Below are 137,666 nucleotides of genomic sequence, written 5' to 3' on the forward strand. Positions count from 1 at the left end.
TTATTTTTTATTTAGAGTACTCACTTTAGGCTTAAGAGGGGCGTCGGTTTGTAGAAAGCATGGTAGAAAGCAATGGTTCCCCTCCTAACCACCAGATGGCGACACAAGTCTAAACAACGTAAAGCTAACAAAGGCTCTGTAGTAAAGCCCAACGTCGTGTCTCTGGGTGCGTTCCAATACCTATGAGTAGACGTCTACTTAGACGCATGGAGGAAGGAAAGAACTACTTAGACGTCTTGCCGGACAGCCGCCATTTTGAGACGCCTTCCATTTTTCACGAAGCCGTCTAAGTAGACTGCTTCGCCGAAGTCAACATCAATGCAGGCTAACTCCCTGTCTAAAGATGGCGGAGCAGTTGGTGCACTCGGAGCTGAGCGAGCCGTGATCTTCGCGAGCACTGGAGCCCGGAGACGCACCATCTTTCAAGTGCGAGTCATTCCGTTAAGTTGATTTTAGTAAGAACTGGCGGCCAATAAAGCAGTCTTTGTCGACCTAAGATTGCTATAGCAGCTTATATGTGTGAATCGCGGGGGAGGAAATCATGCGGGTGAGATCGTCTGCTATGCGGGTGAAATCGTCTGCTAAAGCGGTAGCGATGAACCTATCATTATTGCAGCAAAAACAACAACAACAACAAGCAAACTGCTAACAGCGCGTTTCTAACTTGTTTTATTAACAATTTTTAAGAACATAGGAGTGCAACTATTGGTAAATTTTAGTTCAAGTTGTATGCCGCAAGGCGGCGCGTGAAGTAGACACGTTCCAGTATGTAGACGGCTCCCTAGACGTCACACCAGACGCCTTGTTGGACGTCTAGACAATTGGAACGCACTCTCTCTTTTAAAAGTAACAATGTTAAAATTGGCGTAAGGTCCGGACAAAATAGCTGCATTTCGCGTACGTAAGCATGCACACGGTTAATGTATGTAGAATGCATCAATTAACATCTTGCCATATCTGTGTACGCCCTGAGCAGAAGACACACAGACGACGAGCGGCCGACGAAAAACTGGACGGACGGACGGACGGACGGACGGACGGACGGACGGACGGACGGACGGACGGACGGACGGACGGACGGACGGACGGACGGACGGACGGATGGATGGATGGATGGATGGATGGATGGATGGATGGATGGATGGATGGATGGATGGATGGATGGATGGATGGATGGATGGATGGATGGATGGATGGATGGATGGATGGATGGACAGACGACGAGCGGCCGACGAAAAACTGGACGGACGGATGGATGGACGGATGGATGGATGGATGGATGGTAATGGATGGTAATGGATGGATGGTAATGGATGGTAATGGATGGATGGTAATGGATGGTAATGGATGGATGGTAATGGATGGTAATGGATGGATGGTAATGGATGGTAATGGATGGATGGTAATGGATGGTAATGGATGGATGGTAATGGATGGTAATGGATGGATGGTAATGGATGGTAATGGATGGATGGTAATGGATGGTAATGGATGGATGGTAATGGATGGTAATGGATGGATGGTAATGGATGGTAATGGATGGATGGTAATGGATGGTAATGGATGGATGGTAATGGATGGTAATGGATGGATGGTAATGGATGGTAATGGATGGATGGTAATGGATGGTAATGGATGGATGGTAATGGATGGTAATGGATGGATGGTAATGGATGGTAATGGATGGATGGTAATGGATGGTAATGGATGGATGGTAATGGATGGTAATGGATGGATGGTAATGGATGGTAATGGATGGATGGTAATGGATGGTAATGGATGGATGGTAATGGATGGTAATGGATGGATGGTAATGGATGGTAATGGATGGATGGTAATGGATGGTAATGGATGGATGGTAATGGATGGTAATGGATGGATGGTAATGGATGGTAATGGATGGATGGTAATGGATGGTAATGGATGGATGGTAATGGATGGTAATGGATGGATGGTAATGGATGGTAATGGATGGATGGTAATGGATGGTAATGGATGGATGGTAATGGATGGTAATGGATGGATGGTAATGGATGGTAATGGATGGATGGTAATGGATGGTAATGGATGGATGGTAATGGATGGTAATGGATGGATGGTAATGGATGGTAATGGATGGATGGTAATGGATGGATGGTAATGGATGGATGGTAATGGATGGATGGTAATGGATGGATGGTAATGGATGGATGGTAATGGATGGATGGTAATGGATGGATGGTAATGGATGGTAATGGATGGTAATGGATGGTAATGGATGGTAATGGATGGTAATGGATGGTAATGGATGGTAATGGATGGATGGTAATGGATGGTAATGGATGGATGGTAATGGATGGTAATGGATGGATGGATGGATGGATGGTAATGGATGGATGGATGGTAATGGATGGATGGATGGTAATGGATGGATGGATGGTAATGGATGGATGGATGGTAATGGATGGATGGATGGTAATGGATGGATGGATGGTAATGGATGGATGGATGGTAATGGATGGATGGATGGTAATGGATGGATGGATGGTAATGGATGGATGGTAATGGATGGATGGTAATGGATGGATGGTAATGGATGGATGGTAATGGATTTACCCTTTGTACCGGACGGTAGCTTTCGCCACCTAGCCTATACTTCGTCCATTGTTAATTTATTTTTTCTTTTCCCTTTCTTTCCGTTTCGCTCTTACAATGTCTAGTCTGTCTATCCTTTTCCCCTCCAAATTCACCCCTCCCTTGATTTCCGCCACCAATCTTCCAACCTCCCCTTCGTCAATGTCACGTTTTTCCCATCCATTCGCCCGTCCTCCCCAGTAAATCCCAGCGCTATCTGTTGCTGCCCCCTCTGGGAGGGCTGGGCGGAGTTCTGCGCACCTCAGAACCAAGTGCTCTATGGTCTTCGTTTCCGTTTTACAAGCAGAGCACAAAATATCCACTTCTTCAATTTGGACCTATACATTTTGTTCTGAGAGTCCCTGTCCTAGCCTTAAAAAGCAGTGAACTGCCCCTCGAATTATCGAATAATCGCTCTTTTTTTGATGTCCTGTTTTCGTGTCCTATATATACCTAGCACCGATTTTTCCTGTATTCTTTCTTTCCACATCTTTCTTACCGTCTCCTTAACCTCCGCTTTCACGATAGTATTTTGTTGCGTCCCATCCCTCACCCGTAAATACTTCGTTCATAGCTTTCGGGTTCTATTAGTCCATTTTGTGTTAATAATTTTCATGTACAGATACTTGTACACCTTTTTTGCCCACCTTGTTTCCTCCGTTTGGGTTAATTTCTGATCATATTTCAGTTTGCTGATTGCCTCCCGAACCTCGAACGACGCCCAACCCATATCTCCCTGGACTCCCTCATTCGGAGTGTTCCCATCCCAACAAACACAAAACCTCCACAAAATCTCCCAAAAATGACCCATCGGGACATCTGGAATCTCCCCGGGAGGTGCTCATTTTTCCCGAACACATCTAAAAAACGTCCCCAGAACTAGCAATGTCCAAAAAGTTGTCCGTCCCATGCAAAACCCCAAAAGGTTAATGCTCGATTTCTCGGTTCTGGTTCAATAAAATTAATCCTCCTTTTTTCATACAGCCTGCAGGCATACAAGCGCACATATGTGCCAAAATTAAGGCGCATACTCATGTTACAGGTGGTGTAATACACCTTTCCACTCGTGTGAAAGCGATGCTGGCTCGGCCGTTCTGCACTTATCCGTTAACGTGAAATGTCCTAGCATTTTACACACAAAGGAAATATGAACACCTTATTTGGCCCATATAAGAGCAAATAGCAGCGCCATACAGAAGTCATATCAGTTTACTAGCTGTGCTCTTAGCACTAATTGCATCCTGTCGTCCATACCGGCTACCGCACCATACACACCACAATCAAAATGCAGTCATGTTTCAGTCAAAGAAAAGCAATACAGACCGAATTGAAAGTCCCTGCCGAATAAAACTTACGCGTAATGGCGCAAATCTGAATGAATACAAATAGCAGACGCAACCGTATGCACCATTTAATACACAGTGTACATAGCACTATGGCGCCATGCATGATGGCCACTTTTTTCTCCAGCTCTGAGAAATCTGCGAAATGAAGCAAGTAAAACTGAATACAGGCTGAAAGTTGATGCACCTTAAACGAGCAATCTAAGGGCTACAAAAGCAGATATGCACATGCAAAAGCAAACGTATGTAAAGAGCAACTTGGGTGACAAAAGAAAAGTCGAAATGGACGTACGCTGCAGACACGCAGTTTCAGGTCACAGATTTACTTCAAGTTGAATCTCCCCTCACGCTTAGAGACTCGGAGCAAGCTCCAGCACCGTATTATCAAAACAGAAAAGAATATTAGTTCTACTACTAGGCGAAAATAAAAAAAGTGCGAAAAGGGCCTGCAGTATGCTTAGATACATAAATAAAATAAATAAATAAAATCAACCAACATACCTTGACGACGTTGCCTACGGAAACGCAGGGATGAAAGAGAAGGCTGCAAAAGCTTTAACCATGAATTAAACGCAGCCTTCTGTCCTGCGCTTTCTCACAGCACAGCAAGCGCTCAAACATACGCGTTACACCCCCGTAACGATCCTGGGAGCTTTATTTTCTTGTGACTAAGTGTGGGGATAAGACTGCTTGGAGCCAGGCGGGAAGGTGAACGTGTAGAGGTACGTGCGGTGGCGCGCTGCATCCAAGGTGCGGCAGACCGCGCATGCGCCACAGTCCAGTGTGGGAGTCGAGATCAAGGCACAATTAATCCGGCCGGGGAGAGTCAATACAACCACGCGAACACTGCTCAAACTATACCGCTGCAACACGATGGCTGGGCGGTGGCGAAGTAGGCAGAGCAGACTACTCCATGGGCACTCGCAGAAAGAGACGGGTGGGTCTCTGAAGGTCCTTCCCGCCTCAGACCGTAGTAGACGGCCACGCTGCCACCACCAACGCGCTGCAGTCGTCGGAGGCGCTGAGGAATGCAGGGTGCGAGCGAGGAGTCGCCTATTGCCACGAACTCCGCCGCCGCGAACGCCGCCTCGAAAAGTGGCATCAGTAGGTCGTGAAGCTGCGCAAAGGACTTGCGATGCGCCGCCGCGGCACCAGTTCCAAAAGGAACGGTATGGGCACGACGAGGTGCGCGGGAAAACTGCCGTGAATCCCTAGCTACAATGTACACGACAGCCCAGATGGCGCAGTGACGAGAGCAAGAATGTCGCGCGCTGGGGCTTGTGCTCGAACGTCTGGGGCAGCGCGAATAAGAGCGCGCAAAATGGCTTCCGTCCAGCGAGGAAGCCGGGCGAGTGACGGGAGGCCATTACTGCACTTTTGCTAGACAGCGGCGCAGAGAGGAGTGCCGATAGTGGGAGACGCCTGGAGGGACCACCACACAATGTTGAAGTTGGGCGGAAGCTGGGAAAACGCTAGGACGGGAAAGCTGGTGACCGCCGCTGCCGGCGGCGCGATGAAAATGCAGACCGCCGTCGCCTGCCTGCAGCATGGAGCCGACGGCCACGTGCGAGAAACGCATGCGCCGAGAGAGATGCGGGGTTTACCGTTTCCTTCGGCTCTTCGAATGAAACTGCTGTTTCATCTCTCAAAACGACGAGTGCAAGAGCAAAACCTTCTCTCCCCGCAGCTTGTGGCGAAAGGGAGAGAGAAAAGAGAACGAGCAGTCGATTTTTATTTCTTGTTGAAAACCATTGGTCCCGAAAACGTTATACCCAGTTGCCTTTCTGGGACTAAAATGCATTAAAATTCGTTTTTGTTGCTTCTTAAAACTCTCGAAAAAAACGTGTCTAGACATTTAGTGGGAGCACTGTCTTTTTGCTTGTGCTTCTATGTCTTGCCTCTATGGTCTGGAAACGTTTGATAAATGCTGTACTGGGACTGGGACATTACATCCTTTTTTGGAGTTTGTGAGGAGGTTTTGTGTTTGCTGGGATGGGCTCCCAAGGCTAGCCTTCCTACACTTCTTTTTCTGACTGTACTTCTCATTTCATGCACAGGACTGCATTTCCAAATGTGAGGCCCGGTACCATGATTCCCTTCCATACCCCTCTAACCACCTCATACCTATTATAGTTCCATAGTGCTCGATGCTTCATAATGTCTGAATTCCTTTTTCCTTTATCCTTCAGAATCCTCTCATGCTCTTCCAGATATTTTTCCCTTCACTTAGCCATACACCTAGATGCTTATAAGTTCTCACGTGGTCTCTCATAGTGTCCTGTATTTCTAGTTGGTCTCCCTTCTCATCATTATATACCATTATCCCTGACTTCTCTCTACTGAACTGGAGTCCTAGCTCGTTGCCCTCCTCACCACAGATTTTAGCTAGTTCCTGCAGCCTATCTTGCTTGTCTGCTAGTAGAACAATATCATCCGCATACATTAGTCCAGCCAACACTTGGTTTACCTTCTGACCATCCTGCATATAACTCACGTGAACTCCTACCCTACTCTCTTCCAACCTCTTTTCCATTTGGCTCACGTATACCATGAAAAGTAGGGGTGATAGTGGGCAGCCCTGCCTTAGCCCTCTCTTAATGTTAGCTGGTTTTGTAGTTTCTCCCTCCCAGGTTACTACGACCTCATTGTCTGAATATACACGTTGTAGATATTCAACCAGATTTCTATCGGCACCATATCCCTTCAATTGGTCCCAAAGTTTTTCCTGATTCACATTGTCATAGGCCCCCTTAATGTCTAAAGATGCCATCCATAGAGGCCTCCGACTTGCCTCAGCTATCTCTATACACTGCATTATGACAAATAGATTGTCCTTCAACCGTCTGTCCTTTCGGAAACCGTTCTGCAACTCTCCCAAGATCTCCTCACGCTCTGCCCATTCTTCCACTCTCATTTTCACCATCTGCATTGCTAGCCTGTAAATAACTGATGTGACCGTAATTGGCCGCGGTAGGATTTAATGTTGTCCCTGTTTCCCTTGCCTTTGTATATTAGTCTCATCCTGCTCACTTTCCAGTCTTTTGGAATGTCTCCTCCCTCTACTACTTTTTCAATGATCTGTCGTATACTTTCAATTTGCTTTTTTTTGCCTAGTATGGTAATTAATCTCATAGGTATGCCGTCTGGTCCTGTCGCTGTTCCGATGGGAACCTTGCCTTCTATTCTGTCCCAGTCCCCTGCTGTTCTCTCCCTAGGCTCTTCCTCCCCTGCCCCATTGCTGTCCCTGCTCTCCCCTACTCCATCCGCCACAGGCTCTGCAAATGCTGCTTCGATTGTTTGTCTGATAAATTCTTGTGCTTCCTCTCCCTCTACCCTATTTCCAACCCGCGAGTAGCGATGGCAATCGTTCTTCTGCGGGAGCAGTGGGCGCGTGGGTGTTATGACGTCTAGTCGCAGCTTCCACAGGTGGCCGCCAGGTGCAACGATATGTCAATAAATCACGAAAACAAAACGTGCTATCTGCCTTTTTTCGCTAAAATGCTTGTCGCATTTATCAATTTCAGCAGTCGAGCTTTTGTTTACTTGTAAAAGAGCAGGCCCAAAAGTTTAGTTCAGGTTCAGCCCGTCGCGGCTGCAAGCGACGGGCTCCAGCCGGCGTTGGGTTGAACGCCCTGAGTTTTCGTGAATGCATGAATGGTTGAGAAAGAAGGGATATTACTCTTCTTATGTTTATTTCGCTGAGCGCAGAATGAAAGCCGGATTGGTTCTCAAGCGTATTAATTGTGCGAGTCTCTTCGTGCGTTTTGGAGCGAAAGCTACATTGGCCACGAACTTGCGATTTCGCTGTGGCGGTGCTCCGAGGAGGCACAGAGACCGATCTTGAGCCGTTGCCTAGCAACTGCCGCAGCTGGCGGACGCCACGCGCTCGCCGCGCCATCTGGCATGACGTCACACCACGCGCCTCCTCGCCGCCGCCGTTTGGTATGACGTCACACCGCTTGCCTCGTCGTTGCGCTCGCCTCCGCTCGCTTCGCCAGCCGAAATGCGACGTTAAAATTAAAGCAGCGCTAACTTTTAGGACGAATAAAAAGAGAAGAAAGGACGGGCGCTGTTCAGCGCCCGTCCTGTCTTGTCCTCTGTGTATTCGTCCTAAAAGTTAGCGCTGCTTAAATTTTAACGAAAGAAAATGCATAACCAACTAGCCCCGCAGCGTGTTTTATAAAATGCGACGTCGTTACCGAAATGTCATTAGACGAAACTGCTTCAGCTAAGTATATCATAGCTGAGCTAAGCCACTGCCATTTTTTTTTCTCCCAGCTGTTTTCTCTGGAGCTCAACTGCCAACTTTCCTGCGGCAGGTCCGTGTCGATGGGCCGGAATGGAAAAAAGGGAGTACATGTCCATAAACAAAAATGCACAGTGTTAACTGATATACTTGTTACAAGGTGTCGCAAATAACTCCATACGACGCGTCTGCGAAACGGAAACACTGATCTCGCGTTACCCGCTCCGCCGTGCTGCGAGCTCCCGTGGCCGGCCGGCTAGCGTATGTGTTGCTCGTATGCGCTTTCTGCGCTGCGGCCATGGAGGAAGAAAAAACTTTTCTTTCCTCCATGGCTGCGGCGCCTCCGTCATCGCGAAAGCGCCCTCCTGCTCCCATGCATTCGCGGCGCGGCATAGAGTTAACATACTTACTATACTGGAACTACTGCGGTGATCACGCGATAGTGCATAGTGCCTAGAATATACTGGCACTATAATCACACTGCCCAATTTTCTAGAGAATGCGATCATCATTATTAGCATAAAGATAACCTCATGGAGAAACGAAAGAACTGCATTACCTAAACTTATAGTGCCGACGAAAGCGCCTCTGCCGTCCATCTCGTAGACGTGTCCATGACACGTACGAGAGAATAGTGCTCTCACTATTTCGATTCTCAGACTGTTCTGCTCATTCCTGTTCGTAGCAAAAGCCCCTCCGTAGTGCTTGTTCTTCTTGCTTCTCTGCTTGTTTACGGGCCAATCATGTGATGAGGTGGCGAGTTCCACAGCCGGAAAGATTACAGACCAACCCGCTTTCCTCCTTTCTAGCTATCAGAACGCTGGTCGGTGGGAGCGCGGTCGGCTGGCCCTGTGTTGGAAGCTGTTTTTGCCCGGCGCTACGTGAGCTCCGTGTCTGCGGTCATGGCAAGCGGTACGCTCGCTGCTGCTTCTTGCGCGTTGCGCAGGTCCGAACCAGTGCACGATCCGACGACCTCGATACGCCGTTCCACGAGCGGCCCAGTTGAAAGCTAAATGTGGAGTTTAATACCTCCGGGAAAGAGCCGCTGTCAACGTAACAGCTGACGGTGCATACTACCTGGTGCTACACATTGTCGAGGTTTAAGTTCGGCCCGTGCTGATACTTGCGGTTAGTCACCGCGAGCTTTATTTCTTGCGCTTTATTGTATCGTGACTGAGGTAACGTGCTTCGGTTAGCCCTGTTCATTTCGAGGAAAAGGAACGTATTTACGCGATCGGTTTTACCCGAGCGGTGCTTCCGTTTTACTGGAGCGAAAAGCCCCAACGTAGTGCCGCTGCCACAGCGAATGGCTTGTGCAGCTTTCGGCATCGAATCGGTGCTTGCACCGAGGTAGCGTCGTTGTTTGGAAGTAGTACTACCAGTGCGCGCATGTTGCGTGTGCAGCTGAACAGCGATGGGTGAAATTGCGGTATTTGCAGCGAACCCATACAGTGACCGCTGCTTGAAGACTCTGTCCGTGGATGGCAAGGAGTACCGGTATTACAGCCTCCCTGATCTGAAGGATGCCCGCTATGGTGAGTTTTGACTGCTTGCTAGCGAGCGTCTTCCTGTGATGTGCTACGGAAGGGTAGTGCGACCACGCCAAGAGCGTGGTCTGTTCGTTTTCTTAGTTATACCGCTAGTTGCCTAATATGACCAGAGTTGCGGACCAAAATGTTTGCAGAAGTATGTCACTGTACAAAAAGCTAGCAGATTCATTAGTGTCTTAATTGATTCATATTTTCCTGTTGCATTGCCATGTGTTATGCTATTTTCTGCCGGTAAGGTCTGCTAGGAATCCAGGAATTCTCAGTTGTGTGGAAACATTCAATTTTTTTGCTGAAAAGGCAGTGTGCTCCTAATGTTAGCAGGTGAGCAGCTTTTTATCATGCATATCAGTTTAGTGCATGCTTGGTCAGGGATTGAATTCCTCTAGCGAAAGGGGGCCCTATCGTCAGCATGTGCATGCTGTGTAATTTTTTTCAATTTTGCACTAACAAAATGCATCTGCGTGTACACTTTTCGTACAACTGGTTTTCATCCAAGTACGTACATGTCCCTTGAAAGTTGGACCCTGGTCAAGACTCTGGTCTGGAAAACCTGAGCCTTATTGTCTTTCCTTGTTATAATATGAGCGTGTCTGTGCATGTATGCAGTGCAGTTTGTGGGATGTACGCACTTGCTGTAGTGGTATCAGGATGGCATTCTCAAACTGGGTTCCTTGGTAGTGCTTTTCTGAGCTCCCCGCCTCAACCATAGCAGGGTTTGGTACAGGGCATTTGACTACAATGGCAATTTCTGAAACTGATTAGTTGGGCATGAGCTCAGAGAACAGTCTAAATTTTTCGATAATTCGACATTTTGGGGCAGAAAGGAAAATTGAAATTAAGAGTGCTGGAATTTGGGACAAAATTTCTGCTTGTGAACTTCTTTAGACTGCTAACATTGAACCACAAGGATTTAGGAATTGTCAAAACAAAAAGCTGAGGGCAAAGCACGCAACAGCTCTTATGGCCGTTTCACATGATGCGGCGCGCACGAAAAACTTCGGTCCAGTCGCAGTGTCGCAGCGGCGCCAGTCGCGACAGCCCTTTCACATGCTTGCGGCGCCTGCGATTTCTGTTGGTGCGGCACGAGCGGCACCGGCATAATTTACCAATAATAAACGTAGAACACGCTTAAATTTTACTTTTTATTGAATTAATGTATTTTTATTAAAATATCAAGTACTTTATGCAAAGAAGGTATTCTTAATTTTTTGCTTTTGCACGCAACTACAATGAGGCTTCCGCTACGTCGTTTCCTGTGATGTCACACCTCTGAATTCTATTGGCTGACGGCCGCTTCGTTCGCAACGATCGCTGCGACTGTGCGGCGTGCGACCAACTGGTTGGAAGCCTGCCGCAGCCGCTCTGCGACGGGAGCGGCGTGCCCTTCTGTCGCAGTGCGGCTGAAATCGCAGTGCGCTGTGGCAAGAATCGCATCATGTGAAACGGGCATTAATTGTGTTCTGCCAGCAGTTGTGTTCTTAGCTGGGAATGTGTGGTGTAATAATTAAAACACATACAACCAAAAGAAAACGAAATGGACGGGACATGTACCTATAAATTTAATACTGTATGTAATCACTTTGCCCCATTCCCTTTGTAGTTGCTCTCTTGATGCACTTGAAATGCCTGTTGGTAAAGGTACGCGGGTGAATGAAAACGAACCAAAAAGGGCCCGACCAGAAATAAAATGATTGTGCATGCACACCACATTGGAGGCTGAGGCACAGAAGTGAGCGCGGTCGTCTTTTATCACCTTATCTCTCCCACCCGGGTCTCTGCTCCCTGCGGCAATCGTCTGTGCTGAGCCAGAGCTGTTATGAGGCTGTGATGGCCGGCCTGCAAGGCAGACAGTGTGGGGGTTCAGGCAAGCAGGGAGCACATTTTTCACTTGCACACTTTTTTTCCTTTGAATCGGGGTATTCTTGGACAGCATTGATATTTTTATTAATGCGTTACCATTAGAAAGGTGTATGCAAGCGGAAATAGCAACTGCTCTCTGTCAGTAGCCATAGGCCTACCTGCCCACCGGCAGGTAGGCCAACCTTAATATGGCACATCAGATAAAACAAACTTTAGTGTGTTAACCCCTTCACCGTTTTTTTATATCAACGAATTTCTTAACAAAACTGCTTATTTTTTTTATTCCTGATTTCGATTATTATTGCAATAAAAAGCATGCATTCGATCTTTGAAAAATATTTGGAGCAAACACAAAGTCAAATCAGCATATTGAAGTTTATTATTCCTCACAATACAGAAAACCAACTTCAGGCTGGTAATGAACGATAAAAATTAAAGAATGACCATCATCAGGCTAGCTTACAGTGAACGTCTTACCAGGAACTGCCAGAAAAGGAAACTGAGGGGGTCGCGTTGGGATGCTACTGGCATTGATCTTCATCTACTGAGCCGCGCCCGCAAAGTTCGCTTCTGAGCTGTCCTCTTCTTCATCGGAAAAACTGCTCAGCATAATGTCATCACTCTCGTCCTCGCTCCCTGAAACAATGTACACTTCAGTGTCTAAGTCACCATCGTCTGAAGAAGATGACGACAAAGAAAAGCGTCTTTTCCGCGAAGACGGGCCAGGAATACACACGTCGCCTCCGCCGGGTGCCATTTTTAAAACCCAGGTTGCCATACGAAAAAAAACGTTTATGTGGTAGAAGAAAACGAAAAACAGGTCAGCGCTGCCATCTGTCGACCAAAATGCCATCTAAGCCACACACGAGCGCTCATCGTCCGAAACGCTGAAGGGAAGAACCTATTCAGCGAGGACGAGCTACAGTCTTCCAAAACAGTTTGGGGACAGCTTGGCAGGGATGAGCACAGCTCATCCAAAACGGTTAAGGGGTTAATCTCGGATGTTAAAAGCTCAAGTATACCACCTCGGATTAACAAACATTTGGCTTCTAACGCATTCAAACGATTCACTGAGGATCACATAAGAGCTGTCTCTGTAGGTGAAAGTGGGTGACAGGTAAAAGCCTCATCTTGATGAGACCCAGCCCCCTTCTCTGTTTTAGTTGGAGTCAGTTTGAATGCGATCGCTCTTGTGCCGAGCAATTAAAACAGATTTTCTTCAAAAAAGGCCACTCTTAATTTCCTCGAAACAGTGGTGGACGTAGGAGCCAACTAATTTCATGCATTACGTTCAGTCCTCTTGCAAGTATAAACGGCAGTAGAGCACTTTGTCAAAGTAGATTTGTCCTAAAGTGATCACCTTCTAATTGATGCCGACTGTACAGTTTGTGACCAGGCAGGTACAGGTGCCGTCAAAAGTAAATGGAAGGCAATATTAACGAAAAAATTTAATCATTGCCCCCTCAATTCATGCATCCTTGAATACATATGTGCAGCCTAATTGTGACTGTGCGAATTGCACTGTGCACCCACAAACATGGACCATTATGCTTTAGATTTTATTAAAATAATTTTTTTTGACAAAGTCGCCTTCCATTTACTTTTGACGGCGACTGTACATGTTTGGAAGACAAGACTCTGGATTACACTGTTTAAAAAATAAAAGTACAGCATTAAAGTCGAGAAAGGGAGAAAAGAACAAAAACAGAATGAGGCTTCAGTTTGGACAACTTACACAAATAGAAAGCTTTTTCTCTTTTAAACGCAGTACAGCGTCATGAAAAGTGAAGAAGCAACAGAAAATAGGACATGCAGGCACGAGCACTGAAAAAAATTAAAAAAAAGTAAAGTGCATATAGCCTAGGTGGGGAACTGTTGCTGTTCCAGAGACAAGAAAATGTTCATGATTAGCCCATTTACAAGTATTTGTAGATAAAGCCGCTGAGCACAAGGTATATTTAGTAAAACAGCAGCATGGCATCCATCCTCTGTTCTGACAATGTGGCACCAGCCATGTGTTTTTCTGAATGTAGCCAAGCTTTTAATAAAAAATGACTGTAATGTCCTAGCCCAGTATAAATTGAGGATTGTTCAGAATTGTGTGGCCTAGTCTGCAGTATATTTTTCTTTCTTCTAAGTTAATTAGTTAAGCCTAATGAGGTAACTTCAGTTATTGACTTAAGGAACAAAGTGCCGATAAAAAAGTTGTAGATCGTCTCTAAAAACCACTAGAAGCTCTCTTTCTATCTAGGTACGATTTACTTAGTTTATTTATTGGCTTCTAAAAAAAGTTATCACGTGACCAGCTGCCGGCTGACATCTCTAATGGGCATGCAAAGGCTCATCGGGGAGAGTACTTCAGAAAAAAAAAAGGGTTTTGTTCTCTAAGGTGCGTCTCGGGATGTTGAAGTGGCACCGTTATCACATGGAAGCTTTTTTTTATTGTGCGAGTTGCGGTTTAAGGCTGGTGAAAAAACTACTTTACGTAAACGGTACCTTTCGTACTTTATGTAAATGGTCTACAACTTTCCCATTGACGCTTTGTTCCTCAAGTCAGTAAATTAATAAGTTGGCAAATTAGGCTTAACGAATTAGTTAGCTTTGAAGAATGAAAAAAAAATTTCACAGTTTAGGTCAACAACTAACAGCAACCTAACTAACAACTAAGGGTTGTTACAACAAATTGTGCAACAACCCTTAGTTGGTTTCACACGGCTAGGGCATTCGTGTTTTTTTGAAAGCTCGGTTACATTTAGCTGGGTCACCTGGTATAAGTGTGGTGTTGAAGGTGAGTCAAGGTCAGAGGGCTCAGAGACGACTGACACGAGGCGAAAAGAGTAAACCGATTGCATGCCAAGCAGTTTGTGCTGGGAGAAGCGACTGGATGTTTGCATACAGTGCCGGATGTTAGCAATGCACATGAGGTGGCATGCTTTTGACAATTTTCAGTTTTGCCGTGTTTTCTTTTGATGTAGTAGTTTTTATAGATCAAATGACAGTTGTTAGTTGTAGGTAAAAATATTGTATGATAAATAAGGTGTGTCACAGCTGTTAGACGAAGCCACAGTTTATAGATCACATCATTTGTGAAGCTCTGCTTAAAAACACGGCTATCCAGTTTGAAGGGTTAGCAGACAGCCGCGTCACCTATGAGCTGTAGCGTCAGCTGTTGGTGGCATCCTGCAGCTTTTAGTTTTCCGCAGTTTTTGTGTTTGGAGCAGAGCTCATCTTCAAACTGCGCACAGACAAAGAAGGGATATAGTACAGCGCTGTGTCTGTTGCAGGCAAGCTGCCGTTTGCTGTGCGCGTGCTGCTCGAGAGTGCTGTGCGCCACTGCGATGGCTTCCAAGTGAAGCAGCGGGACGTGGAGGCACTCCTGGACTGGCAGTCTCTGCAGGGCAAAGATGTCGAGATCGCCTTCAAGCCAGCACGAGTGCTGCTGCAGGACTTCACGTGAGTGGCTCTCACTGCACTGCCAGGGGCTGTCGGGGTGTGTGTTCGCCAGCAAAAGATGCATTTATTGTGGAGGAAATTGGGTTATTACAATGTTCCCACCATTCGATGTACAGCCACCCTGATTTTTAATAATATAGTGCGAGCGTGGACCGAACTGCTGGTCAGCGCCTTATAACGGCGATAAGCGTGCAGCAAGGCGAGAGTTCGCGCATGCGCACAAACGCAGAGCGTCGTCTGCTACGCTGTTCCGAGCACGAGGGCACACGCCCTGCCACAATATCAGTTCGCAAGATCCCGCCAAGTCGTAGAGCGCATGCGCATGATTAATATGCGAGACTGCATGAGACGTGATTTCTCTCTCTCTTTTTTCCTATTACGGGAGGCCAGCCTGGCGATGCAAAGTTATGACAAGAAAAAATAAAAGGAAGGAAATATAGCAGCACATTGAAACCATTGCCTGGATAGCGATAAACGGGGTTCCAACCGATGCCTTTTTATACCGTCGAGGCACTGCAAGGCTGATTAAAGAGCTGGTTGGAACCCCGTTGGTCGCGATCCATGCAGTGGTCTCAATGTGCTGCTATATTTCCTTCCTTTTATTTTTTCTTGTCATAACTTTGCATCGCCAGGCTGGCCTCCCGTAATAGGAAAAAAAAAAAGAGAGAAAGAAATCACGTCTGATGCAGTCTCGCATATTAATCATGCGCATGCGCTGTACGACTTGGCGGGATCTTGCGAACTGACATTGTGGCAGGGCATGTGTCCTCGTGCTCGGAACAGCGTAGCAGACGACGCTCTGCCTTCGTGCGCGTGCGCGAGCTCTCGCCTTGTTGCGCGCTTATCGCCGTTATAAGGCGCTGACCAGCAGTTCGGTCGACGCTCGCACTATATTATTAAAAATCAGGGCGGCTGTACACTCGTGGCGTCAAGACTGAAAGGTACTTTGTGATCATTGTTGTGAATAGATCGTGGTACTTAGCCTAGCGTCTGGGATTTGCAGGCATCAAAAAAATTGGGCGAGGGGGGGACCTTTTTAACCACATTCTTCTAAACAAGAGAATGCACATGGCATTATAGCATTTAGGTTGCTTACTATGGTGTCTACAATGAATGTCAAATGTTGTTCTTGAGATTTTCCTGCCAAAACTCTGGTTGGAACCACTTCCATTGCCGTCATATTGCCACATATCATTGTATTTCGCGCTCAAGGCCGCAGGAAAGGGATGTTATCATTTTTGTTTGTGACGCGAGAAGCGACCGGACTAATCTCGATTGATCACAGCCATGAAGAGCTGCATCTACGTTTATCCGGATCACTGGAGATGATCTTGACCTGTTATCCCGAAGTGCCTGTCCTTTGCCAGCTGCGGTCACCGTATCCCCGCAAATTTCTTAATCTCATCCGCCCATCTAACTTTCTGCCACCGCCTGCTGCGTTTTCCTTCGCATTACATGCCCTGCCCAATCCCACTTCTTCCTCTTGATAATGACTAGGATGTCATTAACCTGCATTTGTTCAATCACCCACTCCACCCGCCTTTTAATTCTTTCACATTAAAACTCTCTTGGTGTCACCACATTTTGGTGGTGAAAATAGCTGGTGCTGGCGACACCTGTCTCTCATTTTTTAGGCTTTCTAGCTTATGGAAGCTCCGTTTTCAGTGAAAGTAGTGGGCTTATGTTAGAACACAGCAATCTACCAACATATCTTTCACAAGACTGGATTTGCTTTGGTTGCATTAGTGCATACAGCAAAACCTTTGATACGTGACCAGAGCGATGTAATGTTTCTGAATTGTTGCTAAATTCACGCGTTATCGCTCTTGTGGCGATGCAGCTTTCCATGTCAGCTTGTATGGGCTGCGTTTATATTGGCATTGCTGAGACCCTAATACAGTTCACACTACTTCATAAGTCTTGATGGCGAGTCGTGCACTCACAATCGCAAGCTCATCTGTGTTAAGTTGGAAGCCTTTAATGCCTCATCGTTGTAAGCAGGAGTTGTCGACAGAAATGTCAAGCTTTTCAATTGGTTGAAATGGTCGTGACATCACACTGCACGAATTTCAAACGGGGACAATTGTGCTTTGGCTAGTAACCATGCAACCAATTAAAGGGATGGTATAATGATACTCCAAGTGAAATAAATAAATAAATAAAACGGTGTAGGAAATTGGTCGAGTTGGGGAATCAAACCAGGGTCTCCGGAGTGCGAGACGAGCACGCTAGCCGCTCTCCCCCATGCCAGCTCGATGGTTTGGAATGAACAAAGGTGCCTCTAGTGAATAGGGTGTCTTTGTTCACTCCCATCTTCCTCCCTTCCCTTTCGGCGAGGTTCAGGTGTCCACTGAGATATGCCAGACAGAGACTTCGTTAAAACATTAAGTTGGGCTGGTTTGTAACGGCTTGAAGGAATCATATTCTTAGCGGTTGCCAAGACTGTGTCCTGTGTGTGTGTGTGTCTTGGTGTTGTGTCTGTTTCTTACCGCTAAGAATATGATTCCTTCAAGCCAGACAGAGGTTCAGGTGTCCACTGAGATATGGGAGACAGATACATGTCCTTTCCTCAAAAACCAATTTACTGAGGACGGGCGATGGCGTTCTTTGGACTCCCTGGCAGTGTTAGAGGCGAAGCTTAACATCTTAATGGCTGCCGCGGTGGCTCAGTGCGAAGCTTAACATCTTAACCACATATCAGTGACACAAGCAGCAACTCCGTGCTTCAGGCTTTCGTCTCACCGCACTTTAGGTCCACATAGCGCCCCCCTGAATTTTCATCTCCATCCTCACCAAATGTGCTGCACAGGCTTTGTAAGTGTGCGTCTCTGGGTGCTGACTCCACAGTTGCTTGTGTTCATGATCACTGGGACCAATTTGGGAATCCACATCGGTCGCGTAGTGGTTCCACAAAATGGGACCCGCAGGAATGAGGAGTGGGGCTGGGCTGTCAACTGTTCCAAAGAAGCAGCGCAGAGTGCATGCAGCTTTGAAATTGCAGTCCTGTTAATGCTTATTTATTTATTTACTTACCCTCAGGGCCCAAGGGCATTACAGAGGGTAGTGCGGGTGAAACAAAAGAAAGTAAAACACAATACAGCAAAAAGATAACACAAAACTAAATGGTCGTTACACAATAAATGTTAATGACTGCACAACAAGATTTAAAAGGCAAGATCAAAATCGGCAAGCAGTAGTTGTCAAAAACCTAAAGCACCAATAAACGACAGCAAAAGTATGTTAAACATTTTAACATTGGAGCAAAAAAAAAGGTTAGTAACAGCTGTACGAAAAGAAATGTCATCTGTAATTTCAGCAATGGCACGAGGACGGCGATTCCAACTGTTAGAAGTGCTTGGAATGAAGGAATCATGGCAGTATTTGGTGCGACATAATGGAATTCCTACCTTGTGACGGGGATCAATGCGTCATTGCCATTGCCTGATTGCCATTGCGTCATTGCCATGCCAGCTTGAGTTCTGTCTTTGTTTCGAGTGCTTGAGCCATTTATTTGCCTCGGTTTGTGTTCATTTGTCTGGTATTCTCAGTCATGAATAGCAGTTCGCCAGTATCCCTGAAAAATAAAGTACCGTATTTTCCGGTGTATAAGACACGGCTTTTTTTCGAAAATCTTGCTGGTGCGTCCTATACAAGGGTGCGTCTTATATGCAAATCTTTCATCTTTTTTTTGCGAGTTCATCGATTACTCCGGTTCATGCTGAAGCTTTTTTCACCTAAAAAATATCACTACCAATAACGCGGTTGTAACACGGTTAATACTTCAATACCGGGACGGCCGTGCGCGACATTCTAGGTGATCTTTATCATGAAACGGCGGGGATGACGACTTCCGGGATCACAAACGCGTGGCTGTTTCGGAGGCCCCAAGCAAAAGTAATGAGAAGTGCCAAAAGATGGTGACAATCGCGCTTCTCGCCATTGTCAAGACAAGCCGGCGTTCTTTTTTAGTCACCCTTTGCAACTTTTTTTGCTCCGTGTACGTAGTGCATGTTTCAGCCGAGTTGCTTCCAGAAATGGGTGAACCTTTTGATAGCGCATCTGAAGATGAAGACTTCGAAGGTTTCAAGTAGAAATAAAATGTTGTTATGGACATATGGGGAGCTGTATCATTTTTTCTTTCTTTATTGCTAAAACATGGACGGGTATGCCGTGAGTGTTGCCTTTTTCGATCACTTAGCGTTGCTTAAGAATTGCTCACAGGTACGGTGCATTTTGCGATAGTCGCGCAAGCGTGTTTAATTAAGCCTCACTAGCCTAACTGGGTAAACTGGGGTGCGTCTTATACACGGGTGCGTCTTATATACGAACTTTTTCAGTGACAGCTTGCATATATGGCAGGTGCGTCTTATACAAGGGTGCGTCTTATACACCGGAAAATACGGTATATAAGCACTGAAGGCCCTTAGTTGCCCATGATTCTGCAGGTTTGCGAACAATCTTGTGCTGAAAGGAGGATAGGCACCTAACTTTTGGGGGTGTGTTTTGTTCTTTGTAATCATGCGCAAGGCATTATTGTACATGGATTACCATAAGGTATCCTCCTGCGACTGCTAAATTATTTATAAGCAAAAACGCCGAGATTGTGCCATTTCTGTGATCGGGAAAACCGCCAACCTTGGCTGGTAATTGCAGGCCAATAGCTCTTGCGAGTTGTCCTGCCGAAAGTTTTGAAAGTGTGCTAAATATTTGGTTGATGTTTACTCTAGAATCACACAAACTTTTTGATGTCCACCAGTGTGGATTTAAAAAAGCATGTTGTGCAAATGACCCTCTCGTCTGTCTTGAAAGCACAGTCCATGAAGCATTCATACGCAAACAGCACTGTCTGGCAGTATTTTTTGACTTGGAAAAGGCTTATGATACCACCTGGAGGTTTGGGATTCTTCATTACCTAGCAGATCTAGGTATCCGTGGCAGAATGCTGAACTGTTTAAAAGACTTACTTTCTGACCGTTCATTTCATGTTTCTCTAGGTTGCACGCTTTCGAAAAAATTCATCCAAGAAAATAGAATACCGCAGAGGTGTATTCTATTGCTCTTTATTGTAAAAGTGAATTTCATACAAAGTCTATCATGTATTCCGTGTATGTTGGTGACCTTCGAATTGCATGTACGTCTTCTGGCATGTCAACATGTGAGAGACAGATACAGCTCACACTCAGTAAACTAGCGATTTGGGCAGACCAAAATGGGTTTAGCTTCTCTCCACAAAAAACAGTGGCTGTCATTTTTTCACTCAGAAGAGGCTTGCAGATTGATCCAACCCTGCACTTAAGGGGGGACATGGGTCTTAGAACATTTTTTTTATTTACGGACCAAATGCAATGAAACTGCACAGACTTATTCAGTTTTTTCTGCTGATTTCAAATATGCAATTTGTTTATTTCTAGACCAATTAGTTCCTGTGATACTAATATATATCATGTCATTGTGTGCTCAAACAATAGAAAAAAAATGGGCCACCAGAAATTTAATTGTAATATGTGGGTAGATACTACATTGTGTGAGGAATGCAACGCTGCAAGCAGTTTTCAGTTTTTTGTCCGTGTGGACAAATGGGCTTAATAGTTAGTTTTCAAGCGAGTTAACCAGACATACAGTGCCAGAAAACACATGACACACATGAAACTAACTTTAAGCCCATTTGTCCACACGGACAAAAAACTGAAAACTGCTTCCAGCGTTGCATTCCTCACACATTGTAGTATCTACTCACATATTAAAATTAAATTTCTGGTGGCCCATTTTTTTCTATTGTTTGAGCAGACAATGACATGGTATATATTAATATCTCAGGAACTAATTGGTCTAGAAATAAACAAATTGCATATTTGAAATCAGCAGAAAAAACTGAATAAGTCTGTGCAGTTTCATTGCATTTGGTAGATAAATAAAAAAAATGTTTTAAGACCCATGTCCCCCCTTAAATGAAATTGTGCTGTAAGTATAACAAGAACACAAATTTGTAGGCATAACTTTTGACAGAAAGCTCACATTCTTACCCCACATAAACACCCTCAAAAAGAAAGCTTCCTGATCTCTAAATATACTGAAGATACTCTCACGGAAACAGTGGGGGTCCTTTAGGTTATGCCTTTTACAGATCTAGTATTCGTTTATTTGCGGACGACTGTGCATTTACCATCCCATCACAATTTTTTATCACAATTTTTTATCACAATTTTTTTGCAGGATGACTTAAATGCTATTTCTGATTGGTGCACAAGGTGGCAAATGCAAATAAATATTGGCAAAACGAAAGCACTCACGTTTACTAAAAAGAGACAGGTTGCACCTCATACATACTTCATTAGAGGCAATGCCATTGAACGTGTATCATCCATTAAATATCTAGGAGTTCATTTATCTTCTGATCTCACTTGGAATGTTCACATTGAGTACATTATTAACAAGGCCGCTAAAACATTAGGTTTCCTGAAGAGTAACTTGTATCAAGCTAACCAACAAACAAAACTTCTAGCCTATACATCTCTTGTCAGGTCCCAACTCGAATACGCTTCCATCATCTGGCACCCTCATCAAACTTACCTCCATTGAATCACTTCAGAATAAAGCAGCCAGGTTTATTGCCTACGATTAATCATTTTGAACCAGCGTAAATAGCCTTAAGCAACAATTTAACTTATTGCCCCTCCAAATTAGAACACAAAATGCCCACCTATCGTTCATGCACAATCTATATCATGGTTCATCAGAATTTCGAGAATTGTTTCTGCGTCCAGCTGCCCACATATCTTCTCGTTTAGAACACCCATTTAAAATCAGCCCTATATTCGTGCGCACAAATTTGTTCAAATACTCGCCTCTTTTACTTGGCATCTCACAATGGAACAGTTTGCCTGCAGATGTCGCCTCCATATCTGATCATGCATCTCTCCTCAAGGCTTTAGAAGGCATCTAATGTTAGGCTGTTTTGATTGATTTGTTGTTATTGATTGTTTTAGATAAAACTACTTATCTTGTTTTTTTCCCTTCATGTACAGAGCTAATTCTGTTATAGCCTTGTGTAATCATTCAAATCTATATATCTGTTGTATAAATGCACAGGTTCCAAATTAGTTTGTCTTCCTACATTTTTTCAGTTTATATATTCTATGGTTACCTTATAAGTGCGTTTTTGCTTATGTGCATATGTAACCAATCTTGAACAGTTGTATTCCCCCCTCCCCTTCCTATGTAATGCCCGAAAGGGCCCTTAGGGTAAATAAATAAATGAAATCTACTGCTCCGTAGTATGGTCAACTTTAGACTATGGATTCATTGTGTATGGGTCTGCAAAACCATCATACCTGGAAAAACTGGATCCTGTACAAAACATGGGTCTGCATCTATCAGCTGGTGCATACAGAACATCCCCCATTAACAGTCTGTATGTAGAAACAAATGAACCATCTCTTGCAAACAGAAGAGCGATGCTTACCTGTGCATATGTACTGAAAATAAGATCCTTACCAAAACACCTTTGTTACACCATAGTTACCAAGTGCACATCCAGAACACTGTTCAATAATGAACCGCAATCAGTCAGACCTTTGTTATTACGCTTTGAAGATGCATGTGATGCACTAGGAATACTAGGTGCCGTACCGGAAATTGCCCCGAGACATGATCCACTGCCGCCGTGGTACTGCCTTCCCACTGCTTGCGACTTCACTCTAACACAGTTTCGGGAAAAACAAACGCCACATGAACACTTGCTGCAAGAATACCTGGCTTTGAAAGAGAAGTATGCAGGCTACATGGAATTTTACACAGATGGCTCCAAAACAATGACGCACGTTGGAAGTGCAGTAGTACAGGGGAAATGGAAAAAATGGGAAAAAATAGTAAGATTGCCAAGTTATGTATCAATCTTTACTACTGAATGTTCTGCAGTGTGTATTGCTCTAGATAAAATAGCACATGAGGACATCAAAAAAAGAATCTACACTGATTCCCTGAGCCTACTCGCAGCGCTGCAGTCAAGAAACACAGTTGAACTCTGAATAGGCAGCGTCATTCACAGCATTGAAAAAGTCACAACACAAGGAGATAAGATAAAGTTCTGCTGGGTCCGGCATAGAGGGTAATGGGAGAGCCAACTCAGCTGCTGTACAAGCTCAGAGTGGTGAAATAAAAAATGTGAACATACCTTATGAAGACTGCATGAAGTTGGTGCATAATAAGTTTAAGAACAAATGCAGAAAGAATGAGATAATGAACTGTACAACAAACCACTTCATAAAGCCAACCTAGGGGAACCAGCAACGTTTCATGGAAGTAATCTTATGCCGCCTTCGCATCGGACACACACACACTTGACCCACAACTTCTTACTGACGAAGCAAGACAAACCTTTTTGTGCGAGATGTGGAGAGGGACTCACACTAAGCCATATTATATTCGCATGCTCAAAACTAGAGAAACTAAGAAAAAAGTATTTTACTAAATTTTACAATGAATACATACCTTTTCACCCAGTTTTGCTCTTAAGAGATAATTCAACTGTTGACACTTCTTATGTTTTTAGTTTTCTAAGAGCAACAGGTTTTCTTCGGAAATTGTGAGTTCTTACCCAGTGCTCTGCTTGATTTTACAATACACCTCAGCCACTTCTTCACTCCTGAGAAGAAGGATGAGGTTTATTTAATTGGTTTGGAGCCTTAAGATCCTTGCCCAGCCAAGGATGGTGGGTGAGGTTAGCTGACATTGTTTAAAGCCTGTACTATTAGCCATCTTCATAATTTCATTCTTTTTTCAGTACTAGGTAGTACGAATTCATTTATTAAGCCCTCTACACCACTGATGTTTCTTAACATTTTTCTAAAATTTTGCAGTTGTAACAAAAATTTTTCTATACGTTGAGCTTGGTGCATGATAGCCTCAGATGCTTATGCACCACTAAATGCAACACAGCACTTCTTGGAGCAGCCCCACCAGTGCTGGGAGATTAGTGACAACCAAGGCCATCATTGTTGGCTATGTCATACAGTGGCACTACAGTTAATATTGGGGGAGCAGCAGACAGCAAAGGCCATTGTTGTTTGCATAATGGAGTGACACTGACAAAAAATTCAGAGGGCACTTTGGCTTTTCTTAAGTGCTGCAAGGCGAAAGCCTTTCCTGGCGCACTATTTGGCATTGGCTGCTAGACTGTTTGTGCCGTACTAGTGCTTTATTTGACTACACACTTTGACTACGCATTACAGCTACACACTTAGACTGCCGGCTTTTGCTGCTTCTTTAGCACGACTCTCTCTCTGCTTCGATGAGTTCGATTGTATCCATGGCTCTGTTCGCAGTAGTGAGGTATGTAATGTGGTCACCCATGGGCGCCTTACGCCCCCTGTCGGAGCGGGCGACAACTATTTTATTAGTTGTCGTGTGCTCCAAAAGGGGGCATCAGGCATCCGTGGGTGACCTCATTACTTTGAATCCGCGCACTGTGACGTCATAACCATTTTGACCAACCGAAAAGCGTGGCACCTCTGCTGACAATCTTCTGTCGACAATGATGAGGCATTAAAGGCTCTCGCCTTAATATTGGGAAATATTGGCAGCATTGTCCCCTTTGTAGGACCAGACGTAACCAACATATTTCCATTATTGGGTGTCTAGTACTTCTAGGGAGTCAACAAAATAGATATCAAATAAATCTACACCGAAGGAACTCAATATGAGAGAGCAATGTCGGCAAATTCGGCAACTCTTCTGATTAGGAACATGTGCCTTTTTGGTTGTGGTCGTACAGAAATGTGTTTTGGGTGCTGCATCCCGTGTGTGTGTGTGTGCCTGCAGGGGTGTTCCAGCCGTGGTGGACTTTGCTGCCATGCGGGATGCTGTGCAGAGGCTAGGTGGGGACCCCTGCAAGATCAACCCGCTGTGCCCCTCGGACCTGGTGGTGGACCACTCCATCCAAGTGGACTTCTCTCGCATGTGAGCCCCGACTGTGTGTGCCTCAGGCTTTGCACTGTGCAGCACGAGTGTGGAAAGTGCACGGCTCCAGCACCTGTGGGCACAGAGATGCATGCTGCACTTGCTCTGATGACTCGGGGCATTTAGCTGCCTGTCCTGGCAAAAGGGCTTAGGGAGTGCAGAGGCAGTCTGCTTATTGGGTGCGTTTCAATTTCACCTAGTAGGTGACTTAAGTGGATGGCAGCTGCCTTTCCCTTGCACATGGCAGTAGACAGTGCACTCTCCACCTGGGAGAGCGTAGCTGCCTGAAATGCTCTTATATTGACAACTATTAATTCAGAAGCAGCGGTGGAGATGAGAGGGAGGCACCTCTTTTCCCCTGGAGAGAAATTTCTAGTGCAGGGGCAAAAAAAACGACAAAGCCCCTCCTTTCTTAATGTGAGCGTTAGTACCTCCATATCGGAAGGAAATTGTGCAGCGTCGGCGGCCGTTTGAAGCTTTGCTGCCAGAGCCACCAGCCCCTCTGGCAACCTAGGTGGGCCACCTAGGTCACATGACCTTGTGGCATGATCACAATCTGTCGAGACCAGATTGTGTGCAGACTGACCATTATGGCAGGTGTCAGTTGTTTTAATGATTGGCCGTGCGAAGTTGCTCGGGCAGAGCAGTCTGGGCCGTACAAGCCCCACCATTGGCAGCAGCTGCCATCACAGGGAAGTTGCGCATCGCTTATCTGCTGCACCACTTCGCCAGGAGGGGTGTATATAAATGTAAAGGGATGTATAAATGTAAAGACTAGAATTAGCTATTCTGCATATATATGGCGATTAACCGATTAATGCTGTCAAATCATACCTTTAAGGCAGGACTTAAGTGTACCCTACAATTGATGAAGGAAGTGCAGAAAATGCACTGTGCAAGTAGGACTGCCATGCACCCTCCCGACTGCCTTGCACACTCAACTGCCATCTCCAGTAATGACCCATGAATGCTCCCCTGCTCTGAAGCAATATTTGTACTACTCTCAGAGGCCCGTCATTTGGGGATAACCACTGTTATCTGGTGTATGTCTGTGTGTTTAGTTATCTGCTGAGATGGGTTGGAATGTGCCCCTCGCCTTTTGTGTGTGTGCCCCTCCCCCTTCCTGGGAGGAGGAGGTGGAGGAGGGGCTGCCCTTGAAGCCAGCCCTGTTTCCAGCCTCTTGTGCCAGGTGCCCAACCCCGGAGGAGGAGGTGGAGGACTGTGGCCACGCCTGCAGCGCACCGTCTGCCCTTTCCATGGCCGCCCGACCGTCGGGTGCGTCCCTGAGTGGTAGGGGGCGCCGGGTGAGTCGCTCCATGGGGGCGCACAGGGGGACACCGCAGCGAGAACGCTCTGTCGCAGATTCCGCTTTCGAAACGAGTGTTCGCTGCATGCATGGCTAACTGGTTGTGTGTACTCTGGCAGGATTGAAGGCCGGTTCTGCTTTGTTTACGTTTTGGAGCAGCATAGAAAGATGTGGGATGAACTGCGTGTTCTATGTGTACATGTACTACATTGTTGCGCATTGGCAGTGACACAACAACACCCATTTGGCTCTCACATCAACTACGTTTGTTGCCCTGCCTTTCTGTCATCTCCATTTTTCCCTGTGCCATTCCACACCTAGCGCCCTCTTGTGTCTTCTCAATACTACAAACTCCACAAGTGCCCTTCCGTGGCACTGCCCGCTTCTAGGTTTGTTGTAGCAGGCATCTTTGCTGTCGCACACTCCTAACAACATAACTGACACTTGCACAAGTGGACATAAGTGCAGCCTTGGTTAGAAGTTGAGTCTGGTGGTCTGCTTCTAAGCCATGTAGTGGGGCTCTTGTAGTATTCGTGTAAGTCCAAAACTTTGGAAGGGGAAGGGCCAGAGTTCCTCTTACCTTACACGAGATGCATAATGAGCCATCTGCATGACTCATAAGCAAGCTTCCCTGGGCTCTGAACTTTTGACTAAGGCTGTGCGTTTATGTGCAGAAGTTTATGGAATGCAGATTTGAAGAAAAAATTTAATTATGCATTACCTTCCTAGCCATTCAGCTGGTGACAGTACTTTTCATAGCCTCTCTGCATAGAAGTAGGCATTTTTCTGTGAATCTGTATCCCTCAAACTTGTGTCCATAACTTTACGCGTGAGGACTTGTACTCATGTAGCTGCACATTTTTGCATGTACACGTGTTGTTACATGTACTGTGCATGTACATGTACTGTCCTTTGCTGAGGTCTCTGCCTCCATGCCTTCATTCCACGGTAGCTAGTGGAGGAACTCTGCCTCCACATCGTCCTTCCATGGTGGCAGGTGAAGGAACTCTACCTGCACGCCTTCATTCCACGGTAGCTAGTGGAGGTACTCTGCCTCCACATCGTCCTTCCATGGTGGCGGGTGAAGGAACTCTGCCTGCGCGTCTTCGTTCCACGGTAACTAGTGGAGGAACTCTGCCTCCACATCGTCCTTCCATGGTGGCAGGTGAAGGAACTCTGCCTGCGCGTCTTCGTTCCACGGTAGCTAGTGGAGGAACTCTGCCTCCACATCTTCCTTCCATGGTGGCAGGTGAAGGAACTCTGCCTGCACGCCTTCATTCCACGGTAGCTAGTGGAGGAACTCTGCCTCCACATCGTCCTTCCATGGTGGCAGGTGAAGGAACTCTACCTGCACGCCTTCATTCCACGGTAGCTAGTGGAGGTACTCTGCCTCCACATCGTCCTTCCATGGTGGCAGGTGAAGGAACTCTGCCTGCGCGTCTTCGTTCCACGGTAGCTAGTGGAGGAACTCTGCCTCCACATCTTCCTTCCATGGTGGCAGGTGAAGGAACTCTGCCTGCACGCCTTCATTCCACGGTAGCTAGTGGAGGAACTCTGCCTCCACATCGTCCTTCCATGGTGGCAGGTGAAGGAACTCTACCTGCACGCCTTCATTCCACGGTAGCTAGTGGAGGTACTCTGCCTCCACATCGTCCTTCCATGGTGGCGGGTGAAGGAACTCTGCCTGCACGTCTTCGTTCCACGGTAACTAGTGGAGGAACTCTGCCTCCACATCGTCCTTCCATGGTGGCAGGTGAAGGAACTCTGCCTGCACGCCTTCATTCCACGGTAGCTAGTGGAGGAACTCTGCCTCCACATCGTCCTTCCATGGTGGCAGGTGAAGGAACTCTGCCTGCGCGTCTTCGTTCCACGGTAGCTAGTGGAGGAACTCTGCCTCCACATCTTCCTTCCATGGTGGCAGGTGAAGGAACTCTGCCTGCACGCCTTCATTCCACGGTAGCTAGTGGAGGAACTCTGCCTCCACATCTTCCTTCCATGGTGGCAGGTGAAGGAACTCTGCCTGCACGCCTTCATTCCACGGTAGCTAGTGGAGGAACTCTGCCTCCACATCGTCCTTCCATGGTGGAAAGAAGGAACTCTACCTGCACGCCTTCATTCCACGGTAGCTAGTGGAGGTACTCTGCCTCCACATCGTCCTTCAATGGTGGCAGGTGAAGGAACTCTGCCTGCGCGTCTTCGTTCCACGGTGGCGGGCGGAGGTTAACTGCTGTCAGCTGTCAGTAGAATGGTGTTCCAGATCTGCAAAGAGGGCCCCTCCCGCAGAACGTGAGCCGTGAACATCATGCTGGTCTCCCCGGTACGCTGCTAGTTTGGCCGTTATCTAGCTCCTAGCTAGATCATGCGCATGCTCACTGTGCTGCCGGCAAAGAACTTGCGGGACGTGCGGGGTGGTATTGTACTTGGATGCACCTGCTCGCCACCGAATGCCGCAGGATGTGTGTGCTTGGGCCACGCAGTCTTATGCGCTGAGCCATACTGAAGATTAACTCCGAAAATGTGGAACGCTAGTTTTAATCAACCTCAGTTTCCTGTTTTGAAGCAGTAGCTTCTCTGTTAGGTGAAGTCGGGTATCGCCGTGTGTGCAACATCACGAGCACAACTAGCAGGTGGCGCCAAGAGAGCAACCCAGGGGGCAGGTTGGCCACCTAGGTCACGTGATCTGCCCATCGTGGTAGGTGCCCACTAATTAATGATTGGTCACTCGGGACGCGCAATATGGGCCACACAAAGCACACCGGTACAAGCGCTTGTCATCACAGGGCAGTGGCCCATCAATTAACTGCTGCACCACTGTCCAAGGAAGAGTATGAGGACTGCCAGGGATCTATAAATGTATAAAATAGAGAATGACCTTCTGCATAAATGGGAATTACCCCAATACGCTATCGCGTCATGCCCTTAAGGCGGACCTTAAAACTGTCCCCTCCTTTTTCTAATTCTCTCCATTCGTTGCGTCCACTGAGCAAAGAAAACTTGGCTTTTGTGCTGAATTGCTTTTTCCAGTTGGGTGCGCTGTAGCGTGCTCCAGCCTCGCTGGTTCTGCGTGCAGGCAGGGCGGGCTGGGCTGGGCTGAGCCCTTTTGGGCCGGGCCCACTGACTGGCTGTGTAGGGTGGATATCGTAATCCAATGTTGCTGGCTATGGTTTGGACAACATGTTTGTAGCACAAATACTTCTTGTTTGCTGTACACATAATGGTGTATTGCTTATTTGGACATAGATCGAAGTATGCGTGAGATACACTCTTGGAAGACTTGGTGAGATATGATGCCCGGTATACTCGATGTGCAGGGTCCTTCAAAGGTGAGGAGAGCAGGAAAAATGGCTCTTTTATTTGTGAGTTATATTCTGACCAGAGATGCAGATACACTGCTTTTTGATGAGGCCAGTGGATTGTGCAGCGTCTACATTATTTGGCTACTTGTACTGACTCTATGTAGTTTTAGTCAGATATTAGATATGATTGTACAGTTAACACACATGGAATTTTGGCTGTTGAAGTGTAGAATATTCTCCCATTGCAATAAACACATTTTCATTTTCATTACGCGATTATTCGTACAGAAACTGCACTTTGAGGTAGTGTTGATGCGTATACTTATGCTCTTCATCATTGCACTTTAGAGGTCAACTTCGGTGTTTTTTTTTTTCAGCATTTTCATTTGATAATCACATCGCATTATGTAGAGTCGCCTCTCTATGGTAAAAAAAACTCTCTAAGGTAAAAAAAAAAACATTTTTAAAAATACCAAATACAAGCATTTTAAAACTGCAGAAAACAGGCAGCCGAAACCAAGACTGCGTTTCAGCCATCCTATTATGTCACAGATACTCGCACAAAACCTACCTTGCGCACATTGACTGACTAAACTGGTGACTGTAAGCAACAGCTGGGGTCATTATTTGCCTGAGGTGACAAGAACAGGCATGAATTTTTGTCCTTAAGCAAACATAGAGTAGTGAATATCAACGAGCGTGCCAACCTGAAACATCACACACACAAGGTTGCCCGTAGAAATTGCCCCTAGTCAGGCCATGAAATTGGAAATTTTAAAATTCATTTGCATTGAACAAGACTCCTCCCGGCTGCGAAATTTGACAGAAACGACCACATTTGTGTGGAGAACTTGCCCTGAAAGTTTCAGAAGGATTTATGGAGATGCAAAGAACGCCGGAGTTGCCCTAATGTGCAGCGCCCTATACCCCTTTCAGACTAGCAAATTTAATGTCATTCTCATCGAATGACATTAGCTCCTAATGTCATTAATCGGCTGCTACACGGGAACATTTAATGTCATTAGGTTCGAATGTCATTCACCATCGAATGAGTTTGGGGAACTCATTCGCATTCGATCTCGAACCGAATGCCTACTCTGGACACCAGATATGCAGCAGAAACAAGTGACGCGAAGAAATAATGAGCGCGCTGCCAAAGTTAGAGATTGTATTTATTTAGTTCTGCTAAAAAATGTTAATTTTGGTGTGAACCTGTTTGCACTAGAGGCTCTCGTAGATAGCTATTACTACTAGTATTACTCTGGGTCTCAGCAGCAGCCAACACAAGCGGCGAGTGTGAAGCAGACCTTTCCCGCGACCGTCGATCATTTTGGGTTGCGTGTTTTGTTTGCTGGTTGGCATTCCATGTTCGTGTAGCTCGGAAGTACTTAAAGTGTAGCTGAGCAGATCACCTTTTGGAAGTCATTTCTACGCTCCAGGCTCCAGCGCGCGCTGCCGTGTCAGCCATTTTGTTTGTTTACATTTATCGAATATGTGGTTGACTTTGTACTTGGTTTGGCTCTGATGGCTAGAGTGCTGCAGAATGGTCAGAAATGATATTTTAAGCTGATAATATTGCACAGAAATGTTCTCACCCGCTCTTGAAGCACTGCACAATTTCAAACATCTTCATGCGTGCTGATGTCTTTCAGTTGCACTTTTTCTTTTCACTAATCACCACTGCCATCATTTTCGAATGACGTTTTTTACCGTGTTTCACCGAAAGAGACCGAATGACATTCGATGGTTTGAATGGCATTCGGTTCGAATGACATTAAATCTACTAGTCTGACAGGGGTATTGAACGGGCTCTGAAATTCCTTGCGAGGAGAGCGCGTCGACTCGCTCAATCAGTGCGTTGTGTTGTCGTGAGCACCTGAGCCACATAATACTCACGCGCTCGCAGCAGAGAACCCACAATTGCGCGCGAAAGTAGGCAAGCCCTTCCTGGTGACGTTTTCATGCTCCCACCCTCCTTCGTCGCTTGCGCCTGCATGTACAAGTTGAGAGATGGCCATGGGTTAGGTTCTTCCAGACATCAGGCAACTACCATGGCCATGGCCCTCCGGTGGGTCGGGAAGCTCCGCCTACGGAGGTGTGGCCGGTGGAACAACGCCGACGTTCCATCGTGCTAAAAGTGACGAGAGAAAGGGAAAGGCGCAAAGACGCTGAAATTCAAATTCTGACCAGACATAACTCGGCTTCTACAAAGCGCATAAAAAAAATTCTTGCTGGACAATGTTTGTAAAGCAGCTTGCTTTAACATCCCGGGCTCGCCGTAAATTTATTAGAGCTTCATACAGGGTCCCTTTAAATAGTGTAGCAGAAATATGGCTGCTCAGGCTCATCAGAGTCATTTTTTGATGCACAGTAGAAGCAGCCAGCTTCTTGTCATTCCTCTCGGGTGCCATCTAGAAGCTTTGCTATTGTGCAGGGTGGCTTCGCTGCAAACTCGAATGCCTGCTATGGGGCCGACAGTGAATATCTAAGGCTCTTCTTGCTATCTTCCTGTCAAAGCTCAGTTGGAAGTAGTTCCATTCCCTTTGTATGTGATATGCATGAGTCGTCACCTTCTAGAATGTTCGAGTACCTTCAGGCAGGCTGCTCACAATCCAGTGCTTGCCTGCCACCTTCCATATTGGACAGGATCACAAGGTCACGTGGCCTCTCTCGACGAATCATCCCTTTAATCCCCAGCTCCCACTGTGGGCAGATTGCTCACAATCCATTGGGCCAGTTGCCACCTGTCATGGTAGGCTGGTTGGGATGACGTCAACCTCTCTCGACCAGTCTGGGAATTTCGTGACAGAAAAGCCGGAAATTTTTTTGTGAAACAACAACCTAAACGCTGTCTCATCAAAAACATGCCGGTGGCGGAGTAGGCGTGCTGGCTAGCTGGTATGTGTCATGCATAGTGGAGCCAGCAAAGAAACATGGGCACACGGAGCATCCTTGTTTCTCTGGTGCTTGTGTTTTTCGGTGGTTACACCATGTGCGGTGTAATAAATCCTTTTGATGTTTATAAGAATGGTTTGGTGTGCTGCACTGAAGGGAGAGTGTAAGGAATGGGATGCGATCGTAACTGCAAATGTTGAAAAAAAGAACCCCGGAGTACGGAGGACTATGACTTTTGGTTCTCCTCCGTCGGAGCATGTCTGTCACCCACCATGTGCCCTAGTATACGTCCTTGTGGCTCAGTGGTTACGGCACTCGGCTGCTGGCCCGAAAGACGCGGGTTCGATCCTGGCCTCGGCGGTCACATTTCGACGGAGGTGAAATACTGCAGACCCGTGTACTGTGCGATGTCAGTGCACGTTAAAGAAGCCCAGGTGGTCGAAATTTCCGGGGCCCTTTGCTACGGCATCTGTCACTGCCTGAGTTGCTTTGGGATGTTAAACCCCAATGAATCAAATCAATAAATCAAATCTCTCTGGGTGCCGCCGGTGTCTGGAGCCGTGCAGAGGAGAGTGGGGGTGCCCGGTGGCTGCAGGGGTCCCCTTTGTTCCGCAGGGCAGACGCACTCCAGAAGAACCAGGACCTGGAGTTTGAGCGCAACAAGGAGCGCTTCCTCTTCCTCAAGGTGGGTGCACAGTGGCATGTTCCAGCAACAGCTTGGCATGTTGTAATGGAAATATCCATACAAGGATGCTCCAACTTTCCAAAGCCCCGGGGTTTAAAACAAACAGGAAACGAAATTGGGAAGCTGGCACAGGACAGGGTTAAGATGGGAGAAGCCACCATCTTGCACTGGCCGTAGTTCAACTGATGATGACAAAATTATTTCGAGGTCCTGGCTATCTTCTGTCTCTTGACTTATTTGCTGTCAGTATTCAACACGAAAATGAGGTGAAAGCATTCAGAAATGCCTTCTGATTAGGAAACAGATGGAAAGGTGGAAAACAGTTGGAAGTGTAGCTGTAATTCAACAGCGCGCTGTATTGGCCGAGTTGAAGACCAGCGCTGAGCAGGCAAAGGACCAACGAAAAAGAAGACTCGGGCTTGCCAAACATAGTTATGCTATGTTTGGAACGTATGCAATCACGAGTGACCGAGTTGACGCAATGCACTGTTCTCCAGTGCCATCTGCACATCCCCGCTGCTTTCACTTTTGGAACATCGTACCACATGGCTCTGCAACAGTTCATGCTCAAAAGCAGCGAAAGATAGTAGGGCATAGCGAAATGGTACAACATGTGCAGCATGCGTCTATCACCAGCGCACCGTTGCTGATGTGTTTTTGGCGGCAGTAACTTTCGTGTCAAGACCAAGGACGGCGGAGTGTGCTGGTGACGCAGGGTGTTGTTTCCTGGGGCAACAGAGGTGGGCAGAGCGAGAAAAAGAACATGCATGAAAAAGCAGGTGCCTCCGCAGCTAGTCTGCCAGCGGTGATGCAACCCATACGCTCTCCTCTAGCTCGACCTCCCCCACTCTCCCCATCCCAGTTGTACGCGGAGGTTGTCATGGCTGCTGCCACAGTTGCGCTGTCAGCGTGATCACTAGGCGTTTCTCTCCGGAGTAACGGGCTTTTCTGTACATGTTTTCAAAGTGATTTCACCTACATTTATTTCTTTTTTGGTTTCCGTTCAGCGTTGTCCTTTCCAGTTTTCTGGATGTAACAAAACCTGGATATAACGAAAAATCCCGGACTTTTTCAATTTTTTTTTTTTTGCAAAACATTTTGGTTTTTAATTTTTGCGATGCAGTGTTCACGAACATATCTAAAGTGACAAAGATATCAGAGATGCGGCTTCCCATGGCTCTGTCAGCCTGTTTGTGTTTACTCACTTGCTGAAAGATTTCTTGACACCCATTTTGTTCAGGCTGTGATGGCCGCATTGCTGAAAAGGGCTGTGTGTGGAAATTTCGGTGGTGAAATGTGAGCCAGTGAAAGTCGCGCTTTGTTCTTGTTCTTGTGTGTGCCTTAGTGATGATGCTTTGGGCTGTGAAATCTCATTTCTTTGATTGAATTCCATGATGTAGCGGTTTCTGACATTCTTGGGATTCGTCTTGCTGCTCAGTGCATTGATAAGAGAGCCAGAAAGAATGGAATCATTAGCTGACAGGCAAGCCTAAATGGGATTTCTAGGATGGATATTTGGGCTTGTTGATAGTTGATGGTTGATGAAACAGCATCAGAAAAGATACTGCTGTCCTGTACTGCATGTCTTTTTTTTCTTGACCCAAAAGAGAATCGGAGTTGCACGGCGCTTGAAAGCCCGTTTCTTCTTCTTCTCTGCTTCCTCTCCCAGTGGGGCTCCCAGGCGCTGCAGAACATGCGCATTGTGCCGCCGGGGTCGGGTATCGTGCACCAGGTGAACCTGGAGTTCCTGGGGCGCGTAGTGTTCCACAGCGATGGCTGCCTCTACCCGGACAGCCTGGTGGGGGCCGACTCACACACCACCATGATCAACGGCCTCGGGGTGCTGGGCTGGGGTGAGTGTGGCGCCACCTGGAGGCCTGGTACCCAGTTTGTATTAAGGCGAAAGCCAGTAGTGCCTCATCGTTGTCGACAGGAGATTGTCAGCAGAGGTGTCCCGCTTTTCGGTTGGCCGAAATGGCTAGACGTCAGAGTGCGCAGATTCGCAGCAATGAGGTCACCCACGGATGCCGGACGCCTCCTTTTGGAGCACACGCCAACTAATAAAATAGTTGTTGTTTGCTCCGACAGGGGGCGTAAGGCGTCCGTGGGTGACCACATTACATACCTCATTACTGCGAACTTGTAATGTGTAGTTGCAATAAAGCACTAGTACAGCACAAACAGTCTCACAGTCAATGCCAAACAGTGCACCAGGTAAGGCTTCCCTTGTACTACGGCTTCCCTCGTAGCCTGAGTTGCTTTGGGGCGTTAAACCCCAATAAACCGAACCAGACCCTGGGATGGGCCTCAACCACCCAGATGCTGTCGCAGATTGTGAAGGCACGAAAATGGAACAACACCAGGGTATGGGTGGCAGTTGCACAGGCTGGCTTCGAGCCCATCATTTCTGCTGTGTGTTTTTTTTCTTGATCTCTGTGGCCTGGTAATTCAATTTCTCGATTCTAATCGGTAAAAATTTAGAACAGTCAAAGCAGTCGCTGCAAAACAACCTCCACAAGCCAGGCCGCTTTCATGTGGTGCACATCTTATCACAGTGATCTGGAACAAGAGGATCACTGCTAGTCAGGTTCACAGCCAGCTCTTGACTGCATCATGGCTAATAGATGCCTGATGTGCCACGTGGTGCTGCACGTCGTCTTTTGACTGGTGGGCGAGGGTGGCAGCTCTCGAGGGCCGTCAGCGCATTTTTTTTATGCCAGGCCTAGCATTGCCACGTGCTGGCAGTCGATTTTATGAGGAAATAACAAGTTAACTCATGCGACTCATCATCATCAGCCTGACTACACCCACTGCAGGGCAGAGGCCTCTCCCATGTGTCTCCAATCAACCCTGTCCTGTGCCAGTTGCCGCCCCTGTATCCCCGCAAACTTCTTAATCTCATCCACCCACCTAACTTTCTGCCGCCCCCTGCTACGCTGGCCTTCTCTTGGAATCCACTCCGTTACCCTTAAAGACCAGCGGTTGTCTTGCTTTTACAGGCCCTGCCCAAGTCCATTTCTTCCTCTTCCTTGTGTGACTAGTGCACGATAACTTCCCTTTGGGAATGTCGCGATGTTTCACAGCAAGCTGAGGTGAACAAGAAATGTGTGATCTGTGAACATTTAGGAAGGTTGAATCATTAATAGTGAATCGTTGAATAGTGAAAGTGCGGGGCAAATCGAATCAAACAGTGAATACCTTTCGAAAAGTATTAAAATTTTCAAATATTCACTCGCCCCTAGTTAAAAAATAAAATCACAGCTGTCACCACAACCAGCCGTTTGCATAAGCTAAACGAAGTGTGAAGTTTATTTCCTTGAAATGCATGAAACATACATTTATACACTGATTATTCACACAGAAAGATGCCCCGGAGCAATGTGCTATAATGGGACCTCTTATATAAAGTGGATAAACAAATGACAATTGTCAGTCATAGCAACCACAACAGTATTATGTTTAGGAGTGTGAGGTAAATATTGTGACGTATTTTATTAAAGATAGTACATATTGAAACATAACTGATTCAACTGATAAAGAGAGCATAGTGTAAGTAAACAGGACAAAAAGCAACTAAGAACATAGCATACTCACAGCTATAGAAGTAAACATATGAAGTTGGTGTTTAAATGACGATAGAGATGGTGCTTTTTTTAATATCTTAGGGTAATGCATTTCAAACTTGAATGAAAATCCAGCTGTTTGTATTCTTGAGTTAGTGCAAACTTTTGGCAGCAAAAAATTATTTTGATGCGAAAAGCACATAACATATGGGTTAGTAATGTCAATCATGAGTATGAATTGCAAAAGATTATGATCATTGACTACTCTATGACCAAATTTTAAACCAACATTCATTTTTATGAGATCATATTCTAAGCTTGGAGTGTAAAGTGGTTGTAAGAAAGTACCGATTATTCCAAGCGAGAATTCTAAGAGCGCGATTCTGAACAAGTTAGAGAGATGATAAATGGGAACGGTATGTCAGTCCCGAGAAGTTATGCAATAATTTAGATGGCTACGATTGAATTCACAATAGAGAGGACAGTTGCTGCAGATTCATCAAGCCAGGCTGCACAACTGTTCACTTCCAAATGCTGATCACGAGAGTCCTTTTTGGCCTTGATCTCATGAGTTTCAGTACAGAGGCAGGAAAATTTTTAAATTCAATTTTCATAGCAGTAAATTCCTTTTTTGCTGCCATACAAATAGTATCAACTTAGCTAGAAAGAGCCGGAGGGTGTTTTTTCATGCGAAGAATAATTGGATAACAGTGTCCTCAGTGCCCTCTCAAATGTGTTTACAAAAGGAGTCTGTGTCAAAGGCACCCTTGTATTTCATTTTGAAATATAATCTTGTTTTTCACTGTTGTTATTAATAAGTCTTTAATGCGCAGTGTTGCATTTTTGTGACATACTACTTGCTTTCAAAGTTTGATTGTTTGCCATCCCTCTAGGAAGCTATGCGAAGAAAAAAGGGGGCACCAGTGTGCGACTTACTTACAGCCAGCCTTCAGTAACTCGGCCCTGATTTTCCGACAACTTCTGTGATGCATATACTAGGAACAGATAACCCTGGGCCTTCGAGTTGGTCTTTTACGCAGCTTACTCTGGCTGCACAAAAACGGACAAAATGTCCGTTGTTACTAATTAAAGACATACCAATACCTCAGATTTTAGTGGTGCTAACAGTTCGATCCCGGCCGCGGTGGTTGAATTTCGATGGAGGCGAAATTCTAGAGGCCCGTGCGCTGTGCGACGTCAGTGCACGTTAAGACACCCCCGGTGGTCGAAATTTCCGGAGCCCTTCACTACGGCGTCCCTCATAGCCTGAGTTGCTTTGGGACGTTCAACTCCCATAAACCATAAACCATTAGTGGTACTAACAAATTCTAGATATTGGCAGTTGAATGCGGGTAGATTAGCTAGCATAATATGGAGATAGTGATTTTTCATCGATATCCTTCATAATTTGGGCAGAAAAGAGAAAGTGGAGAGACAGTTTTGTTTGATTGTTTCTTTCGGTTTCTTTGTTCAGTTGCATTGTAGTGTTGACTTTTCGCTCTTTTTTTTTTTTCCTTCCTATTGCTTCTGTGTTCGTATTATACTTCTTCAATCATGAGGATCCATAGCGCACAAAATTGAAGGGACACAACACAAGCGCTAATTGGCGCAGACAGCCTTATAAATTATAGATGACGTAAGGTACAGGTATAAATGACTAACAACGATTATCTTGTCAAGTTCATGATGTGTCAAGGAATGAGAAAAAAAACACAATGCAAGCCACCAATCAGTGAGCACATTCCACACTATCGCCTGCTGCCTTGAATCTAAGGAAGCTGTCTTTCCTTGATAATGACACCGAAGGATCACGAACACAATTTTCCAGTCCCTCTTTTTCCATCGCCTATAGATCCTCATGTTGACTACCCGCTAGTCGGAACCCTGACCCTCCTTCAATCACCCTTACACAGGGCTCCGCAAACGAGCCTGTGAGTGGCAGTGAGTAATAAAGGGATATAAATGTGCAACTGGTGTGTGCAGGTGTGGGTGGCATTGAGGCTGAGGCCGTGATGCTGGGCCAGGCGACCAGCATGCTGCTGCCACCCGTGGTGGGCTACCGGCTGAGCGGCCAGCTGCCCGCGGGGGCCACCTCCACCGATCTGGTGCTCACCATCACCAAGCACCTACGCCAGGTCGGGGTCGTCGGCAAGTTCGTCGAGTTCTTTGGCCCCGGCGTGGAGCAGCTGTCCATCGCTGACCGGGCGACCGTGTCCAACATGTGCCCGGAGTACGGGGCCACCGTGGGCTTCTTCCCCGTCGACACCAAGACGCTGGACTACTTGCGCCAGACAGGTGGGCTGCCGAAGGGCTGCGCAGTTGCGGTGTGGGATACTGCGCGGGTTTCCCCGCAGGAGCGACGATAAGTCTGAGGTTGCTGATGAGGAAATCCAAACTACCGTATCTACATTTTGGAGTTTAAGGAAAATGGGCCGTGTTGTAGGTCGTAGGCGACTCGCTACATTGTTCTTAACTCAAGCTGAACCCTTTTTGTTAGTCTAAACTTTTCTCCGCCTAGGTGAGTGTCGGTAAGATAGAGCCATTCATGATCTGAGAGAACCTGCCATATGCGCTCCACTCCATTCTTGTTCTCCTAGTTATTTCCCTCTCATGATTCGGATCAGCGGTCACTACCTGCCTTAAGTAGGTGTATTCCCTTACAACTTCGAGCACCTCACTACCAATTGTAAACTGATGTTCCCTTCCGAGACTCTTCAACATTACTTTGGCTTTCTTAATGTTAATCTCATCAAAATTTTTATTCCAGAGTGCCGATTGGTTCGTTGTCCCTTGACCATTCCCCCAGACTTCAGCTTGGTTGTCCATGAGGGAGGGCTTTTCCTGCGCGCGCATGCCAGTAGCTCCTAGAAAATGCCTCGCTGGTCACAGGCAGACCGGTTGCCTCAGGTCCATGTTATTTTGAGGGAGCGGGGTTTCTTCTAGACAGGCTAGTCAAGGGAGATTTGTCGGAGTGGTCCAACATGTGAGTCCCGCGCCCCCCTGCTGGTCTTGATTCCAAGAACGCTTGCCAGCAGCTTAATGGTTTCACCAGCCATTGCTCCCACATGCTCCGGCTGGCACTGACTCCAAGAACTTGTTCCAGCGGCTGAGTGGTTTCACTAGCCATGGGTTCCACATGCTCCAGCAGACATTAAGTCCAGGAATGTGTACTAGTGGCCAAGTTGTTTCACTAGCCATTGGTCGCGTGTACTTTGGCTAGCATTGATTCCAAAGACTTGTACCAGTGGCTGAGCAGTGTCGCTAGTCATCAGTTGCATGTACTGTGGCTGGCATTGATTCCAGGAACGTGTACCAGTGGCTGAGAGGTTTCACCAGTCATGAGTCACATACGCTGGCTTGCGTTGATTGATTCCAGGAACTTGTACCACTGGCCAAGTGATTTCTCTAGCCATGGGTCACATGTGCTCTGGCTGGCATTGATCCAAGTAGCATGGTCACAACAGTGCACAGTTCTATTTCGTGAATACAGTTGACGACCGAAAATTCGGACGCCTAATTTTTCGGAAATGCTTGATTATTCGGACTTTTTCGCGGCACCAAGACATGGCCAATAGAGCCAATGTGGAAGAGCGCTTGAAATTTCGGACGCACCGCAACTGACCACTCGATTTTTCGGACCTCATTCGCACTCGCCGCCAGTACCCAAGCCGCCATACAATGTGTACAGTGGAACCTCATTGACTCAAACTGCAGGAGAGATTGAAAACTTGATCAAACAAAACGAAATTCAAGCTTAAAGGGAGCCTCTTAACTTGCGACGCTTAAATTCTGCGCGAGTCGCCACAGTGCGCTCGCATGTTTTCGAATTCGTACTGTTCTTGAATGTCTTCCGCCGCACGAACTTGAACCGTAGTCTGAGTTCATGGAACTCATCTGTGCCGAGTCTTTTGTTCCGAATACGGAGCGCGAATACGATCGCAGAGGCTACGCGTACGTCGCGGCCTCCGCGATTGAAGCGCGCTTTGGGCGCAGCGCCGGAGCAGATCGCACCGGCCACGGTGCGCGCCGTGGCCTCGCCGATCTGCTCCAGCGCAGTGCCATTCGCGGAGGCCATGAGAGCGCACAGGGCTTCCAAGTGCCGTCTATGGATGGCGCCCGAGGCCGTGATCATCATCATAAACAACTTTTTTTCCGCCACGATTTTCTGCTATTCACATCGGCATCAGTATCGCCAGCTCCAGCCTTTTGTGGCGTGTTATCGCGTTCGCCGTAATAGTTGATTGTGGCTTTCGCGTGCTGCCACCGAGCTTCACAGTTTTAGCGCGCGATGGTCAAGCACCTTAAGCTACATGGCTGGGAGTTAGCTCTCGAACACGGTAAGCGTGCGGCGGGCAGGAAATTCGACGTGGCCGAGAAGTGCGTCCGATGATGGTGAAACCAAAAGAGAAACACAAGCTGCAACAAGCGCGCTTTCCGAGGCAAGCTGTGCGAGTTTCCCGAACTGGAAGAAGAGCTGCTCCTCTATGTGATGGAATTTCGGAGCAACGGCTACGCGTTGACAGCGGACATGCTGCGCGGCTTCTATTGGGATGAGCGTGCACCAGAGCACAGCACCAGCTCAAGAGTCGAAATACTCCGTGAGTGACAGTTGAACATAGAATAAATGTCACTCATTCCCTGGTTGGTGTGTTTTTACTTAAAAAAAAAAAAAAATTTTTTTGCACATCGCGTGTATGGGCCACACCCCAAAAATTGGCCCTCGAATCTGGAAAAAAAAAGTGCGGCCCTTATACGTGTTTATACGGTATGTCGCACGGCGAAATATGGTCATGAGGAGCTTTAGAATGTGTGCAATACAATTGACCGCTTTCTCCGGCATACTGGCAATAAGTCCGTGATTTATTCGGTGAAATTTGATTTTCCGGACTGCCCGATTTTTCGGTCGTTTTCGCGGTCCCTAGAGAGTCCGAAAAATCAGTCGTTGACTGTAGTATACAGCACCCCACTTTCCAGGCTCGGGCCCTGTCTCATCTTACACAGCTTTCTGAACGGAAATTCTTCCTCAAAAGCGTCTCGGGATCTAACCTGATAACTAGCATACTCACCCGCTGGAAGAGCTCAATGATTTGCATGCTGTTAGTTGGACGAGGAAGTTTTCAGGTAGAGATTGGTTGCATCTGGCACAGGGACGGTTGTTAAATGGGTGTCGTTATTTGGGGCTTTTTTCTTGTAGTGGATGTGGGTGGGCTGATGATGATGATGGTGAGTTAATATTGATAAAGACTCGAAAATTTGTTTTTGAGCAACACTACGTGTTCATAACTGCAGCACTAATCTATTGCACCACAGAACCTGTATGGGAATGAGTGCTTCTAATTGTGCTCATTCCTTTACACGGTCATAGAGCAACAAAGTTGCAGGATTCCACTGCTTGCATTCTTGGTGGGGTGCATAGGACTGAATGATGCCAGGTTTCCTGACTGTGCCTCCTCTTTGCCGAAATTTTCAAAATGCAGCCTAGGTACAGGGTCCGTCAAAAGTTCCCAGGCCACATGGTCCGCTTTTCATCGGTACATCCTGACACTTAAGATTCCGATAGAACTATTGAGGTTCTCAGATGGTAGAACGATCCTTCTTCTATTCTCTACAGATATTTTGAGCTTCGAGGGTATCTCAACAGCCCGACTATGCTGCTCAAAAGCAAACCCTGTGGCCTTGGAACTTTTGACGGACCCTGTACCTCTTGTTGCTGGGGCACTGAGGTCAAACTAAAGCTGACCCGTGTCATTAGATTGCCTTGTTCTAATGACACGGGTGTGCTGCTTAAACCAAAGTCTAAGCTGTTATAGCTAGCAAGGGTCAAAATTGAAATATAGGTGTGAAATACAGCTATGGTGTGTCACAGCAGTTTATTGGATGCAGATCCTTGGGGCCTGGCTAAAGCACCACTCACTTCCCGGTGGCAATGATGGTGTCCTTTCCAGGCATCGCATCGTGACCTGGGTCTAACTGGTGGAGGAACGCGTTTTTTTTTTTTTTGCCAACTAATGCATCTTTCATTGCGGCACAAACATCAGCATAGCCAGAAAGGGAGATGGAATTGATCTTTACAAGAATAAAAGAGTTGGTAGAGTTGTATTTTGTGTCCCCTTGAGCTTGCCATGCTTTGCGCACTCAAGACACTGCCACCTTTGTCTTTTCAGGACGGGATGAGGCGACTCTCCGCTATGCGGAAGCGTACTTGGCAGCCAATGAGATGCTTAGGAATTACTCGGATGCCTCCCAGGATCCTGTCTACTCACAGGTGCGTGTCCTCTGCAGTGCTCCACTGCCAGCTCCCTTGCAGTTGCTGTTGGCAGAGGTAGCAGAATGTAAGTGAAGATTATCGCAGTGCCACTGAGAAACTTCAATCTGTCACTTCTGCACATCACTTGTGCCACTATTGGCAGGGGGTTAAATAATAAGAGCATTCTGAGGGCCTGTGTTGACTGCACTGTTATTTCACGAGTTGGAAGTTTTGGGGGACTGTTGTTTATTTTCGCACGTGCAGGTAGGCCCAGGTTTAAATGTAGCTGTGCATTATTTGCATTCAACCAATGATTACTCTACAAGTAGGAGTGAGAAAGCATACTTCTTCATTTCGACTAATGTCAGGGTAGTGATCGCAACCAAGTTTGTTACTTCAAGCAAGCTGTCTGTTCCCGTTTATTCTGGAGTTAACGTGTACAAAATCCACTAAAGAATGCTGCCACAGAACAAACGCCCAGGGTTGAGAGACTGAGCCCGCATTATTTTGCCAGAAGTGGGCCAGGTTGTTCCAAGGGCCATTGGTAGTTATCGAGTAGCAGAAGCTCTTGAGAAAGTTTGGCACCACAGGTGACATTTGTTGTTGCTGCATGCAGGAGAGAGAAATGTACGAACGTACTCTTATCCAGTGTGAGGCCCTTAGTTGATGAGGCCACCATGGAGGTCTGAGATGCACTGGTGTTCAGAAACAGTTGGAGGGGGGGGGGGGGGGCGTGCGTGCGTGCTCTACTTTTAAAGAGCAGAAACAAGGAAGAGGATTGGTGGAGGAGCACAAGAGAGTACTCTAGATGAGGGAATTTGCATTTTATCCACAGAAATTTAGCACGCTAGGAATTAATAGCAAGGTGGGAATTATCACTGCCCCAATGCTAAGGGGATTCTACTAATCATCTATCAATCTATATGTTGGGAGAATTAAGGGAATATGGTAGGGTAAAACCCCCAAAAAATCGAATTTTCAATTTTGGCACAGAAAAATCGACCGCACTATAAGGAACAGACCTGTGGAAGCGCGACGTCGAGCGCCCGCTCAAAGCTGTTTAAATGTCTCGCTTAATTGTGCCGCGCACCCTGGCGTTTAAAAATGGCGGACGGTCGTAGGAGGCCGGTTTGTTTATCGTTGTATTTCGCGGTTTTCTTCATTGTCGCGCGTTTTTTTTTTTTGCTTGTGTGTGTGTGGCAAGTAAACGGTAAATACTAAACGATCATATGCTGTCGAAAACATTTAATTATTAGCAGATATGCCGCTAGTGATGCTCCTGTCGTGTGTCGTCTTTGCATGCGTCTTTGTTTTTGTTCCCACAGTTACGATCGTCGTCGCCTCTGTTTCTTGTTTCGAACCTATTACTTGCCCAGAATCACTTGAGTGATTGTAAAGTTACGTACGATGGGCCATCTGGTGGAATGGAATCTGCTTGAGCTGTAAAAATCTTTGGACGACCTCTTGAAAAGCACCAACTAATGTACACAAGTTACATCGGTGATGGAGACTGCAAGGCATACATTTCTGTCAGAGATTCGCAGCCCTGCGAGAAGGCCATAGAAAAACATAACTGTGTAGGACATGTCCAGAAGCGAATGGGCACCAGGCTCAGGAACATCAACAAGAATGAGGAGGGGAAAAAGCTTGCCGATGGTCTGCCACTTTCCAGGAAAGGACGCCTTACAGAAAAGGACATCGACTCCCTTCAGGTTTACTATGACAGGGCTATTCGGAGTTTGGATAATATGAGAAGAGCTGTGTGGGAGATGTATTTTCATAAGTTATCCACAGATACCAAGCCTAACCACGGACTCTTCCCAAAGGGGCCATCTTCATGGTGTGGGTATAACCGAAGCCTTGTTGAGGAAACCCTTGAGACCTACTCCCACAAAAACTACATTCCTGAGGCTGTGATGAACGTCATCAAGCCGGTGTTCAAGGCTTTGTCAGATCCAGGTCTCCTGAGCAAATGTCTTCATGGGCGAACACAGAACACCAAAGAGTCACTCATCCAACTCATCTGGTGCCGCTGCCCTAAGACAACATTTGTCAGTGCTGACACACTGAAGACAGCAACTAGCGATGCTGTAGCCTACTACAATGACGGCAATTCTGCACGTAACGCTGTTCTGGAGGCCATTAGAATTGTTCCAGGTGTGTTTTGCAATGTTGCCCTCGACAGGATGGACAAGGAGCGTGTTGACAGGGCAGAATTCTGTGGCTCTGCCGAGAGCAAGGAAAGAGGACGGGTGAAAAGGAACATTAAGAAGGGTTTTGGAGACACCAGCAAGAAAGACAGCAGTGAAATTAATTCTCCTGGGGCATTTTGATCATTCATAGGCAGTATGCGAACATAAAACTTCATTTTTCTCAAATTGCGTTTTTTACGAATTCTTCAAATTCAATGTACCTTTTCTCAGAAAGTGCTCATCCGATTCCAGTGAAACTTTGCAGACATGTACTACAACCAGTCCTAAGTAATCTGAACGAACAAAATCACTGATTATTTAAATGATAATACTGGAAAAAAAATTTAATTCAAGATAACATCCCCCGTGACACTGTGCATGCAGTTATATTATTTTTTTCTCCCAAACACCGAAGAGGATATGACATCTCTTTAGTTCAGATATAACCTGTGGGTATTTAGAATAACATTGCCTAATATCATCACATTCCTCTGTGTGGTTGCAGAGAAAAGGTACACTGAATATTAGGCGTGTGCGAATATTCGAAATTTTCGAATATAATTCGAATATTATGTTTCTAGTATTCGTATTCGATTCAAAGTCCAAGTATTCAGCTTGTTTCGAATATTTGACACGACGCGAATATTCGTATCCAGCCGAATATTCTATTGCAAGCACCGGCGTTCATTTTGGTCCGCAAGTCCTATCGACTGAGACATAACAACAAGGCGGCGCCCAGAGCAATGCGTAACGTTGGGCCATGCAGTAGCTGACTGCACTGGTGAGCTTCTTTGTGGCTATACGTGCGAAGCTGGTAAAGTCAGAGCTGTGCACGAAATACCTCGCAATACGATCCAGTTCAGTGCCAAGTGAGAGGGCATTTTCTGTGGCTGGAGAAGTCGTTTCAGCTAGAAGGGAACTACTTCTGCCTGACCATGTGGAGCAGCCGGTTTTCCTTCACGACAACCTTGTATGTTCATCCCAGCAACGCGCTTTTCTGCTTATGGCAAGCTAGCCTTGATCAATGCCGTGTACCAGCCATCTTCTATGATATTTCCACACTTCTAAAAACAATGTTCGAGACTTTGATACTTTTTGTGCAGCCACACACACGTTCTGTGCTCATTTCATCACTGATAGTTGAACTGTGATGTTCTTGGGTGCTCAAATAAATGTTTTGTAGTGGTTAAATGCGTCTGACCTTGATTATTCGATATTCGGTTCGATATTCGGAACCAAGTATTCGTATTCGATTCGTGTTCGAAAAATTTGATATTCGCACACCCCTACTGAATATTTAAACACACCTGAAAATTTGGGAGCACGCCACAGAAAAGTTGCGCCATCTAGACAAAAACAAACTATGCCATAGTGTACCCAGGGGCATCTTCTGTAAGCACGCGAAATGTGATGTGAATATCTCTAACCGTTTTTAAAATATAGCGTTAAAACTAACATGCACCATTTACCCTACCATACTCCTTAATGCGAGAGGCTGTTAGATGTATGAGGATGTGGGGAAGATGGGCCGAAAAGGCAGGGGAATAAAGGTTGGTGAGACCCATTGCCACCAAAGTATGAGGTGACAACACAACCTTTCCTTCCTTCCTTGTTGGCTTGGCTACAGAGATTATCCTGGGAATTCACCTGCAGTGGCATTCAGCTGCGGTATGGTCAGCAATAGACATGCACTGATAGTAACACTCGGCAGTGGTGAGGTATCTGCGGGTAGAGAGACTCGGTCGGAAATGTTGGAGAACAGAGCAGATGCCAAGCTGGCCGTCCTGCACTTGTGCTGGTGCAGGTGGTGGAGCTGGACCTGGCCAGTGTGGTGCCCTCGCTCAGTGGCCCCAAGAGGCCCCAGGACCGGGTGGCCATGGACGCCATGCAGGAGGACTTCCGCCAGTGCCTGGCCGCCAAGGTGGGTCCCCTTGCGAGAGTGAGCACTGGTCGGCACTCCATTGTGACCACACTGCCCAAAAAGTGACCACACATGGCTGCCAACTGGCAGCTGAATTTTTTCTCGGAGGGTATATAATGTAGTTGAAAAAAAAAATGGCTGGCAGTTTAGCATAGCGAAGCAAAATGTTATGCGAAAGCACGGTTTTTTGCTAGTGGACACGACCACATACCTGAAAAAGTGATTGAGGTGTCCACTGACCCGGGAAGTCAGTTGCACATCAGTAAATAAAACATATATACCGGGTGTTTCAGCGAACACTTTCAAGAATTCCTGAAAATATTGGGTTCAGTATAGCAAAAAAAATAGGTATACCGTATTTACCCAATTCCAACGCGCCCCCGATCCCAATGCGCACCCAATTTACGGCACAAAAAAAAAAAAAAATTCAAGCCCCGATTCTAACGCGCGCCCGATATTGGTAATGAAAAAAAAAAAAAAACTACAAGCCCCGCTTCTAACATGCATGTGACTTCCACGAATAAAAATAATTTGCAACCGTTTCTATATTTTAAGGAGAGATGCGGGTGTACCGCGATTTTTTTCGATAAAGTCGAATTTGTATTTTCTTGCGTTTTTTATTCCCCCAAGCCTGTTCTTTCATGTATAAAAAAATCAAAGCCGATAATCAATGGGAAGTTAGTAAAAAATGCAATTAAAGCACTCGCGGTGGCTCGCGAAAGTGCAAATTTGACCGAATTTCGGGATCGCGGCATTTCGCTCCACGGCGTCGCCCGCTCTTGAATTTTCGCGGGAAGTAGGCCTACCCATCTTCTACCAGAAGCCACTTCGGCAGCGGCGCATTCTTGATAAAAATACGAAAAAGAAACATCGTTTCCCACCCAAGTCGAGCGTCGCGACTGGCCCTTCAAATCACGTGGTACGATCGGAGCCCTTCCATTGGCTACGAGCATTCCACCGCACGGTCGGACGCAGGCGCTCTTTCTTCGTTCTGCCGCCACCGAGACGTGAACCAACGCTTGTGCCCGGGTTTTTCTCCTTTCTCCGCTGTTGATGTTACAGAGAAACGAGATTTTCGTTCACGCAAGTTCCTGACAAAAGCATCAGTATAAAGGAAGACGCCCCAAGCGCGAGCGGAGAGCTCCGGTAACGGGAGGTTCGTCTGCACTGTGGCAACGGCGATGCACCATTTGGATCCTTCAAGCTTCTTGCGGAGCATCCATGACTTCGTCAGTGCATCTGAGCGAAAGATAAAGATGTTCGACAACCAAAACAAGCATAAAAACGAGCGCGGAAGCGCTGTTATCTGCGAGATCGGCATGATGCACGACCTCGCCAGCGGCGCGGCGTGCCCCGCCTGCGGTCGATGTAATCTCTGTCAGAGAATCGGCCGCTAAACAGAAAGGACTCTCATCGTTTTTGGAACTTTACCGCCGAAATGACGCGTTTCCGTCAACCGTTTTTTCATCAACATATTCTTCGAGCCGCGTATCTCGATCGTGCAAAGGCAGTGATGAGGCGTCCGCCCGCGGCAGTGCACGGGATACCGTCGCCGTGAACGTGGTCCATGGTCGCTGAGCACGCGACCAATGACAAGCGCCACACCGGTTGAAAACGGCTCCTGCGACGCAGAAAACGACGAGCAAACGTGCTCCCGTGTTTGCCAGCAGTTAGTGAGCTCCCACATCGTATAATGGCGATGACAATGGGCAGCTGTGGGGCAGTTTCGGTTTGCACTCGAATCCAATGCGCATGCGATTTTGAGACATATTTTCGGCGAAAAAAGGTGCGCGTTGGAATTGGGTAAATACGGTAGTATCACACTCTCTGGCCAGGCAGACACAATATGCGGTAAAACCCCTCTAATTATCCAGGTTATTAACAAAAACCTACTAATTAACTTTTAAATTATCGTAGCTCGGTGTTTAGTCCTAATTAGGGGTTTGATGTCGTGAACAAGACGATGTAATATCAGTTTTTAAAAACGGAGAAAAACTGAATTTCTAGAGCCCTGCAGCACAAAGAAATCTGACGCTTTTTCCCGCACGCGACTGAAACTGAGCGCATGAGGAGAGCCGGAAGTATATGGTGTAAGCAAAGCTGACTCCGTATGACTTTCAGAAACTGCTCGATTTTCGCAACTGATGCTGAATTAAATGTGATGAAGACCACAGCACACCCAGTGGTAGATGCTGAGGTTGAAAATGTCTCAAGGGCAGAAAAGTGTGCTTTTTGGGAATAATTATTGCGTAATTGTCGTTGAATGTGGAGCATGTGTTCCCGTTTGTAAACGAGAACAGAAAACTAGGTGAGTTGGCGGTGATTGATGTTCACGCAGCTCAAAAAAAAAAAGAAACTGGAGCCAAGAGGCATGGACAGTTTTGTGCTACGTGAATGTGATTCCATTTCGTATTGGAGCTACCTCTTGACAGGGTGAAGTGTGTGTGTGTTGGCAGGTGGGCTTCAAGGGTTACGGCCTGAAGCCGGAGCAGCTGGTGGCCCGAGCCCACTTCACCCACGAGGGCCAGGAGCACACCCTGCAGCACGGCTCGGTGGTCATCGCGGCCATCACCAGCTGCACCAACACCAGCAATCCGTCAGTCATGCTGGGCGCTGGTGAGTGCTGCGGTTGACTGCGCAGCTGTGCAGCATCAGTGCTTGTCACCACCGGTCCCTAGCATGGGGAGCTTCACAGTCCCTGCCTTGCAGCCACCAGACTGTGGTTACCTGGTGAACAGACCCCGATGGACATTAGGCTTAAATGCATTTTATCTAGTGATACCGTAAAAACCGGAATACAGGTTGAAATTTTTCTCAAAAAACCATGGCAAAAAGTCAACCCCGTCTTATATACCGGTCATTGGGGAAAAGCCACGGAAGTCTTGCAACAATGAGCGGCTGAAGTCGACAGCCTCCATCACCATCACCATCAGCAGCAGCGCGGTATGGCGACATTGTGGCACCGCCAATTTGCGTTTCTGTTGTTACAAAGTTGTTTTGGTTTGTGGCTGGGAGTTGTCGGCGTGGAAATCTCTCCCCGCAGAGATGGTGCGCAAGTCGTTTAGAAAATGCAGCATAAGCAGTGCGCTAGACGGCACAGAGGATGATGCCCTATGGGACGTGGACAGCGAGAAGCAGTTGTCATCCGACTCATGCTCAGACAACTCTGATGACTCAGAGTAACTCTTGCACTCTTCGTGCCCTTCTCTGTACTGTGCACCCGGCCAATTCTTTACCAGTAATGCGCGACCATTGACTCACGTGTTTGTCAGCGCCTAATCATGGAGCAGCGAAAGAAGCGAGAGTAAGCATATGTGTACACATGTGCGTGTCTCGCTTCTTTCGCCGCTCAGCGGCGTTAATAAGGCGCTGACAAGCACGCGGGTCGGGGTCGATGGTCACGCAATAGTGTTAAAAAATTGGCCGGGTGTACATACGAGCAGCATCTAATTGAAATTAAATACTGTCACCATTGTGCAGCCGGTTGAGTTGCATTTGTTTCAAGCTAAGAGTGTCTTTCGGTACTTTTTCCGTTCAAAAAGATTTTTTTCATTTTTAGAATTGGTTAGTTGGGAGGTCGACGTATATTCCAGTTTTTACAGTAATTTTGGACAAGATGGGCCCCCTTTCACGACAGCTGCAATTACTTACTACAGGTGTAATAGGGCCAAGATTGGGCCAAGATTGGGTCAGTCAGAAACACGCAAAACCAACACTGGGGGTTCCATAAAAAGCCCTCGTTCAGACCGCTTGTCCATATTGGGAAGCCGGGTGTCGAGTGGAACCCAAATGTCAGTCTGACTCGGTCAGTGGCCCGATATTATCCCTTTTAGATTGACAGCACATCGTTAGGCTGCAAATGCAGGGGCGGGAATGCTGTGCCAATTGCGCCAATCTGCGCCATTGCATTGAACCTGCAACATGCTGCTACAGTTAGTGTATTTTTTGTGAAACTGCACCTAAATACTATTCCAGCAACCAATGTGAAGAGGCTGAGGTTGCTGCTGTTGAATGTCCACAGCTGCTACTGGGTGATATGCAGAGGCATGTCGTTGGTTCCTTCTTCCACCATGTGGCGAGAAAGATGGCCAACAAAATCAGACCTTGTTGCATTTCACAGTGGATGCCAGATGCAGAGAAAAAATTGCTTTGAAGGGGGGGGCCGTGGCTTTCGGAGGTAAAATTCTTTATTTTTTGGACACAGAGTGATGAAATTTGGCATCTTTATGCACTTCGTTATGCCAAACTTGCAGAAAACTTGGCTTGACAATGAAATATAGTTGGAGCCTAGAGTCCTTTTAAATTTTAGCCAAGAGAATGGTTCATGCTGTGACATTCTCTAAATATCTTTCTCAGGCCAAGTTTTTTGTACATAGAACTTTATATCTGTGCTTGCATAATGCACTGATTACAGTCATGTCAGCTTAGTGACAGAGTGGAAAAATGAGAGTTAGAATTATAGGAAGTCACTGCATAAAGAATGTACCATGGAATGCAGCAAACCGCATGAAAATCCATGAAGCCATTGTCGTGCTATGCTTTCTTCAAGCAGGGCAGTCGGGTCAAAAAACATTTCTGAGGAAACTGGCATTTTCATGGAGATCTCAGCAATTTTTTATTACCTATGGTGACAAAAATCATTTTAAAAGTCGCTTCTGGGCTGTTTCCGGGGAAAATATTTCGAGATGTAATTAGAAAGATCTTGTAAATACAAAACTGGCTTTTTTGTAAAATCAAATTTTTTTCGATATTTTTGTGATTTGAAAATTGCGTGCACACTTAGATGACACCAAGACACTGAGGCCACAGAAGGCGAAGCCCTGTTCATGCAAAGCTTTGGTTTTTGCATGGAGTCAAAGCTGCATTATATTCGCAGCCACGTTGTATTCTTTTAATTTCTTGTTCCATAACACTGAGACAAAATCGATACTTCAATAATAAAATGTGATTACTGAAAATAAATAAAGGAATAGTAGCAGCAGAATGGAAGGAAATTCTGAGTTTTTCTTATATAAACCAACACTCTAGCCACTTAAGTTGACAGTCAATTTCCAGACAGCATCCTGAGCTCTATCCAACTCCAACAAGTGATAGTAAACACACTTGTTTTTGCTTGTCTGAGTGACTTCACTATAAAGAAGTTCCACTGTAAAAATCTCTGTGAAAGGTGTGTGGCTTTCCTTAGTAGCCTTTTGACTTTGCTTGGGTAGATACGAATGAGTAACTGCTTTCTTCTCTTAATTATTTATTTATTTATTTATTTACTTACTTGATACTTCAAAGGCCCCTGGTATGGAGCATTACAGGAGGGACGGGCATGGCAGTTAAATATCAATGGTCTTGACAGCGTTCTTAAAATGAATGGCGTTGATGTGATGCACGGCGTCCTGTGGTAGATCATTCCTGTCCTGGGATGACGTGACGAAAAAAGATTGAGAATGAGTGGTAGTTCTTGCGGTATGGGTGTAGACGGCCTTATGGTGGTTAATACAGTTTGAGAGGCGATAAGCAGGTGATATGACTGATCCTCCTAAAGATGAATGATAAAACATATGAAAGAGGCACAATCGAGAAATTTTCTTCTTCTCTTGTTTATCATTGCTTGTTCACCTTGCCATGCGAGATGCAGTGAGTGGAATGATCATTCCTGAGCAGTGCTGTCATGAGCAGGAAATAAGCGTCCCTAGCTGAAATGTGTGCAGTGGTGGTTGCATAATGCGAGGCTGTTGCCCCCTGGTGTGCAGGTCTGCTGGCCAAGAAGGCGGTGGAGCGGGGCCTGTGCGTGGCCCCCTACATCAAGACCAGCCTGTCCCCCGGCAGCGGGGTGGTCACCTCCTACCTGCAGGAGTCCGGGGTGGTGCCCTACCTGGAGCAGCTGGGATTCCACATTGTGGGCTACGGCTGCATGACCTGCATCGGCAACAGCGGACCCCTGCCCGAGCCGGTGGCCGAGGCCATCGAAAAGGTGCCTGGCCCATCTGTCGCTGCGCGTCTGGTGGTGGATCACGAAAGGCAGTTTACCAATATCCCTCAAGAGAAAAGTATACAGCACTTAGCTGTATCTTACCGGTACTCGCCTATGGGGCAGAAACGTGGAGGCTAACAAAGAGGGTTCAGCTTAAGTCAAGGACTACGCAGCAAGCTATGGAAAGAAAAATGATAGGTGTAACGTTAAGAGATCGGAAGAGGGCGGAGTGGGTGAGGGAACAGACGCGGGTTAATGACATCCTAGTCGAAATCAAGAGGAAGAAGTGGGCCTGGGCAGGGCATGTAATGCGAAGGCAAGATAACCGCTGGTCCTTAAGGGTAACGGAGTGGATTCCTAGAGAAGGCAAACATAGCAGGGGACAGGCAGAAAGTCAGGTGGGCAGGGGATGAGATTAAGAAGTTTGCGGGGATACGGTGGCGGCAACTGGCGAAGTGCATGGTTAAGCGGAAAGACATGGGAGAGGCCTTTGCCCTGCAGTGGGCGTAGTCAGGCTGACGATGATGATGATGATGATGATGATCTGGTGTTGAGGAGTATTTATTTTGCTGGCACGGTCGATTTGTGTGACTGTGGTGGGGCACACTGTCCACATGCAACTTCCTGCAGTGGTACTGCTACTGTCTGGTTGGCTGTGCACCGTTCCCATCAAAACAGTAGTGCAACCCTCTTCTTCCTCTGCCACACACAACCTGCTGTCCCTTAAGGGGGGAGCCTGGTCTTGAAAAGAAAATTTGATTAATCTAGCCATAGCTATGAAATTTTCAGGGCACATGTATTTTTGTGCACGGATTCTAGATATGTCATTCCATTTCATGTAAAACAATTACTTGAGCACTTGTGCAAGTATTTTGCGAAGAGTTTTGAAGAAAGCTGCCACTTAAGAAACAGGAATACACTTTTTTCTCCTCATTTCTGAAGAGACAATTTCAAAACCCTATAACTTAAGTTCTATGATAGGCAGGAAGACAATTTTACCCTTATTGCATTCCTTGGTGTCGAGAGAACCCAATGGCACACATTTCAGCAAGTTTCCCACAAAAAACTTTTTTCAACGTTCTTCACAAAATACTAGCATAAAAAGTGCATAAGTGCTCAAGGAATTGTTTTACATGAAATGAAATGACATGTTTAGAATCAGCACACAAAAATACATATTCCCTGAAGATTTCTTAACTGTGACTTCAACAAATTTTTTTTTTTCCAAGACCAGGCTCCCCCGTTAATGTGTCACCTGCTGCTGCTACCTGCACTCTAGCCCTTGCGTGGAATGGCATGACTTTTTCTGCCAGTATCTGTGATGCAGCTGGTACGAAAATTCGAAACGACCACTGCGAAAGCAGACGGGGACAAGAGAAGAAACACTGACAGCAGGACGGGCGCTGACCTGAAGAGGATAGTCAGCGCCCCTCCTGCTGTCAGTGTTTCTTCTCTTGTCTCCGTCTGTTTTCGCGCTGGTCATTTCGAATCATGTCCCACCAATTCGCCCAAGCAGCAATTTTGATAGGAAAACTAGCAGAGTGACAGGGACTTTCCCCTTCACTGCCTTGGAAGTGCTGACCGGCCAGGAGTGGCACCACAGGTGGGTGTTTGAATTCAAGCTTGGGGAACCAGCCAGCTTCATCTTCAGAAAAAGAATCTCATGCGGCCAGCTTTCTTCCGAATGAAATGGTACTGAAGTGCAGACTGTTTGATAACAGCTGGAGACGAGTGGCTCGTGGTTTGTGTTACTAGTGCTGCTGCTGCCTAGCAACGGCAAATTTGGATGAAGCAGCAGTACCTAAAACAGGGCTCTGTTGTTGCTCTAGAACCGGTGTCTGTCCTTGCCTTGTGCACCGCGTTTGTGGCAGAATTGCACAGGGCATTATGTGTGTGCATGCAAGGGTGGCATACAATGCGAGGCAGGGGCACAAAATTTCTCATCGGTTCATGGCACGGTTCGAGACATGAGTGACAGGCCACACAAACAGAATCGGTGACATGGTGGAGAGCACCTGACTTTGGCTTAAATGCAAGCTAACTATCGCCTGTAGGTGGAACATGACAAGGGACAAATTTGCAAGTGTGATCCAGCCAATTTTTTACAGTAGAATTCTGAGTCGCTTTGGGACGTTAAACCCCATAAACCAAACCATAAACCAATTCTTTTTTTTTTTTTTTAATGACTGTCCAATTATTGAGACCATTTTTGTGGCTCTGCCAAGTGTAAAAAAATTGGTCCGTGAATGCCTTCTTGTGCATTTTGTAAAGACATTGTGTGGTTTTGTGTTGCTTGGATCACTTGGGAGTTGGAGTCGGACCAAAAGAAAGAAATGACAATAAGTGGTTGTGTGGAGAGTGAGCAGAGAAAATGAAAAAAAAAAAAAAAGGAGTGCCATCCCTGATTGGGATCATGCAGCTTGTGTCATGTCATTGGCTTTGGCCATGCATAGTGCAGTAAAGTAAGGTACTGCAAGGCTGACAAGAGCAACTTATCTGTATGTGTCAGAATGAAAATTAGTTTCACCCTGCCAAGATGCATCTGTGCTGCTGAAACCTGGAGGCTAGCCAGGTGGCGGCTTGAAGGTCAGTGCTTGGATGTGCGGGAAGGAAAATGACTTGGGTAGTGTTGAGAGACATACAGAGCTGTCAAAGAACAAACTCGTGGTAGCTCTGCAGGAGTCGAAGACAAGTGGACTGTTGGTCTCTCAGGGTAACAGAGTGGATTCCCAGGAAAGGCAAGCATACCCAGGGACAGTCCCTTCAAGTTGATCCTGAAGAGAGCCTAATCTGATGGCAGTCTAATGCGCCTTGAAGCAGCGCCCATTTCAGTCGGAGGAATGTCTGACTTATACTATACACAGTTGTGGTGTGTGTGCAGCATCCTTTAGTTGTCTCACAGCTGCTGGTGTGAGAGCACTCATGCACTGAGGCTTCAGAACTTGAAGCAGAGGCACGAGAAGTAATAATGCCTGCCGCCATGCATCAGCAGCAGCAGCAGCAGCTGTGCAGGCCTGCTATGTGCTGATCCAGGTGATGAGAGCTGTGGTGGAATTGCTCATTGCAGGGTGACCTGGTGGCTGTGGGCATCCTGTCGGGGAACCGCAACTTCGAGGGGCGCGTGCACCCCAACACACGGGCCAACTACCTGGCCTCCCCGCTCCTGGTGGTCGCCTACGCCATAGCCGGCACTGTCGACATCGACCTCGAGAGGGACCCCATCGGTAGGCTCTCGCTCATTTGGGTGCATCCCTCTCCACGTTTTCCATTTATTTATTTTATTTGACAGATGTTTACTATGTTTACAATATTTTGACTATGCCTACCAGTAACACCAGGAATGCTAGCCATCTCAACTTCAATCTCCCTGTAACACGCAACATTTATGGTCAGCGACTACTGCAGTTTCGTGGTGCAAAAATTTGGAATGACATCCCGCTGGAGGGGAAAATATCCACAAACTTTGAATATTCAGTAGAAAGACTTGTTCTTACCAGTATATAGTAATTACATGTAGTGTTTCCAATTTTCTGTTTGTTTCTTTTTCTCTATTTGTACTTGTGATGCCAAGTGTGCGTAACTGTGGGCCCAGACTAGCTATGGCTATGGGCCCAACAGATTCTGATGTATGATTTCTTTTCTTTCATTAGAATTTTCTTTCATTAAAATGGAGAGAGAGTGAGATGTGCGATATACTTTTTAAAGCTGGAGCGCGTAGCTTTCCGCTGGACAGTCTCCATTGCCTCGTTATTCTTCCAGGTATAAAGGGTCCCAAACTGTGCAAGCATACTCTGTGTAAGCGTACTTTAATTTAGGTCTAATGGGACTGTAATATGCTAACTGCGTTACTGGGGTAGGAATGTTTTTAAGTTTGTGGCAAAGAAGACAAGTTTTTTGTACGAGGATGAGCATGTATTGGCAGTATGGCTGTTGCAACTTAGATTACTAGTTACGGTAACACCGAGGTGTTTATATTCCTTAACTTCTACGATAGAATGGGATGGAAGGTTGTATGGAAATGAGTGTGCAAATTTTTGTTGGAAATTTTTATAAAAACTGTTTTGGCAGCATTAAGCTGCATATACTAGTTACTGCACCATGTGTCAATTTTGTGGAGGTTAGAGTTAAGGAGAATTTGGTCTTTAGGACTGTTGATTTCTTTGAGCAAAATCAGTCATCGCAAAGAGCGTAATTTTGATTTTCGGATATAACAGTAACAATATCATTTATATATATGTATTAGAAATAACAACGGGGTTAGTACACTACTTTTTGGAATGCCTGAAGTAACTGGTAAGGAATTTGAAAGATAAGCATCAGTGTTAACAAACTGTACAAGGTTGGTGAGATATGACTAAACCAAAGTGACTACAAATTTAGGAAGAACAATTCAAGTTTATATTTTAGTTTAGTATGTGACACAGCATCAAGAGCTTTTGGAAAACCTAAAAAAATGTCATCAACCTGCCCTGAGAGTGGTTGCAAAGCTATGCCATGCAATGGAGGCTCCAAAGCTCATTTAGTGCAGCCACTGCATGTTTCCTCACATAAATGTTGCCTCACATGAATTTTGCCATGAACCAGTAGAGAGGTGCCGAGGGGGAACCCAGGAGTGCTTTTATTCCCCAGCCAGGCTAGTGCGGATCCTTCTCATGCGCCCATGGCCGCTTCATCTTCTATTGGTCTCAAAACAAGCAGTCGCCTGGTGGTAGAGCATCCGTACTCACATTCGGGAGGTCCTGGGTTCAATCCCCAGTGCCGCTGGGGACCCACCGGTTTTCTGATGGGTGCAAGACTTGCCCCAGCTTGGTGCTCGGCTTTTCTAGGGTGAAATGCTTGGGAAAAGGCAAGACGATCAATGCTGCTGGGCAGATTCTTGCATACCAGGATGCCACTCGTGCTTTGAAGGCGCACAAAGCAAGTAGAGAAGCCAGGGCGGCCCGGTTAACTTTTGCACTTTTTTTTATATCAACATGGTGTACCAACTAGCTGAACTGCCCCTTTTAATTTGTCTTCTGTGTAGCTCAACACACAGCCTTTGCCTAGCTAAGCCTTATTTCTGCGCCCTCCTTTGATAACTGACGTGTAAAGCGAAAAAAAAAAAATTCAGATGGTTTGGAGGAGAAGCTGTGTAGAGACTGTGCAAAGTGGAAAGGGCAGGACGGCAGGCCAAGAGGGATTGTAGGGGGCACATGCAGTGAAGGAGCTCAAGAGAAAATGTGCATACTCTGTGTCTGCTGTGCCCACTCTCGCTGGTCGAGAAATGAACTCCCATGGGTAAGGAAGGGAGCACAGGCCAGCTTGAGTGGGCACAGAGTGTGTGGAACAATGTGTGCTACGGGGCTCCCCCTGAGAGAGAAAGCCCGGTCGACAAACAGTTGCGTGCAGTGGCAGTTTTGCAGATTTCATCAGTCATCCAGTCAGAGCCTTGATCTGCAGGCTTATCATATGTTGGGGTGGCTAACTGGTTGCTGGTCTGTGGTGTCAATACGCAGGTCAAGGTTCGGACGGGAAGCCTGTCTACCTTCGTGACATTTGGCCTTCGAGGGATGAGATTCAGGTCAGTAGTCCGTTGGCTTTGGCTCGAGCGTATTGTTGAGCCCTTGCTTAGCACTCCACTTGTTGTTTGAGAACAGTTTGTACTCAGTGGACTAACTTCTATTGTCTACTAGTTATAATCTACTATCGTATTTACTCTCATAATGGGCGCACCCCCAGTTCGGTCGCAAAAAATCAGATTTTTTTATTTTCGCGCGTAATAGGCGCACCCCGAACTTGGCACTGTGATCAGTACTGTTATTTACACGATTGCAAGCCGACGCCTCCCCACTCCCACATTCTTTATTTTAACAAAGTTTTTGCTGAACTTACTACTAGTCGTCACTAGTGCTGCTGCCGTCGCAGCTGCTGTGGAGCCACAGCACGTACAACGACATCGCTTGGGACAGCCGCACACAGTTTTCAGGGATTCTCACTTTAAACGTCTGTTTGGAAAGCTTCATCAGCCGGAAAGCATCCCGACTTAGGACCCCAAAAACTGCGGTGGAGTCGCATACGAAAATTTAGGCGCGCCACAGTCGCAGCTGCCGCACTTCTCGTCCACATCGAATTTTCGGCCTGCCGCACGTCTGCAGTGTTCGAGATCTAACTTCCAGCCGTGTAGCTATTAAGGCGCTTGTCCGTGGTGCTAGAACAGCAACGCTCGGCGGCAGCGCAAGAAAGCCACAACTGGGATGAACTGACATGCTACGAAAGAAACCGGCCCTTTGACAGCCATAAAAAAAAACTGGAGCTGGTGATGCTGATGTCGATATGGATAGCGAAAGCTCGCGGCGGACGAAAAAGTTGATGATGATGATGAGCTTGACCTTTGGCGCCATCCGTGGGCGGCACCTGGAAGCTCCTGTGCTCGTGTGTGGCCTCCGCGACCAAGCGCACATTGCTCGCAGCTGGAGCTGATTGTGGAGGCCGCGGCGCATGCATTTCGAAGGCGTGCGGTGTGGAAAGTTTGGGTGTGGCCCTTACACGGATATTTTTAAAAAATAATTTCCTTTGGGAAAACAGGATGTGGCCCTTACACGGGTTTGTTTATGCGGTATGCTCAATTTTGCGAGCAGAAAAATTTCCGGAAATTTTTCCGGAAATTTTACCCTGGGTAATAGGCGCACCCTGAACTTTTGAGCCGGATTTTCTGGAAAAAAAGTGCGCCTATTATGCGAGTAAATACGGTACTTTATTGTTTATTGTCTACTTTGTGCAGAGATATGTGTCCTACTTGACTAGACAGGATCAGAGTATCCAACCTGTAATGTGGTTATGCAAAGTAAAATCCATAAAATGACAAGACTGGCAACCAAAAATAAAATGATGTCAAGTGCAACCTAGTAAATTGTTTGGCAACTGTACTAATGACGCTGCAGGATGGTTTGAGTGTTTGAAAGAGCCCTCAAAAAGCACACATGCAAGGTAGCTGTTGCCGTTTGCTGATTGCTCAAAAGACGTTGGTTTGGGAAGTGGCTCTCTGGTGGGTCCCTCCCACATGCAAGTAAAGTTGACCTTGGCCCGCCAGTGGATCACGATGCGCAGGGATTTGGGCTCCAAAAATCGCTGTCACAGTGATTGTTTGAAACGAAACATCCTGGGGATAAGGCCTGAGTTGAAAGCCAGCACTTGCCCTGTGTGTGTGTGTGGTCATGTTTTTTTTTTTTGTCTTGCCCACTGTTTGCTATGCAACGAGTGGATGCCAGTCCGTCCAACCTCAATAACATTGCAGGCGGTGGAGAGTGAGCACGTGCTGCCCCGGATGTTCAAGGAGGTGTACGCCAAAGTGGAGGTGAGACTCTTCCTTTATCATTGGGGAGCAAGGGTCGAGGGCAGCAGTTGTGTGTACTACGGGTGTTGCATCATGTGGGTGGCATGCACGTGCGCCGACATGGGGAGACTTGCCAAGAGCGCTGGAGCAGTGTTTTGCTTAACAGGAGTAGGCAAAAAATTTTAAAGTTGATGCTGTGCGACAGCTGGAAAAACCGAACTGGCTGGTCAGCTGTGATACTCTGAAGTTTTCTTTTCGGAACGAAGGATCGCAGGTCAGGCGACTGGTGCCTAGACCGACAGCCGCGGGTCACATGCACACAGTCCGAGCAGTCTGCAGAACCGTGATTACAGGCTGTCGTGCGCTGCTGGATCTCGTTATTGCATGCACGTTTTTCCATCTTAATTCCTATTTGGAACACCCTGGGGTGACATGGTGTATGCCATTAAAGTGCTCTGCCAGCCTCTCTCTATCCAGCTGGTTCCCGCTGGCTGTTGTATGAAGCAGGGCGTGCATAATTTCTCATCGTATAATCGAGGCTTTTAATGCATTATCATTGTGGGGGATTCACGGCCCCTCGCCAATTCATCGCAGAATGCAGGAGGGATACATAATCGAGGTTCCACTGTGCGCTGGTTCTGGCGGTGAACCAGGGTGACAAAATCTCATTGAGCGCATTGCAGAAAAGGGCTTAATGCGTGGAACAGGGCTTAATTGCCGATCTGTTTTGTTGTGTTTGAGAAGAAAAAGGTATCACCCCGTAGGCATTTCACAGTGCAAGCCCTGCATGCTGGGACGTCTTGCCGGGTGTTCACAGTGTCTTCCCCCTTCTGCACAGACTGGCAGCAAGCACTGGCAGGCCCTGGATGCCCCCAAGTCCCTCCTCTACCCGTGGGACAGCAACTCGACGTACATCAAGTGCCCACCCTTCTTTGAATTCATGGTGGGTGGGGGCCATGCAAGCCACACATTTTTTGCTGCAGAGCTTACTTTTCTGTAGAGTTGTGCAGTTATCAAATTTACGGTTGCGAAGCCATAATAAAAACATTGGTTGCAAATTGAAGCAGGTATTTTCGAATAGTTTCGAATATCAGTACTGGCAGTAAAACCTAAAGACAAATGCTTTGCTTTTACACAAAATGCATCTACGATAAAAGAAACAGAGATACTGGAAACAAATGTTGTTGTCACCCATCATCAGTATAATTTGCTATACCTGTAAGTCTACCACGCATTAAATAAGCGAGGGGAAGTCAGTACTGGTGATAATAGTTTGTTTAGGCAACAATTGCATTTACTGAAAAAAAGTCTCTTATCACATTTTGGCTTAATTCGCACGTGATGATGGAGCTTAATGTACGCTGAAGAATAACCAGTTGGGCAAGTTGAACGTAGTTCATCTTGAAGCAAAAATTCAGTGTCTATTCTTTCTGTGCGATTCATCCATATGCACTGAATTTTTGCTTTAAGAGGGGACAGGGTAAGCAAAAAATAATTTTAAAAGTTCGCATTTCTAGCATTGCATTCTTTCCTGCATCTTTTCCAGTGTTGCGCCTTTTCTCACATTGTACATTTCCTTTAAAGAATAGGTTTAAAAAGGAGGAACCGAACAACCAGGCCGCCTATTGTGTGGAGGCAATGTCTTAACAGCCATTTGAGACATAATTTCATGACTGGAACTGAATGTTCCTTAATTCAGTTGGAGTAGAAAGCTATTTAGGAATGGTCTTGGAGCTCTTAGACTCCATGATTGCACTGTGGTCCTTTCTTCGAATCATCTGGGAGCAAGCTCCGAAAAAATCTCTCCAGTACCACAGGCACTTAAAATGTCAACAGTGGATGCTCTCACAGTATTTAATGATGGTAACATAGCAAGAGCCAAGGTTCTAGAAGCCTTTGGGCTAACCTGATTACACTCGGACAGCTGAGAGAAGTTGACCGGTTGACCGGCATCAAGTTTCCTCTGCTGGCTTGGTAGCACAGCAAGTAAAGAAAAATAAACGAGTGGTAAAGAAACCCAAAGATGAATTGAACAATGACTGTGGCGGTCTTACCTATGGATAAATCAGTCAGCGAATGGCCGAAGCGAAAAAGTTCATCATAAAGTTACTTTTTACTTTAAATTCATTTATCTTAAAATGAGATTTTTTTTGTTACGACTGTATCATTATCCTCAAAGACGACACAATTCAGGAGGACAATTCTTTGCCTGTTTCTTATACAAGCATGTGGGATTGTACTGGACCAAATTAGGCATATACAATGATCTGTTTTCTTTGTATAGACATGAACACTGCCAAAAGTGGCCCTAAATCTAGTCCTATCATGAAAAATCATAAAAAATTAGTGTTTTAGTTCTGTTATATATTTCTGGTTTAGTCAAAAGAGCATAAACCTACGATAAAAATTATATAAACGGGTAGCTGCTATCTTTTTTGGTTGTTGAGAAAAAGTGTACCTGAACATGGCCGAAAATACATGGGAAGGGTAGTGTTTACCCTGTCCCCTCAAGATGAACTGAATGCATGCAACAGATACCATGAATGCAGCAGATACCATGTTGCAGGTCTGTGGGGGGTTATCGGATTAGAAGGGCAAGGGCAAAACAGACGCAAGAGCAGCAACCAGAGTTGCAGTTTGAGTGGGACTGTCCTTTCCACTCTGCTTTGCGATGCCTGAAGACAGTGCTGGTTGCGGAATGCCATGCCACGTGCAGCGTCCATGATGAAACCATGCCACTAGAATGTGCCCCAGCGTGTGGGCTGGTTTTGAGACTGAGGTTTCTGTTGTACGTGTTTTTAATGCGACAGCTTTAGAGGTCCCAGCAAGGAGAAAACGCGGGATCCGACAGTGTGACAATATTTGGGATCGGCCTTTAGGTCCTAATGTCGAACAGGAGATGGCAGACTAGCAAGTATTCTTGGGACCATAGTGCAGCCATTAGTTAAATGTTGGGCTCAGCAACATCATCTGCATCATTGGCGTATCTGTCTCAACACTGCACGAGATTGTTGTGCATGTGCAAGCTTGATTTGATGCCCGGCCAAGTATTACCACTTGCTGGCAGTCAGCACCCTGAGGAAAAAGCAGGTTAACCCATGTGTCAAGTCCGGGATACTGCCATGTGGAAGTCCTGTGATGTTTCACTGGTAATTTAGATGAATAGTAAACTGTTTAAGAGGTTGGAATAGTGTAGTGTGGTACGAATCGCATCAAAAAGCAAAACCTGTTTGCCAAGTGCTCAAAGTTCCGAATATTTTCACAGCTATAATCATTTTGTCAAGTGTGCAAACATGTCCTCTGTGCATGTTCTTTCAACTTTATATAGTCATTTCGCTCAATATGGCCCTTAGGGTATATCGATAAATGGATATAGATCAGCTGCGTATATATGTTAATGCCTCAATTCTCGATGCCCAATTTTACGAAGGAAAAAAGGTTGACTTAACCTGTGGTGATATACTACCGCAGTGGAAACCTGTGCAAGAAATACCTGAGTTGCTGTTCTTGTTGGGCAGGGGAGAGTAGACATTTGTTGCGAGGGTGGTTGCCTGAATACACCCTTGGAGGCCAGTACACATAACTTGAAACATCTTTACTAGCGCAGTCATACAAGGACAACTGACTTGCAGGTCTAATCTTCTTTCGCTCTCCTCTGAAAGCTGTAGTACAGATGTTTGGCTTCCTCGTCTGCAGGAGCGTGAGCCACGGCCTACTCAGTCCATTGAGGGTGCGTACGTGCTGCTCAACCTGGGGGACTCGGTCACCACAGACCACATCTCGCCAGCTGGCAGCATTGCGCGCAACAGTCCAGCAGCCCGCTACCTGGCTGCCCGCGGGTATGTGCACCGTACGCCAGCTTAGGGTGATGACTTTGCTCCCCAGGCACAGCTTCACGGCACTTGTGTTCCAGGTGGCAGCATTTCTAGGTTTCCAAGCCAAGACATCGTGTAAAAGATATTGGCTGGCGGTTTAGCATTGCTGAGCACGAAATATTGTGCGGAAGCAATTTTTTGCATGTGAACACCACCACCACGTATCTGAAAGTGCGATTGAGGTGTTCACTGAGCTGGCGAGCCGGAGCCTACTGCCATGATGCCATGATTGCACCTGGAGCTCACCCACTCCAAGTGGATCCACTCGCACAAATTATCTCTAAAGACGCTGTTATTTCCAGCAAGAATAAAATGTGTGCTGGCTGTGTTATGTTACCACTAGAGTTTGTGGCATTTTTATTGGGGAGATAAATACGTTCTCCCCGTTTAAACATGGCTGACCCAGTTCAAAACCGCGCAGACACCACCCTGTGGTCACGTACGCTACCGAGCGCATGCCGACCATGGCGTGCCTTGCTCTGAGGGAACAAAGGAACAACAATCTGGCTGACACAAACGAGGCATTTAATGCTACAATAACAATAACGCCAGCTAGCAACAAAATACGCTAAGGAATCGAGAACATCCGACTCACCAGTACGGTTACGAGCGAACATTCGTCCATGCTATATGGGGGAAACTCCGAGGCTGGACAGGACGAGCTGTGGGAGAACCCCCCCCCCCCCAAGGCTTCGCCATTCACCCCGCCGACAAAGAGCGGAGCGCTGCGTGTGAACCCGGAGCAAAAGAGGGCAGTCTCTCCCGCGTGCGCGCAGTAACCGCGCCATCCGTGGCGCTCATGTCGCTGCAACGCTGGCACCCTCCCTTGTTAGTTGAAGTAACACGGCTAAGGAGGGTGCATTGCGGGGAAGTGAACCACAGGAGATGAGTTGAGGGTGCATTGCGGGGAAAGCATACCACAGGGATTGAGTAAAGCGTGTCCCCGCAACCCCTTGTCCACCAAAAACGGTTGTCCGAAAAATTGCTGCACCGCTATTTCAGACCGTATAAAGTACTCAGCCGTGTCAGCGACGTAAATTATGAAGCCATTCCTGATGGAACTGTGGCCACCGGCCGTTAACGACCACTAACTGATATTGTGCATGTGTTCAGCTTGAAGTCATACCTTTCTCGCCACTGCAGTGGCCTTAACGCTGCATTTTAAAATGATCTCTCTCCTTCAGCATGTTATTGGGACCTTTTATTTATTTTTTTTGGCACAGCTTTCCTCTAAACTGAATGCCTACTTTTCTCCTTTTTCTTTTTTTCTTTCTTTGCTTTTCTCCTTCTTTTGTACATGCTCTCATTCACGGACAGACTAATGCCAGGCGTCTGACCAACGCCACCTCCGCTCTGAGCAGCGAGGACGACGAAGTGGACACAGTCGTGTGAGGAGCACTCGTGCTGGGCTAGGCCTTCTGCGATTAAACTGGGCCGCTCTGAGGTCCCCTACTGCATCTGCGGCTGCCCTCCTTCTGGTTCTTGACAATATAATTTCACATGTGTGTCCGTTGGTTTCATTGTCAGTTTTATTTGCAAAAATGGCCCTGAACAACCCTCACTTGTTGGTGGAACGATTACTTGCATGTTTTATTCATCTCTCAAATAAAGTGACAGTGATGTGGTGTCCGTGCATGTGGCTGTGCAGGCTGACCCCACGTGAGTTCAACTCATATGGAGCTCGCCGTGGGAACGACGATGTCATGGCTCGAGGCACATTTGCCAACATCCGCCTGGTGAACAAGTTCTTGGACAAGCCAGGCCCGCGTACTATTCATTTGCCGTCGGGAGACGAAGTGAGTACCGAAAGCCGTCCATTAACAACCCCACTGGGCCTTGTGGAAACAGTTTGTGTGTACAATGTGTGTCTTTTGTTTTATGCCAGAAAGAAAGATGAGTGGTGGTAAGTAGCCCAATTTTTATGGTCCAGCACTCCTTTTACAGTACTGTCTTCAGCAGCAGCTGACCTGAATGGCAATTGGGTGGTATCACACTGCAGCACAAACTGTGAATGAGCTTTCTGTGGCAGTTTGTTTTAAAGGGACACTGAGCAGAAATTGAAGTTGGCTTGTATCGACAGAATACCAGCTCCTGATTACAAAAACGCAACTCATACTGATAACAAAGCTCTTGTAACGTAGAAAAGAGCAAGAACCAAAATACAGGTATCGCCGCCACAGGCCAAACTCGCAAGTACAAGCGTGGTGACGTCATAGGACAAAGCAGTGTTGCTAGAACCAATGTTTCTAGCAACACTAGGACACGAGAAGCCAGAATCACTGAGGCGTAGCCAATGCATGCGCAAATCTCCTTGACGTCGCCAGATGGCGCCACGTACCCGGCAGCTACACGCGCGCCTGTAACATCGGGACCAGTCAGCGCCTGCTCACCTGCGGTAGGCAGGCTCCCGGTATTCCGCTAAAGGTAACAAGGTACACGGTATGCTAAAGAACTTCGTTGACGACTTCGAGAACAAGATCCATCGTAACGCTGGCAAAACGGCGGTGCAAACGTAAACGAAGCGACGGTAGCGACGGCCGCAATAGCCGATAGATGCCTTAACGTGCGGCCGGCGGTAGCTTTCTTTTCGGCTGCTGCTAGGCCGCACTGCTGGCCGCCAGAAATCACTGAGTCTGCGTTACGTCATGTGCACGTCCTGTTTCTCGTCACTTAGTCCTGTGTTGTCTTAAGAGAGTACCAAGTTTGAATCAGAGTGGCGAGAAAAACTTTTTCAACTTTGAATCCAGGTTTATTAGAAATAAATGCATCTTTTGCTGCCGGCAAAGTGGCAACAAAGCCATGAAATGTCGAACTATCGGATTTTTCTTTTAAAAAAATATTAATAGAGCTCTCCTCACTGTCCCTTTAACAAATATCATCAATCAGGTTTGACAGTACTTTTATTAAGACAGGATTTCAAATTTTGGCATTAAAATGAACAAACTGAGTTCTCTGTCATGGACAGTCTTTCCAATTTTAAGTTGCAGCGTTGCTTTCCATTTGTGAAATGCTGTGTTACTTCACTGGTAATCTGCCTGCTTTGTCTATGCATCCCTTTCTGGATGTTCTTTTTTTTCTGCCTGTGAAGCATTTGTTATTGATTTTTTGTTTTCGCACTGTGTCAGTACCTTTGGTCTTTCGTTTTACAGTAGAATCTCGATGATACGAATTCCTCGGGAGCACGCGAAATATTCGTATCACCCCGAATTCGTATGAGCCAAAACAAGTAAACCTCGACATGATAATGAACACACTTGGTGTAGAGAGAGGAACTCGAGTGAGAGACAGCGGGAAGCCTCGTGCCTGCATGCTCTGCCGAAGCGCGATTGGTGGCCCCGAGAGGGACCGTTGAAAAAAAAAAGCTGCCAAAGCAGCTTTGAGAGAAGAGACGGAGGAGAGGCGGCGTTGGGCGAGGAGACAGCCCGGGATCAGCCGGCCACGGCTATTTCCGGCCGAAAAAGTCCGTAATGCTTGTCTGAACTTTTTTGCCATCGATGTCGCGGACAAGCCCCGCCTGAAATGCATAAAACCGTGCAGCGGTTTCGTCGCTCACGCTGCCGGCACTTACGGTGCGGCGCAGAACGTCCAGAGCGTGAAGAGTCTCTCCCGTTGACGGCGGTTGATCACACTCGTCGGCGTCTTCACCATCGCTGTCAGGTTCATGTTCGCCATCATCTGCTTGCTCGCTAACCAAGTCTTCAATAGACCTTAGCCCGCAGGTCGCGACGTTGTCGTCCGCGGTAACGAAGTCTCGAGCCGAAGCTTCCGTTTCCAAGCTGTCCCAGCCATCAATGGTCAAGTCTTCATCTGGCTCTTGGCAATCTCCCGCGGAGGCCGCATCACGCCCGATGGCAAATCCGCACTTTCTAAAACAGTTTGAGATTGTCTCTGGAGTTACACTATCCCAGGACATAGCTATAAAGTGTAAAGCATCCAAGAGGCTGATCCGCAAGTTGGCTTCTTTGCGGTCAATTTTTGCCAGCAGACGCCTCACTAAAAGTCCTTTGAAATGATGCTTCACATTTCGTATTATCCCAGCGTCCAGTGGCTGCAGGTGGCTCGTAGTATTCGCCGGCAGGAACCTGACTGTCAGGTTATTGAACAACATTTCCTTTGGGTGGGCAGAGCACTGGTCCATGAAAAGCAAAATTTTCCGGTCTCTTGACGCCATTTTGCGATCAAGGCTTGTCAAAAATTCGCGGAAAAAATCTGCAGTCATCCACGCCTTTCGATTGCCTTTGTAAATGACAGGCAAACGTTCCGCCGATCGGAAACACCTCGGTTTCTTGGACTTACCGATGACGGTAAGCTGGAGCTTCTCGGATCCATCCGAATTGCAACAAAAGAGTACTGTAACTCTCTCCTTGCTCTTCTGGCCGCCCTGGCATGCCTGTCCTTTCACACACAAACTCCTCTCCGGTTGAAGGTTGTAGAAGAGGCCCGCCTCGTCGGCATTGAATATGTCGCGTGGCGCGTAATCTGAAATGAGCGCCGGCAGCGTGTCCAGCCACTCGTCAACAGCTGCCTCGTCCACTTTCTTGCCTTCACCTGAGACGACCCGGTAGACAAGTCCGTGCCTCTCTTTGAAGCGGTGCAGCCATCCGCCAGACGCTTGGAAACCTTCAATTCCAAGCGCAAGTGCGATGCTGTCGGCTTTTTCACGCAGCACCTTGCCGTCCACGTTGACGCCGGCCGCCGTCACTTCGCGGAACCAAGTCAGCAGGACCTCTTCCAGCTTGACATGGGTCGCCGTTTTCGCCTGCTTGACGTTCACACCGAAGTGCTGCGCATTCTTTAAGATCACCTCTCGCTGCCCAACAATGGTGCAGAGCGTCGACGGCGCTAACCCTAGCTCTTTCGCTAAGTCGACGCGCTTCTTCTTGGGGTTTTCGTCAACCTTCTTCAGCACCTCAAGCTTCTCCTTAAAAGAGAGGGCTTTACGCTTCCGCGACATGTCGGCAGCTGCGAACGCTTGCGTCCTTGTCAAATTTGCGCAGTTCACGATGCCACGATACAGCGAAGCTCACAAAGAGGCGGCGAACGGAGAACTGCGGCGGCGGCAGACAGCGGCACAGGCTTCCTGGGAGCAGCTGGCGAGACAACTTTTCGATAGACCAATGAGCTGCCAGCAAATGGGTGACCGGGCACGTGACTCGCCTTTGCCGCCCTTGGTTCGTCAGGCTGCTACAGGCACGATCTGTCTCGAGGGGGGCGCACGCTCTTAAAAAAGAGCGAGCGCGCACCCCTCGAGACCGGCCGTGCTACAGGTTACAAAAGGGAGGTGAGGGTAGGATGGCTAGCGGGATGGAGAGGAGGCAGCTGGAAACCCCTCTCCACATCTGCGTGCCATCAGTGGCTCGGTTTGCGCGCTCGTGCAACGTTCGTTCGTGTATTCCGCGGCGAGGGGTGGAGAGGAGTCAACGGCGGCCGCGGCGGGTGTTCCCCTCTCCTCTGGAGACCAGCCGCGCCGGCCCGCTCGCATGCGCCGCTGGTTTGCGCGTTCGTATCATCCGCGGCGGGTTCAGAAAGTGTTCGTATCACGCCGAATCTTAACGTATTCTGTACCATGTAGTCCGTTCAAAGCATTCTTTAAATTCGTATCATCCCGAAATTCGTATCAGCCGTAATCGTATCATCGAGATTCTACTGTATGTCATTGGAAAATGCTGAAAACTCAGTGCCAGGTCTATCTCTAAAACGCTTGATCACTCCACTCTAAGTTTTTCTCCTTAAAAGGGTCATGGTTAGTAACACAATTCAGCTTTTGCTCTAAAATATTTGGCGGACACTTCTGTCGTGTAATATTTGCAGAGACAATCACGCGCAAAAGGCGATTGATGTTGTGATTTTCTACAGATAGGGAAAGGTCCAGCCCGAGCTTGTTGTCAGTGTCCTATCCATCCATGTTAGTTTTTGATGCGTTGTTGGGGAATGACCCATCATAAGCTTATGGGGTGGCACGGCTTTCAATACCCTTCTCATTTTTTGTTAAATTTCAGTTAAACTTTTTTTTCACTATAGTAGTGTTTTCAAACTTGTTGTATTTACTTGCATAATGAACCCACCCCCTTTGTCTTTGAGAATTCACTTTTTTCTATTTTTTTAAGCATTAGCTTTTCTCAGCGCTTTCTTCAGTTGCACATTGTCCACAGCACAGACCTTGGCAGTGCACCAAGATGCTGCATGCCGGTGATTTTTCGGTGATTTTTCGGTGATTTTTCTAGCATTTCCCTGATACTCAGTGCCACCTCAGTGCCCGACACAAATTTTTTTAAGGTACTTCTTGGTGGATTTTAGCTATGGAAGTTTGTGAGAAAATGAGGCATACAAACAGATGCAATGATTTTGAAAAAAAAAATAAAGAGGATTTTTGGCCATTTATTGCGATACACTTGAAAGCTAGTCCCCTCTTAACCCTTTCAGGCGCTTTGTACACAATTGTGTAAGCGGCAAACTTACCTTTTTCTGAGACAATGGAGCACCTAGCTGTGATTTCATTGTTTCAATGAAATTGAGCACCCTTCTTGGTGCAAATAAGTTGTTTTTTGTGCCGTGTAGTGAATGCAGTAAATATTTCACGTAAGAGTGAGCTAGGTAGCACTTTGTCCGCTGTTTGTGTGCAGACAGATTTTGCTGCGAGTGAAAACGTTGATTGTTTTTACTCTTACTCAATTTCAAGCGTAGTGTGCATCTTCGAAACACAGAGTGATTCCACGATCCCTAGGGTGCTTACCTGACACACGAGAACATTTCGATGTTACTTTTTCTAACAAATCTGACACTCTGTGCGGAATTCTCCACATCGTTGCAGAAACTTACCAGCTGGTCTTTCATGCTCCAAAACTAACAAATCCCCTTTCTTGAGGCCTGAATATACTACTTAGGTGAAAAAATAATTGATTACAGTCAGAACAAAAAAATGGCTACTGAAAGGGTAAATTGGGAGGAGTGCTGCAGCGGTGGGGCAGTCCAGAAGAGGGGTTCCTCCTCTCCTGTGCCGTGGTGTGGTGGGGGGGGGGGGGGGGGATGCACGGAGTGATGATGGTGGCATCATTACAGATGGACATCTTTGATGCGGCCGAGCGCTACAAGCGGGAGGGGGCCCCCCCACTCATGGTGCTGGCGGGCAAGGAGTACGGCTCGGGTTCCTCCCGCGACTGGGCAGCCAAGGGGCCCTACCTGCTGGTGAGTGGATTTTTGGGCCAGGTAGTGATCCATACTCATAGGCGCCCAGTTTCCAATCCGCCGGGGGCCAGTTAGCAGCCTCTCTCTCTTTCATTCCCAGCCGCCACAGTGCCTCAGTGGTTATGACGCTCGGCTGCTGACCCAAAAGACGCGGGTCCGATCCCGGCCGCAGCGGTCGAATTTCGATGGAGGCGAAATTCTAGAGGCCCCTGTTCTGTGCGATGTCAGTGCACGTTAAAGAGCCCCAGGGGGTCGAAATTTCCAGAGCCCTTCACTACGGCGTCCTGCATAGCCCGAGTTGGTTTCGGACGTTAAACCCCAATAAACCAAACCTTTTTCATTCCCCCCCCCCCTCTCTTGGTGTGCTCCTTGGCAAGAGATATTTATTTATTTCACTCTCAGGATACACAGTGAATTACAGAGGGGAACAGCAATTCACAGAAATATAGAAGATAAAAAAAAAGGTAAGGGGCCCAAGTACTGATCCCTGAGAAAACCTCGGACCAAGTGGTACTGCAGAGGAATCAGCGTGTTAATGCGGACAAATTCAATACGAGAAGAAGGAAATCGAAGGATCCAGTTAAGAACTTCAGGGTCAATGTGCAGCACACTTACTGTATGTGTAGCAGAGAGTTGTTAACTTTATCGAATGCTTCAGCAAAGTCAAGAAATGCGCAGTGAGATGAAAAAGTGGAGTCCAAATAGATGTACAAGTCGTAAGTGAAGGAAAGTAGTTGAATGTCACGAGAGAAAAACTTTCATAACCATGCTCTGTTAGAAGAAATTGTTATCCTCCAGGAAATTAACAAGATGTGTAAATATATGTACCATTATTTTGCATGCTATTGATCTGAAAGACATGGGTCAATGGTTAGATGGGTTCTGTTTATCTCCAGCTTTATGTACTGATACGACCGTAGCAGTCTTACAGTTTTCAGTAGTACACCATGATGATATGATTGTGAGAATATGCATTTCATGAGGATAGAACTATATTGTTTAACATTCCGTATAAATTTGCCATTTAAACCATGAATTCCGCTAGAAGATGTAAGTTTCAAACCAATAATGGTATGATGCCTTGCAAGTCAAATATGGGGGGATCCATCGTGAAATGATTGCACAGTTGGAGATCGGGCCGTTGGATAACATTGAATGAAGAAGGAATGGCTGGAAGCAGCGACATCGCTCTTTGCGACTTCCCATCGCCCGTGTGAATGTGCCACTCCGTAGCAGAAAATATGCTGTCCCCTGACCCAATCGCTGAGTCTCCATGGGAGTCGAAGCCCCCCCCCCCACCCAGAAAAAATCCAGATAGGGCTTGAGCCTTCTAGCTCCCTCCCCCGCACTTGGCGACAAATTTGATTTGATTTGAACTGCCCTCCTAAGATATATTTTAGAGCAAGCCTCTCACACCGTCTGAGTGTACCAGTGAAGCACTTATGCAATGGTGCAAACGATGTGGTTCCGTGTGCAGCAGTCCTTCTCGGACTAGTCCGGGGTGCTGCCGCAGCAAGGCATCCATTTCACGAAAGTCGCCAGTGTGCAGGCGTGTGTGTGCTGTTGTTGGAGAGCAGTGTGACGGTGGGGTTGTCTCCTCTGCAGGGCATCCGCATGGTGCTGGCGGAGAGCTACGAGCGCATCCACCGCAGCAACCTGGTGGGCATGGGCATAGTGCCCCTCCAGTACCTGCCGGGGCAGAACGCCCAGACGCTGGGACTGTCCGGCCGGGAGCGCTTCAGCCTGCACCTGGGCAAGGACCTGGTGCCTGGACAGAAGGTGGCCCTCCAGGTCAGTGCAGCTTACACTGTCATGCGGTGGCGGCAGCATTCAGGAAAACTGTAAGAGGCTTGCGAAAGAAGGTTTATTTCACTCACTTGCACCCACAAAGGACTGAGCAGCTTGGCCACAGCCTCCCATATGACTACACCAGTCAACTCTCCGCCTTCAGTCCCCAGTGGCTGCGGAGCAACTGACCAAGGCGGTGGTCAGACCTGTGACGCAGCGGAGGGTGCTAAGAACCTCTGGCTCCAGACTGGCCCCCATTGGAAACTGATCATGGCAAAGTTTAACGCTAGAACCTTATCCAGTGAAGCTAGTCTAGTGGTGCTGTTCAAGGAACTAATGGGTATTAAATGGGATGTCATATGACATAGTGAGGTTAGGAGGACAGATGATCGGAGATTAGCGGACAGAGGAGAACTAGGTGGAGGATTCCTCATTGATTGTGATATAGCGGGCAACATAGAGGAGTTCTATGGTATTAACGAGTGGGTGGCAGTTATTGTATTTGTTTAAGAAGAGGTACAAACTGAATGTGGTATAGGCCCACGTGCCTATTTCCAGCCATGAAGGCGTGGAATCTGCAATGTGTCAAGTAAAAACACAGAACACTGTACTGATGGGCGACTTCAGTGCAAATTAAGGCAGGCAAGAAGCAGGCTAGAGACCGGGCAGTAGGCGAGTTTGGCATAGGCTCTTGAAATAGCAGGGAGGGAGGAGTTATTAGTTCAGTTCACGGAGTGAAATATTTTACGCATCATGAATACCTTCTTCTGCAAATGAGAGAACAGGAAGTGGACGCGGAAGGCCTCCAGTGCTGAGACTAAAAATGGAATAGACTTCATGCTTTGCGCTCATCCTGTCGTCGTGCAGGCTGTAGAGGTCCTCGGAAAGGTGCGTTGTAGCGACCACAGGATGGTAAGGTCTTGAATTAGCCTTGACTTTAGGGAACGGATTTCCTAGGTGTGGGATTCCTAATAAATCAGGATATAGTTGGCAACATCGAGGAGTTTTATAGTATTAACTAGAGGGTGGCAGCTATTGTAATTAGATTTAAGAGGTACAAGTTGAAGGTGGTGCAGGCCAGGGTGGGAATTTGGCCAGGGCGATGGCGACTCGCGGATACCGCATAGACAGCACACTACGGTAGCCTACCTTACGTTTGTCATCAATATTGTGACCACTGTGCCTGCTGCGAGTATCTGGATGTAGTAAACTAAGGGCGCATGACCATCACGTTCATTGCAAGTGGCCTTGACTGTATTGGAAAAAATAGAGAGCTTTCAGCAGAGAACTTGTGTTAATCCAGTGGATAAATATACAAATATTCACTGTGCTTTCCATTAACTGCAGGATGAAAGTTCTGAAATGTGTTGATGCACAGCATCATTTACCAGAAGCAGGTCATGCCAATGCCACTTGATTTGTGGCATGTGCTTGCAAGTGGATGCAGTGATGAATGACTTGTGACTTTGTGTGCAGCTGAGTGATGGCCGCAGCGTGGAGGCGCTGCTTCGCTTTGACACGGAGGTGGAGCTGGCGTACTTCCACCACGGTGGCATCCTGCCGTACGTGCTGCGCCAGATGCTGTGAGGGTCCTGCCGGTGCCAGCCCTGTCCGACACGCACCCATCCAGAGACCAATGCATTCTCCCAGCTGTCTGCACCTGTGCTGAACAGGGACAGTTAATAAATAAGAAGCAAGCATTGTCAGTTTCCGGTCGTTTCCTGTACCCTGTGCAAAGAGCTTGGTGAGCTGATTCACATACAGGCAGGGCTGGCTGAGCTGTGGCCCTCCTGTGGGCGACCAAGTTTAACCCTTTCAGGACCAGTGGTTCCAATGGAATCGCCAAATTTAGGGGCCACCAGCCTTGTATTGAGCAAGAAAGTCCTCCCATTTTTGCAGTAGTTCTGACGTTTAGCAAATAGCCAGCATATGTTAGTGGCCTTTCTATTGGCCAACATATGCTGGTAAGTAGGAAAGGGATGTAGAAACACCATCGCTTGGTGTCGCATCCTCCCTTGCACTGTGTAGAAGAAAGGAAACCATTTTTGTTTTTGTTTTTTTCTAATCACCTGGAAGGGAAACACTAAGCCTCACATTATAAAAACATAGGGTCACTGACCAAGTGAAAGTTTAATTAAACGTACTGACGTTTAGGAAGCCCTACGGCTTCCTTGTTCACAATGGTCAGTGACCCTATGTTTTTATTATGCCACCATACAAATTCTTCAGGTGTGGTGCATAGACAACGTTCGAGAATTGCGCACCGCAAATTTTGTCGGTGCACTAAGCCAGACTGTGAGCTCAAAACTGCAAATCCAGATAATGGATGCCGCCGCAGTGGCTCAGTGGCTATGGTGCTCGTCTGCTGTCCCCAAAGGCGCGGGTTCGATCCCGGCCGCGGCAGTTGAGTTTCTTTGGAGGAGAAATTCGAGGCCCGTGTACTGTGCGATGTCAGTGCACGTTAAAGAACCCCAGGTGGTCGAAATTTCCGGAGCCCTTCACTACGGCGTCTCTCATAGCCTTAGTCGCTTTGGGACGTTAAACCCCATAAACCAACCAACCAGATAATGGATCATTCCACGCCAAACAGCCCAGACGTTGCATTCAATCATCTCTCATTTGTTCAAAAAAATCATGATTTTTCATCATCGTTTATTTACCCTTACGGGCCCTTGGCTTAGGGCATTACGTAAGGGGGGGAGCAGTCATTTCTTAATAGTTATAGCGTGCGTAATGTAAGCCTAAAATATTTTTCCTGCAAAAATTTATTCATGAGGTGAGCTCAGTTTTAACTTGTTGAAAAGGCTTGAAACAAGGTACCGCTCAAGATTCGATAAAAAAATCCACATTTTTAGAAAATGATCCACAAACTTTTTAATGACGTTTGCACAAATTTTGGCTTACAATATGGTTAAGGTCATGTATTTTTGGATTGTATGAATGTTTTAGAATTTAAATAAAATATAAAATTATACTATTTTGTTATTTCGTTTAAATATCAACTTCCTTTCAAAAATTCAGAATTGGCCATCTTGCTTTCCCAGATGTCTATTACCTATAAAAAATGTTACAGCTAATGGAACTGAAGAGGTTGAGGTGAAATAAAATGCTGAAGTTGCAGAAAAGTGTGTTTTGAACCGTAAACGCCTGTTGACTTCGCTGTGGTGTTCCGGGTAAAAATGGAAACGATGGCGGGTTAGTAGAACAGTTTATTTCCTTTCATTTCTGAAGTTTTAATCATGGTGATTTTTTTTTTTTTAAGCGAAAAAAATTTTTGAAGTTGAGCTCTTGCGCCACAAGTTCCTTCATCTCTTAACAGACAGACAGAAAAACATAGTTGTTGCAAGTGAGTTTTGGACCTCGCTGGATCCCTGGGCCACTGCGCTGTCCCGCACTGCACCAGATTGGTCATGTCGGGACATGGCGTCGGCAGCCCGAGTCACCGCAGAAAGCTTCGATGTCGGGTCTGCAGACGTGAGAAGGACCTCCCAGTCATCCCAGCTCGAGATAGTGTGCTGTCTCTGCGGGGGAGGATAAGCAGGGCAGCCGAAAAGGATGTTGGAGGATGTAGCATGAGGGTCACTGCATAGGGATCACGCAGGGGTCGTGCCACAATAATGGGATATCAGCTCAGGGGATAACAGAGAGCTGGTCTGGAGGCGTCTGAAAAGGATCTATTGGGAGTGCATAAGAGAGGGGTGGGGAGGAGGGTAAGTCCGATTGACCAAATGGGGTATTTGCGTGAGCTCTGCAAAGGTGTGCGCCCGTTCTCTCGAGAATCCTGGATCGACACTGTCCTGAGCCCGGAAAATCAAACCTCGGGCCAATTTACCGGCAGCCTCATTTCCAGGGTTCCTAGAGTGAGCCGGCACCCACTGGAGCTCTACCATGCAAGGTAAAATCTGGGTAGGGGTGTCCAACAAATGCCTGGCAGGGTTGTGAATCCTGCCTCTGGCAACGTTGGACAGCCATTTTGGAGTCGCTAAAGATGTGTTAGAGAGAGAGAGAAAACTTTATTGTCGGAAAAGAAGGGTTCCTGGACGCTTAGCAGAAGGGCCAGGTGGCCGTTAGCTGATAGCTGGCGGCGACCTCCTCGGCGCGCTCGATGGCTCCTGCCTGGACGGCGGGGTCCGAGCTGCGCAGCACTTCTTCCCAGGCGTCTGGTGAGGGAGCTTCTATAAGAGCTTCCGGAGGAGGATCCTCCGGGCAGTCCCATAGCATATGATCGAGGGTGGCAGTGCTACCGCAGTGTTTGCAGGTGGGGTCTATGAGATCGGGGTAGATGTGCACGTAAATGTACGGGTTCGGGTAAGAATGGGTTTGAAGTCTTCTCCAAGCCACCTCTTGGTGCTTGGAGAGTGACTTGTGCGGGGGAGGATAGATTCTTCGAGAGAGTTTGTAGAATTGGGTAATTTCGTGGTACGAAATCACTTCCTCCATCTCGGATCCCCCTGGACGAGAGCCCACCGCTCGGCCGACAAAACCTCGAGCGTGTTGGTGGGCTGCTTCATTCCTTGGGTTCTAGCCACCATACCTGGGTTCCCTGAATGGGCAGGAGTCCATACCAGTTCTATTTCTCGTTGCAGTGTAATATTTGTGAGGATGTTTCTAGCAGTTAGGGATGTTCTACCGCGCGAGAAGTTGCTTATGGCAGTCTTGGAATCGCTGAGAATGATGTCAGCGTCAGTATTTGCTATGGCCAAGGCTATGGCCGCTTCTTCTGCTTGATCCGCGTACTTGACCGTGACTGAGGCCGCAGAGATTAGATAGTTTGGTAGAGCAGCTTAAAGATCTAAAGATGTGTTGAGCATCCGAGTGGGCAAGGGCGATGGCGGCCTCCTCTGCCTGCTCAGGCATAGAGTCCGATGGAAGACGGTGAGTTAGGGTACAGTGACCTAGAGTTAGGGGGTGCGGTAGGGCTGGATTGTTGCCAACTGCTACCGCTTCATGCATTCTACATGCGGCGTCTACCCAAATGGCATCGTGGTCTTGCCCATATTACTTATGAAGGGCATTAGCGCGAGATATGCGGCGAGAGATGTGATATTGTGGATGCACATTTCGAGAGGGGTTTCACAACAAGAGGTTTATGGATGTGTGTAGGCATGGGCGTCCGGAAGGGGGGGGGGGGGGGGGTTGCCTCCCCCTGGAATTATAGATATTATTTATGCTCTAGTTCCTTTTTGATGCTAACCTACCGCCGCCCCATCCCCAAACATCGGGTGCCCCCCCCCCATGGAAAAAGTTCTGCGGGCGCCCTTGTGTGGAGGGAAGGCTATATCCTCCTGAGACCCGAAGTGAATTTGAGTGCACAAAAACTTTGTACGGTTTCAGAATAAGCTGGTAGGAGTACAAAGGTGAAAAGTGAGAGATATTTTTTCAACAGAGCGAATAGTTTCAGCTCAGCACGATGTCCAATATATTGGACACTAGGACTCTAGCCGTATTTTCCCACCCAGTGGGCATGCCACAAAATACTTCAGATAAAGCTGTGAAAAGTGTGCGAAAAAATACTTTATTATGACAAAAGTCAAAGTAGCAAAATATACGTCAAGTGAATAAAAAAGTTTCGCTGTGCTCACTTGCTGTGTGCCTTTTCGAAGCATCTTCTGTGTTTTGTTATGCAGAAGAACTGCTGACATTTTGTGCAAAAAAACTTTGTTTTCATGGTGCACCCCTCAAACCTGCAGCGCGCAGCGTTAGCTGCGTCAGACAGCCTTGGGAAGTGGTAGGCACTTTTGTTGGTCTCTCCTTGTCGAGCCACGGCCGGGCGAGAGGGGTGACGCGCGCGCGCGCGTCACCCCTCTAGCCCGGCCATGGTCGAGCTTGCTTTGATGGTGGGCTCCACTCAACTTCACTGTCACTCTCTGTTTCTTGCTGTTTTTTTCCTTGACGTTTCTTGCTTCTTGACGTTTTTTGGGTTTCTTGCTGTTTTTGGATCGACAATAGTGTCGTCGTCGCTGTCCGATAGGTCAATGTCTGATGTGTTGGCTTGTGCAATTCTTTGTAAAACTGCTTCGGCCGTCTCATCAGGAACGCGAGGACTGTCTCCTACAACAAAAAAAGACGTTATTTCGTCCCCAGCCGTTACATACCAGCAGTATTCGTTCACAGTTATTGCGAAAGCCACATCAAAAGCGCGGTCAAAATAACCGGGCTGAGTCCCAGCGTCCAACGTATTGGACATGTGAAATCAAATTGAAAGCACAGAAAAGTTATGTCATGTAGAGTTACAATTATAATATCTACATGTTTCCTGTTCTATTTTTGTTGATATCCAACAAAATTTACGCGTTCAAAGTACGTAAAAATCGCAGAAACAACACTTACTTCTCCGGCAGGTGCCATAGAACGCCGCGCCGCTGAACGCCGTCATTTTCAAAGTGTTTTGGCGGGAAAGTGAGCAGTTTAATTTCAAAAAAGGTGCGCAGATGGCGCAACCAGTTGTCCAATGTATTGGACAAGCGGGTTTTATGAAGATGAATCTTTCGGCGCGGGAGTACTGGCTTAAAAGCTAATGTCCAATATATTGGACAAATTGCCATACACGGGTCTCAGGAGGATATAAGGTTTCACTGGTTAGCGGGTATGTTGATACGAAGGGAGGAGAGTATACATGATTTTAGTAGGGTCCCTAGAAAGACTTGCTAGTCTGGCGTCCGCCGGCTGCGGCGGAGGCTGCTGCTGGATGATCGCCGTGGTGGCGCTGCGAGCAACCGGTGTGCCGCGCCGGCCACGGCGTCTGCAGTAGACGCGCGCGTTTCGCCTCGCGAAACGAATTGGCTGCGCGTTATCAGATACTTTGCGCATACGATTAACACTCTTTTTTTCTTTAATTTTAGATTAGTAGTGGTATTTCAATGCACACTTCAGTTAACGATGCAGCGACGCAACCGTTTTTTTTTTCTTTTTGCGAACGAATTTCGTGCGCGTACTCATGAGTCGAAGGCGAAACAAACCCGCTCATTTTTATACCCTATTCTCCTCTCTGAATACTGCTACCGTGCCGTATCGTCATACCGTCTTCTGAGGAACTTAATAAATAAAAATACCTTGCATCAAGGCATTACCCTGGGATTCTAAACTGCACGACTGTGTGTTTGCAACAGAGCGCTGTTGACAGCGCGGTAATCTGATCTCAACTTGAACGGACTTAGATCGCAGATGGAAGTTAGAACACAGACTGAACACTGGAAACTTCTAGATGCAGCCACAATTAAAGCATGCAAGATGAAAACCCGAGCCCTGCAAATCGCAACGTGCTTTAGGCGAACTGCGGCATGCATTCCTTTGTGCATAGGCAACCGGGTTACCAAAGTATACTGAACACAAGCATGCATTCTAAGAAGTTTCTTTGAATTCCGTGCTTGGTAAAATAGCATTATTAGCGCATGCAATGTAGATCAGACGTACTGTCAGGGAAAATATACCTAAGAATCACTCACGTATGACGCCAAATAAAAACCTTTGTTAAACACATTTCTTTCCGTCAATTTTGCACTCAGTGTCAGGCTGATCACATTTTTGTTTGCACTGCCTACTGGCATCATCTCATCTTTAAAAGCTTCAGCTGCTCCTTCTTGGTAGCCCTTTGAACATTGATTGACTTCGTGAAGCGCAGGTGAACCAGAATGTAGAATTTGATTATGTCCATTTCACATCCATGTTTCACGCTGGCTAGAGGCAGAAAACGTACAAAAGGCAAAACATGTCTAGAATGACCCAGCTGAGTGTTCCGCAGCCCCCAAAGCCGCTGCGATGAGGAAGGCAAAAAATGACGATGAATGAGTTTGACTGCCCATGCTTACATCCAGACCATTTTTAACCAAATGTAATCACTAGATATCGTGTGTTCAACCGGAAACACACCAAGAACGTGTTCTAGACAAGCGTTTCGCCCTCTGTACATATGTTAAGAAAAAATCAGCGAAGTCAACAATTAATGCTCTTGTCGTGCAACTTATTAAGGCTAAAATAAGCGCGATGAAGCTGTCTTCAAGGACGGTGATAAATTTTCTTCAAGGGGCCAGAGGGATACAGCAAGGCACCATTATGAAAGTTTGCAGTGAAAGCTGCAGCTTGATCATTTGCTGTAGACGCTGCTTTTTCAGTCGTCAAGGCTGACACAGTTTTTTTCAGTGCTTTTTTAGCTATGTAGCCCGAGATATAATAAATTAGTCTTTTTCCTGTCGCACAGGAGCTGGAGTCAGATGTATACGTGGAGCATAAGAGACCAATGCAGTTTCTGCATCCTTGATCGCTACTTTATCAATTAGGCTGTCGAGAATATCCAACATATTCTAGCTGTATGGCTGTTCCTTAGGCACCAAAACTAATGAAGTGACCACTTCTGGTGCAGTTTCCCGATGGTGTTCGGTTCGCAAGATTGCAAAATCCGAGTGCATTAACAGCAACCGAACACAGTGCGGCATTCGTCATTATAGCTCCTGACGACTACCGAACCATGCTAAATAGGCTTTAAAGCCCGTCTTGGCTCAAGTTTGCCACCAAACACCAGTACTGCAAAAAAAAAAAAAAACAGCATTCCGTGCTCGCCACCAAGAAGCAGCGCGCAATACTTCCATAGCCACGGCAGGCACAGCACGGCGGTGGTGTTGTGCAGGCACAGCCAAGGGAGTGACACTCTCATAGAGCCAATGGGGACGTTTTTTTTCGAAGGTGATGGTGGCGGCACCTGGGAGAGGCGGTAAACGCATCAAAAATCCAATATGGCGGCGCGTTTAGGCGGCTGGTTGTGGCCGGTTGCTCGCGCTACAGTGCACTGTACTCGCGCGTTCCTGGTGCTGGCGGCCCCTAGCTCGATCCAAGCTTTGTAAATACTGGTGATTAACTGATCGCGCGCTGCATACACGCTTGATTTCCCAAGTACTTACGGAATCTGCTCGCTCGCTTTTGTATTTTGATGTGTCTGTTGATGTAGCATGGTGTATGGTGGCGAGCGGCGCGACTGCTTAGCAGCTGCGCTCGCTCGAGAACGAAAAGCGTAAATGGTTTTGTACAAAGAACAATTTATTAAAAGAACATCAGCAGTGACAAACTATGTTCAAAAAGTGATTTCGGGCATCAATGGCATTGCAATATCAGTGACAGGCATCCTAAAAATCAAAATAAAAAAACGCCATTATGTAAACCTAGAAGACATGAGCGCACAGAGAATATATAGGGGATAAAAAAAAGTTGTCAAGGTAGGTACAGTATACATAATAAAATGCTACATGACTGAATATAGGTTTGTACACGACTTTGAAAGAGATTTAGGTAAATAGCAGGGAAGTAAAACATCTGACATGTATTGAAACGCATCAGTCTTTTGGCTATGAATAAACACACGCAGAGAAAGGCAGCGAAAAATTTCAACCTTTGACTCGTGTAGAAGAAATCACAGTGCGTTGGGCTAGGGACAACATAATATGCTGCAGTGCTAGTTCTTAGTAAACAGACTCCAAGAAAAGCTCACTGTGTGACTCGACATGACGCCAATGACGCTGCTGCAGTGCGAATGTCGCCGACGTCGCCGTTTTCGCTTGCGCGGCTGACCGGGCGTCGTCTGCTTGTCGTCTGCTGCCGCGTTACCCGCGTCGTCATCTTCGCAACTAATTTCTTTGATATCTTATTTTTAATACATATGGCTGGTTATAATTTAGTTTATAAGCATGCTTTTATTACCGCCGATACCAGGATCGCTGCAATCGTTTCGAGCGTGGCGCCACCCTCGGCGCGGACGCGCAACTTGCAACATGCCACAGCCCTGGCACAGCGTTCCGAATGCGTGCAGCGCCCCCTGCGCATTCATCCGAGGCGCAGCCAACTGGTTCCGTGGGGAGCTCCGCGCGTACGGCAGACTAGCAAGTATTTCTAGGGACCCTAATTTTAGTTTCGATACCTGGGCGCCGCCATGTTTGTTTTACTCGAGCGCCGCCTACCGCCGACGCCATCTTGGACTGATAATTTGCAGCCGGTGGGCTGCTGCCGAAGCAGCGTGCGATCTCTGAAAGTGTCATTCGCCCGTTTTATTCCTGCCAAGCCTAGAAATTTTGGGTGGGCGTTCGCCTCGTGTCCATCCTCGTGTGTGCTATGCCATTAGCTCCTGCAATAACCAACTGGGAGCAAGTGACCATTCCTCGACGCAGCGAACGATCAGCATCGGTGAGTGCCATGCTCGCAGTTCACGCGTGTAGTTTTTGTCGCCGGTTGCCTGTAGGGCAAATGCGGCACGTTAGAAAAACGAAAGCAAGATGTGTTGAAACACAAGCTCGCGGAGAGCAATGAATATCTAGTTTTTCGTGGAGCTCAGTTTTTCGTGAACGCTTTTGCTGCCTGCTTGGACATGACAAGTGTGACATTTTAGATGTTGAGCTTGCGACAGAGTACCCCGTTTACAAACTGAACATTTTGGAAACAGCGAGTATACATGACCGAAACGAATCCACTTCTGATGATTAGAATGTTTGTTTGCGGAGATACGCGCTATGAAATTGAAATTCGGTCCCTCCTGCCGCTTGCCTATAGGGCTGTTCGTACTACGAGCGATACAAGCCAGTTGACTGAAAGCGATTCGCATTCTCGCCTTCTCCGCTCCCGCCAGCACTACTGGTGCACAAATACCAGAAAATGTGCAGTTACACGATCTAATAGGTTGGTACGCTAAGGAACGCTATTACCACTTACTGACAGGCAGAATCGCCGACCTGTTTTGAGAATTCCAATCTCAATCGGGTCGGGGCACTGCTCAAGTCGCTGCGTTTGTTGTACCTCTGGCACGGTTATGCATAGTGTGGATTTTTTTACAGTGCATTCGATGCGATTTCAGGCGAATAATTTATTACAATGCATGGCAGAGTTTACCGTCATGTGCATGCCGTGTATTTTTTCATCTTACGTTGCCAGCTGCATTTTTTCTCACTTTGCAGTTTGGTAAAAAAAGTTCATGTCGCCGCTTCTATTCATGCCATGCTGTGCAAATTAAATTAGTATTTTTGCACTAACGACATGTTTATTTTTTTCAGGTGGCGATCCCCACACCCTCCCGATATTGACGATCATGTGGGGCGGCGAAATTGTGGCCAAATTTGTGAAGTCCTCACATAGTGTACTGCTGAATTAAAAAACAGCTCTGCCAAGGCCGTCCAAATACTTGATCTCTTAAAATTATGCACAGATTATAGTTTGGTAACCAGACGCTGCGCTTCGTTCCGCGCCCGATATTATAGGCACAGGCAGTGGCCGGGTTTGTTTCTGACTGCATTTCGTTCACAAACTGCTCTAACGTTTAGCTTTTTGTTGGCGCAAGTAGTTTTTGTTCACCAACTACGACCACTGCCAATGCAACTCGGGACTGGCGGAAAAGCGGTGAAGAAATGGACACCGCACACGTGATGAGACCTTCGCATAACATGATGCGCGTGCATACTGGCGGCGTTTGTTTTTTTTTTCTACTTTCGTCTACGATGGATGGATGGATGGATAGGAGCGCCCCCTTTGAAACGGGGTGGTGGCAATTGCCACCATGCTCAGCTTTTCTTTATAATTTTTTTTGTTTACTGTGTTGGCAATTCTCATTAAGATTCTCCATCACCTTTGCCTACGGTTTCCTACAATTCTAACCTTATGCCACATCTCTGCTTTTCAGCCACCAATCCTCCAATCGCTTTTTGCTGACTTCCACTGCAGATTTGTTTACATGACCATTGTTATCTTTAAACCCTAGGGCCTCAGAAAGAGTGACTGTGCCTGCATCGACATCAGGATGGATACCATCACATTTGATTATGAGGTGTTCAATTGTTTCCACAGATCTACCACACACCGCACATGTGTCATCATCTTCGTTAAATTTCTTTTTGTAGCTGCGCGTTCTAAGACACCCTGATCTAGCTTCAAAAAGTAGGGCACTGCCTCTTGAGTTATCATAGAAAATTTCTTTCCTGATCTGCCTTTTCTAGAATCGATATAGTTCTACACTATATTTCTTTTCCATTGAATTCATCCAATTTTTAACTTCCGCGTTTTTAACCTGTCGTTTAATGCTCTTTCTCCGTCCTCATGACCGGCATACTTACTGGTTAGTTTTCTAGTTCTTTTCCGCCACTGTGAGTCAACGTTCTTTCTGTATAAATATTTAAATACCTTAGCTGCCCATTTGTTATCGTCCAATTTCCTCAGGCGTTCTTCATATAGTATTTTACTCTTAGCTTCCCGTGCCTCGAACGATGCCCAGCCCATATCCCCTTGTACTGCCTCGTTTGTGGTTTTGCCGTGGGCACCTAGTACTAATCTTCCAACAGCTCTCTGATTTACGTCTAATCTCGACTGAACTTCTGCCCTTAAGCACAGAACCGCATTGCCGAAAGTAAGTCCCGGCACCATTATTCCTTTCCAAATACCTCTTAGTACTTCATATTTGTTGTACCCCCATAATGCCCTATGTTTCATTATCCCGGCGTCTCTTCGTCCTTTTGCCCTAAGAGCCTGTTCATGCTTTTCCGTGTATATCTGCCCTTCGTTTAGCCATATCCCGAGGTATTTGTATTCGGCCAATTTGGGTATTTCGTGGCCTTGTATTGTAAGCACCTGATCAGTTGTATCGTTAAAAATCATCACACCTGATTTAGTTGCGCTAAAACAATCCTAGAGCGTCTCCTTCGTCTCCACAGCAATTAACCAAAATTTGTAAATCTTCCTGGCTATCTGCTAACAGTACAATATCGTCCGCATACATTAAACCCGGGAATCGCTGCTCAACTACATTTCCGCCTAATCTGTACGATAGATTATAACCCAGATTACTTTCTTCTAGCCTTCTTTCCATATTTATTACGTAAAGCATGCACTGCCATCTAGCGGTCGCCGCGCGCGATCCGCCATGTTGGAGGATAGCCGCCGGATTCACAGCACGTACCGGTACACGCTCGAGTTTCATCTTAATATGCCCACATATTGCTTAGTGCCTTGCTGTACGGGTCACAAAGACGCCCAGAGGAAAAAGCACTTGATTTGAGCGCATTTCTATTTTTGGACTGCGATCCCCCACATCCGCGGCACAAATGTTGCAGGACCGTCGCTACAAGTCGAGGCATCGCGCAACACATTTCGTTATCTCCATGCAGCTAATGAAATTAGAAATAAGCTTTGTAGGCACGAAGAAAATATCGCAGAAAAGCTGTTTTTCTCCTGCGATTGCCCTTGAAGTGCTGCGGTTATCGGCCTCGCAAGAGAGTAATCGTGATCAGCTGTTCAGTGGTACGGGTCGTGCTTTGTGTGAACCGTCGCTCCTAGCGTTATCCGCCGCAGCGATTATACGCGTTAGTTTTAGTGCGAATATTTGTTTGCACGGAAACACTAGCAAGGATTCACTTCATTTATCATGCAGCACACCACTCCGAGGCTCTTTGCAAGGCTGCTCATCACTAGTACGAACTGGCCGCTTGCCGCGCGAAGCAACTTTAAGCAATAGAGCAAACAAACAAATGCTGCATGAACTTTTCAAGGAAAATAAAATGCGTCGCATGTTGAGAGGCCACATTTTTCGACACTACCAACATGAGCGTGAGGTTTACTATCGTTTGCTTTTGGCGCCGACGTAACACACAGAAAACACTACCACAACAACAGCAATTCAAGCGGCACGCCCGTTCGCAAAAAGTATCGAACCAAATAAAAACTGACTCAAACTAGACCAAAATGCGCACGTTTTTAGCCGCAAACGAAAATTGCATTTGCATCGTACATATCCTGGTCTTCGGCGTCGGCAGAGTGACGTAGGACTCCGTGAAAAACTTGTAGCTCCGTACCCGGTGTCGTTCGGAAAGTGTTTTGGACGCGTAATAAGTGTCTGCGAAGTCACTTGGAAACTTCAGCAGCAGAGACAGGTCGACTGACCATTCAGTCATGTTTACAGGCTCAAGTGAGAGGAAATAAGACTTTCGAGCCAGCACAGCCGTAAGGAAGCTATCGCAGGGCGCGCTTAAATCCAGAGAGCAGAGGCGAAACGAGCTTCAGCCATCCTCCAACATGGCCGCTTTCCACTGGTTCTTCTTTTCTCCGATAGATGGCAGCAATTTTGCAAAGAAACATAGTGTAGAACTATATCGATTCTGGAAAAGGCAGATCAGGAAAGAATTTTTCTATGATAACTCAAGAGGCAGTGCCCTACTTTTTGAAGCTAGATCAGGGTGTCTTAGAACGCGCAGCTACAAAAAGAAATTCAACGAAGAAGATGACACATGTGCAGTGTGGTAGATCTGTGGAAACAATTGAACACCTCATAATCAAATGTGATGGTATCCATCCGGATGTCGATGCAGGCACAGTCACTCTTTCTGAGGCCCTAGGGTTTAAAGATAACAATGGTCATGTAAATAAATCTGCAGTGGAAGTCAGCAAAAAGCGATTGGAGGATTGGTGGCTGAAAAGCAGAGATGTGGAATAAGGTTAGAATAGTAGGAAACCGTAGGCAAAGTTGATGGAGAATCTTAATGAGAATTGCCAACACAGTAAACAAAAAAATAATAAATAAAGAAAAGCTGAGCATGGTGGCAATTGCCACCACCCCGTTTCAAAGGGGGCGCTCCTATTCATCCATCCATCCATCGTGTATAAAACAGTGATGTCTAGAAGACGTTCGTGTTCCGTACAACATTGCTGCTTTTGTTGTACAGACGCAAACACGCGCTTGACCGGTAGCTAAGCAGCCGCGGACGTTGCTCCGCGCGCCGGATTATCAGCCCAGGGGAGGACGGCAACAGTGGGGTGTCGCGCAGCGCGCGTGTTGGAGAGTATTTCTCCCTCTCCTGCCCGCTCCTCGTAAAATGAGGTGTGGGATTAAAGCCTGTTTGTGAGCTTAATTAACGCTTCTTCACTGCAGAGCACGGCACTTGGCATGACGAGCACATTTATGGCCAGATAACCACTACAGTTCGCCCTTTCTCCCAGTCGTGCATTTTTAAGGCTGGAGCTAAGGCAGATATCGCATGACATTCAGCGGACGGTAATAATTACCCACGAAGCATAAAACGTGTTAGAAATGTCATAAAACGGCTCGAAATGGCTTCACACGTCTTGCGCTCGACCGAAACGTCTCATAGACGTCTTCAGCAAGCAGTTCTTCTCTAAGACGTTTACATTAAGACGTTTCTTTAGATGTTTCTAGAATGTCGAACTCAAGTCCACGTCACGAAGATGCACCTCTGCGTTCAAGCAATAGACGATATGCAAAATGCGCAGCGCCATCTCTCGGCGCTCCGAGAACTAAGTCCTCCATGCATAGAGCTAATATCCTCCATGTTGGTACGGTACAGAAAACGAAACCGCTGCCCAGCGTTGGGTTAAATCGGCTGCGCTTCGTTTGAAAAGTAAAATGCCGATGCAGTGTTGCGCTACCCTCTCCACTGTGAAAAGACACTTCGATGCGTGCCAGAACTAGGTGCGTTCCAGCTTTTCGCTTTTCTATTTTTTTACTCCGTCCCAACGTTTTAGTAGCACAAAACGCCATGCGAGGTATCATGTGTCAGCACGCGGATCAGTGCGCAGCTTTCGCTTTCTGCGCTGATTTTTGACAAATCTCTCGAGGTGATTTGCGTTTAAATTAAGATAAGGACCACAGCCTTTGTTGTCTCTGATCAAAATTAGAAGCCGATTTCGTGCATTTATCAACTCTCCGGTCGGGCGTGAATATATATAGACGCATACTTGAACAACGTAATAGAGAAGGTAATTTTTTTGAGCGGGCCAATCGCTCGTGCCGTGGCGAAATAAGTTCACTCGAAGAACCATATGCCGATTACTGCTTAGTTTGCTACGTGTTCAGTTAAGTTTTTCCCGTGTTCAATTAGTTTTAGAAGGGCGAGCAAACTCTCTGGACCATACGCATATGTTACGCGCGTTAAGGAGACTTTGTGAAGCAATACACCCTACGTATAAAAACTGAGGTGCGAATGCTTTATTTCTTGAGGATTCCTATACCTTCGATATCTGCGGCGACGAAAATCTAAAAAAAAAGAAGCGAATAATATAGCTACTTTATTATGAAGGAGGGACGCATTTCTAAGCTAGAAAGTACGTGCAACAGTGTTCTGAAAACGCTTCAGGCCATCAGATTTTATTATCGTTGTGGTAAGCTCCAACAGCTTGCTTCGCAACAAAGCCATTTTTCTAAGTTTGGGAGTAAGCTAATTAAGTTTCGGAAGCCACCAAACATGCTAATTTCGCCCCTGCACACACAGCTTGACCAGCGTATCGAGTCCGTGCATGCACCTACAGCTGTAGCATCTTTCTCTAATCAAGCCGCCGCGGTGGCTCAGTACTTATCTGAAAAAAAAAAGCTCCGTCTTTGCTTACAATATTTTGAATTATATGTGCATGCCTACTTTCCTCTTGTTAATGTCGACTGACTGACTGTGTCTTAAGCAGGACGCGGTTTCAACGAATTGTGGCGGAAATCAACCGACGCCGGGCTCTGAAACGGTGACGTTGAAAACCGCGGATGCGCATTGCACATTACAGTAAAGGAATCGAATTACGCAGCTGGTCGAGGGTCTTGTGTGATTATACTGCAATGCACGAAGCTCCTGGCGTCGGCGCGAACGAGAGTTCGCACTGTCACAGAAGTTTGTCAACACACGTGCGCACTCACAGCAAAATAACCGCTCGCTACCCTATCAGATGAATTCGTGTCCACCTGGGAATAAAATAGCCATGATAATGCGTGATGCTTGAACTGGTGCTTGTGGGAATCCTGGCTTTCCGCCGTCGCCTTTGCGCGGCTAGCCGGCCTCCCGCGTTGTTTCTCCTCTTTCCCTTGCTCCCGCCTCAGAGCGGCTGGGTGACTAATCACTGTCATTTAGCCACAGCTCCGCCCCGGCTCCCCAAGGGCCTTTGCCATTGGCGCCTTTTGGCGGGAATCCGGGACCCGTTTTGGCGGCCGCGCACCCCGCGACCGTCCGAGCGGGGCCCAGGGAGAGAGATCCCTCCGAGACAGCGTAAGGTGCGTACGTTGCTGTTTGTCCGTGCCGGCCTTTGCCGTTCGGACCAGTGCTTCCTCGAGCTCGCCCGCACGTGTCCTCTGACCTGCAGCGGCTCGAGCCTGTCCAGCGGGGTCCCGCGACCTCCGACAGGCGTACATTGCGTTGTTTGCCCACTCTCTCTCGCAACCGGCCCAACGGTCGACACGAGAGAGAGATCACAGCACTGCCGCCATGACTGCCGCGGGGACATTCTCCTGCATGCGGCGCGCTAGCGGCGCGCATTGCTCGAGTCGCTTCGTGCGCGCAGCGGAGCCTTGCTCCTCGCGCGCCCCCGGGACGGGGTGACGATTGAGTGTGTGTGTACTGCTGAAGGACGACGTGAATAAACGTCTCCTTTGTGAACTTGGAGGCCTATTTCTTTGCGGCGAATCGCTCTCCTCCCAGCGGAGGTTGAGTGCGCTGCAGCGGTGTCCCAGTGTGTGTGTGGCGACGGCTGATCGGGGCCCTTGGCTCGCGCGAAGCTCGAACCCGCGGTGGGTGGTGGCCTGTGTCCACTCAGAAACCCACGACTGGCGCCCAACGTGCTAAGTCATTGGCGCTTACGCCTTTGATGACACATTAGCCGAGCAGGTCGCCTTGCCGATCACGCTTGCGCACCATGTCTACCCCCAGCGGGGCACTCGGCAGCTACATGTCGGCTCCCTACGGAGTTGTAGCGTCGTTTGATCCGCTGGCTGCTGTTCCTTCGAATAGCTAGACACCGTGGTTGGCTGCGGCCCCCATTGGGGTTTACGGCGACACAACCCAAAATGTCGACCACGCGGCTCCCATTGGAGCTGTATCGGAAGCACCCTGCGGTGCATCCGCTGGTCACATGCCTCAGCTGTGCACGCTTTCCGCCCAGTGCGAAAGCAGTTCGTGTCACGCTGCCGCAACCGGCAGTTTCGAACAGCAGCAGCCGTGCCCCGCGAGCAGTCAATTCTGCTCTGGGAACGGCGAGGCGCTGGCCCGGTTCCCTGCGGAAACCGCGCCGCTCAACGAACTAGGAGCCTTGCCTCCCTCGTTCGTGCAGCCCGCCCAAACCTCCACTGAGGCCGGGGCGCAGGCGCTGCTAGCCAGTGCTGCCCAGATGATCCAGTCGTTGTCAGGGGCTGTTGGGACACTTTTGGCCACGCCGAAGTTGTCTCACCCCGCGGTCAAGTTGCCCATGCCAACATACCGCGGGTATGATGACCTACTCAGTGCCCGGGATTTCCTTGAGTCCCTCACCCATTATCAGAGAACTATGGGTCTCACTGAGCAGGTGGTGCTTGCACACATCATCCTCGCAGCGCTGACTGACACGGCAGCTCGGTGGCATCGGCTTTCCGGCCACCGGGCAGCGACTCTCGAGGAGTTCCGTGCAGCATTCCTGCGCGAATTCCTGCCCGCTGACTACGAGCGTAGGATGCGGCGAGAGCTGGAGCTCCGTACTCAGGCTCCGGATGAGTCGCTGCAAGAGTATGCTCGTGCGATGGAAGACCTTTTCTCAATCGCCGAGCCCAGAGCCTCGAACGAGGAGCGTGTCGAAAGGACGATCAGGCAGGCACATCCGACCTTTTCGGCTTACCTGCGCGGCGGCCGATTCCGAGATTTGGAGGAGCTGGCCGCCGAGGCAAAGCGCATTCAAGGCGACATTCTCGCCGCGCGCGCCTATCGTCCGCCACCACCGGCAAGCGAGGCCCTTGAGCCACGTTGTGCATGGAGAGGGGCCTTGCAAGCCCTTACCCAACCGGCGACCACCCGCACAACCTGCCTTTGCAGCTGTTAGCGGGCAAAACGAGGCATGGGAGTTGAGCGACAGAGCTCTCGATCCCTACTCGTACGGGAGACGGGCAGCCTGCGCTGCACCGTTTTCTGAAGCGCGTGCTGAGGGGCGCCGAGCGCTCCAACGCACAGCGGAGGGGGAAACCCGACTCGGCCGACCCTTTGGTCGTGCAGCGGGCGGACCCAGGCAGGGAGAGGCGCCATTGTCCCGCGACCAAGCTCGCGGCGGTGCGCGCTGCTTCCGCTGCCAAGAGAGGGGCCACTTAGCAAGAGAATGCACCGTAGCCAGGCCTCCTGCGAGGCAGGGAAACGGCGGCGGGGGTCGGTCGTAAAGGGACCACCGGCCCAATCTCTGCTAATTCCCTCTGCGTACAGAGCAAGCTGCCTTGCTAATGCGCACGCGCCTTTTATTCCGGTCACCATTGCTGGCCGCGAATTTTCGGCGTTACTGGATACGGGAGCCAGCGCTTCCTTGTTCGGTGAAGAGGTGTTGTCCCACTTGCAAAAGCACTCTGTGCGCTTGCGGGACTGCCGTACGGCATTCAACCTTGCGAAAGGCGTAGCCCATTCGGCTGGCGCCGCGAGGCTGACTGTTAGGTGGGGAGAGCGGACGAGACGCACGCGTTTCATCCATCTCCCAGGGCTCAGTGTGCCCATGATTCTCGGACGGGACTTTCTCCTGAAAACCGGGATCGTGGTGGACATTGCGAATGGCGGCTATCGCGACGGACCATTTTCCCAGCTTAAGCCGTTCATTAGCCCACCGGCGTCAGTATCTGCCTGCGCAGTGAAGGCGTTCGGAGAGTGCCACGCTCAGCGGACAGGGCCACGCCCTTGTGTCGAGCGTTCCGTCGTTCAGCCTCCCCATCGGGACCGAGCGGCGCGGCACGACCAGGCACCACATCCGCTGGCCGCCAGTGCGGTAACATTGGATGACACACAGAAGGCTCGTTTGACAGCGCTATTGCGTCAGTACGATGAGCTCTTCACGGATCAACCTGGCTGTACCACTTCAGTGAGCCACAAGATCCACACTGGAGACGCGCTTCCTTTGAAGTGCAACCCTAGACCCGTCAGCCTTGCGAAAAGGCAGGTTATTGATGGGTTGCTGGATGATATGCTGTCGGCGGACATTATCCGCCGCTCGTCCATCGCCTGGGCGTCTCCGGTGGTGTTGGTGCCTAAGAAAGATGGCAGCCACCGTTTGTGTGTGGATTATCGCCGCCTAAATGCGCTGACTCGCAAGGATGCCTATACGCTCCCGACGATCAGCTCAATCGTAGGAAACCTGGGCAGCGCGCGGTACTTTTCCACGCTAGATGCCTCCAAAGGTTACCTACAGGTCCAGATGGCTGACACTGACCGGTCTAAGACCGCGTTCACGTGTCACAGAGGGCTGTTTGAGTTCACTCGTATGCCCTTTGGTCTCTGCAATGGTCCTGCGACTTTTCAGAGGCTCATGGACCGCGTCCTGGGGGAAGCGAAATGGTCCCACGCCATGTGCTACCTGGACGATATCGTGATTTATTCACGAACCTTCGATGAGCACTTAGGCCACATTGCCGACGTGCTCGAGAGGGTACGGGCTGCTGGGATGACTTTGAATCCTGCGAAAGCCCAAACAGCGCGGACCCGGGTTCAGTTACTAGGGTTCACGCTGGGCGAGGGCTCCATTGAGCCTGATGCGGAGAAACTTCGAGCCATACTCGAATTTCCCGCGCCCAAGGACGTACGCGGCCTCCGCCGCTTTCTGGGAATGGCCAATTTTTATCGGTCGTTCATCCCGTCCTGTGCCCGCGTGCAGGCACCCTTGACCAAGCTCTTGGGAAAGACTGCAGCGTGGCGATGGGGGCCCGAGCAAGAGCGATCCTTTCGCCTCCTGTCTAGTGCCATTGCCGAGACAGCGCAGCTCAGGCTACCCGACCTGACCAGACAGTTCGTAGTCCAGACTGACGCGAGCGATCTGGGTTTAGGAGCAGTTCTCCTACAGGAATTCGATGGCGTGCTGCAACCGCTGGCCTTTGCCAGCCGCTCCTTGCTGCCCTCGGAGAGGAATTATTCCGTGACCGAGAAGGAGTGCCTCGCCATCGTGTTTGCACTGCGCAAATTTGACGTCTACCTTGATGGAACGCAATTCGTGGTGCAGACAGACCACAGTGCGCTCAGTTGGCTGATGCGGCTCCGCGAGCCTGCGGGTCGGCTGGCGCGCTGGGCTGACGCGCTATCCCGTGCCCCACTCGCCAGCGGCGCCTTGACGCTTGTAGGCGGAAACAGCGGACGAGAGGCAAAGCTCTTCGTGAGCGCCTCGGAAGTGCCGACGCGAACGGAAATTTTGGCTGCAAACCTGAGTGGGGACGAGACCATGCTCCCCTCTGGGATGACTGGAATCGTTTTCAGCCGTAAGAGCTACTGAAAGCCCAGCAAAATGACCTTTTTTGTCGCGAGGTGAGCGACGGTCTCAGAGAGACGGAGCGCCGTGACGCTACTTGTACTGTAGCGGGCGCAGGGGGGAAGAAGCCAGCGTGTGTCGCGGCGAACCCCGGGGATTCATATTTGCTGGACCATGACGGGCTCGTGCTGAAATACATAGCCACCGATGACGAGTCCATCGACCCGTTCTAGGTGGTTATCCCCAAAAGTCTGAGAGGCGCACTGTTGAGATTCTCTCATGACGAACCACTGGCCGGTCATCTGAGTGGCTCCTAAGTTTTTAAAAACTGAGTCAATCGGTGACGTGGCCCGGCATGAAGCGTGACATTTTCCGCTATGCCGTTCCTGCCATGTCTGCCAAGCGGTGAAGTCACGGGGCGGCAAGCCGCCTGGAATGATTAAACCGATTGACAGTGTGCGTCCGTGGCAGATGGCCACCTGCGATTTGATGGGGCCTTTCCCCAGGAGCAAGCAGGGGTTCATAGACCTGAAGGCCTACGCGTCACGGTCTGACGAGCTTGCGCCGGTACCCATTGGTATCAAAGGCAAGCGCAAAGGCACAACTGGTGCTGCGGAACGCAAGCGTACGGAGCACCGGTACAATCTGAGGCGACGGTCACCGGTGTGATTGATGCCGGACGGCGGACTTTTCCGCAACCGAGGGCACGCAGCCTCAGCTAGCTGGCGAGCTTTCTCGTCAGGCCCTACCCAGGCGAAGCACGGTGTGTTATTTTTTTGTTGTTTTGGCAGCATGCTCAGTTCCAGCCTTGTGTGTTTATCAGTTTATTTATTTGTTTTGTTTGAGTCAGTTTCTAGCCACTTTCGTTTCCCCGCTTGTACGTCTGTTTTCGTTCTAACGTACCGAGATGTACGTACATAGGCAAACTTCAGCCCGCTCCTGCTTGCTCTTATCTTCTAGAAGGAATAGATTGGATTAGGTGTCGTTTGTACAGCGCGCCTTTTCTCATTTCCGGCCCGACTGTGGGTGAGTTTTGTGCGGCCCGTATGGAGGGGAAGTTGGCGGGGCGTTTGGGGCGATGGGGGGCGGAAAGTGCACCCTTTGACCCTCGCCGCGGCGCCTCTGGACGCTTCTGATGAGGGAATCGTTGTCGCCGACCAGCGTCCGCGCACGTGCCGGTGTATGCGTGTTTGTGGCTGTGGCTGTGTGCGCGCGTAACCATGAGCCAAGGCGAAGCCTGTGAGTTGTGCCGTGTGCTTCTGCGTGAGCGCGAGGATGAGAAGGACCCCTCGCTGTGGCCAAGGTTACACATCAGGACCCCGCCGAACGTCCTCGCCCGTTTCAGCCGGCGTGAAGGGGGGTGTACTAACTGTCTTGTGCCCGAACGTGATGTCGTGTCCAAGGGCGCGAGGTCAGTGCCCTGCCGCTGCCCCTTCGTCATCAACGGAAAGAAGACCGCCATCAGTCGTCGGCCCTCCCAACCCGTTCAACTTGAAGTCTGCGAGCGGTGAGTCGCCGACAGGTCCACTGGGCCGCGCCATCGAACTTTGAGGCTGGCATCCACCTGTAACACAGCTGTACAGTGGTATTCACATCTCCTTGTGTACCGTGTATATAATCTGCAGGCTGCTTTGATTTACTGAAGCGTATGCCCGTGTTTGTTTGTTTGCCTTGTTTTTCCTTTGTTTTCTTACGTTGTTCTGGCTGAAACTGAAGTGTAGCTAGTTTTTTTTTGTGTATTCATTTCTTTATTCTGGAACTGAAGTGTAGCTAGTTTTTTTTTTGTGTGTGTATTCATTTCTTTATTTTGGAACTGAAGTTTAGCTTATTTTTTTTCTCTATTCATTTCTTTATTCCGGCCGCGTGCTTTGCCGATGGGTAGGAGGGCATTTAAGGAAAGGGGGATGTGGGAATCCTGGCTTTCCGCCGTCGCCTTTGCGCGGCTAGCCGGCCTCCCGCGTTGTTTCTCCTCTTTCCCTTGCTCCCGCCTCAGGCGGTGGAGAGGCGGCTGGGTGACTAATCACTGTCATTTAGCCACAGCTCCGCCCCGGCTCCCCAAGGGCCTTTGCCATTGGCGCCTTTTGGCGGGAATCCGGGACCCGTTTTGGCGGCCGCGCACCCCGCGACCGTCCGAGCGGGGCCCAGGGAGAGAGATCCCTCCGAGACAGCGTAAGGTGCGTACGTTACTGTTTGTCCGTGCCGGCCTTTGCCGTTCGGACCAGTGCTTACTCGAGCTCGTCCGCACGTGTCCTCTGACCTGCAGCGGCTCGAGCCTGTCCAGCGGGGTCCCGCGACCTCCGACAGGCGTACATTGCGTTGTTTGCCCACTCTCTCTCGCAACCGGCCCAATGGTCGACACGAGAGAGAGATCACAGCACTGCCGCGGGGACATTCTCCTGCATGCGGCGTGCTAGCGGCGCGCATTGCTCGAGTCGCTTCGTGCGCGCAGCGGAGCCTTGCTCCTCGCGCGCCCCCGGGACGGGGTGACGATTGAGTGGGTGTGTACTGCTGAAGGACGACGTGAAGAAACGTCTCCTTTGTGAACTTGGAGGCCTATTTCTTTGCGGCGAATCGCTCTCCTCCCAGCGGAGGTTGAGTGCGCTGCAGCGGTGTCCCAGTGTGTGTGTGGTGACGGCTGATCGGGGCCCTTGGCTCGCGCGAAGCTCGAACCCGCGGTGGGTGGTGGCCTGTGTCCACTCAGAAACCCACATGCTTTAATGCGAGCATTAAAACGACAACAGCACACGGTCACGGTTCGACTTTCCAACCCACTTTCGAGTGCCGATTATTGCGCTCATCAGCGCCAGACTTCAAGCGAAGCTGAGGAAGCGGTAGGAGTAAGCTGGCGCTTATTGAAAGCACCTACATTTGGTCAAAGATCAGCTGTGAAAACAACGCAGCAGGCGAAGCTTGCCTGTTGAAATTCCACTCGCAAGAAGAAAGCGCGCATAGAAAACGATGCACCAGCTCGACGAGCTCGACCGACCTAAGATGGAAACCGGAAGTTGTGGGCGCGGTGTTGCCAGACCGCCAAGCGTTTCCGCCGTCAACGCAAAGAGTCATGGGTAAATCGTCTGCTAGCTACTTCCGGTTCCAAATTGTTCAACTGATTGCATGTTTCGCCCTATTCACCGCGTAAGTTGACATCGTTTATGCGATAAATAACTCTTGGTACTAGTCACTGATTGCATTGAAGCATATAGGACGAGACTACTGTATCGCCCTGCAAAATAGCTCACGGGTAACTTTCCCGTCAGTTTCAACCCATCATGTTCACATCACGGCACACAGCCAATGAACATACACTGCTGGCATTCTCTTTTTCCAGCTGTTCTGCTGGCAGAATACTCTGTACAGAAAACTGGCCGGTGCTTTGATGAAAGATTAAAAGAACTCGAATACAACGTCTCACGTGTTGCCACCACGGGGCACATGTCAAAGCACTGTAGAGACTGCAGGAAAGATGAAAGGGATGATGAAGACAATTATTGCCCTATATCGGGACTGCACTGTGATAGGAAGAAACCGCGATGCTCTGGCAAGGGAAACCATCGAAGCACTGGTGATAACACGGCTCCAAGAGGAATGCATTAGCGCACCTTCGACAGCTTTGTCAGAGAAAGTAAGAGATTATTTTGAACGTGAACGTTGACACGTGCCAGTTGCTTTTTGAAGGTCGATGTTTCGTATGCCTGAACTGTATCTTCTCCTTTCCAATTCTGGCCACCAGTGAGGTATTTATACTGACTGGTTTGCCAATAAAGGCTTCAGTTGCAAGTCATCGGTGTGTTCTGTCGTCCTCTCTTTCGCGCTTCAACTATGGAAAATGGCATATCACATGGCTGTTGTCAGCACTAAATATTGAATGACAAGCAGTGCACTGATTGAAAGAAAACAGAAAACAGCACAGGATGAGACCAGTAAGGAAAGAAAAAGATTATATTGTCACGACCAGAGGAGCCGTGAGGGTAGGCGTCGGGAAGAACCCAAGACTGGGAGCCTTCTTTTAATTATAGAGCCAGCTTCCACGACACCAAACAGAACAAGCGCGCCGCGAGAGTCCACCGCCACTTCGTCGTCGTCTTCGATTCAGCGCGGAGGCCGCGCGGCGCGTTAGGCGCGTGGCATTATTCCCCCCCGCGAAAGCAAACATCGTCTCGACGTGGAATGGGGCACGTACAGTGAGAGGAGGAGGAGCAAAAAGAAGAAGAATAGGGGTGAGGTGAACTATACAATGTGCGCTAGATGAGATGCGGCGAGAGTCAAGGTCACACGTGGGGTAAGGGGGAAAAAGGTAAGAAACAGCGTGAACACAGCGCTCAGTCACGCGAAAAGTACGGCTTTAAGCGCACTACATGCACGATTTCAGGCCGTTGACGCTGAGGGCCGACGATCACTGTTCCATGGGGAACAACTTCGTAGTTGACGCTGTTCAGGCGGCGCAGGACTCTGTACGGGCCAAAATACCTATTTATAAACTTTTCGCACAATCCCTTGCGGCGCACGGGTGTCCACGGTGTCCACACCCACACGTGGTCGCCGGGCTCGTAGTGCACGTCCCTGTGCCGAAGGTTATAGTGTCGGGCATCGGCGGATTGCTGGTCCTTGATGTGCAAGCGGGCCAGCTGACGGGCCTGCTCTGCTTGTTCCACGAAGTGGCCTGCTTCAGGGGGGAGCTCTGCGTCGCCATACGGCAGCATGGCGTCTAGCATCATTCGGACCTCTCTGCCATACACGAGACGGAACGGGGTGAGCTGGGTGGTTTCCTGCGTCGCGGTAGTATATGCGAAGGTGACGTACGGCAAGACCTGATCCCAGGTTTTATGTTCAACGTCGACGTACATCGAGATCATGTCCGCCAATATTTTGTTGAGCCGTTCCGTTAGACCATTGGTTTGGGGATGATACGCTGTTGTTGGTCGATGCGCAGTATGGCTATAGGCGTTAAGACGTCTCGTAGGAGTCGGGCTGTAAACGCCTTGCCTCGGTCAGTAATGATGGCCGATCGGGCGCCGTGTCTAAGCACGATGTCGTGCATAAAGAAGTGGGCAACTTCGGCGGCAGTACCTCGAGCAAGGGCCTTTGTTTCAGCGTAGCGGGTCAAGTAGTCTGTGGCGACTACGATCCACTTGTGGCCGGACGACGAGAGAGGAAATGGCCCCAGAAGGTCCATGCCGACTTTGTCGAATGGTATTTGTGGTGGCTCGATGCACTGAAGCAGTCCAGGAGGCTTGGGCGCGGGTTTTTTCCGCCGCTGGCATTACCGGCATGTCCGGACATAATGCTTGACACTTGAAGTTAGGTTGGGCCAGTAATAGTTCTTCCGAATTCGAGATAAGGTGCGTGTAACTCCAAGGTGGCCGGAAGTCGGTTCATCATGGCAGCTGCTTCGCCTCATGAGCAGTCTGCAAGTTGATTCGCCTTGTAGCCTGCCGCAGTTGTGATTTTAGGGTGACGAAAGGAGCCTGGTACCTAACGCACTTTTCGCTCTAATATGGTACGTTGCGCAGCGCAGGGCTAATCACACATGCGATTGAAGTAAGTAACGTGGTGACCTTGACTTCATGCAACGTATTTCCAACGGGTCACTAAAAGCAGTAAGTACTCGATAAAATATTTCTGCTCCAGAACACGTGGGCAAGCCATTTCATTTTATTCACGCAGCTCCGTACAACACAGCGTGGCATATATAATCTAGCGCCTCTACTCTCCTTTGCGGCGTGTTCCTGCGTGTTCTCACATGAAATGCCACCTTCAATGCATCTGGAATAACAAAAAGGCGACAAGGCGATTTATTACTCCACCATGCGATGTGCTGAGACGCGCGCCGCGCAGTGGCATATATGGGTCGTCTGCTAGCACACTGGCGGCTCTACACGCTGTCAGGAAAATACGAGCATCGTCTAATCAGCTGCACAGACTGCAGTTTACCAAAGTGCGGCAGAAAACGGCTGTATAATGACTTTTGCGCTAAACATGTCGAAACGCACACGAAATCACCCTCAGCGCGTATGCACAACAGACATGGACTACGGCGGCCGGCATATATCAACCATGAAAAAATACGCTTACCTCTCTTGATTGTCCATTTGTGCGCTCAGGTCATGCAGATACGTAGTACGGGCTTCTCTTTCGATGCTTCAGTGCAATCAGTGACTAGTACCACGAGTTATTTATCGCATAAACGATGTCAACTTACGCGGTGAATAGGGCGATGCATGCAATCAGTTGAGCAATTTGGAACCGGAAGTAGCTAGCAGACGATTTTCCCATGACTCTATGCGTTGACGGCGGAAACGCACCTCACCTATTGGCGAAAAGCTGCCGCCGTGGATTATAGATGACGGCAAGCGTTTTTAACTTTAACATGTTTATTCCAGTCACTGTATGCAAGCTTACAGCACATAAAGTATTAGATAGCATGGCTTACTCCGATGTTTGTACTTTGACTTTTTGAAGAGCAGGCGCACCGGTGCAAAGACCGCGCTCTGTACTCAAATCAAGGGGGTGAAACTTCATGAAAACGGACGACCGAAAAACGAGGGCGCCGGGGTTGTTCGCATGGCATCTGCTTGCTTCACATCCGGACTGGTCCAAAATCGGGCCCGCTAGGGGAGGTAGGTTGTCCGCCTGCTTTAGTCGCGTGCTGTGGGTTTTCGTACACCCTTTCTTTGCTGTTGGTTACGCTGCTGGGTTCTTTAGATGGGGGGAGGGGGACGGGAAAGAAAAAATTGAAGATCGCTACTGCAACCCGCATTGGGAGAATGCGAAAGCATTGATGCCTCCTCAGCACTCGGCGCCACTCTTTAGTATTGTCTTTTTGTTTTATAATTAATTTAACCGGTGAATTAGGGTATTTACCTTATGCTTTAATTAAAGATCGATTTATTTACTCTGATTATAACTTCTCTTATCCCGATCAACCATTTTGGTTTTTCAAATCTGGCGCCGTAGTTGCTTTCCCATCCACTTACTATATCCCCGTCCAGCCTATTCAACTGTTCAATGGTTTTTGTTGATAATTCATTAATTAATATATGTAAATGAAACTTTTTTCTCGATTAATTGTCACTCATCAAATGCATTTCAATTGATTTCAAGCTTTATTTTCATTCCTTTGCCTATTTTTCCACTATTTTGCATCCATGGTTGTTTTCCCATCCACTCACTACGCGCTATTTCGACGTTTTTTCCGACATGTTTGGCTCTAATTAATTAGCTAATCATCCTGTCGACATATTTTTTTTTTGCGCAGCATCCTCACACCATTCTCTATCGATCACAAACATTCATTCGATGCTACCTCTCCTGAGAATCCTGAGAAACCTATCGATAGCGATAGAGAAAGAGGCGAGACGGGGTGATGACTGCATTCATTTGAACGTGCCGAAGAAGGCGAGCCTCCGGCACTGTGAGTGATGGATGAGGGGGGGGGGGGGGGGGGGGTAAAGGCGTTTGTCGAGGCGGAGCTCGAGATAGACCTCTTTTATGGTGCGGCGAAGGGTGAGTCTCCCACCGTCCTCCGAGGGCTTGGGCCAGGGGATCAACGGTGCCCGGAAAAGTGTGTCTCGGGCGAGCTGATGAGCCAGCTCATTGCCGTCAATCCCTGAATGCCCAGGGACCCAGCAGAGGAAAACGATGGAAGGCTGCAACGCGGAAACCACTCGTTCGACCTCCTGTTGCATAATGACATTGCATAATGCTAGGAATTCCAGCTTGCATTTCTGTACAGGAGAGTTAAATGAACAAAAGAAACAAGCAATAGACTGAATAGGATTATTCCTCGAAACCGTCCAGAAACAGCGTTACGATTAGAGGAATTTACTGATTCCTATTCTTCAGCCGCCCCCTGCGCGGCCGCCCCAAGCAACCACAGATATCCGTCGTACGTACGAGCTAGATCTGAACGTCCTTTGCCGAGATCGGACGTCCATCGGACGTACGAACCCAATCCGATTTCGGATATCCGTATTCGTACATCCGCCGGACGTACGGACAGTGTCCACTTTTGTATATCCGCATGAGAGACGAGGTGTACGTCCGAAGGATTGTAAGGCCGAGTACTTTCCCAGGCCATGAGTATGGACGTTTTTTATTTCACAGAATATTCGCGTCTTTCGTGTATGTATACTGTTTTATTTGCATCAGTTGGAGGGTTTGACGCTAAGATGTTTGTAAATTGGTGCGATTCCACTCCTACCTGCAGTGCAAGAGCCGCCAACGAGCTAAATTTATCTAAGAGGAGAAGCAGGTGTTGCAGAATTTTGCAAGAACTCAATGCCTAGTTTTATAATTATAAAACTCCTCCAAATTAGTGGAGTTCTGCGACATGTCCACCGTTTTGCTAGCTAAACTTGCCATTGAAACCATTCGTAAGTATCAAAACTCCCGTGCATTCTGCTATCACCATCATCATAGATGTCACTTCGTGGTCAGTCCAATCCAATCCATCAGTAGCGCTGCTGTTGTTTTGTCGCGTAGTGTTGTCGCGCAGAGCTTTATAGCTCTGTTATTATAATGTGTGGCTTTGTTCGGTCTGTGGACGAAAGTAGTATGTAACTTAAGCAATTCGAAAGATATGGGAAGCGCCTGAAGCTCTTCTGGAACACCGGAATCCCGTACTGCATCGACCTTGGTTTAAAGAAGGCTTAGTGCACATGTGATTGCCTACGAAGGTATGTATCCAGTACACTTCTTGGAACTTGCTTCTAGGACATGCTTCTAGGACAATGCAGCATGCTCATATAACATTCGTTCACAGGACAGTGGGAGCAGTAAGCGCGAGGAGATGGCTTCCACAAGTGTGTGCTGTTCTCACACTTTCGGGAGCCTACATCACACAGCTGCGGGAGCCCTCAACTCGCGCGACTAATTCCCACTCCTCTTCAAAGTTGCGGGACGGAGTATTTTCGCGTCTTGTTAATTTTTAAGGCATCGCTAGGTTCACTGTGCCTATATAAAGAGTGACAACGCGCGAAAGGCAAACCGTAGGAAGCACGTGTAGTTCGCAGTGGTTCGCAACGGAAGCTTTGCGGCTTTCTGTGCACAGTCGCGTACAGTGCTGCGCAGGTTAGTGCCCTAAGGCCCATGAGAATAAATAAAGAACAGATACATTGTCAAATATGGTGCGGAAAAGTGAGAGCTGTTATTGCCTTATACTTATTGAGGTGTTTGTTAAAGTGCATTCTCTGTTATACTTGCAGCATTAAACACTTCTATTAATTGGTTCCAATGTTTTTACTTGGGCTGCTGCATTGTGCCATTTGTTTCACATGACTGATGTTTGCCGCGTTCTTTTTATTTCAGAAATCCTGTGGGTGGGAAGATTACGGATGTGTGTCCCAAGCTTGCCACATTTGAAGAGTCGCATTTAAGAAATTTTCCGAATGTAACCCATTGCTCTGCTGATGTATCATCAACCACAATAAAATATGCGTGCTATGCATCAAATTGTTTTTGGTTTTACTGCATCGCGCGGAGTGAAAAAAGCACGCATGCACCATATATGCGAATATTCGAGGAAGATCCGCCAATGGACGTACTCAATTGGACGTCCGTCGGCGGGCGAACCGTATACCTTTGGCCACCTTTCGGACGGCCGACGGACATCTAACGGCTGTTTGCGGATGTTCAGCGGACGTACAGAAAATCCCAAACAGACCTCTGTCGGCCGTCCGAAGGATGTCGGTGGTTGCTTGGGGCGGTCCGATTGCTGCTCTAGCAGGTGCAACATGACACAAGGCTAGGAATTTCAGCTTGGGACCCTTAACTGTTCCTCGTCCAAGTCTCGCGGTTCTGATGTTTGGCTGACGCTCAGAAAGCAGAATGCGAGAAGGGAACGAACGAGTGCGAATGCCGTGCCAGCGTATCCGTCTCTCTCGGATGGGGTTCGCGCGTTGCGTTCTCTTGGTTTGTGTTCCCACGGGGCGGGTGCGAACTCTTGAGCACCGAGATGCCAGATTGGGGTGGCTACGCGGTTCGGATTTTAGTCGAGCATTCAACAAGAGCCGCACTTTCCCCTTAATTAATTCTTCCCGTTTGGCCACCTCTATACGCTGCCGCTCCGTGGAAACCCTCGCTGTTGGTTTGCGGGGCGCGTCACTAGCCATCGCGGAACTGTCACAGGTTAAGTCGTCGGCGTTCGCCTCATTGTCAGTTTGGGATCTAGCCTGCTCTGGCTCACTACCGTGAGAGTTTATAAGGGTTACAGGGCCACGTTTGCCCTCTTCACCCGCGTGCTCTGCTGGCGCTGCGAATTCTGGAGCCTTCGAACTGGTGAGGACCTGCGCAGCGTTATCTCCAAAACTAAGGCCCTTTTCTTTGGGCAGCATATCCGAGCGATTTGAGGAAATCGAGGGATAGTGCATAGGCAGGTTTTGGGAGACGGCTGCCTTGGTCAGACGCAGCTCGAGCGGGCTCTCGATCGCGACGCGGGCAGTAAGTCGGTCGTGTTGGATACCTTTCCTATCCTTATACTGGCGGTACAGCAGGCCAGAACGGAGCTGAAAAGGTATGTTCTTCCGTGACACACCTATGTCACTTTGGTGACTCAAGTTGCATGGAGATTGGTCTTTCTCTTGCTCAGCGGTGAACGTTTCCCTGTCCACACGAAGGAGTTCGAGAAAGCCATCTGAGTGGGGCAACACTAGGTTCGTAATCAGTTCCTCACCTAGCCCCAGCTCATTATTTGCGCCTGCTTCGGAAGACTCACTATAGCTTGCACTACTATCGGTGCTCTTTACCCCTGTGCTAAAAGTGAGTAAGTCCTGGGCTGGCTCGTCATTAGGTAGCGCGGAGCCGTCACGGGTAAAGTCGCCGGCGTTCGCCTCATCGACGGTTTGCAATAAAGCCTGCTCTAGCTCATCACCGTGAGAATTTGCAGGCTTCGGGCTTACAGGTTGAGGTTTGCCCTCTTCAACTACGTGCTCTGCTGGCGCTGCGACCTCACGAGCCTTCGAAATGGTAAGGACCTGCGCAGCGTTATCTCCAAAACAAAGGCCTTTTTCTTTGGGCAGCATATCCAAGCGATTTGAGACAATCGAGGGATGCTGCTTAGGCAGGTTTTGGGAGACGGCTGCCTCAGTCAGACGCACCTCGAGCGGGCTCTCGATCGCGACGCAGGCAATTGGCAAAGACACGCAGTTTTCATTGACGCATAACTCGTTTTCGGGTGGTCGGTCGCGAGCGGCTGTCGTTCCCTGATCGTTGAACTGATCATTGTTTCGAGGCAGCGATGAGGCGCATTCCTCGCGTACAGTAGAACTTTCATCTGTCGCTTTCAGCGCGCGACTGCTTTCTGGAGGGCGACCTTTTTGCGCTGCGCCTACGCCTTTCTGAGTTGCAAGGACAATCTCTGCGGCATCCCGCTTTTCAGCCAACGCTGCGCTTTGGCTTGGAGCGCCATAGTCGCTGTCAGGTGACTGACAACGACGCTCCGTGCCGCAGATTATCACATCAACTTCCCAACTGCCACTGTTCTTCTGAGCAACTACATTGTGCGTAGCTGAGCAAGCGAGGCTCTTTGGCTGGTCACTGACGCACTGATGGGAGCGCTGCCCGCTGCTATCACTTCGGCTTTTAGACTCGGTCTGTACGCGAATTCCGAAGTATCGGAAGAGGGCACTTTTCGCTTTGTCGTAGTTGCTGGCATCCTCATCGGACAGTCGCGCTAATACGGCGCTGACATCGCAAGGAAGGAGGGCCAGCAACATCATTGACCATTCGCCCTGATCTAGCTCCTCCTCCGTACATATCTGTTCAAAATTCGCGAGGAAGGTTCTGAAGCTCTCGCCTCTCTGAAAAGTCCTCAACCGATCTCGGGCCCTTTTCCGTCTCAGAAATTGAGTCGTACGTATGAGCTCCTGCTGCTCTCGTTTACGTAGTTCCTCGAGCTCAGCGCGCCTCTTACGGCATTGCTCCTGCCATTCTTTTTCAACCCTCTCGACCTTCTCCTTGCGCTCTTTTTCAACTCTGACGGCCTCCTCCTTGCGTTCTTTTTCAACCCTGTTGGCCTCCTCCTTAGCGCTCCTGATTCCCTCCTGAATGACTTCCCAGGTCTCCCAAATTTTGTCACCGTCCTCCTTACCACCACATTCCCTAATAGCCTCAATCAGCTGCGGCTTTCGGTGACTTTTCCTGACCTCAATACCCAGCTTTTCACACAGCAAAATCAAATCTGGCTTCTTTAGCTTGCTCAAATCCATGGCAATTCCCGAACGAGGACTTTCAAAAAATAAGCTGCTACGTGAAATGCTTAAGCGAGCACGTGCAGAAAAACAATCTACAGGTAGTGATAAATTTCCAGAGTTATCAAGCCTGGCAAATTCTTAAAGAAAGTCAAGCGCTCACCACTGCTGAAGCCAGGACCAAGCGTGGAAGATCCCGCCGCTGCCAACCAGTTAATATGTTTTGCCGATGCTAGTTGCGTGTCCCACCAGGCATCGGATCCAGGATCACCGCCGCTGTGCCGTAGGAGGAAGGAACGTGGGCCGGAGACGGGGAGTAGGGTAAGTGAAGGAAAAAACTGTATTCACATATTTACATTATTTACAAAGAGCGGGACTGAGAATGGCTCTCAGTTGAAGGGGAACGTCTTCGTCAACCGTAGTCGACTGGAGCTAGCAGGATTCTCTCGGCCACACTCACGGCCGAGTTAAATATCGTTCGGCTTCCCCAGATCCCTGGCTGGAGAATAATGGTCGACGAGCACTGTCCAATCGGATGGACCGAAGGGGACGTTCTTGTTACTACCCACGGCTGGGCAGGTGCGGGTTTTTCCACTCTCTCGCAGCTGGGTCGATGAGAGGGGAAGATGCTGACTCATCCAGCCCTGCGGGAAAGGAATCTCCCGAAGTCCTCCAGCAGGTGAATGAACTTGCTTCCCCGCCGATTGCCCAGAACGCGAGTCGGGGACACAGAATTCTTCAATTATCCGCCAGCGTGACCGGCGCCGGCACGTCGCCTCCTCTGTGGTCGCTCGGACAATACCTCCGGCATTCCTGCTACACTAATCCGCTGAGGCTCGGAGGGGCATTCCAAGCATCCCACTTCCCATGGTCGTCGCGGGGTTGTCGGCCTCGATGAATGTTCACGGTAGCTGCTTGATCGGGCCCACGTGGTCCGAAGTACGGTTACAACAGTACCTCGTCTCGCACACCGGAGACCGGGGTTCGATTCCCGAGCTAGGCCAATTTCCTACTCCGTTTTATTTATTTATCTGGTCTGACTAGAAAGGTTAATTAGGCTAATTGGTTAAGTAAGTACCACTAACCTGGAGCATCACTATACGATCCCTTTAATTGGTTGCATGGTTAGTAGGAGGAGGAGGAGGTAAACTTTATTAAAGAAGAGGTCTTAGGCGCGGATTGGGGTCATGTTCCCCTCCCCGCGATGGGCTCCTCTTCTAGGCCGGACGCCAGGTGGCCGACCGACGATGTCGTTCGGCGACCTCTTCGGCTCGCTCTGTGGCTCGAAGTTGAACCTCCGGGTCCGAGCTGAGCAGCGCGGCCTCCCACTGAGATTGGGTAGAGAGCTGCAGACTGTGCGATGGCTTGTCTTGAGTACATGAGTATAAGATGTGCGGTGTGTCTGCCTTTTGGTGCCCACAGAGAGAACAGACGGGGCTGTACTGCTCCGGGAACCATATGGAGTACATGTATGGACTAAAGAAAGTGTCTGTTTGGAGCTGCCGCCAACTGACTTGTGTTTTACTGAGGGATTTATGTTTAGTAGCCAAAGTACAATTGGCCCCTTTTGAAATTCGCGCACTTTGACGTCACGACCGTTTCGACCAATTGAAAAGCGTGACATTTCTGTCGACAACTTCTGCTTACAACGATGAGGCATTAAAGGCTTCCGCCTTAAAATACCCCCCTGAGTTTTTGGGTGAGAGGCACGGAGCTATAGGGTTCGTGCGCCTGTCCTAGCTAGGCGCCGACTGCGGGAGGCTGGACGGCTCGACGGCCGGGGCCGGCGCTTAGGAAGTCGCCTGCGCTATCATTGAAGGCCTCTTTTTCACTCGGCTTTGCTGTCAACAGCATCATCTCACAATAAAATAATAGTATGGTCAATTTCCACGGCGCCTTCAGCAGCGGAGCTAGCGGGCGCCAGTCGAGCCGGACCCCAGCGCCGGGCCAGCGGTAGCTACGAGGCGGTTCTCGCAACAAATTCGCTCGTACCACAGTTGTCACTTTTACCAGCAATTTGGTATTGACCAATGACCCAGAAAAATGATATATTTTTTTCATTTCCCTATCCCAGGGTTTATTATTTACGTCAAGAACACTCATTAGCTCGTTTTTATGACGTCGGCAGAAGGGATCCAGGCTGGCCGGCCGACAGGCTCGTTCGCAGAAGAAAATTCAAAACAGCCATGCTACAGGAAAGGGTGTGTCCTAGATTCGAGCAACGACAGCATGCCTAGAGTGGAGCTTTCGGCAACGACACCGCCTGCGGCAACGACGGGCGACGAACAGCGCGCTGGTCCCCGACTGCCCTAGTCGTCACTAGGCCTAGCTGGTTTCGCATCGACACTGCAGCTGAGGGCTCCACGGGACTGGCCAGCGCTCAAAAAAGGTGCTACACTCGGCACCTCTTGTTCGTTCTCCCAAATCCGGGACTGTTCGAACGAAGTCATGGCGCTCAGTGAAAACAGCGCAGTCAACCTGACCCTACAATTCAGCAGGCGACACACCGCTCACCGGCTCACTTCACCGTCACCAAGCAGTTTTCCTGGACTATACGTCACCGTGACGTTGGCGCTCTGCGCGCTCGCATTGGCTGCCACTGCCCGCCGGAGCGGCGTGCCGGGCCTTCGCCGGACGCGGTGCACCGAACATATCTACGAGGTTTGATGCATCCGGCGGTCGCCGGCTGGCCGGAACGGCGTCTCTCGCTCTGGTATGGCGCCACGCTATAACGTCACTAGCGCCTCCAGCTTGAGGAGCGCGGCGCGCCGTGCCAAGCAGCCGCCGTTACCCGACGAGCCGAGTTGGTAGCCCGTCTCTCGCTCCTGGTATGACGTCACGTTATAGGCATTGAATGACGTCAGGGTTCATTTTAAGGTCAAACGTGCCAAGTGGCCGCCGCTACACGAAAGGCCTTTCTTGGTAGTAGTACTGCTTTCGCAATAATAAACAAACTCGTCCCGTCACCACTTTATATCAGGGCCAAAGTATCGTTCGTCACTTGTTGATCATCAGCACAAAGTTCTCGTACGTGAGTCACTGCCAAAAACTTTTTTTGGATCATCATGAAATGCATATTCACAACCAGTACATAAAGCCGGAGATAAACGGAATCCAACTAACCATTGACCCATATGTTTGAGATCAATAGCATACAAAAAAATTACCGACGATTACGTTACTTCCTAATGCGAAATTTGAGCGCAGCAAATAAGCTGTTTCACCTTTTCGATAGTGAGTCAACCCCAGCTGCGGAGTTGGTTTCAGGGACAACGCCGCCGATGCCGACACAAACAATATGATACCCTCGCTTCCGCAGCGCTAAGAACCAGGTCTAGCCGTGGGAAGGTGGTCACGTATTCGTCGACGTGCCGGGGCCTACGTGAAATAACCGGCGCGTCGGCAACTGAAGAGCACCCTATCCGCCACACAAGAACAGGGGGGGGGGGGGGACCCTTTCCTCCTCTTTCTGCATGGCGGCGACGGTGTTCTATGCAGTCACGTTATCTTGACTCTCTAGCGGCGTCAGCGGCATCCAGCGGTATCAGTCGGTCGCTGCTAGCGCTGGGGGGATGAAAGGGGGGCGGAGCTGGTTACGAGGCCGACGACAACGCCGACGACGACGCGAAACCCAGGAACGGACGCCTAAGAGCTGTGCTCTAAAAAAAAATCAGGGGGCACTTTGTCAACCTAAAGTGCGGTGAGGCGAAATTAAGCGCAGTGTTGCTGCTTGTGTCACTGATATGTGGTTGTGATGTTAAGCTTCGCCTCTAAGAGTGGAACGCGACAGCGTCTTGCAACGCTGCCAGGGGGTCCTCAGGACACCATCGACCGCTCGGCTGTACGCCTTGTTCACCAGTAAATTGGTTTTTGAGGAATGGAAGAGTATCTGTCTCGCATGTCTCGGTGGGCACCTGAACCTCGCCTTAACGGGAAGGGAGGAAAATGGGAGTGAGCGAAGACACCGTATTCACTAGACGCACCTTTTTTCAATCCAAACCATCGAGCTGGCATGGCGGAGTGGTTAGCATGCGCGTCTCGCACTCCGGAGACCGGGGTTCGATTCCTGAGCTCGACCAATTTTCTATTCGGTTTTATTTATTTATCTGGCCTGACTAGAAATGTTAATTAGGCTAATTGGGTAATTAAGCAATGAACTAAACTCAGTCCCACTTACTTGGAGTATCACTATACGATCAATTTCATTGGTTGCAGGTTACTAGCCATGGTTACTAGACAAAGTACAATAGGCCCCGTTTGAAATTCGCGCACTGTGACGTCATGACCGTTTCGACCAATTGAAAAGCGTGACATTTCTGTCGACAACTTCTGCTTACAACAATGAGGCATTAAAGGCTTCCGCCTTAATAATGGTGAAAGCCTTTAATGTCTCATCGTTGTAAGCAGCAGTTGTCGACAGAAATGTCACGCTTTTCAATTGGTCGAAACGGTCGTGACGTCACAGTGCGCGAATTTCAAACGGGACCAATTGTACTTCGGCTAGTAACCATGCCCGGAGTAACCCGGAGAAAGGACGTACAACTACATCCGATCCTTCCTCACTAACAGAACAGCAGTGATAACGGTCGGAACAATAGAGTCTGCCCCAATCACACTAGGAAGTAAAGGAACGCCACAGGGCTCCGTCCTGTCCCCTTTCCTTTTTAACCTCTCCCTCATCAAAATTCCCCCCAAACTGGCACAAATACCAGACCTACATCACACGTTCTATGCAGATGACATCACACTTTGGGTAACCAAAGGATGCGAAGGCTACATAGAAGACACACTCCAAGCAGCAGTGGACATCATTGAGGCATGCGCATGGGAATCCGGCCTCACTTGTTCTGAGCAAAAATCTGAACTCTTCGTGATCCGTCGTAAACAAAGAGGTAGGCGTACCACGACATCCCCCCCGCAAATAAACGTCTATGTTAATGGACGATCTGTCAAAGAGGTACAGACCATGAGGATACTGGGGTTGTATTTACAAACAAATGGAAAGAATACTGACACACTCACTAAGCTAAAACGCACGGTAGAAGCGACGGCGCGATTAATCCGCCGCATAGCTAACCGCAGACAAGGGGTGAGGGAAAGAGATTTATGCCGACTAGTGCAGGCCTTTGCGCTAAGCAGGATACTCTATGCCACCCCTTATCTCAAATTTTCGAAAGCAGAAAAGGACAAATTGGATAGTATGATACGGCAGGCCTATAAGGCTGCGTTAGGACTCCCACTAAATGCCTCAACTGAAAGGCTTATGAGGTTAGGAATACATAACACCTACAATGAACTGAAAGAAGCCCATTTAATGGCTCAAACAGCGCGATTAGCCAATTCCAGAACTGGCAGGAGTATTCTTACCAGGCTCGGAATTAACTTTCAACCTACGAATAACGATGCTAAAGTAGATTTACCCCGCGACTATAGGACGGCCCTACTAATCAAACCACTCCCCAAAAACATGCACCCCTTACACCATGAGGGTAGAAGACAAGCAAGAGCCAAAGCCTTACATAACAAATACAGACAGTGCGCTGGAACACTTTATGTAGATGCGGCAGAATACAAAAATACCAATGCCTTTGCAATTGTGGTTGTGAACGAGAATGGTGACCACATCGTCTCGGCGACAATCAAAACGAAATCCTCTGAAACGGCAGAAGAGGCGGCTATAGCCCTCGCCCTAGCGCATACCCAAGGGAGCATCATCTTCAGCGATTCCAAAATGGGTATCAATAATTTCGCTAAAGGGCGAATTACAAACACCTCCCTTAGAATCCTTAACGCAACCAAATTCTCACCAAATTATTCCGAATTGATATGGGTCCCAGCCCATTCGGGGAATCCGGGGAACGAGGCAGCCCACAATAAAGCCCGAGGTTTCGTCGACCGGGCAGTGGATGAGTCTGGCTCCCTGAATTTCACGAAGGACTCCATGATCACATATCATGATCTCACCAATCATTTTAAACTAGAGAGGAGAATTTTCCCCCCTCCAGACAAAAGACTTACTAAAGAACAAGAGGTTACGTGGCGTCGTCTACAGACGAGATCGATACGCACCCCATCACTCCTCGCGCACATTTATCCAGATCTTTACAACCCAAACTGCAAACACTGTGGCCACCGTGCTACCTACGATCACATCATGTGGGACTGCAAAATAGAGCCACCTCCGGGTGATCTAGTTACAGCTCCTTCTCTCGAGCGGTGGGAGACCGTGCTGGCTAGCTCTGACCCCAGAACGCAAGTTTTGGCGGTGGAGTGGGCTGACAAAGTCGTCGAGGGCTATGTACTCTCGACCACTTAACGCGACCTCTTGCCAAGCTCTTCCCGGCGAATAAAATGTTTTACAATCAATAGTAACCATGCATTCAATTGAAGGGATCGTATAGTGAGGCTCCAAGTAAGTGGGACTGAGGTTAGTTAATTGCTTAATTACCCAATTAGCCTAATTAACTTTTCTAGTCAGGCCATACTAATAAATAAAACCGTACAGGAAATTGGTTGAGCTCGGGAATCGAACCCCGGTCTTCGGCGTGCGAGACGAGCATGCTATCCACTCCGCCATGCCAGCTCTTTTTTGTTTTTTTGTCTTTATTGCCTGTTTTGACAGATTACAACAGATCATAAACAGATGTTCTGCGCTGCACTCTCAAACATCAAGAGCGGACATGTTTTTCACTCGCGTGAGAAAATCAAAACTGTTTCAGGGAACACAACTCTCCCATCAACTCGATAACTTCATCTCCAAAACATAGCCTTGTACACTTCACGTAGCTTAAATATGTTTTCTTTGAAGTAATCGCGGACAGAACGCGCATCTTCATCACAGTGTCGTACAGCCATCCTGCTTCGCCAAATACTGTGCAGGCCAAGCAGGAAAATTACATCATATTTATAAAGATCCGGCTCAACGTCCAGGAATCGTATCCCATACGCCGTCAAGGGTAAATCTTTCTTTCGGTGGTTTGGAATGAACAAAGGCGCGTCTAGTGAATACGGTGTCTTCGCTCACTCTCATCCTCCTGCCTTCCCTTCCGGCGAGGTTTAGGTGTCCACCGAGATATGAGAACCAATTTACCGACGAGCGAGGCGTAGAACCGAATGGGCGATGGCGTTACTCCCTGGCAGCGTTGCAAGACGCTGTCGCGTTCCACTCTTAGAGGTGAAGCTTAACATCTTAACTACACATCAGTGACCACACTTTAGGTAAAAAAAATGCCCCCCTGAATTTTGACGGGTGTCCACCGAGATATGTGAGACAGTTACTGCGTGATTTCCTTTCCTCAAATACAATTTTCATTTTCTTCATTACGGGCCCTCTGTCTTCTTTCACTCCCACTTCCTCCCTTCCTCTACCGTGCGGTTCAGGTGTCCACCGAGCTGACACAGAATTACTGCGCCATTTCCTTTCCTCAAAAAGCGTTGCGTTCAAAGGGCAAGGCATCGCGCCGAACGGGTGGTGGCGTTCCGTGGACTCCCTGGCAGCGCTACAACACGTTGTCGCGTTCCACTCCTAAAGGCGAAGCTTAAGCGTCATTAATTAGCAGCTAATTAGTATTCAAGGCATTAATCAATAATTAATCATTAATCAGTGCCAAAGAGGCAGCCAAAGTGGTGCGGAAAGCGCTTTCGCCTCTACGCACTTTAGACAGTCAAAGTGCCCGCTGACTTTTTTACACATCTTGCTGATTTTCTGGAGGATAACAATTTACTCTCTAACAGAGCGAGGCACGCAGCATTTCTTCGACATTCAACTAATTTCCTTCACTTACGACTTGCACTTCTATTTGGACTCCGCTTTTTTACCTGACTGCATAATTCTGGACTTCGCTAAAGCATTCGATATATAAAATTAATAACTCACTGCTACTGCATAAACTAAGCGTGCTGAACATTGACCTTGCAGTTCTTAACTGAATCAGTGAATTTCTTTCTTCTCGTGCTGAATTTGTCAGCATTAATGACGCGGATTCCTATACTGTACCACTAGGTTCTGGGGTTACTCAAGGATCAGTACTTTGGTCCCCTTACCTTTATTTATCTTTTATATTGCTATGAATTCCCGTTCCCTCTGCAATGTACTTTGTGTCCTGAGAGTAAAATAATTTGTCTTGCCAAAGAGCATGCCCGGAGGAGGAGGGAGGGTGAATAAAAGAGAGAGAGAGTGCTAACTGAGCCCCTCCCCTTCGGCAGATTGAAAACTCTGCGCCTATGGTGCCTGTCGTGTTAGTTGATCAACGGATTCATTTCCCTCGACGCCCACAGATGAGGGTGGTAGTGAAAAATTTTTTAATGAAATAGTTTAGGAGGTTGTAGCGGCGGTTGGAGCTCTCAGTCCGGAACCTCATTGGCGTAGGCTGCTGTCCGGGCTCTTTCGATGAGTTGCTTTTGACTCTTTTCATCCGAGCTGGTCAGAGCTGCTTCCCACCCCTCCTGCGTTGGCTGGTTATTAACAGTGATCGCCTGATTTCGTTGGCAGGCCCATACCATAAGGTACAGGTCCGCCTTCTCCCCGCAGAATTTGCATTGTGAGTGAAATGACTCCGGGTCTACGGCATGTATTCTTCGTGGGTTGTTGTAAGTGTTGGTCTGTAGCTTTCGGAGCCTTTGTTCCTCCCCTTTATCTAGTGTCCTAGCCGACGGAGGGTAGACCCGACGGGATAATCAATAGGGTTTAAAAATGGGGGAGATAAATCCGTTCTCTCCGCTTAAGCGCGGCTGACCCAGTTCAAAACCGCGCGGACCCCACCCCGTAGTCGCGAGCGCTATCGAGCGCACGCCGACCACGGCGGGCCCTGCCCTGCGGCAAGAAAGGAACGACACACTGGCTGACACAAACAAGGCATTTATTGCTATAACAACAATAACGCCAGCTAGCAACAAAATACACTGAGGAATCGAGGATGTCCGACTCACCAGCACGGTTACGAGCGAACGTTCGCCCACGCTAGGGCAAAGGGATAAGCTCCGAGGCCGGACGGGACGAGCTGAGGAGAACACGTTTCCACACGAGGTCGCCCGCCGACGAAGAGCGAAGCTGCGAGCGAAACGTCCGCTCGCTTCCCGGTCCCAGGGAGAAGAGAGAGAGCCTTCCCCCGCGCGCCAGCGGCAAAACACGCCATCCGTGGCGCTGCTGTCGCTGCAACGCGAGCGCCCTCCCGTTAGTTAAAAGTAACCCGACTAAAGGAAGTGCGTTGCGGGGAAGCTAACCACAGGGAACTAGTGAGTTGAGGGAAAGCGAACGCAGGGGACGAAGGCGTCCCCACAAATCTTAAGTCCTGAAGTATGTCATTGTAAGTTAGTAGGTTCCACGGCATCCGTACTGGGTGCCCGGGGGAGGAATGCTCGGCCTGAGGCATGTGCGCTCTCGTTCCCTGGGATGCACTGATGACCTGGTACCCATATTAAGTGTTTTGTATGGGTTGGTAGCCACGGGTGTAGCTATCTTGCAGGATTTTAGCTGCTAGTGGTGCGACCCAGCCGCTGAGGCAATTGTGATACGCTGTCTGTGAATCTGTGAGAATGTATTCTGAGCTATGTGTTGCAGCTAGAGCAATCGCCACTTCTTCCGCAGCCAGTATGTCCTGGCTAGCCAGTACTAGTCCGTCGACTGTTGTATTTTGGTGCACTACCGCGACGGCCGTCATTCCCTGCTCGGGACCCGCAGCATCGACATAGAACACGCCCTCGCGCCCGCCGCAGTGTCTTTTCATGGCTTCGGCTCGTGCTTGTCGTCTTGACTGGTGAAAATCGGGGTGCATTTCCTGGGTAGTGGAGCTGCCTTGAGTTGTCCTCTCCATGAGGCTGGGATGTCGGTTTTGGTGTCTAGCTGTCGGGGGCAATTGATGTTTAAATCACTCAGGATTTGTCGGCCAGTCCGAGTTGTGGAGGGCCGTACCACCTGCGCCGTAAGGTGTGCCTCTATCAGCTCATCTATCGTGTTGTGCACACCCAGTCGCAAGAGCCGGTCCGTCGATGTCGCAAGAGGAAGTCCCAGGGCCTTCTTGTAGGCTGTTCTGATTATGGTTTCGAGGTTTTTGATGTCACGCTTCTTGAGCCGGAGGTAGGGCGCTGCGTAGACAGGTGAGGGAGTCCGTTTGAAACGAAACTGGAGGGCTGCGCTTGTGTAGACTGTGGTGTATCCATTTTCAGGATGGAGGAGTGTTTGGAGAGTAGAGCGGGAGTCAGTCATGACTATCGCAGGACAGCGTTAAGGGAGTCCAAGAAGGTAGCGCAAACTGCTGCTGGAACTATTGCACCAATATTACATTTGTATGTTCATTAACGTGGCTGATGTGCTCCTTTGGCATTGTCAAGACAACGGAGGCGAGGGGGGAGACAACACGCGCAAGGGTGGGCTTCTTAGAGCGCAGCTCTTAGGCGCCATGCAGTTTTGAGGCGTCGCCGTCGCCGTTTTCGTTGTCCGTTGTAACCAGCAGCGGACACCCTTTAAGCTGCGAATGCAATAGAACGGGAGCTTGGAAAGGAGAAAGTAAAAGAACAACCTCCTCCCCCCCTTAGCAACCGGTGCGCCAGTGGGGGGCGCAGCTGTGCATATTAACCTTGACGTCACACAGTAGCGGTAGAACGAGCGCGCATGCGTCGGTGGTGGCAGCTACACCGCCGCTCCTTCGCCAGACGTCTCGTTGTAGGCGAGTGAGTGAGACGCATTTTAAGACGCATGGCTCCGAAGCGGCCCAGTGATTCCGCGCCAAGCTGTTCGGGGAAGCGGCAGTGGGTTGACCACAAGGCTTTCGCCAAGCACACTTCAGAATTTCCAGTCTGTCTTCGGCATTTTTTTGAGGAAAGGAAATGTGCAGTATCTGTCTCACACATCTCGGTGGAAAACTGAACCAGAGGGAAGGCGCATAACTGCCCTCTTGGAATAATGGACACCTCAATCGTGCTTTAAGCTAGGTGGCGGTAGTGACAGATGTGCGCTGCATGCTCTGGCATTGACAACGTTGTGCCAGAAACGCTGCCATCTGCCAGGATGGCAGGGTGGGTGGGGACTATAATGTAGATATAAAGACAAGTGGAAATTTCTTACCACTTATGCGGGAGATCATCCCGTTCCTCTCGCTCGTAACGGCTCCCGGGTGGTCTGCGGGGCAGGGACGCGCTACGGCTCGCCCATGCCTTCGTGACCAGTCCGAGCCTCTACGCCGTGCCGTACCTACGCACCACCAAACAACAAGACGAGCGCATTGACGCCATCATCAGGAAGGCAACAAAGCGAGCATTGGACCTCCCGGTGGCTACCTCCAACGCCAAACTGAAGGCGTTGGGAGTGGTAAACTCCTATCAGGAGTTGCGGGAGGCCCACCTCGTGAACCAATATACGCGGCTATTGCAGACGGTTCCTGGGCGCCGCCTGCTAAACCGCTTACACATCCAACACACATGCATACCAGAGGGGACGGAGAACATCCCGGTGCTGTGGCGCCACATGCTCTTGGTCGCTCCGCTCCCTCGTAACATGGACATGGCTTCACATGAAGGCAGAACACAAGCGCGGGTTCGCACGCTTGAGAGGCAGTATGGATATAAAGAGAGCGTCTACTACGTGGACATCACAGGGCCGTCGTCCACGGAATTCTTCACGGCTGCCGTAGTCCACCGGGGAATGAATGTCGATGGCCTATCTTTTCGGGCCCGAAATTCAACACGAGCGGAGGAAGTCGCAATAGCTCTCGCTGCCGCCGATCCAAAATCGAGAACAGTTATCACAGACTCTCGCCGGGCCTGTGAACATTATCTTGCAGGCGAAATATCCCCTCTTGCCTCCCAAATTCTAAGACGCGCTCCCGCCGATCCAACTCGCACAAAAGTGATCTGGGCTCCTGGCCACCAGGGTCTACGAGGCAATGAGGCCGCTGATGCGGCCGCCCGAGCGCTCACACACCGGGCTCCTCATCCTAGCTCTCCTGGCTCAGAAGCTCATAAACCGCTTCTGCGGTTCCGCGAAATCCTAATTCATTATTGCGACAGCCACCGTCTCTACCCAGTACCTGCCAAGGGGCTGAGTAAGGCGGAGGAGCGAACTCTGCGGCGCCTGCAGACAGGAACTCTTCTCTGTCCTGCCATAGCAAAACACTTCGATCCGAACACAGATGGGCGCTGCCCGCACTGTGGAGAGATCTGCGATATCTTTCACATGGTGTGGGCATGTACTCAGAATCCTCACCTTCCCCCTTCCCCCACGCCCACCCTAGAGGGATGGGAGACTGCCCTCCTCAACTGCTCCACACTGGAGTCTAAAAGGGCTCTAGTAAAGCGGGCGCGCGACGGGGCCTCGTCGTGCGGTGTCCCGGACTAAGGATACCGACCATGTAGCAGGGTTTTTTGACCCTCAAACTCTCTTTGCATATTAAAGTTTTTCGCCACCACCACAGCTGTGACAACTTCGCGAAATACTTGCGCAGACCTCGTCTTTGAGAACCAGGCATTGGTGCAGCAAGTCGAGCATATATCCATCTATTTTCTCCGTCCACAAAAGCTTCCTTGGTGACAATCAAGAACTGTTAGTGGAGCGTTTCTTGAAGAAGGAATATGTGTGAAAAGTAACCAGTTGTCTCTAATTGTACATACATGTCTTGCTCGAATACTTTGCCTCAGTCTATCGAAAAGCTGAAACAGCTGATGGGCTGCACTCAAACTTCGCATTAGGAAGTTACGTAATTGTCGGCAATTTTTTTTCTGCTCTTTTTTTCGTAATGCAGAGGGCTGTCTGCGGCTGCGTGCTAGCGAGTTTGTTTTCCACGCTGCTCTATAGCTTCCTGAAATTGCGCGAATTTTGTGACGCTCGCGCAAGTCCGAACGTCAGGGAGGCTTGTAGCTTCCAGAGCTGGTAGGGCCGCCTGCTGCGCGCGCGCACGCACGCACGCACGCACGCACGCACGCACAAGCGGCCGTTCGGCCGGCTTTCGGAGCGACGAAACCGCGCGCGAACAGGGGCCCATCTCTTGATTTCCTTTCAGTTTCGACGCGTTTCTTTCTGTCCCCAAGAGGAAGCATTTGCAGCTCTCGTCACAGTCCTAGCCACTGTGCGCGTTGTGCAGCCTACCGAGCCCTACAGCGGAGACGACTTATGTGTGTGCTGCGTTTAGCTGTTTCCTTCTTGGATTGCCGCTTTCATGAAGCCTTTGAAGACATTGAGTCTATCCTTGTAATCATGCCATACTTTTAAAGTGGCTTCAAAGATCAACAAAAACTTAACGAGTTTGTTTGGCCTCGTGTGAATGGGCAGAAGGGGAAGGCAAGGCATCCGGGGACAGCAAAGAAAAACAGCAGAAAACTCTGCAGAAGAAAATCTACCAGCACATGGACTCGGACGCGCACCTGAAAGCACTTGAGATGGAATGAACAGCAAGAAAAAGAAACATGGAAGGAGCCTTCTCGGAGCAGCTGAGCGGGCACCATGAGGTCACTAAGAAGATATTCCTAATCGCTTACAAGCAAGTGAAAAACTGCCGTCCTATCAGTGGTTTCAGCGATGAAATTGACGTGCAAACTTCTAATGGCGTAGACCTAGGCCGGATTTTGCAAACAATTGTATCTTGTGCGAACATCGTTGACCACAATGGAAAAGAAATGAGAAGTAACCTCTGCAAAGCGATGATAGTGAAAGCTCTCCGTCCTGGTTGACAATAGTAGGCTACCATCAGTACTCTGATCGTATACGTGCGCTCGGACCTCAGTAACGTGCAGCCGAAAACTTTTTTTCTCGACTATGTGCAAGTAACAGATGGAACGGCCGCTGGGATAAACCTAATGGGCACTAGAACTCCCTTGGATATCCTGTGGATCTCTTGGACGTACATGGGACTTCCAAGGGAGTTTTGGTGACCATTGGGAAGGATTCTTTGCTGACGTGCCTCCAATGTCATGGCTTAAGCGTGGACGTGTTGAAGAACAAGCTCATAGCACCTGCTTGCGACGCGGAGTCGGTGATGCTTGGGGAGCGTTCGGGCGTGGCGAAGCTGCTGGAGAATATGTTGCCTAACCTGATCACATGGCACTGTTCGGTGAACCGACTGGAGTTTGCTGTCGGAGACGCAGTTCGCGACATCGAAGGGATAAATCCCTTCAAAATATTCACGGACAAGATCTATTTCATGCACAGCAGTTCTCCAAAAAACCGCAGGCTAGCTGGAGAATCGCGCCAAGGAATTGAACTCATCCCACTCTTTCATAGGAAGGGTTCTGGATACCAGGTGGGTGGCCTCAAGTTTCTGGTCTGTGAATGCTGTGGTGATGTCATTTCCTGCATTGTACCACCACTTCTTGAAATGTTCTTAAGAGCCCACGCGAGATGCTAAAGAGAGAGCACAGTATAGACCTTGTGCGAAATGCACTGCCATCTAGCGGTCGCCGCGCGTGATCCGCCATGTTGGAGGATAGCCGCCGGATTCACAGCACGTACTGGTACACGCTCGTCGCGCGCGCTCGAGTTTCACCGCCCTCAATATGCTCACATATTGCTCATTGCCTTGCTGTACGCAGAAGGGTCACAAAGAAGCCCAGGGAAAAAAGGCAAGAGCGCTTGATTTGAGCGCATTTCTATTTTTGGACTGCGATCCCTGACATCCTCGGCACAAATGTTGCAGAACCGTCCCTACATGTCGAGACATCGCGCAACACATTTCGTTATCGCCATATAGCAAATGCAATCAGAAATAAGCTTTGTAGGCACGAAGAAAATATCACACAAAAGCTGTTTTTCTGCTGCGATTGCCCGTGAAGTGCTGCGATTATCGGCCTCGCAAGAGAGTAATCGTGATCATCTGTTCAGTGGTACGGGTCGCACTTTGTGAGAACCGTCGCTCCTAGCGTTATCCGCTGCAGCGGTTACACGCGTTAGTTTTTAGTGCGAATATTTGTTTCGACGGAAACACTAGCAAGGGTCAAGTGCCCGTGGCACAGAACGTTTGCGCTCTGCAAGTCAGTCAATCGTTTCTGTTAGACCAGGGAAAGGTGCATATTTTGTGGAGCGACGGCTTGTATATGCGTGTAGCGATTTCACTGAACCGGCCGGTTTCCACGAAACCGTGTTTTGTGTAAAGAAAAAAAAAAAGAAAGGAGGGCAGCCGCTAAAGCGGTACCATAGTTGCAACTAGTAGCGGGAATGCATGAAGCGTGTAGAATCCTCCAAAAATATCAGTGCACAACTGCTTGCCCATCGTGGTAAAACCATAGGCACTGCTGCATTTACGGGCTGCGTGTTTTTAACGGCGATAGTCCAAGAATGGTAAGCACTTATGTAGTGTGGTCGTGCGACGACCCAGGGGTCTATGTGCCCGGTAATAATAATAAAATGTTTTCTCTCTCGGTCTAGGGCACTAGGGCAAACTAGGAGCTCTAGAGCACTAGGGCAAACAAACAAATGCTGTATGAACTTTTCAAGGAAAATGAAAAGCGTCGCACACTACCAACATGAGCGTGAAGTTTACTATCGTTTGCTTTCGGCGCCGACACAACACACAGAAAACGCAACCATAACAACAGCAATTCAAGCAGCACGCCCGTCCGCAAAAAGTATGGAACAAAATAAAAACTGACTCAGACTAGACCGAAATGCGCACATTTTTAGCCGTAAACGAAAATTACACTTGCTTATTTATTTATTAAACATTTATTTTTTTTTCAAAAGGAAGAGTTAGGGAGTAGGGGGATGGGGATAGATAGATGTGGAGCTACAGTGGTCGGTCTTCCCTAGTCCAGGATACCGTTGGCCTCCGCCGCTGCCTTGGCCCTCGTCACCACCATAAGCTGAGTGCTCGGGTCGGAGTCAGCCAGGAGGGCCTCCCACTGCTCTAGAGTAGGGCTATTTACCTTTGGTAGTAAAGGGCTTTTTTCGCAGCCCCAGGTGGCGTGGCACGTTGTGGCGTAGCCCCCACACCACACGCACTCTTTCGCGTATCTGTTCGGCCACATTTTGTGATACATGGCTCTGCTTGGGTAGGTGTCTGTTTGTAGTCGTCTGAGCGTGGTGGCCTGCTCTCTGTCGAGGATATCCGCCGGAGCCGAGTACTTCTTGCGCGCTCCCAACAACGCCTTCATTGCCTCCCCGTAAGATTCTGGCGTGCTGAAGGGTTCCACCGGCAAACCCGCCCTCCGGTTCGTGAACCCTCGGACAACGGTGTCTGCCATGAGATTTCCCTCAACCCCAGTGTCAGGGACCCAAATGATGGTGTGTTGAATGTTTGTGTTGTTTGATCCATGTCTGTGTTGTTTTTGTTCGAAGAGGATACTCGCGGCTTTTCGGCCGATCCTTCCATCTCTGTACGCCCTTGCTGCAGCCTCAGAATCCGTGGCTATCCAGTAACTCAGTCCCTGCCGATTGGCTTCAGTCAGGGCTAGAGCTATGGCGATCTCTTCCGCTGCTTGTGTTGTCCTTGTGCGTACTGATGCACCAGTAACTATATTCCCATTGGCGTTCACTACTGCTATCGCCCTAGCGTTTTCCTTCGTTCTGTACTTGGACGCGTCAACATACAGAACCATCTGTTTCTTCTTTAGGAACCTGTCCAACTCCAATGATCTCGCCGCCCGTCTTCCTTCGTGGTTCTTGGGGTCCATGTTTCTGGGCACTGGTTTAACCAAGAAAGTGCTCCTAATTTGGCTGTCAATGTCTGTCTTGTGTTCGCCCTCGTCTTCTGCCGGGTATCCTAGCTTGATCAGTAGTGCGCGGCCAGCGGCTGTTCTTTTAAGTCTTTCCATTTGATATCTGAGCATGGTTTCGCTGTGCTCCTCATAGGTGCCGTACACCCCCATGTTCATCAGCTTCTCTGTCGAGGCGCAGGTCATGACGCCTAAGGCTTGCTTATACGCCCTTCTGATGCATGTTTCCATTTTGTTCTTTTCCCCTTTGTTAGGTTGTAGGTACGGAAGCGCGTACGTCATCCTCGGTATGATGAGCGCAGAAGTGATCCGTAACGCATCTCGCTCCTTCACCCCTTTTCTCTTGTTCGTAATCCGGCTTAACATCCTGCATATCTGTTTCGTGGAGTGTTCCAAGAGCTGGATGGTATGGTCCCGTTTGCCTTTCTCCTGCAGCCACATCCCCAAGATGCGAAGCTTATTTGTCCTTCTTACGGGTTGTCCATCTATCTCTAATTCTATCGTTCCCCTGTCCTCTTTATTTTTGTTAAGTCTAATAAATTCTGATTTTTCTGGGGAGCACTGCATCCCGCTAAATAAAGCAAATTGACCGATCTCATCCGCCGCTCTTTGCAGTATTTCTTGCTTGTTTCCCGTCGATCCTTTTGTCGTCCACACTGTGATGTCGTCCGCATAAACTGAATGTTCTACATCTTTGATGTTTTTCAGTCTCCTAGTTAATCCAATCATTGCTATGTTAAAGAGCAAAGGTGAGATGATGGATCCTTGTGGCGTCCCTCTGTTTGGCGTCGTCTTCTTTGTAGCTCCGTACTTGGTGGCGTTCGGAAAGCGGTTTGGACGCGTAGTAAGTGTCTGCGAAGTCACTTAGAAACTTGGGCAGCAGAAACACGTCGACTGACCATTCAGTCATGTTTACAGGCTCAAGTGAAAGTAAATAAGATTTTAGAGCCAGCACAGCAGTAAGGAAGCTAACGCAGGGCACTCCTAAATCCACACAGCAGAGGCGGCCCAAGCTTCTGTCATCCTCCAACATGGCGGATTTCCACTGGTTCTTATTTTCTCCGATAGATGGCAGCAATTTCGCACAAGGTCTATAGGGGACTGCCAGAACGGCTGTCTTCGACAGAGTTCGTCCAGAACTTGGCGCTGCTTTGTGATAGCTTGGCCGAACTCTCTGAGCTTTCTTTAAGCTTTCAGAGGCGTGAGATTACGTTACCTGAGGCACACAACTTAGTTGGAAGGCAAATCGCAGTTTTTGAAGCAAGAAAGCTGCGACCTGGAAAGATGTGCAGTTCTAGAAAGATGTGCAGCGCGCAGTTCTACCAGAGCTTAGCTGAGAACTTAATGACACGAGTTCTGACAACACAGTCTTCTCGAAACACTTGTAGTAACAATGTTGACAAGCATGTGGCAGCTTCAAGGAACTTATTCAGCATTCGGATGTTGGATGCGTCGACCTGGCCCGTTCAGCTCGATGCTCTTTACAGTGAGGACGAAATAGCTCGCTTAGCCCAGAGGTTTTCTATAAACGAGAAGAAAGCCCAGTATTGCTTCAGGGAGTTTTTGAGAATGTAGGAAAGATTGTTCCTGAAAAACTTCAAGAGCTCGTGACGGCAGTCAACTGCATCCCAGTTTCAACTGCCGATTTTGAAAGAGGGTTCACTGCCATGAACGGCATCATGAAGCCTTTGAGAACGTTGCAGTCGGTAACAAGGCTGTCAACGCTCGTTTTCAATAGAGTGAATGGTCCACCGCTCCTACGTTTCGATCCTGATCGGTACGTGACGCCGTGGCTTTTGTCAGGAAGACACTCTGCACTAGAGACTCGAGCTCCAGCTCGAAAACGAGAGGTCTGAATTGAAGAAGAGGAGAATTTCTAAAAGCTTTTGTAATAAACTTTATCTAATCTTTCACGTGATCTGCACTGCAGTGCAAGGGAACTTTGTTTCGTACTTCGTTCCACAGCTCAGCAGCACATCCAAGTGGCTTGCTTTTCTCTTCCGGACGCTTTGCTTCACGACCACTTGCCGTTGTAGTGACTACCATCCCCGTGCCGTATGACAGGTATCCGCACGCCCCTCGTCCGCTACATCGTGGCTCTCCCTGCGACAGAAAAGGAGCGCGTCGAGGCCGCCCTGGGTGCACGCAACCGAACATAGTCAAGTCAGTCATTGTTTTGGATTCATCATATATCACCGCCGTTTTTGGCCTGCGCTAGCGTCCCACCACCGTCTTCAGAGCTTGTTGCTCCTGTGCGTTGGTGTGTGTTGAGTGGTGCTTCCTGTGGACCCAGCCGAAGTAATGACGAAGGCTTCGATACCACCCACATTCGTCGAAATTTTACTCCCCTGTGTAGGGACTCATTCTAAAACTGTGTCACAGGAAAGTTTGCAGTCCTTTTATTTCGTTTGTTTCTTCTTCGGGGACTTGAATGACGGTAGATATTTTTGTGATTTTAGAAGTGGAATGAAGAAGATGATACAGCACCGCCACCAACGACGACGAAGCTCTAGCGCTGCCCTTCGGATGTTCGTGCTGGAGAATTGCCGCTTGTGTGCCGACCCTGCGGCCGGTCGTAGTTGAGGCCAGTCGCATTACCTGGAAGATTTAAACATTAGCTTTCCGCAGCAAGTGGCTGGGAGATAAGATATACCTAAAGAGGGGAAGAGCAAATTCCTTACGCTTCCGCTTCCCAAAAACATGCACCCTGAGCATCATCAGGCTAGACGAGTGGCGAGGAGCAAGAAGACGAACGAGTGCTATTCAACAGAAGAAGGAGCCTTCTTCGTGGACGCTGCGGGTCCTGTACAAGGCATATCAACAATCTCAGTGGTCCACCAAATGCAAGTCGTGGACGGGCTTTCAGTTCGTAACGGGGATACACAGGCTATGGAGGAAGTAGCGATAGCCCTAGCCGCAACGCACTCCGCATCGAAATACATAGTTACAGATTCCCAGGCGGCTTATAGAAACTATATGCGTGGCAGAATCACGCCGCTAGCCTGCAAAATTCTTAGTCAGTGTAGGACTTCCGCTGAACGGAAGGAATTAATATGGGTACTAGGTCACCAGGGCGTTGAAGGAAACGAGCGCGCACACGCTTCGGCCCGAGCTTTTCTTCCCCGGAATCCTTCTACGTCCTCCCTTCCTGATTCAGGCTCCCCCTCTCCGCTAACAACATATTCAGAAATATTACAACATTTGCGCCTTGGAAGGCAGACACTCCCGAGGCCCGCTAAGGGTCTCAGTAAATCAGAGGAATGTGACCTTCGCAGGCTACAAACTATGTCTTTCAATAATCCAGCTACGCTTCACGCCATTGAGCCCGAGTCCTTTTCGGCACAGTGCAAATTTTGTGGCCAGAAGGCAAACTTGTACCACATGGTATGGGCTTGTCAGAAAAATGACAGCATTGACATCATAAATCAGCCAACGCGGGAGGGCTGGGAGGCGGCCTTGTCCAGCTCGGACCTCGAGGAACAACGAGCCCTCGTCGCCAGAGCACGGGAAGCGGCTTTTACCAACGACGTTCCGGACTAGGGACCCGATCAGCCATCCCTTCAACTAAGGCATTGTGGCTTTAATAAACGTTTTCATCATCATCATCCGCTTGTGTGCCCATCTCTCGCCTCGCTAGTTGCGCTAGGGTCTTCGTCGCCGGCGCTTTCAACGTGCCCATAAACCGCTCTACAGAAGCTTTAATAGTTTTTGTTTCAGATTGCTGCAGTCAAGCTTGTTTCGGCGAGGATGGTTTCGGGCTTTCTTTTGCCTTGAGTAAGCTTCTTACGGTTATTAGTCCTTTACCTCCATTTATTAAATCGTTTAGTTCGGAATCGCTACGTGTCGTCGCCCCGCCTATTTCTCTTTTAAACTTGGGGCGTGTGAAATTTCCGAACTTTTTAAATGGCGTCGGCAATTTTCAGCGCCTTGTCACAGCGTGAACCGGCGAGGTCGACAAGAAGGTTTAATATTTCCGTTTTCAAGCGTTCATAATTAATGCGTGCCTTTCGCGCAGGGTTCATTCGCGTAGCAGTGTTCCGATTCATACGCAGCAGGGAGAAAATTGGCGAGTGATCCCCTATAGTGGCATCATCGCTAAGACATTGTCTGTACTATTGCATAATAACTTAATAAGTGTTCAATCATAGTAGCTGAAGCAGCTGTAATTCGTATTGGATCAGATATCAAATGTTCGAAGTTTTATGATTTGATAAAAATGTTCAATCGCTGCTCGTGGTTGAAGAAACATCAATGTTCAGGTCCCCCGTGATTAAAACAGCATATTGGTTTATCCCCTACGCCAATCAGTGTACCGTCCACGTCGTCTATAAACAGCCGTATTCAGATGAGGGGGCCTATATATGACACCAACCGATACTCGACAAGACAGTGTGGCAGAGTGAGTCCACAGTTATGTTCTTGGCGAAACATTCAGATAAAATGTGAAGCAGTAGTGCAGATTTAATTAGCAGTCCCACCCCGCCACCATGCCGATGAGCTTCGCTAGGGCTCGATAAAAATCGCATCCAGGAACCGATGTTGTTTTGTCCTTTTTCAGCCGGGTTTCCGATAGAGCTATGACAGAAAATATGCTTTCGAAAGCTTTCGACAGGAAATGAGGAAGGGAGATGGGTTTACCTGGTACTGTAGTCAAGAGGATGTCATCGTACCTAGATATGCGCCAACAGTCCGTTGATTTCGAAGGCCATTATTAAGATGTTCTCTCTGTAAAGTGCGATGTTCCGCAGAGCAGTGTCCTAGGTCTTCTACTTTTCTTAATTTCCGTGGACGACTTGACCACCTGCAATAATCAGTTTGTTAGTATTCGATTATTCCGAGATGACTGCTTGCTCTTCAAGGTCGTTAATAACATAAATGACCTCTTTGTGCTTAATGAAAGTCTTAATGATGTTTGTAATTGGTGTGACCTCTGGAATGAAACTTAATCCTGATAAAACTGTTTTCGTGCGCATCACCAACAAAAAGTCCCCTTTCCCTTACCAATACGAAATCAAGCAGACCCCAACTTACTGTTTCAAATATCCGGGCGTAACAAATGAAAACCACTTGAGCTCATATTAATATATGCCCTTCTGCTTGCCGCAAGCTCGGTCAAGTCAGAGACAGGCTCAAATACTGCCCCTCCGACGTAAAGATTCTGATCCATAACTCGTTAATCAAATCTCGGTTGCAGTCCTGCGAACTTTAGGATCCTTTTACTAAAAAATACATTCACATGCTTGAATGGTTGCAGAGATCAGCAGTTCGCTATAGTAGTAGTAATAGTAGTACAAAACCTTTATTCGGCCATAATTTACAGGCCGAGCATGTCGACCGCCTGGACGACCAGAAGTCGCTGTTCTTCCTTCCCTTCAGCGCCAAGCCAGTCGAGCCAGGTGGTGATGGATAGAGAGGGTGGGGGTAGGAACCCGACTGCTGAGCAGCCAGGCAATAGAAGAGGCAATGTTTCTGATTCACCACCACACCTTTCCGTCACCTAGCCCCCCTCAAATTCACGCACTTGTGACCGTCGATGTTCGCAAGGCCTTCGACGGTGTTTGCCACGACCACATCCTTTCCCAACTCGCCTCCCTAGACTGTGGCTCCCGCATGTACTCTTATATCCGCTCATTCCTCTCTAAACGTGTGGCTCGCTTTTGAGCAGACACTCATCTGTCCGACCCCCACCACCTCACCCGTGGCACTACTCAAGGTGCTATTCTCTCTCCTACCCTTTTCAATCTTGTCATGGCCCCTCTCGCCTCCCAGCTAGCTGAAATTCCCGACCTGCATCATATATTTTACGCCGATGACTTCACTCTCTGGTGTTCATCGGGCTCTCCCGGTCCCATACAGGACACCCTGCAACGTGGCCTAGATCTCATCGACTCCTTTCTCACCACCGCTGGCCTCTCTCCTCCTCCTGAAGAATCCGAGCTTCTCCTTCTCAACCATTCCTGATACCAGCGGTCACACAACCACTTCGTCTCTCTTCACCTTACTGACTCTCCCATTCCTGTCGTCACGCAGTGCAAAGTTCTTGGCTTTCCTTTGCATGCCGCCAAGAACGTGCAAGCCCTCTACCACGCAGTCACCACCTGCCACTCGGTAACTCACCTCCTGCGGCGCGTGGTCACTCGGCGCTCAGGTATCCACGAGGCTCATGCGTGCCGAGTTGCCCACGCGCTGGCCCTCAGCAAGGTCTTGTACTTAGCACCCTGCGTTTCCTTCAATCAGGCTCAACTTAACGCTCTCGAGGCTGCCCTTGTGGGCCTCTACAGGGCAGCTCTCAACCTCCATATCACTACCTCTACCGCTAAGCTATTTGCCACAGGCCTCTTCCATCATCTCCGTTCTCTTCTCACTCTCCATCGTGACTCACAACTTGCCTGACTTTCCCTTACCCGTCAGGGTCAGTGGTTATTGACTCAAGCGGGTATATCGCCCATTCCAATCTCCCCGTTTGCCTCTCATATTCCCACCCCGGCCCCCAATCTTCGTATACTCCCCCTCCCGACCAACATATCCCCCGTCCTGCACGCCGGCCGTCGTCATGCGGCCGCACAGCACCATTCCCCTCTCTTTATAACCAGGGTGTAGCTTACACGGATGCCTCCTTCGTGGCTCCTCGAGGTTCCTGCGGCTACGCCCTGTACTACCCCCACCTCCCCGCTCCTGAAACTCACACCAGCGGGCCTTTTCTACGCCCTCCGGAAGCATTGTCCCTCGAGGTCCTCGCCATTGCGCATGCCCTCCAGTCATTTGCCCTCCTTCCCTCTCTTCAAGAGTACACAGTCTATTCAGACTCACAAGCCGCTATACACCACATACAGAAACGCACCCTAACCCCTTCTCTCCAACAGGAGGTCGAACGAGCGGTCTCCGCATTGCAGCCTTCCATCGTTTTCCTCCGCTGGTTCCCTGGGCATTCAGGAATTGACGGCAATGAGCTGGCCCATCAGCTCGCCCGCGAAACACTTTTCCGGGCACCGTTGATCGCCTAGCCCAAGCCCTCGGAGGACGGTGGGAAACTCACCCTTCGCCGCACCATAAAAGAGGTCTACCTCGAGCTCCGCCTCGACAAACGCCTTTACCCTCCCCCTCATCCATCACTCACGGTGCCGGAGGCTCGCCTTCTTCGGCACAACCAAATGAATGCAGTCATCACCCCGTCTCGCCTCTTTCTCTATCTCTATCGATCGGACCCTTCCTGTCCCAACTGCCCCGGTATCTATGCGGACCTGGCCCATTGCCTTTCCGCTTAATATACAATCGCTACCATCGCCATGGTTCCCCATCTGAGTTAATGAGAATCAACAACATCAAGTCCTTAGAGTCCTCGAGAAACCTAGCACGGTTAAAATTCCTCTTGAGCTCTATTATCGTCAGTTCCGTCGTACCCTTCAACACACTTATAGCCTTCATCATCTAGAGCCACAAGGCTCATAAATTGACTCCGTTATTTGCCCACACAAACATCCTAAATATTAAGGCGAAAGCCTTTAAAGCCTTATGCTGTCGTTAGCAATCCGTGTCGGCAGCCGTGTCTGCGTCCGTGTTGGCAGCCGCGTCGACAGCCGTGTCGGCAGCCGTGTCGACAGATGTGTCCGTGTTTTGACGGGTGTCCACCGAGATATGTGAGACAGTTACTGCGTAATTTCCATTCCTCAAATACAAATTTCAGTTTCTTCACTACGGCCCCTCTTTCTTCTTTCACTGCCACTTCCTCCCTTCCTGTACGGTGCGGCCACCGAGAAGACTGAGAATTACAGCGCCATTTCTTTTCCTCAAAAAGCGTTGCGTTCAAAGGGCAAGGCATCGCGCCGAACGGGTGGTGGCGTTCTGTGGACTCCCTGGCAGCGCTACAACACGCTGTCGCGTTCCAATCCTAAAGGCGAAGCTTAAGCGCCATTAATTAGCAGTCAAGTATTGCTGAGTGATTAATCAGTAATTAGTCATTAATTAGTAATTTGTCATTACTTCGTCATCAATTATGTGTGACGTCATCCAGTGGTGACGTCACTAGTGTCACATAGGCAAAGTGGTGCGGAAAACGCTTTCGCCTCTACGCACTTTAGACAGTCAAAATGCCCCTTGAATTTTTTTCTTTCTTTCCTAGGACTATATTGTATTGTATAATCTGCCACCTCACGTGTTTGCATCCGAAAATATGCTCTCTGCTACTGAGCGAGCTATTGCCAGTTACCTTTTCTTGCTAATTTGTCACAGTTTGTTTTCTGTTGGAGAGGAGGAATTTCTGTTTTCTGTTGCAACTCTCCAGCATGTCAGACCACCTGGCCCAAAGCTTCCCCTTGTTGAACCTTATTTGTTTTCTGTTTTTTATCACTGCCTCACTGTCGGGAAGTAGAGCAGACTTACCGTGTTGTACACGCAGGTTAGTCACAACCTCCCGTTCTAACTTTAATCTTTCTTTGATGCTGCCCTTGATATTTTTTTGTAATAAGTGCCGTAGTGATGGCTTGCGCAGAAAGTGACACTTGTTTATCCAAGATTTCCGCGACGATGAACTAGCCACGAAGTGCGCTAAATGCCTCCAGAACTACCATTTTGCAAAATGTGCGGGAATAACTGAACGTTGTGCAAAGGGAAAATGAGAAGGAAGTAAAATGTCCTATAGACGGCATATCCGCGTCGCGCGGCAGTTCTAGCACAGATAAGCAGTCCGCTATGCAGGTGGCTGCTCTTAGCCAACAGCGAGGTGGAATCAGCAAAAGCTTGGCCATACTTACGACAAAGGTGGACGACCTGTCGGAATTTAAGCAAACCGTATTAGACATTGAACAGTCTGTACGACACATGTCAGGTGTACGGATCAGTTACTTGAAGTACCTGCAAGGCAGTAGAGGGACATTGAAAGCTTCGAAATAGAGTCGATGATGTCGAAAGCAGCCAAGACAAACCAGGAACTACAAAGCTAAAACAAGAAATAAACGATCTGAAAGAGTACAGTAGACGCCAGAATTTGGAGATTCATTGCCTGCCCCACACTGAAAATGAAAACCTTTTTGAGAAACTCAACGACCTTGCTGGAAGGCTCGACCTGCCCCTCTTGTCCGAAAGCAACACGGAAACATACCATCGTCTCCCACCTGGCAACGATAAAGACAAAACGCCAGGAATCTTAACACGATTTCATGAACTCTCTACAAAGACCTGGCTTGCAAAACGCGACAGTCTAAAATACATTGAAGATGACATTCGGTTTTTCCATAACCTGTGTGGGGACTTTGCGCCGCGTCTTCCCTTTGGCTCGCTTCCCCGTGACGCACCCTCCTTAGCTTAGTTAGTTACCTTAACTAACAAGGGAGGGCGCCGGCGTCGCAGCGCCACGAAGGGCGTGATTGCTGCGCGCGGGGGGGAGACGGCCTTCTTCGCCTCGGGATTTAGCCGCGTACGAACGTTTCGCCGCGGACTCCGCTCCTCGCTGTCGGGGCGAAGACTCGAGGGGTGGAACGTCTTCTCAATCTCGTCCCGTCTGGCCGCGGAGTATCCCCTGCCCTAGCGTGGGCGAAAAGGGAAATGCGCAGTATCTGTCTCACACATCTCGGTGCATACCTGAACCAAAAGAAAGGCGAGAGAGAGAGAGAGAAAAACTTTAATTTAACAGGAATTCGGGGCACGCCCCAGGGTCCCCGCACGACCCCACTGCACTCAAGTGTTTATGTTCCTAAGGTTCATAACACTGGCAGCACGGCCGGTGGCGATGGTCTGCACGGCCGGGTCCTCCGAGCGCAGCAGGGTCTCCCAGTCCTCCCAGGTCTTGAGGTTCTCTAGGTCCCGCGGGGGAGGGTCCGCCAGGCAGAGGGAAAGGATGTGGAGGGAAGAAGCGAAGGGTTCTGGGCATAGGGCGCAAGCAGGAGTGGGGAAGGAGGGATGATAGTGGGTTAGGGTAAGGGGCGAGGGGAGAGTATGTGTTTGTAATCTGCGCCAGAGTGTTGCGTGTCTGTTATCTAGGGAGGGGTGGGGCGGGGGGTAGAGCTGGCGAGAGGCTCTGTATGCCTGGGTCAGCTCACTGAATGAGTGCATGCGATCCTTCGTGAATCCCCGATCCGAGGCCACCTGAGCCCGGTTTAAAGAACCTCGGGCTAAAAGGTTGGCGGCCTCGTTTCCGGGATTCTCGGAGTGCGCAGGCACCCATATCAGCTCCACTTGGCGGGGCGGGGGTGCATCGGGCGAGTCCAGTATGTCAAAAGCAGGGACATGAACTCGGCCTCGAGCAAAATTTAGAATCGCAGTTTTAGAGTCAGTTAAAATATACCGGGCTTCCGTGCGGGTTATAGCAAGTGCAATGGCGGCTTCCTCTGCAGCCTCTGGGGACGTGTCTGGAGGGAGAGGTGCATAACTGCCCTCTTGGAAAAGTGGACACCTCAATCGTGCTTTAAGCTACGTGGCGGTAGTGACAGATGTGCGCTGCATGCGTTGGCATTGACAACGTTGTGCCAGAAACGCTGCCACCTGCCAGGGTGGCAGGGTGGGTGGGGACTTTAGCGTAGATATAAAGACAAGCGGGAATTTCTTACCACTTACGCGGGAGAACATCCCCTTTCTGTCGCTCGTAACGCTTCCCACAGCTGTGACAACCTCGCGAAATACTTGCGCAGTCCTTGTCTTTGAGAACCAGGCTTTGGTGCAGCAAGTCGAGCATATATCCATCTATTTCTCCGACCACAAAGCTTCTTTCATGACAGTCAAGAACTGTTGATGGAGTGTTTCTTGAAGAAGGAATATGTGTGAAAAATTACAAGTTGTCTGTAATTGTACGTACAGGGTCCTTCAAAATATGTGCGAACACGGCGAAGCGTGCCCGCGCTCCGCGGAGCGTCAGCGCATCCGGCGTGGTCGCGCATCGAAACAATGTGGCGCATGCGCACAGCAGACTGGAGGCGGTGCTTCGTGTCGTCTGCTACAGCACGGAAGCGCGCCGTGCTTCCGTGCTGTAGCAGACGACACGAAGCACCGCCTCCAGTCTGCTGTGCGCATGCGCCACATTGTTTCGATGCGCGACCACGCCGGATGCGCTGACGCTCCGCGGAGCGCGGGCACGCTTCGCCGTGTTCGCACATATTTTGAAGGACCCTGTACACATGTCTTGCTCGAATTCTTTGCCTCAATCTATATCGAAAAGCTGAAATAGCTGGTGAGCCGCGCTCAGATTTCACATTAGGAAGGAACGTAATCGTCGGCAATTTTTTGCTCTTGCGCAGAATCTCAACTTGTTTGAGCAGTGGCATGCATTTGTGATCAAGGCAATGCATCCCCAGGTGACACTGCTCCTTGTTTTCAATAGACCGCTCGGATTCCGCCGCTAGGCTCCGACGGGAGCGGACGCTCTGTCGATGGGCTACGTCGACTTCGACCGCTCACGCTGCAACTCGGTCACCGGATCTCGGACTTTTTGCGTGAATCAACTATATTGAGGAAGCGTTCGCCGCGGCTACTCACATTTCGAAGGTGGGCCGATTTTCGCAGCCATTATTGAAGCTTTCAAGAGCTTAGCGAGCCCAGTGGGGCGCTAGGCCTAGTCAGGCCTAGGCAGGCAAAGGCACCCCCGGCGGCCGAGGCCCGCTAAGAAGCTCGGCGAAAATGACTGAACCTATGGAGGGAACGAACATAGACCCTGCGGAGCTGAAACAGCCCGGCCAGTGCTTTGTCAGCAAAAAGAGAAGAAAGGTGGTGCCACTCGAGGACGAGGAACGCGCCGTCGCCGCTCAGCGAGAGAGGGAACGAGCCGCGTCCAAGCTCGCCGGCAAGAAAATGGCAGCAAAGTCGGTGGAAAGGCAGACAGTCAAGATACCAGACGGAGCTGAAAAAATTATTCTTCGCCCACGGGGTGGGGTTAGCCGCCTGCTTGAACGCGGCAGCCTAGAATTAGCGGAGTTGATCGCTCGCACCGCCGGCGTCGATCTCGCCGAGGCCGAGGAGGACATTTTCTCGGTTAACACGAAACAGTCCATTCTCATCTCCACAACAAGTGACGAGCGGAGATTAAAATACGTTAGGCTGCGCGTCCTCGAATTTGGGAGCGATAAAATTGACGTTCCCGCATACGTGGCTGCGCTTGAATACTGCGGGAAGGGCTTCGTGCACGGCATTCCCCTACGCGTCACTGAGGCAGAACTTGCGCATCGACTCCGCACTATCAAGGGCAACCCACTCGTGCTAGGAGTCAGGCCTCAGGCGTCTTGGCAAAAATTCAACCACGGTCCTAATCCTGTTCGAAAATCCGGAGGTTCCGAAGTGGGTGAAATTCTCGCTTACGTGGCAGAAGTGCTCACTGTACCGAAAAAAAGTACGAGGTGTGCAATGCATGCGGCCGCCTGGGCCACCGCGAAGATGTTTGCCCGGGTGATCCCGACAATGTCAAGTGTCGAAGATGCGGCGCTGAGCGCCCGGACTCGGACATACTTGTGACGCGAAGTGTCAGCTGTGCGGCAAAAATCATCCCCTCGGCGACAAGAAGTGCAGGGAAATTTACAGGACTCCCTATCAGATCAAGAAACGACAGTGGGAGCAAAAAATTAGCCAGCAACAGCAGCAGCAGCAGCAGCATTCATCGGATGCAACACCCGAAGGCGATTGCAGAGGACGCTCAAAGGTCAGAGGAGGGGATATCCTAGGCCGGCGCGGAGATTGCCGAGGCAGTAGCGGAGACCTTCGAGCACGGAGCGGGGACTTCCCGCCACTGATGGAGACTACCAGTCGAGGCCGTTCGAGCTCCCGTGGCAGAGGGCGATCCGGATCCAGGTCCGCAGCCAGGGCCAGTTCCAGCTCCAGGGACGCGAGGAACCCGTGGGCCCCCGGAAGAGAAGTCCGAGCAGGGACCGCAAAATCGTAAGTTTCAGCAGCGTGGCCTACCAGGCGAAAGATGAGGAAGATAAAGAAATAGAAGCTTTGAAAAAGGAAGTCGGTGAACTTAAGGAGATCATTAGAAAACTCACTCAGGAGCTTCACCGACCTCGACCACAAGCATGCGCGGGGTCCCTCCCATCTCAGCAAGCGTTTCCTTCAGGACAGGTAGCTAAATCGGCTCCCCCACCTTCGGCGTCAAACGTGGTCACACCAGACGCGGCGCCGGCGACGGAGGAGGAAAAGATGGTCACTGAGCCGATTCGACCTCCCCCGCGGAAACGGAGGGGTGGGGAGACAGATCCGCTTGTGGCATTAGAACAAAGGTTAGACGCTAAGTACCATGCGAGATTCGAGAGGATCGAGACTGGCATGATCGAAATTATGGGTCTCCTAAATAAGATTCAGGAACAGTTTACAGTTGTTGCCGCGAACGAAGCCTCTGGCGCTCTCACGGAGAGGCAGGCAATACTTGAAAAAAGACTTGGCCAATCCGAATATGGCCAGAATTCTATCAAAGAATGATTCGACTGCGTGGCAGTGGAACTGCCGAGGGTTCCCGCGTAAGCGAGCGCTCGTGCAACAGTACCTCGAGCAGGAAAATGAGAAACCTTTAACCGTAGCGCTGCAGGAAACGGGCAAGGGCGCGGTTAAACTTAGCGGATATCAAGCGTTTGCTAGCGACCGCGGGGAAAATTCTCGGGTTACTACGTTCGTAAAAAGGAACGTAGCGGCAATCACACACGAAATCAATTCTCGTGGCATTGAGGTGGTGGTGGTGAAAAACTTTAATATGCAAAGAGAGTTTGAGGGTCAAAAAACCCTGCTACATGGTCGGTATCCTTAGTCCGGGACACCGCACGACGAGGCCCCGTCTCGCGCCCGCTTTACTAGAGCCCTTTTAGACTCCAGTGTGGAGCAGTTGAGGAGGGCAGTCTCCCATCCCTCTCGGGTGGGGGTGGGGGAAGGGGGAAGGTGAGGATTCTGAGTACATGCCCACACCATGTGAAAGATATCGCAGATCTCTCCACAGTGCGGGCAGCGCCCATCTGTGTTCGGATCGAAGTGTTTTGCTATGGCAGGACAGAGAAGAGTTCCTGTCTGCAGGCGCCGCAGAGTTCGCGCCTCCGCCTTACTCAGCCCCTTGGCAGGTACTGGGTAGAGACGGTGGCTGTCGCAATAATGAATTAGGATTTCGCGGAACCGCAGAAGCGGTTTATGAGCTTCTGAGCCAGGAGAGCTAGGATGAGGAGCCCGGTGTGTGAGCGCTCGGGCGGCCGCATCAGCGGCCTCATTGCCTCGTAGACCCTGGTGGCCAGAAGCCCAGATCACTTTTGTGCGAGTTGGATCGGCGGGAGCGCGTCTTAGAATTTGGGAGGCAAGAGGGGATATTTCGCCTGCAAGATAATGTTCACAGGCCCGGCGAGAGTCTGTGATAACTGTTCTCGATTTTGGATCGGCGGCAGCGAGAGCTATTGCGTCTTCCTCCGCTCGTGTTGAATTTGGGGCCCGAAAAGATAGCCCATCGACATTCATTCCCCAGTGGACCA

General features: G+C 48.7%; 1 protein-coding gene, 1 long non-coding RNA gene and 1 pseudogene across 3 annotated transcripts; all 3 read left to right on the top strand.

Annotated features, from left to right (window-relative positions):
• The first annotated feature begins 8,847 nt into the window (after positions 1 to 8,847).
• LOC149338335 (cytoplasmic aconitate hydratase-like) lies at positions 8,848 to 74,958 on the top strand. Of its 2 annotated transcripts, XM_089547604.1 has the most exons (21): positions 8,848 to 9,114; positions 9,642 to 9,737; positions 14,897 to 15,065; positions 24,885 to 25,022; positions 26,199 to 26,297; positions 33,135 to 33,204; positions 34,874 to 35,057; positions 38,751 to 39,062; positions 42,932 to 43,032; positions 47,011 to 47,127; positions 49,584 to 49,743; positions 52,872 to 53,092; positions 56,160 to 56,316; positions 58,588 to 58,652; positions 60,366 to 60,425; positions 61,243 to 61,347; positions 64,101 to 64,243; positions 65,928 to 66,075; positions 71,339 to 71,464; positions 73,070 to 73,255; positions 74,729 to 74,958. In XM_089547604.1, exons 1-21 carry the CDS (start codon positions 9,105 to 9,107, stop codon positions 74,837 to 74,839), a joined length of 2,778 nt encoding a protein of 925 aa, XP_089403730.1. In that variant the 5' UTR covers positions 8,848 to 9,104; the 3' UTR covers positions 74,840 to 74,958. The 2 variants fall into 2 exon arrangements, with proteins under 2 accessions (XP_089403730.1, XP_089403731.1); XM_089547605.1 differs by lacking the exon at positions 26,199 to 26,297.
• LOC149338336 (uncharacterized) lies at positions 44,289 to 45,512 on the top strand (annotated as a pseudogene).
• An 8,270-nt stretch (positions 74,959 to 83,228) lies between the features above and the next one.
• LOC149338337 (uncharacterized) lies at positions 83,229 to 84,393 on the top strand. The gene is made up of 2 exons (XR_016283731.1): positions 83,229 to 83,419; positions 84,280 to 84,393. It is a non-coding gene; the product is annotated as an uncharacterized LOC149338337 (long non-coding RNA).
• Positions 84,394 to 137,666: the final 53,273 nt, after the last annotated feature.

Source organism: Amblyomma mixtum, chromosome 6, assembly GCF_055824585.1.
Source record: "Amblyomma mixtum isolate Tamu chromosome 6, ASM5582458v1, whole genome shotgun sequence".
NCBI lineage: Eukaryota > Metazoa > Arthropoda > Arachnida > Ixodida > Ixodidae > Amblyomma > Amblyomma mixtum.

Bases quoted from the DNA above. Each gene is read 5' to 3' on its own strand.
- LOC149338335 (XM_089547604.1), top strand. The intron at 56,317-58,587 runs GTAGGCTCTCGC...GTCAATACGCAG, and splicing joins CCTCGAGAGGGACCCCATCG to GTCAAGGTTCGGACGGGAAG. The intron at 66,076-71,338 runs GTGAGTACCGAA...GCATCATTACAG, and splicing joins ATTTGCCGTCGGGAGACGAA to ATGGACATCTTTGATGCGGC.